The 144,179-nt window shown below is 45.0% G+C and overlaps 1 protein-coding gene across 1 annotated transcript; it reads left to right on the forward strand.

The window, feature by feature from the left end:
- The first annotated feature begins 48,156 nt into the window (after nt 1-48,156).
- Nucleotides 48,157-101,414, forward strand: LOC130605880 (zinc finger protein 423-like). The gene is made up of 2 exons (XM_057421693.1): nt 48,157-48,249; nt 101,191-101,414. Exons 1-2 carry the CDS (start codon nt 48,210-48,212, stop codon nt 101,412-101,414), a joined length of 264 nt encoding a protein of 87 aa, XP_057277676.1. The 5' UTR covers nt 48,157-48,209.
- Nucleotides 101,415-144,179: the final 42,765 nt, after the last annotated feature.

The following is a 144,179-nucleotide window of genomic DNA, read 5'->3' on the forward strand; positions in this document are numbered from 1 at the left end:
CTCTTCCCTTGTTATTTCCTTTATCATTATTATCATTGGTGGTAGCAGTAGTGATCTGTGTTATACCTTAGTTACTAAACTGTTTTTATCTCAACCCGTGGGAGTTGCATTCTTTTCGATTCTCCTCTCCGTCCCTCCGGGAGTAGGGGGAGGGAAAGAAGAGGGGGGGTGAGTGAACGAGTTACCTGACTGGTTTTAAACCACGACAATGGGGTGCATGGCTCTACTGGAACAGAGAGCAGGGGGATGAAACCTGCAGGCAGACCTCCATGGCCATCCCAGTGCTGGTGCCACGGACCTGTAGCAGACAGACTCAGTGAAGGGCCTGTGGCCGATAGAGAAGTGCACGACATGCTGCAGCTGGTGGGGCACAAGCCATGGGAATAGCAAACAGAAGACAGTCAGGGGCATGGAAGGGAAGGTAGTGGAATGCGCTGGCATATATCCAAAGAGAAACATGAGATTGCGAGGTGGTGGGAATATGATTGCAAGGTGGTGGGAATATGATTTGTGGGAATGGTGTAAAATACATGCATGGCTGTTGGAAAGTTACCGAATGCTTGTAATGCAAAACAGTGCCCTGTACTAAAGGCATGCTTTAGTACAATAAAGGTCTTCTCTCTTCCCTACAAGAGGAGTCTGTGTCATCTGTCTTCACAAATGGTGCCCAGTGTGAGGATCTAAATGACCACGATTCTGCACCGGTGATGGCAACACCCACCTAGCAAAAAACAGGACACTGCAAGCGTATAGCTGGCAATCAAATCACCGTTGCTGAGTGAGCAAGGTGAGCAACAGGGGTGATGGGGAATAAGTTAAGTTCAGACGAAAAAGACGTTCTACGGCTCACGGAATGCTTGATGAAAAAGCACAATGTTTCATAAATAACATGCACTTTTGCGTTGGGTTTCCACTGCAGTTCCAGATGTAAGTACAGCCAATATTTTTGATACAAGTACTTGGAATGATGCGGGGGTTGAGCTCTGGCATCATGCGACGACGGGAGATGAGCAGGCAGCTCGATTGCTTACCCCCTGGCGTACTGTTTTAGAGATGTTGAAAAAACATAAAGCCTCCACCGAGGTTGCTGCAGAAAGTCCTACAAAAAGGGACCTGGGAACCCCTTTTATCCAGGCACGGTAAACTCTGAAAGAGAGCCTAATTTGTTTCCCCTGGATCCCAGAGTCACTTGGAGTCGCATTCACACCAAAGCCCAAAAAGAGGGGGATGTTGACCTGGTATCCAAACTTGCCTTTCCGGCCATTTATCAGCCAGGGCAGCTGGTGGCATACCGGCCACTAGAATATAAGGCCATCAAGGATCCACGTCAGGCTATTGACAGTTTCAGTTTACAAGCCCCCTATACTCAACAGATGCTGAAAGCATTCCATCACAGCCAGATTCTTACTCCGCATGACTGTAAGATGCTAGCCGATGCACTACTAACCCCTTCGCAATATTTGCTTTGGCATGGAACTTGGAAAAAATATCTTGAGGAATTACACCTTCACTATATGCAGTTACCCGATGGTCATCTCTTTCATCAGGTGATGATAGAAATGCTTTTAGGAGAGGGTGCTTGGGCAAATCCCCACAGCCAAGTTATGCTCCCACAAGAGGTTTTGCAAGGACTAAGTTCCACCTCTTTGCAGGCTTTTACGATTTTACTAGCTGCGGGTAAACCTACCAAGGCTTTTACAGATATTAAACAAGAAGCTGCAGACCCATACATGCAATTTATAGATAGACTACAGGATAGTCTGTGCAAGCAAGTTCAGGACAAGGACACCCGTGAACTACTTTTGAAACAATTAGCGATCAACAATGCTAATGATGATTGCAAACAAGTGTTGATCCCACTAAAAAATCCCACGATAACAGATATGATAGAAACCTGCAATAAGGTAGGCTCTCTTAAACATAAATATGTGGAGATGGCAGCTGCCTTTGCAGCTATGAACCTTAACGCCCAGCAGTGTTTCCGCTGCAGAAAAAACAGTCATCTTCACAAGCAGTGCTCAATCAAGCCGAATAAGTCATTTGTTCTAGGAATTTGCCCCCGGTGCAAGAAGGGACGAAATTATGCAAATCAGTGCTGATCACGATGTGACAAGGATGGCAAGCCCTTGCAGGCAAATGGCCCGAAGAGTGTGTTTCAGAACCACGCCATGACACAAGGAGTTCTGAACCCCTGAGACCAGGCGTTTCCAGCCTATATCGCCAAACACAAGGAAGTGCCGGAGTGGATGTGGCTGCCTCCACCACCGTCTCAATAATGGATACTCAAGTCCACCTAATTCCAACAGGGCTCTGAGGTCCTCTAGGGTGTGAACGAAGTGCCTTGTTGCTTGGCCGGTCATCAACCACTCTGCAAGGTCTTTTTGTTTTGCCTGGAGTTACTGACTCGGACTATAAAGGGGAAATCCAAATAATGGCTTGGACTCCCGCTCCCCCTTGTCAAGTTACCCAGGGGTTGCGCATTGCTCAATTTGTGTTTTTTCAAGCTTATCCTTCTAGGTCTGTGATGAAAATTCAAGGGCAAGACAGTTTTGGTTCCACAGGTGACATCCTAGTATATTGGACGCAGACTTTATCGCCCGATCGTCTGATGATAAGGTGCACCTTACAAATTCTGGATCACCAACTATTCCCATTGGCTTCCTCGATACAGGTGCCAATGTTATGGTCATTTCTACAAGCCATTGGCCACAGGGTTAGCCCTTACAAAACATCGCAGCATGACTGATGGTCATCGGGGGGCACTCCGCTCCCTTACAGAGCGCCCAGGTTGTGACTATTACTGGGCCTGAGAATCGCATTGTGAGCATGTGACCGTTTGTGTTACAAACTCCCATCACTTTATGGGGTAGGGATTGCTTAAATCAGTGGGGCCTATAGATTGGGTCAAATTTGTCGTAGGGGCCGCTGAGGCACAGCCTGGTTTACCCTCCCCAACCATGATTCCTGTGGTGTGGCATCTTAATATCATAGATCTTAAGGATTGTTTTTTCACCATTCCTTTACACCCTGATGACGCTCCTCAGTTTGCTTTTTCTGTACCTGCCTTGAACCAACAACAGCCCATGCAAAGATATCATTGGGTGGTGTTGCCTCAAGGTATGAAAAACAGCCCTAGCATTTGTCAATGGTTTGTTGCCTGAGCCTTGTCTCCAGCTCAGCGTAAGGTGCCTGATTCTATCATCTATCATTATATGGATGATATTCTCATCACCTGTGACACCCAGCAGAAACTTCAGAAAGCCATGTCAGTAGTTCAATAATCGGTACAGGCCGCTGGCCTCCAAATAGCCCCAGACAAGATACAAACAAAGCCACCTTGGAATTATTTGGGTTGGCGCATTACTGCGCAGTCGATCACTTCCCAGCCTCTCAAATTGGTAACAAAGGTTTCCACGCTGCATGACCTGCAACAATTGCTGTGAAGTATAAACTGGGTGCGCACTCTTTTGGGTATTGATAATTCGGTCTTAAGACCGTAGTTCCAGTTATTAAAAGGCGACCCTAAATTAACGTTGCTGTGACACTAGCAAGCTCTAGCCACCGCAGAGACTGCATTACAAGCCTGGCAAGTGGCTTGTTATGAGCCCGCTTTTCCATTTCATCTCATAATTCTAAATCCTGGATTTCAAATGTATGCTCTAATTTTCCAATGGGAGCCAAACAAAATTGATCATTTAATGATTATTGAATGGGTCTTTTGTGCTTTTGCCACTCCTTCCCAGTCAGGCTGATTTCAGCCTCCAGCACAGTCAACTCTTGGGATCCTCCTGTTACTCCAGAAATATAGATGGGTTCCACCCCTTGACAGCTTGATGGCATCAGGGTACACTGTGCACCGGTATCTACTAGAGCCTTATACTTCTGTGGGACTGATGTGCCAGGCCATCTGATCCACACAGTCCAGTAAATCCGATTGTCCCCTACCTCCACCTGGCTGGAGGCAGGGGCCCTCTAATGGTCGTCACAGCATTGGACACTTAAGTCGTGTTGAAAGGGATTATTCTTCCTTATCACAGGAGCTGGAGTAAAATCAGCTCTTCCACTCCATCTGGGAAACTGCTCACCAGAGACTGAAGCCGTAGCTCTCATGGGACGATCAGTCTTGGCCCTTGCTCCCCTCTTCAGTTCACTCACCCGTTCCTCCAAAGCTGAAGTAGGTTTTCCATCCCGCTTTGTCATGTCTTCTCCGTGATCCAGCAGGTAAAACCATAGGGTACCCCGTGGCGTATACCTTCTGTATCTCCTCTCTTGAACAATAGGACGGCTTTTGTTAATAGCTGAGACGAGTGTTGGTACACGTGGGGAGCTGGATAAATCAGATACATCGTCCCTCAATTTTTCGAGGTCCTGGGACAGTTTTTTCACAGCTGAGATGATGGAAGGAGTGAGATTGTCTTCGAACTCTCGGAGTTTATGAACCATTTCATCCACTGTTAGTGGTACTATGTCATTCCAGGTCACTGTTGCCAATGAATGGGCATATGATGACGGTGCATTCCGTGTAAGTTTTCGCCACATGGGTCGTGTACATTCAACTTCATCTGGATCTATAGGTGTATCCCCGTTATTCGGCTTGATGTGATAGATCATCTCTACGATGGCCGATTCCCTCAGAGACTGGATGCCTTTGTCTATAGTAGTCCACTTGGCCGAACGACTCGTAACATCGTCCTTGTACGGAAACCTTTCTTTCACAGCTGCCAAGAGCCTCCTCCAAAGGCTGAGGGACTTTTTCTCTCTTGCAATTGCTTTGTCAATTCCCCCTTCTCTAGCAAGTGATCCCAGCTGCTTGGCTTCTGTACCTTCTAGTTCGTGACCATCGGCCCCATTGTCCCAGCATCGGAGTAACCAGGTGATGATGTGCTCCCCTGGTTGACGGGTAAAATCTTTTCGCATATTCCGCAGCTCGGTTGAGGTCCGAGGTCGAGAAGTTACCTCTTCTTCTTCTTCTTCGTCATGTGATGATGACTCCTGATCAGATTCTGGACCGGGTGGTGAATTCATTGGTTCTTCATCTCGCTTCACCCTTTTTGCCTCCTTTTTGCTTGTCCTCTTGCGTACAGGGGCAACTGATATTGGTACGAATTGGTCACTGTGGTTTGAGTAGCGACTGTACTTGTTGCTGGGGGTGGTGTAGCTACTGTGCTTGGAGCTAGGGTAACCGCGCTGTCTGTTGCAGTTGAAGTTTGAGCAGCTGATGTACTTGCCACTGGGGTAGCTGCGCAATTCATTGCAGCCAAAGTTTGAGTAGCGACTGTCACTTTGCCCTCAAATCCGCCGACATTCTTTTCCTTTTGAAGGTGCTGGATAGTGTTGAACAAGGCCCTGTAAGCATAGGCCAAGCCCCAGCATGTTGCCGTGATTTGTCCATCTCTGGTATGGCCAGAATGACCACACACCTCATTTAAGTGTTTTACTAATTCTTCTGGATTTTGCAGTTGTTCGGTAGTGAAATTCCAAAGTACTGGAGGGGCCCACTGACCTAGATACTTGCCCATACTATCCCACACACCCTGCCACTCATGGCTGTCCAGCCTCAGGGAAAATCTCTCGGTCCTCCTACATCGTCGTTTGACCCCAGACAAGACCCAAACCTGAATCTGCTTAACTCTTGAAATCAGTAGTGGGCAAAACACACTCTGTATGCGTGTTAGCATGGTGATTCCCATCACCATCAGCAAACAAGTCTCAACAGCATTAAAAGGCCATTCAAAAAATTCAAAACTCTCAAATGTAAATGGTCTGGGGGGACGACTAGGAGGGTAAAGGATGTCTCCTTCACAGGTTGAGCATCTGAGAAGGAGAAAAAAGATGTGTAATTGCTAAGCACCTCCATCATATACCTCCCAAAGTATAAAGGTGGTGACCACACTGGGAACATAAGCCAGATCAGTTTCATGATCAATGATTCTATTGTATTACAAGTCATTACCATAAAGTACAATGGGATAAAAACCTTAGCCCAAGCCCCACACTTGAAAAACACTAATACAGCAAATACCGGATGGACGTAAGATATGATATACTGAAACTGTGAGATCCAGAGGAAAAACCTTGAGAGCCAATAAATCAGCATTGTGACAAGCGACTATCAATCCAGTCAGATCTGTTCTTATCTCAACCCCTCGTGCCCCACGTTGGGCGCCAAAAAGAACTGTCGTGGTTTAAACCCAGTCAGGTAACTTGTTCACTCACTCCCAGTGAGTGGTGCTGAGCTGACAACAATCGAGGTCCGTGTCCGTCTCCCCCCCTCCCCGCACCGGGGCTCTCCCCTTCCCCGCTCCCGGAGGAACGGGGAGGAGGATCGAGTGAGTGCAACTCCTACGGGTTGAGACAAGAACAGTCCAGCAGCAAATCACCACCGCTACTATCAGCTAAAACAATGATAAGGGAAAATAACAAGGGAAGAGAATACGATACCACCAGCCAAGAAAGCGAGTTCCACCCGGAAGCCCCTGTCCTTCCGGGTAACTCCCAGTTACCCCCCCACCCCGGGCATGACGTGCTGTGGTATGGAATACCTCCCTGGCTAGCCCGGGTCAGGCGCCCTGTCTCTGCTTCCTCACAGCTTCCCCTCCTCCCTGGCAGAGCATGAGCCTCACAGAGTCCTTGGTCAGGGTAAACATCACTTAGCAACAACCGACAACATCGGCTTCACCAACACTGTTCTCAAGCTAGAAGTCAAAACACAGCACTGCACCAGTTAACACAAAGGAAAAACATGACTGTTGCTGCTGAACCCAGGACACTTCCTCTCCCAATTGTCCCAATTTGATTTCTATTTTCAGTTTTAGGATTAGTCTTAAGACATAACTGACATTGTTTTCTCACTAATTGAACTGTGGTGTATAGATTCCTTCCTACAATTTGTTTTTCTAAATATTTATACAAAGAGTTGCTACCCCAATGAGTTTTATTATGTTCTTCCTGAACTAACTTCCAGAGTTGGTTATAGGGGATTACAATTCGCCCATCAGGTATTTGAGCCCGATCCTCTTTATTTTCCTGTCCCTTTAGATCCACAATCAATTTTCTATCCTCTTTTGAATACCTAGGTTTAGATTTTTCAATTGTTAGTTTGCCGTCAGGGATTAAGGACATGATTTGAGATTGTTCAGGTGCTCGTTTGGCTTCAAAATCAGCCAAATTATTTCCAATTTCCTGATCAGAGTCACCTTGTTGATGTCCTTTACAGTACATAATAGTTACTTCTTCAAGTAGCTGAACAGCTTCCAGTAATCGTAGAATTTCTGTAGCATGTTTAAACTGTTTCCCTTGTGTGTTCAAAAGTCCTCATTCTTTCCAGATAGCACCATGTGCATGTACCACACCAAATGAGTATTTAGAATCAGTCCAAATATTTATCCTTTTATCTTTAGCCAATTCCAGGGTTCTCATTAACGCTATTATTTCTGCCTTCTGGGCAGAGGTGTTTGCGGGTAAATGTTTAGCTTCTATTACCTGTGAAGTGGTGGTAACGGCATATCCTGCCTTTCGTTCACCATTTTTCATGAAGCTACTACCATCAGTAAACCAAGAATCAGCATCTTCCAGAGGGTTTTCTTTCAAGTCTGGTCGGCTTGAATATACAGTCTCTATGGTGGTCAAGCAGTTGTGTGTTAGTGGTTCTGTCGATTGTTCCTGCAAAAAGGATGCTGGATTCACAACATTAGTGACCACAGTTTCTATATCATCCTGTTCTACAATGGTGGCCTGGTATTTTAAAACACGCAAAAGACATAACCAGGGAGCTGCTTTTTGTTCCAGGACTGCTGATACCACATGGGACACTAGCACAGTAATCTTTTGTCCCAAGGTGAATTTGCGAGCCTCTTCAATATTCATGACAACTGCTGCCACAGCCCTTAGGCATCCAGGCCATCCTTTGCTCGCTTCATCCAGCTATTTTGAAAAATATGCCACTGCCCTCCTGTATGGTCCTAGTTTCTGAGCAAGAACCCCCAAGGCTATTCCATTGTTTTTCATAGCAATATAGCCAAAATGGTTTAGTCACATCCGGAAGTCCCAGAGCTGGAGTTCTCATTAACTCTATCTTTAAATTTCTAAAAGCCTCCTCTGCTTTATCAGTCCAGCCCAAAGAGGGAGGGTTTCACTTCAACAGTTCATATAGTGGTCTTACCAGAACACCATAATCATGGATCCAAAGTCTGCATCATCCTGTCATTCCCAGGAATGTCTGGAGCTCCTTGATGGTCGACGGTCATGGAGTCTGGCAAATGGCTTCTTTTCTGGCAGTTCCAAGTTCTCTCTGTCCTCCTGTTATTTCGTACCCTAGGTAGAAAACTCGGGTTTGGTTTAGTTGGGCCTTTTGTCTAGATACCTGAAAACCATTCAGTCCCAGAAATTCAATAATCCCACCATTCACTGGACACATTCTTCCTTTGTTTCTGCAGTATCTAACAGATCATCCACACACTGTAACAGAGTCCCTGTCTGAGCGGGTGGCTTTCATAATTCTAATTCTCGTGCTAACTGATTTCCAAAAATCACTGGACTGTTTTTTAAACCCCTGTGGTAATACTGTCCAAGTTAATTGAGTTTTTCTTCCGGCGTCAGGATTTTCTCATTCGAAAGCAAATAATTTTGGCTTTCTTTTGGCCAATGGTAAGGAAAAGAAAGTGTCCTTTAAATCCAGGACGGCAAACCATTTCTGATTATTATTCAATTTAGTCGATAAATCATATGAATTAGCTACTACTGGACAAATATCCTTTGCAATTTTGTTGATTACCCTGAGATCGTAAATCAGTCTGCAACTTTTCCCATAATATTTCTTTACTGTCCAGATAGGAGTATTATATTCCAATTCACATTCACTTAATAATCTATATTTTAAAATGTATCATTTTTTTTTCATTCCCTTTGATCTTCTAATTTTAAGGGATATTGTTTTATTCTAATTGGGCAGGCCCCCCTTTTTTATTTACACTTTAACAGGCAAAGCATTTTTTTGCCTTACCTGGAACTTCAGATGCCCGTACTCCCACATATACCTAATTAAGTATTTCTTCTATTTCAGGGAGGTCCTTCTTTTTGCTTTTCTGTTGAATTAAAGATAAATTCAAAACTGCAATTAATTGACTTTTTTTAACTCTAAATTCCATTTAGCCTTCTTCAAATATTGCTTCTCACCCTAATAAAGATTTTAGAGAATTTGGCATGCATAAAAATTTATGCATTCCTATTTGTTTTCCCAATTTGTACTTTAAAGGTTTCAGATAGAATGCCTTTTTTTTTTATTTTCCCCCCCCACTTTTTCTTGGTGGCCAGTAGCACCCACATCTGTAAGGAATTCTTTCCTCTCTGATTTAACACCATATAAGTTGCTCCTGTATCCACTAAAATTAGAATCATAGAATCATAGAATAGTTAGGGTTGGAAAGGACCTTAAGATCATCTAGTTCCAACCACCCTGCCGTGGGCAGGGACATCTTATGCTAAATGATATCACCCAAGGCCTCGTCCAACCTGGTCTTGAACACTGCCAGGGATGGAGCATTCACAACCTCCCTGGGCAACCTATTCCAGTGCCTCACCACCCTAACAGGAAAGAATTTCCTTCTTATATCCAATCTAAACTTCCCCTGTTTATATTTTAACCTGTTACCCCTTGTCTTATCACTACAGTCTGTAATGAAGAGTCCCTCTCCAGCATCCCTATAGGCCCCCTCAGATACTGGAAGGCTGCTATGAGGTCTCCACGCAGCCTTCTCTTCTTCAGGCTGAACAGCCCCAACTTTCTCAGCCTATCTTCATATGGGAGGTGCTCCAGTCCCCTGATCATCCTCGTGGCCCTCCTCTGGACTTGTTCCAACAGTTCCATGTCCTTTTCTGTTGAGGACACCAGAACTGCACACAATACTCCAGGTGAGGTCTCACAAGAGCAGAGTAGAGGGGCAGGATCACCTCCTTTGACCTCCTGGTCACGCTCCTTTTGATGCAGCCCAGGATATGGTTGGCGTTCTGGGCTGCAAGCACACACTGCCGGCCCATGTTCATTTTCTCATCAACCAACACCCCCAAGTCCTTCTCTGCAGGGCTGCTCTGAATGTCTTCTCTGCCCAACCTGTAGCTCTGTTTGGGATTGCTCTGACCCAGGTGTAGGACCTTGCACTTGGCATGGTTAAACTTCATGAGGTTGGCATCAGCCCACCTCACAAGCGTGTCGAGGTCCCTCTGGATGGCATTCCTTCCCTCCAGGGTATCAACTGAACCACACAGCTTGGTGTCATCAGCAAACTTGCTGAGGGCGCACTCAATCCCACGGTCCACTGTTCCTCTTTATTTCCTCCAGTCCGTAGTTTTAATTTAATCAGTGTATCTGCTAGGGTAGATTCCCCAGGTCCCTGTCCGTCTAGTTCCAATTCAGTCACCAGAGCCACCCCATGGTACTGCTTCCCCCCCCCCCAGGGCAGTCTCACTTCCAATATCCAAACTCCCCATAGCACGCACACCGATCTGTTTCCACAGAAGAGCCCACTCCCCCACCTCTGCCCGTCATCCCTCCTCCCATGCTCAAGCACAGGAGCTGCCTGAGCTCCCCCCCTTTCCCCCTTGGTTTTCCCCCCCTTTTTTTTTTTCTCACAGCTGCTCACCCTGCTCTGCAGGGGCTGCAGATGCCTGCCTCTGCAACAGCACTTCTGGTTTAACCCCTTCTTAACTCTGAATGTGAATATGACGCTTGTTGCCAGTGACAGCAATCTCTTCCTCTTTATCAATATCAGATAGGACAGATGCAGACGGTGATCCTCTTGGAGGTACCTGTGATACATGATTTTCCAACCTATCTTCCTGATTACTGTTTTTTTAACTTTCACACACAGTATCACACAGTATGCTAGACATTGGAAGGGACCTCGAAAGATCATCTAGTCCAATCCCCCTGCCGGAGCAGGAACACCTAGATAATGTCACACAGGAATGTGTCCAGGCGGGTTTTGAATGTCTCCAGGGAAGGAGACTCCACAACCTCCCTGGGCAGCCTGTTCAGTGTTCCGTCACCCTCACAGAGAAGAAGTTTCTTCTCAAGTTTAAGTGGAACCTCTTGTGTTCCAGTTTGTACCCATTACCCCTTGTCCTATCATTCTTTGCCACTGAGTAGAGCCTGGCTCCATCCTCGTGACACTCCCCCTTTATATATTTATAGACACTTATAAGGTCACCCCTCAGTCTCTTCTTCTGCAAACTATAGAGACCCAGCTCCCTCAGTCTTTCCTCATAAGGGAGATGCTCCACTCCCTTAATCATCTTTGTTGCCCTGCGCTGGACTCTCTCCAGCAGGTCCCTGTCCTTCTTGAACTGAGGGGCCCAGAACTGGACACAATATTCCAGATGGGGTCTCACCAGGGCAGAGTAGAGGGGAAGGAGGACCTCTCTCGACCTACTAACCACCCCCCTTCTAATACACCCCAGGATGCCATTGGCCTTCTTAGCCACAAGGGTTCAGTGTTGGCTCATGGTCATCCTGTCGTCCACTAGGACCCCCAGGTCCCTCTCCCCTACACTGCTCTCTAACAGGTCGTTTCCCAACCTAGACTGGAACCTGGGGTTGTTCCTGCCCAGATGCAGGACTCTACACTTTCCCTTGTTATATTTCATCAAGTTAGTCCCTGCCCAACTCTCCAGCCTGTCCAGGACTCGCTGGATGGCAGCACAGCCTTCTGGCGTGTCAGCCACTCCTCCCAGCTTAGTGTCATCAGCAAACTTGCTGATAGTACACTCAATTCCCTCATCTAAATCATTGATGAATATATTAAATAATACTGGTCCCAGTACTGACCCTTGAGGCACTCCACTAGTTACAGGCCTCCAACTAGACTCAGCCCCATAGACTACAACTCTCTGGCTTCTCTCCTTCAGCCAGTTCGCAGTCCACCTCACTACCTGATCATCCAGTCCACACTTCCTCAATTTAGCTGTGAGGATGCTGTGGGAGACTGTGTCAAATGCTTTGCTGAAGTCAAGGGAGACCACATCCACCGCTCTGCCATCATCCATCCACCGTGTTATTTCCTCATAAAAGGCTAAGAGATTGGTCAAACATGATTTCCCCCGGTGAAGCCATGTTGACTGCCCCTCATAACCCTCTTATCCTTGATATGCCTTAAGATGGCACCAAGGATAAGGTGTTCCATCACTTTCCCAGGGATGGAGGTGAGGCTGACCGGTCTATAGTTACCCGGGTCCTCCTTCTTGCCCTTTTTGAAGACTGGAGTGACATTTGCTTTCCTCCAGTCCTCAGGCACCTCTCCCGTTTCCCAAGACTTGGTAAAGATGATGGAGAGTGGTCTAGCAATGACTTCCACCAGTTCCCTCAGCACCCGCGGGTGCATCCCATCTGGACCCATGGATTTATGGATGTCCAGATTGCTCAACCGGTCTCTAACCCATTCCTCATCGACTAAGGCAAACCGCTCTGTCGACCTGACTTCATCTAAGGTCTCAGGGGTACAGGGCTCTTCAGGACTGCCTGCAGCAGAGTAGACAGAGACAAAGAAGGCATTCAGTAACTCTGCCATCTCTTTATCTTCTGTCACCAGGGCACCCATCCCGTTCATCAGTGGGCCTACATTGCCTCTGGCGTTAGTTTTGTCTGCCATGTATTTGAAAAAGCTCTTTTTGCTGTCCTTGACCCTTCTTGCCAGGTTTAATTCTAAGGATGCCTTAGTCCTCCTAGCTGCCTTCCTACATCCTCTAGCAGCAGCCTTATATTCCTCCCAAGTGGCCAGCCCCTCCTTCCATGACCTGTAAACTCTCCTCTTCCACTTGAGCATACCCAGCAATTCCCTATTTAGCCACGCAGGTCTCTTGGCCCTCTTCCTTGACTTCCTACGTGTCGGGATGCTCCGATCTTGAGCACGGAAAAAGCAATCCTTGAATGTCAACCAACTATCTTGGGCCCCTTTACCTTCAAGCAGCCTTGCCCATGGGATTTCCCCTAGCAATTGCTTGAAAAGGCCAAAGTTTGCCCTGCTAAAGTCCAGGGTTGCAATTCTACTTGCTATTCTACTAGTCCTACCACACAAGATCCTGAACTCCACCATCTCGTGGTCGCTACAACCAAGGCAGCCCTCAACCCTTACTGCTTCAACCAGATCCTCCTTGTTAGTGAGGATGAGATCCAGCAGCACTCCTCTCCTGGTCGGCTCATCCACCATTTGCAGGAGGAAGTTATCATCCATACACTGGAGGAACCTCCTGGACTGCGGCTGGGTTGCCGAGTGGTCCTTCCAGCAAACATCAGGGAAGTTAAAATCCCCCACTATGACCACGGCCTGTGACTGTGAGGCCGCTCTCAGCTGCCTGTAGAAGGCCTCGTCAACTTCCTCACCCTGATCTGGTGGTCTGTAACAGACAGCTACAACAGTATCCCCCCTGCCAGCCTGCCCCTTAATTCTCACCCACAGACTCTCAACTCACTTGTCATATCACAGGCTGAATATCTCCAGCTTAACTTTCAGTTTTTCCCTGTCCTTTTCCAGAGCCAAAATTAAGGAATCTGGTGGAGCTATATTAATTTTGCATTCAGTCTGTCACTCTGTGTGATTTCTTAAAGTGAAAAACATATCTGCATACATTACTTCATCCCATTTTCTTTGCCCCCTCAAAACATTAATTGTAACAATGTATTATAGTTCAGAGTTTCATCTTTAGGCCATTTTTCCCAATCTTCCAAAGTATACAAATGCCACCATTGGTTACAATATTTTACCAATGTTTTCTTATTTATTGAGCCCCCAGGAGACCCTCCAAGTTCTTTCCAGTGTGCCAAAATGCACCTAAAGGACTCTTTTTCAAGATCTCTTCACTCTGCTGATTTTCCAATATCAATCTCACATTCACACACACACACACACAAACGGGATCCCACAGACACACTCCACACAGTTACAACACTTGAGACAAAGACAGAGACTAAAATTCAACCAAACAACAGTTAACAACACCGTTATAATATCCTGTCACCAGTACCAAAATCACAAGACCAAAATCATTACTGTAACAAGCCACAAAATAAGATGAATACCAGTAGAATCAAAAGCAATACTTCCTAACCCCTATGGCTCAGACCATATTGCAACATTAATAGGGGGGTTTCCTTGAACCCTTTATAGTTGACCCAGTGTCAGTGTCCCAAGAAGGACGAAACCCTTGTGCCCGACCAGCCTGTCTGCGTTCCACTGTGGGACGTACTGGACAGCCCACTGTATCGGAGGGTGATTCGACTAACCTATTCAGGGACCCACGCTGACAGCATCACTGAATCAAATCCCTTATGGGCTGTTGATAGCACACTGGATCCAAAACCATTTCCACAAGACACCCCCTGTGTCTTGTAGGACCCAAACCACAAGATGCCCCCTGCTTAGTTATAACAGTCTTTCACTGAAACCAAAATCACAAGACCAAAACCCTTATGTAACAAGCCACAAAATAAATGCCAACAAGATCCAAAACCATTTCCACAAGACACCCCCTGCGTCTTTGAGGACCCAAACCACAAGAAGCCCCCTGCTTCTTGTGGGTGTATACTAAACGGATGCTAGCAGCCAGGTATACGCCTTTACCTAAGAGATTTCCTATCTCGATTTACGGAAGGCTTCCAAACCATGCGTATGCTTACCAATTTACCAAACCAATTTACCAAACGGAGATGCCCCCTGCACCTTACAAACTATATAAAAGAAAAGAATACCTTTTATAAGATGGTCCTTGTCTGCTCCCGGAGTGATCCAAATGAGTCAAGGGGTCCCTCCAGGAAAAATTCCCGAGGTCCCTAGGGAGCCCTGTCCTCAGCGGGTCCTGCAGCCGAGCAGAGAGGATCCCATCTGGGGTGCCAAATTGATACGGAGAAAACTCCAGGAACAAACTTGCCAACAAAGTTTTCAAGCTGACAAGCAGGCATTCTATATTGCAGCTCCAGGAGACACGGGGGATAGCTCCTCCTAACGTGTGTCTCCCCATTGCCACACAAGCCGTCCTTTTATAGCCACTGGGCATACATACATATTCATGAGGCTACGTATGGATTACATCATTTTCCAGAAAGTTCCCCGCATGAGTACAGTATTGTGGTGGTGGTCTCTGAAGGTCGTTTACTTCTTCCAACAATCTTCATCACTTCTGGTAGCCTTTGAAGCATGTGCAGTAGATGCTCATACCAGTTTAATTGGTTCATTAGCACCAGAGACATAATAATCCTCCTATCCTCCTACTTATCAGTTAGTTTAACTGTAGCCCATCCTGGACACCTGCGGTTCCCAGATACTCCTTATCCCTGTGTCCTGTTCTTCTAGACTGTTTTTCTTAAACTATGTCAACTATAATGATGTATCTTGTGAGAATTCTCAGTATGTTCTCTAAGCTGTAGTCTATTTTTTTTCTCTCTGTGTCATGCACCTCAGTAATTTTCCATTGCTACTGTTACAAAGCCATCAAACTTAACATTACTTAAAACTAATTATAAAGGTTTCTATATTCCATTTTGTGATTTTGTGCCCCCTTCTTTCAGTTGCCCGCCTTGAGGGCTCCTTTTTAAAAGATGTGGACAACCCTTTGCTGTTTTCACTTTTACGCCAGTTACTGGTACTTCTCAACAATAAGAGAGCCTCTTACTTTATCATGCATATTCGCTCTCACACATCTATGACAGGGTCGAAGGTAATCAACGGGCAGACGCCCTAGCATATCCGGTTCACGTGGTACCTAATACCTTTCAACTGGCACGTGTTTCCCATGCCTTTTTCCATCAAAATGCAAAAGCTCTCATTCTCTCTTTTTCCATTTCTCGCAATCAGGCCCATGGCATCATAGCCGCCTGTCCTCATTGCCAGGCAGTAGGTTTTTCCCTGCCTGCTGGGGTTAATCCTCGAGGCCTACAGGCTCTCCAGTGCTGGCAAACAGATGTTGCCCATGTCCCTGAGTTTGGTCATTTGAAATATGTCCACGTCTCAGTAGATACTTATTCTACTGCGCTATTCACCTTCTGTCATACTGGGGAAAAGGCCCATGATGTTTTACGGTACTTTGTCTGTGGAATACCAAGGTTTGCAAAAGCCGAAGCAATCAAGACAGATAATGGCCCTGCTTACATTTCCTGTATGGTCCAGTCCTTTTTACAGAATTAGGGCATTTGCCATATTACAGGGATTCCTCAGTCCCCTACTGGTCAAGCCATTGTGGAACGCTCACATAGGTCCTTGAAGGCCCAAGTTCAAAAACAAAAGGGGGGAATAGGAGGTCTTTCACCTGGGGAGCGTTTAGCAAAAGCACTCTATGTCGTCAAATTTTTAAACTGAACAGATTCACTGACACCTCAAATTATTAAGCATTTCCTTTCTGTAGCACCAAGCACAGATGTGGTTAAAGGTACCACCCAGGTACAATTTCGGAATTTAGAATCAGGGCATTGGGAAGGCCCATTCCGCATGATTACCTGGGGTTGGGGATATGCTTGTGTCTCTGCAGATCAAGGACCTTGCTGGATTCCTGCTCATGGTATTCGACCCTTCCTGGAATGACAAGAGTCATGAACAAGACAAGAATCAGACAGACTTTGGTGCCTGTATTCACTGTCTTTTACAAGCGCAAGTAATCGCTACCTATGGGAAAATTAATTTATATATTGTTCTGGGTCGACCTCCTAAGCAGGGGTAGTGGATTTTGGGAGCTGCCCCAACTGAAGACAAACATATGGATGACTTTAGCCAACCAGATGGGACAAGAAGCTAAATGCTTATCCTTAGCCACACCTGGAAATCCTTTTTCCACCTGTCTCATAGGGGTTCTGTTGGAAGACGATCTTTGGTTCACCACGGCTAGCAGCAAGATTAATCAAGTGTTCACGCGGTATGCTAAGGGCACAAATTCAGCCGACTATCGGAATACGTGGGTTTCGCATTTACCACAATTGCCAATAGAGCCACAGGAAATTGACTTGCTAGGCTCTGTAAAAATGGATTATTGTAAATATTTCAATTATAGTGGTAAGAATCAGTCACACAACCAAATTGTTAATGCAAGCTTGCCAGTCTTTCGCAATGCACCTCTTTGGTGCAATTATACAAGTGTCGTGATTTAAACCCAGTCAGACAGCTTGTTCACTCACTACCCCCCCTTCTTGCCCTCCCCCTGCTCCCAGAGGGACAGAGAGGAGAATCGAAAAGAATGCAACTCCCACAGGTTGAGATAAGAACAGTTTAGTAACTAAGGTATAACACAAATCACTACTGCTACCACCAATGATAATAACGATAAAGGAAATAACAAGGGAAGAGAATACAACATCTCACCACCAGCCGACTGATAACTCACCCCCCAGCCCAACCAAGCTCTGACCGATACCTCCTCCAACCCCACAGTCTCAGCCCTTCCGGCTAACTCCCAGTTACAACCTGGGCATGACGTGCTGTGGTATGGAATACCTCTTTGGTCAGTTTGGGTCAGGTGTCCTGTCTCTGCTTCCTCCCGGCTTCCCCTCCTCCCTGGCAGAGCATGAGGCTCACAAAGTCCTTGGCCAAACCAAAACATCCTTGTTATCAGCTCTGTTCCCAGGCTGAAAGTCAAAACACTGCACTACACCAGCTACCAAGAAGGAGAAAAATGACTGCTACTGCTGAACCCAGGACATTATCCACCCCTTATTCCATACCATTCACGTCATGCTCAGATCCCACATTTTCAATATACCATCACTCTTATCTTAGTGCATGGACCAGGCCCTATAAAACCTGCTAAATCCATCTGGTCCATGATGTCAGGCTCCATCTCTTGTAACAGTCTTCCAGAGCAGGAGAGAATGTGTGCAGTGTTCACACTCTTGAATAATCTGGGCAATAGTGTCCATTGCTAAGTCCACCCCTCGATCTTGAGTCCATCTCTGTGTTGCATCTCTGCTCTGATGGCCTGAAGTGCCATGGGCCCACCAGGCTTAAAATAATTCACTGTCCCCTTCAGCAGTTTCTGCAGCTTGTTGCTGGGGACTCCATAAAGCTGCCTTCCATCTCTGATGCTTCCAAAGCACTGGAGGGGCCCAGTGGACTACATACTTGCCCATACTGTCCCACACGCCCTGCCACTCATGACTGTCCAGCCTTGGGGAAAATCTCCTGGTCCTCCTATATCGTTGTCTAACCTCAGACAAGACCCAAACCTGACTCTGCTTAACTTTTGAGATCAGACAAAATGGTGGTGGGTAAAACACAGTCTGTGTGTGTGCCAACATGCTGATCCCCATCACAATCAGCAGGCAGGTCCCAAGGATACCCAAAGGCCATTCAAAACCTTCAGATCTCTCAAACGATGCTGCTGTACTTGTCACTGGGGCTGGTGTAGCTGCTGTGCTTGCTGCCTCTCCCACCACCATCTTCTCTTTTTCTGAGTCCAGCTCTTCCTCCTCTGCCTCGCTGGGAAATGCTTCGTGGTTTCCTGCATCGTCCTGGGGCTCGGCAGGCGGCTTCCGGGGGATGCTCTCAGCCGTCACGGGGCTCGGCTCATCCGCGGGGCTCGGCTCCTCCGGGGGGGCTCGGCTCCTCCACCGCCTTCTCCCGCTGCTCGGCGGCCGCCTCCTTCCGCTCCTCGACCGCTCCGACCTCCTCCACCGTCAGCCGTCCCCTCGCGGCTTCCCGGCCCCGCTCCCGCCGCCGCTTGGTCCCCGGGGCCGCTCTCCTGGGCCGCTCTCCTGGGCCGCTTCATCAGCCGCCGGCTCCCGGGGCCGCTCCCCCTCGGCTCCCCGCGGCCTCACGAAGATGGAGGCGAGGACGAGGGCCAGGCCGGTGAAGAGCAGCCGGACGGCCAGGTACAAGTCCACGGCCACGTCCGTCCTGCCCTGCTGCTGGAGCCCGCCCGTATTACAAGTCATTGCCATAAAGCACAGTGAGACAAGAACCTTAGCCCAAGCCCCACACTTGATAAACACTAACACAGCAAATACCGGCTCTAAGTAAGTTACAACATTCTGAAACTAAGATCAAGAGGAGCAACTCTGAGAGCCAATAAATCAGCATTGTGACGAGTGACTATTAATCCGGTCAGATCTGTTGTTATCTCAACCCTTCTTGCCCCACGCTGGGCGCCAAAAAGTACTGTCCTGTTTTAAACCCTGTCAGACCGCTCGTTCACTCACTACCCCCCCTTCTTGCCCTCCCCCTGCTCCTGGAGGGACGGAGAGGAGAATTGAAAAGAATGCAACTCCCACAGGTTGAGATAAGAACAGTTTAGTAACTAAGGTACAACAGAAATCACTACTGCTACCACCAATGATAATAATGATAAAGGAAATAACAAGGGAAGAGAATACAACATCTCACCACCAGCCGACTGATAACTCACCCCCCCAGCCCGACCAAGCTCTGACCGATACCTCCTCCAACCCCGCAGTCTCAGCCCTTCCGGCTAACTCCCAGTTACATCCTGGGCATGACGTGCTGTGGTATGGAATACCTTTTTGGTCAGTTTGGGTCAGGTGTCCTGTCTCTGCTTCCTCCTGGCTTCCCCTCCTCCCTGGCAGAGCATGAGGCTCACAAAGTCCTTGGCCAAACCAAAACATCCTTGTTATCAGCTCTTTTCCCGAGCTGAAAGTCAAAACACTGCACTGCACCAGCTACCAAGAAGGAGAAAAATAACTGCTACTGCTGAACCCAGGACAACGAGTATAAAAGCTTCTGTCTCTACTAATGCCCCCTTAAAATTACCAACTGGTGTTTTCTTTATTTGTGGTGATCGAGCATGGGCAGGAATTCCCTCACATATAAAGGGAGAACCATGCTCACTGGGTCGACTTGCACTGTTGACACCCAATACTTCCATGATCTTAAATATCTCTAAATACCATAGAAGACCTAGAAGAGTCTCTCATGCTTTTAACGCAAACTGCAAATCTAACATAGATTTTTTGAACATAGAAAAAAGAGTGTTTGCTTCACTGGTTGCTCCTGGTGTTGCAGCTGCCAAAGCATTAGGAAGTTTGAATAGATTGGGGTGTTGGCTTGTGAAACAAACTAATGCTACCTCTCAAGCAATATCTAGCTTACTAATGGATGTAGATTCTGTGAGACATGCAACGTTGCAAAACGTGCAGCCATAGTTTTTTTTATTATTAGCCCAAGGCCATGGCTGTGAGGAATTCGAAGGAATGTGTTGTATGAAACTGTCAGATGATTCAAAATCGATCCGTAATAATGTTCAGTAACTAAACAACCTTGTGAAAGACCTTCAATCAGATAACAGCTGGCTGCCTGACTGGCCGTGTTTTTTGGGATTGGGGCTGTGGTTAAAGAGACTTATAGTCCTTGGGGTTTTCGCATTGATGATTGTCATAGGCATACTTGTTTGTATTCCTTGTTTTATTCAGTGTGTTCAAAGAATGAGCACACCATAAAAGCGGTGATGCTTGTTAATACAGAAGGGGGAATTGCAGCAGACAGACTCAGTGAAGGGCCTGTGGCTGATAGAGAAGCGCACGACATGCTGCAGCTGGTGGGGTGCAAGCCGTGGGAATAGCGAACAGAAGACAGTCAGGGGGACGCAGGAGAAGATAGTGGAATGTGCTGGAATTTATCCAAAGAGAAACATGAGATTGCGAGGTGGTGGGAATATGATCTTTTGTGGGAACAGTGTAAAATACGTGCGTGGCTGTTGGAAAGTTACTGAATGCTTGTAATGCAAAACAGTGTCCTGTGTGAAGGTATATAAAGGCATGCTTTAGTACAATAAAGGCCTTCTCTCTTCCCCAAAGTTGTCAGTGATGTCTTTCATAGTAGAGACAATCTCAAGGGTGGGAAGGTTCTGGTGCAAAGGGTACCATCTCTACTTGGTGCTTGCTCTCTTAAGAAGCAGCAGCATTAGTAGTTGGCAGGTTAATGCTGGCAGGACTGGAAATGTGGTCAAGGATTACTGGTTTTGTTTGGTTTATGAGGAAACGGAGGTGGGGAGAGGCTGCTTCTCCATGTTATTTTATTAGGAATATACCAGTGGAGTGGAAGCCTTTGGAAATCTAGGAATTTTCATAGAAGCTTTGTTTGCCCACGTAAAATGCTTATAAGAGCCTAGACCCTGGTGACAGGTTGATCTTTGGCTGCTTTGGGAGATGTGTCCAGATGGCTGCTGCCCTTGTTGTGTTTGACAGCCTTTGATGGGGTATTTTGAGACAGTTTCCATGTTGTGGGTGCTGAAAGGTCCAGTTCCAGGGGTGAGTTTGCTCTGAGGCCTCCCAGCACTTCCTCACACCCTGCTGCAAAGAGGCTTAATGGCTTTGGAAATCCACCTTACACTTCTAGATATGACCCCAGTCAGAATGGGACTTCTTGACTGCAAGGTGTAAGGAAAGGTGATGGGCCCACTGGATAAAGAGAAATCTTCTGTCTCTGGTGCATAATTCTGAACACCTCATAAACATTACACAGATACATGGCACAGGTAAAAAGAAACAAGGATGACTGAATATATGGGGGACATAAATCACTCCTAATGCTGGAGGTAGATACCTTAAATAAGTATTCTGAGTCCAAGTGCTAATTATCTGCTAATGGGGTACTTTTTCTCCTTCAGTTATGTAAAAGTACACATCATTCAGCTTAAAGAGTGCACTTAAAGGGCTTTGTACAGGTGCAGAATGAGCACTGGAGCTCTTGGAGCACCTTGCTGAGCTCCTGGTACTGCCCTGGCACAGTGCCTCTCCCCTCCACACTTGTCCCACTGCCCTGGCCATTTTAGCTGACTTTCTGTCTCAGGTATCTCAAAGTTACCCTAGTCAGCAATGCTGGGAGAGATGTATTTAAAATTATAAATCCGATACCATGTGTTTTTTTTTTTACCACAGCTGCTGGTTGTAAGCGGCGAGGAGAAGCAGACAGGCCAACCCAATATGGGTGATAAGCAAACTTCTACTTTATTTGTGACGCAGTTCACATATATATAGGAGTGGTATTCAGCCACTCCTCCTAGGCACAACAGTATTGGTTAGCCCCACACAGCTTCCTCCACATTCTCCTCCCATGTCCGGTTTCTGGTTACCTGTGGGGGCCACCCCCTGCCTTGCTTGCACAGTCCTCCAGGGCTCTATGGTCCTGCTCTTGGAGTAATTCTGCAACAATTCCCCCCCTTTTCTTTGTGCGAGCAAGGCATTGTGGGTTACTCTGTTCACCTGTTTTATCACACAACTATAAGCAAGTCTAATAGCTACGATGATTAACCTAACAATGATACATAAGTGCAATACTTTAAACAGCAGTGTTTGAGTCAACCTGTAATGCCCCATGAAGACAACCATCTAGTTATTCTTAGGATATTGCTCATTTACTATTGCTGGGTAAGCTGAGCCAGGGTTCTCAGCTGTGCGTGCCTCGAATTATCATAATCAGAGAGACTCATACAAGACATTCCATCAAACTCTTCACATCCATGTCCCTGCGCCAACAACAAAAGGTTCTGCAGTGTTGCATGTCTTACAGAGTCAACATTAAAACAAATCAGAAATTGCCTTCGATGTAGAATTGTCTGCTTAGCAACTCAGCAACCCAGTCTGCTTAGTTGAGCCAAGGGCCTGGCTGAAGCACTTACAGTGATTTGGCATATTATGATTGGATACATGTCTTGAAGACCCTTAGTGACTAACATATAATTGGTTAAACACAGGTGTGAGAACTCAACCTTGAAAGCTTGCCAACAGTCCACAGTTCTCATTAACTTGGTGAATTCCAGCCTCTTATCTTGCTTGCTTAAGCTTCTTCAGGCCTCCCATGGCCTTGCTGTATCTTTCAGGACTATTCAAAGTTTATGTACCAATTATGCTTTCTCCCGTGAAAACGCTGTCTCCACATTTTCCCCCTTTATGTTTTATATATGGTTTGGGTGACCCTACTTGAGCAGGGGATCTGGGCTAGATTATATCTCCAACATATGCCAACTAGAGGCTGCCTGGGCCTGCCCCTTTTTTTCTGCTGTATGGCTCTCTGATAACAGGCTGTATAGCTCTCTGATCCTTCACATCAAGGTCTGGCATGGCATGTGTCCCCACAGCTCCACACCTGCTGGGTTGCAGCCAACAGCAGAGCTAAAGGTTCTTCTTGGTGGCAAACACAGAAGCCAACCCAGTCTTGCCCTTGATTGTGGTAGCAGGCATTTGGTCAGCCTCAGTCCTTGCACCTTGTTGTCAATGCACAGTTTCACCTGCTTCATCCAGTAACAAGTTGCTACTACAGAAAGGCACACATAAATTTACATTAGCAGAGTAACTATTACAGGGTGCAGCAGCATGTTGAAGATACTGATGGCAGCGAGGGACTAGCCAAAGAAATTTCTTACCAGTGGAATTCTCCCACACTCTTAATTTGTTCCATCACCTGCTTTATAATACTACCATTGTATTAAAATCTTTCTATCTTTTTCCTTACCATTTTCTAGCAGCTACTGCAAATTCCCATATGCTAACATCTCTTTTACAAGTGACAAATCTATACAATACAAGGCATAGTTTCTTATTAGCAACTAGCTAGTAAATACAGGTGGTTTTATACACAAAAACAAAACCTCTAATAATAGCTACTTTACAAGCACATGTATTTAGGATGTTACTTTTCAGTTGCCCCCAAGTGATGTTTTGCAGTCATTAGTTTTTCTCTTCCTCTATCTCATTCTGCTTGGGGTATTCACGATCAGTTCTTGTAGCTGAGGCATCAGGTTTTTCCATTCATCTGTCCAGCTCATGGCAAGGCTTGACAAACTTTGCAGGCAGTCGCCATGGACCTTTAGGCAGGAAGACACAAATATACCCCCTCCCCCAGGTTATCAGTTCTTGAGAAGCAGACAGGTTAAACTAACTGCACATTGTTAACTGTCGAGAAGTTTGCTGCATCATTGCTCTTTTCTCCTCTTTTTTTTTTTTTTTTTTAAATCTCTGCAAAAGCCGTCCTGCTTGGCAGCAGCTACAGCCGCCTGCCTCCTTCAGCAGCAACTATGAATACCTGCCTGTAGCCACACTTTTACATTAACTCTTTCATGCCCGAAATGTTAAAAGCTACCCGTTAAAAACTTTTACATGAACCCAACAATACATAAAACACCGATTGCCCTCAATACACACACACACGTGTGGGATCCCACAAGCACACTCCACACAACTACAGTATTTGAAGCACAAAATCCAGACAATCATTACTCCCACTACAGTTCCACGTACAGAATGTGGCATAAGGACCCTGTGGAGACTAATAACAAACCAGCTCCGAGAAGCATCATTGCAGTGCGAGGTGGCAGGCTCAACCTTAGTAGGCATCCCCACAGAGGCTCTGCTTCCCCCACATCGTATGAGGCATGGGCTTTTATACTGACCAAAATGCACACTCAGGTGGCCAGCCTGTGCTGGAAGAAATGGCCAGCAGTATCTACAGAGGTCTCCAAGGGTTGATAGAAACCTGGACATACTTATATTTACCAACTTCTAGTACATGAGTATCACAGAGAAACTATGGGCTCCCCCTGTCAATTGCAAGAAAAAAATAATAACATATACTGCTTAAGTGTAAGAGGATTTTAACGCATACGTGGTCACTGTTTGTCAGGCCTCCTTAACTATTTTGAGATCAAGAGCTTCCCACTCTTTAGCCCCCTGCTGTGTAGTAAACACAGGATATGCAAAGATGCCCGTAGCAGAAAATTCCCCAGTAATGATCGCATCCGTGGTTACCCATTGTTACAACTGAGCGTCTCCAGGGCCAGGGAGTCTGAGCAGACCGACCTGGGAGACGAAGAGTAAGAGTCTGGAAGCAGAGGATATAAATCTGGCTCGGATTCAGGGGATTCGGGGGCTGATCCTGCGCCAAACTCAGGGTCTCCGTTGCTCGCAGCTGTGTCTTTCTTATCAGATGTCTCTCGTTCGGTATGTAGCCATCTGCAGACCTGGCTCCTCCGTAACTGAGTTAAAAATTTCCACTCTAGGGCACAGTGGGCTGGAGAGGCTCGCGGTTCCTTTAAATCTCCCTCTAGCGCATGATCCCTATTTTCTACTGCGTGCTTCAAAATGGCGCCGCAATCAATCCGGCGCCGAGGCACCGCCCTCTTTCTTTCGGATTCCTCGACATTTATTTTTTGTTTTTTTACCACAGCTGCTGGTTGTAAGGGGCGAGGAGAAGCAGACAGGCCAACCCAATATGGGTGATAAGCAAACTTCTACTTTATTTGTGACGCAGTTCACATATATATAGGAGTGGTATTCAGCCACTCCTCCTTGGCACAACAGTATTGGTTAGCCCCACACAGCTTCCTCCACATTCTCCTCCCATGTCCAGTTTCCGGTTACCTGTGGGGGCCACCCCCGTCTTGCTCACACAGTCCTCCAGGGCTCTATGGTCCTGCTTTTAGAGTCATTCTGCAACAGCTGGTCAGACAGTAGTTAATCTGCCTGTTGAGTATAGAGTCCCATAAAGTGAATGAGCTCTTTGATCACAACCCTGGTAAGAAGGGGTCTCAGTGGACACAGTGAACTGCTCTCATGGGAGAAAGAGATACAGTGACCCATCCTCATTGCAGAAAGGCCTTGTCAGAGCTTGCTGGAGCTGAGTTGACATCAAGGAGAGGGCAAGGGCCAAAGGCTTGTGCTGGATCTGGCAGCTGGAGGGAGACCCTGATGTATCTTCACTGACCAGCTCACCCCAGAGCCATTGAGCACCTCGTACACCAGGGCTTCACCCTCTTTTAACTAATTCCAATTGAGAATGTAGGGGTTTTATTCCTTATGTCCTTTGAGAAGCAGTACAGACTCATGTCCAACGGGGACAAAAGGAACCCAGAATAAGTCGATCACAGAGAGATACTTTCTCTGAACAGTCATAGAAATATGGAAATATGTTACTTTCTTATACTAAATATTATAAGTTATTAAGTAACGTTTTAATGCTATAAACCATCTTTATGGGAATCAAAAGGCAGATGCAGAGCCTGGAAAACTCTTTGTGCTAAAAGTGGTTTTGTCACAAAGCGCAGCCCCTCTGCCAGACTCCCACACTTTTTCCTGCAGCATCTAATTGGAACAGAGGACAAAATGAATACTTTGCTCCATGAACTATGGAAAGAGAAAAACATATGCTTGTATTTGTAGGGTATTGCATGGCCTGTATCTTTAGCCCTGTTATCATTAACGATTGTTTTCCTGTAACTGTGCAGGGGTGTGTGTGTGTGTGATTCTTCTGCAGATGGATATTTTCTGATATTTAAGCTAAATTCAGCTCCAGCATATGATAGTATTTTGCAGAAAGTGTCACTAACTGCACCACTTTGATGCACGGATAGACTCCACATTTTCCTCCTCCAATTCTGAGCTCACCTTCTGGTGTGTCTTGATGTGTATAATTGCTACCTTCTCAGGTAGTTGGACCGCTTTCAACAGTCTCATTATTTCTTGTGCATGTTTGATGATTTTTCCTTGTGAGTTTAACAGTCCTCTTTCTTTTCAAATGGTTCCATGTGCATGTACAATCCCGAATACGTATCTTGAGTCTGTATAGATGTTTATATTTTTTTCCTCTTGCTGTTTCTAAGGCTCTAGTTAGAGCAATTAGTTCTGCTTTTTGTGCAGAGGTGTTTATTGGTAAAGGTTCAGATTCTATTACCTCTCTGCTAGTGGTAACTGCATATCCAGCATGTCGTTTTCCACTGATGACATAGCTGCTCCCATCAGTGAACCAGGTTTCTGTGTCATCCAAAGGGGTGTCCTTCAGGTCTGGACGGCTGGAGTATGTGGCCTCAGTGGTTTTTAGGTAATCGTGGTGTACCGTTTCTTCTTTGTTTCCACTGAGGAAAGAAGCTGGGTTGACAGTGTTAGTTATCACAATCTCTACATCATCTCGTTCCATTATGATGGCTTGATATTTCAAGAACCTCTGAGGGGAAAGTCAGTGTCCGCCTTTCATTTCCAGCACTGCGGACACTGTATGGGATACTAGCACAGTTATTTTCTGGACTAAAGTGAATTTGCGTGCTTCTTGGATATTTAGCACGACTGCTGCGATGGCTCTAAGGCATCCGGGCCACACTTTGGCTGCTGGGTCTAAGTAACTGCTCGTCGGTATGGATTCAAGTTCTGTGCCAGTATTCCCAAAGCAATCCCTTGTTTCTCATGGGAGAATAGAAAGAATGGTTTATTCATGTCTGGAAGTCCTAGAGTTGGAGCTGACATGAGAGCATTTTTCAGCTGGTTGAAGGCCCGTGTGGCCTCCTTTGTCCACTGGAGGTTTCTGTTTTCATTGGCAGTGAGTGCATGTAGAGGCTTAACAATTAGTTTATAATTGTAGATTCACAATCTACACTATCCATAATTCTTTCACCGTCTGGGGTTTTGGCGTTTAATATATTGTCTTTTATCGTTCTTGTTCCGGTGTTCGCTGTTCAGCACTAATTTTATATTCTAGGTAAATTATTTTTGTTTTACTGTTTGGGCTTTTTCTTGGATACCCTATATCTCTGGAGTTCCAGAAAACTTAAGAGGCTTACCATCCAGGCAACATAGGCCTCTTCTGTTTGGATGGCTATTAAGATGTCACCTATGTACTGCAATAGCTTCCCTTCTTCTGGCAGAGCCTCCTAAGACTCTAAGTCTTTTGAAAGTTGTTCTCCAAACAGGGTGGAACTGTTCTTGAGTCCTTGAGGCAGCACCGTCCACATGAGCTGGGTTTTGTGCCCACTCTTAGGGCTTTCTCATTTAAATTCAAAGATTTTCTGGCTGGTTTCGTGGAGAGGGAGGCAAAAGAAGGTATCTTTCAGATCTAAAACAGTAAACCAAGTTAGCTCTGGTGTCAAGCATGTTAATAGGGCATATGGATTTGCTACCACAGGGTAAATATTTTCAGTTATTTTCTTAACATCTCATAAGTCCCGTACCACTCGGCATGGCCCGTCAGGTTTACGAACAGGTAAAATAGGGGTGTTAAAATCGGACTGGCACTCCTTTAGCAGTCTTAATTGTAGGCAATTACTGTGTTAATTTCTTCCCTATTTTCCTTGTTCAGGGGGTATTGTTTAATTCTGACTGGCTGTTTTTCCTCCTTGAGCTTAATCTATATGGGGGGTGCATTTTTGCCCCTTCCAGGTATGTTCGTATCCCATACCCCTGGGAATACCAGATCCAGTATATCTTCCCTGTCTTCTTCCTCGACATGGTTAGTAACCAAAACTAAGCTTAACATTTTTATATATTGTTGGTCATTTACTTTTAAAGTGATCTCGCCTCCTTTGAAAGTAATGGTCGCTTCCAAGTGTTCCAGTAAATCTCTCCCTAGGAGAGCTTTTGGGGAGTTAGGCATATAAAAGAATTTATGAATGTTCCATTGCTTTTCCAATTGATATTTTAATGGTTTATAAAATTAAGCCTTTTCACTTTGGCCAGTCGTCCCTTTTATCATAATATAATCATCTCCCAAAGGTATTAAAGCTTTGTTTAAAACTGAATATGTTGTGCCCATATCAGCTAAAAATTCTACTTTTCTTTTTTGTTCTCTAGTTTTATTATAATCAGTGGATCTGTTAGGGAAGATTCCCTAGGTCCTTGTCAGTCTAGTTCCAATTTAGTCACCAGAGCCACCCCATGGCACTCCCCCCCAAGGCAGTCTCACTTCCAGCGTCCAAACTCCCCACAGCACACACACCAATCCAGTTTTACAGAAGAAGAGCCCACTCCCCCACCTCTGCCCGATATTCCTTCTCCTCCAGTTTCAAAGCAACCACTGCAGCTGTGGCTATAGTATGATCCAGTCTTTTTTTTTATCTGTTTCCCTGCTCTGCAGGGGCTACAGATGCCTGCCTTTGCAACAGCACTTCTGATTTAACTCTTTCTTAACTCTGAATGTGAATCTGCTGCTTGTTGCCAGTGACAGCAATTTCCTCCTCCTTATCAATATCTGATAGGACAGATACAGAGTGTGTTCCTCGCAGAGGTACTTGTGATATAGAAATTTTCTATCTATCTTCCTGATTACTGTTTTTTTAACTTTAAACATCTTTCCCCAATATCACAGGCTGAACAACATTTCTCCATTTTAATTTTCAGTTTTTCACTGTCCTTTTCCAAAGCAAAAATTAAGGGATCTGGTGGAGTTACATTAATTTTGCATTCAGTCTGCCACTCTGGGTGGATTCTTAAAGTGAAAAACATATCTGCATACATTATTTCATGCCATTTTCCTTGCTCCCTTAAAATAACATTGTCAGAGTTCCATTTTTAGGCCATTTTTTTTGATCATCCAAAGTATATAAAGGTCATCATTGTTTATAATATCTTACCAATGTTTTTCTGTTTACCAAGCCCCAAGGAGACCCTCCCAGTTCTTTCCAATGTGCCAAAATGCAACCCAAAGGGCTTTTCTTCAGAATTTTCTTGTTTTGACCGGTTCCCATTTCTTTTTCTTGATTTTTCTTTGATATTTCTTATAGACTATTTTCCAATTTTCTATTCTTATTTCTTGATAGATTTTAGGAACTCTACAGATCAACCCACTTATTTTTGGTCCCAACAGATGGTCAGCCAGATACTTCTGATTATTTTAACACATCCAGCCCCTCTGGATGTTTAAAAGCCTGCTCTGCATGCTGCACCAGGAATTCGGGGTGTGCTGTCTGGCTAACCACTGTGGGAGGGGCAGTCCCACACTCCCTCAGTTCCTAGATTGCTTAATGATTACAGACAAACAAACGCTTCATCCATCTCTGGCTGCTCACTTCCTGGAGAACACAGAACCGCAGATCAGGACTCCACATTCGCTTCGCAGCTATGCCACGTCTCAGTCGCACAAAACACTCGCACACAGGATCCCACAGACACACAGTGGTTCCACTTACCCTCCTCCTGCTTCTGAAGCAGTCAGTGTCAGGTCCGTCCTGGCTCCCAAAATCTGGGATATAGTGGGAACCTGGGTTCGCCTACCTTTCACCTGCTTCCTGCCCAGTCATTAGCAGGTCCATCCTGGCTCCCAAAATCTGGGATGTGGTGAAAACCCGGACTCACCTGATCCACTCTCAGGATCGCTAGCAGCTGCTCTATCAGTCAGCGAGTCCCCTGCTTGCAAGCCCTACCTGCCAAGGGGAACTACGCTGTGCTCCAGACATCTCTGCACACCTTACCAGCAGCCCCGGGCCACACGTACGCCTTACAGGCCCCCTAAATTACCTAAATTCCAAGCATACTGTTTCTCCACAGCTGGCACAGGTTGTTGTCTGCCCCCGCAGTGAGTGGACGAGAAGTGGAGCTCCTCCAGGCAAGCGGCCTGGGGCTCCTAGGATGTCCACCCCTCAGCTGATCCTGCAGCTGAAGAGAGGCTGCCTGGCTGGCTCACCAAATTGATACGCGGATAGACTCCACAACTCGTTAAAGTTGTAAAGTAGGTATGCTTTTTATTCAGTGCTGAGGCGCACAGGGGATAACTCCTCCAAAAGCATGCGCACATCAGCATTGTTTCCCTTTTACATTTATCCTCCTCTAAAGTTATATATATGCATGAGGTTGCACAACACGCCTATACATATTTATGTCCTATTCCCACTTCGTATTATAATGAGCTAAGAAGTCCTTTGCGCATGCGCAGTGCCTCCTAGTGGTCGTGAGTGAGGGTCTTGAGATTAAGTAAATGAGTCTTCCTCGAGCCTGAACTTTTCACCTCTGGTTGTTACACATGCTCCCTGGAGGCTTGGTCTTTGTCCAAAGCGCAGTGCCAATTTCAGACAGCCTAGGCGTCCAAAGGACTGGAATCAAGTCACGGTCCCTACTTCTTAACAATAACTATGTCCTTATATCTTGTCCTAGCATAATCATGAGTGAGTAATGATATTGTTAAGCAAGCGTCCTGATCTGTCCCCTTGTACATTGCAAGTATGATAAGCATGAGCAAGCAGTAACTTTGTTAAGTAAGCGGTTTGACCTATCCCCTTGTACATTGCAAATACCATGTACGATAAGCATGAGTAAGCAGTAACATTGTTAAGCAAGTGGCTCAACTCTCCCTTGATTCCAGACAATCATATGTCTTCCTTAATGGAAGGGGAAATGACTGATAGAAGTACCATACACAAGTGAAAAAGACTTTAAGATCACCATGCCTATTAGAGAATGTGTGAATGCTAATGCTGGTGCCCATGGCATGCCTGCACATGGAACAGGCTCATAGTCCTATGTGTGGTAAAATGTGTTTCACAGTGAAACTTTCCCTTTGTTTTTCAGTATTCTTGGATAACATCTCAGCCCCTTTCTACTGTAACTTCCCAAAGTGTAAACTTGGGAGCTCTGGCTCGATCCTGCCCACAGACACACCGACAACTCTTCCTGTGAAAACTTTTTTCTTTCTGTGCACATCCTCCCTCTGAGCACCTCTGGTTTCTGCTGCTCTGTAGCCCGAATTTCAGGCTATGCCAGTCCTCTCTATGACTGAAATGTGGGATGTCAGTTATTTATTTATGTAAAGCATTTGGAGGCATTAAGTCAAGAACACCATAGAAACTGGGATGATATTGTAGTTGGGGCTTTTATTCAGGTTGTTTGATACATTGTGGATGCCGCCTGCCTTTGTGTGCTCCAATCCCATTTTTATCCTGATGATGCCTTTGTGTTCCCTATTTGACATAATTTACTGTAAATAGAGACACTGTTTTGCAGCTGTATCCACTGTGACATTTGACTCTTCACTGAATGAGTGCATTATGCCATGTGCTTTGGAAACATTATCTCTGTTTAAGAAATAATCCAGACCTTCAATAGTTTCCTGTATGTGCCCCTGCTTCTTTGCACATCCAGAGAGCTCAGGTGTTTGCCCACCTCTGTCAAATCTCAGCCACACCAGTTCCTGATATGCCAAGGGCTGGTGAGGGTGGAGGTGATGTGGGCATCAGGTCTTGGTAAGGATCAAATCCCATTTTGTGTGGACAGATGTGGGTGATGGGACAGAAATAGTTAACAAAATGGATCCAGGCATTATTGCCCTGGTCGGGCTTAAGCCCTGGGAACTCTAAAGAGAACAATGAAGTGTCGATGTAATGAGTAAATTCCTGTTTGTTAATCAAATCTTGCTTGCTTAAGAGTTACTGGAAAATTACAACACTTCGACATTTTGCTTATAGACCACAGGCGTCCGGTAAAGTAAACGATGTATGGGTTAAGGAGATAAGGAGCCTTCCTCCCCACACCCACCGGGAGGCAGAATGAGACTCCTTATCAACAGGTCACACAAACGCAGAGTACGCCAGAAAGTGACACGTAAATCGGATGAAGAAGAGTATAAAACCAGTGACTTAGGGAAGTGGGTTGCCCGCTGTTGGCGGAGCAGAGACTCCCCGGCCGCCCAGCGCTGTTTTGCTTGCTGTCGCTTGCTCAATAAACCGATTTGATTCATTGGTCTGTCTCTCGTCAATTTATTTGAGCCATATTCTATAACAATTTGGTGCCGTGACTCGGATAGAGGCAATCTGGTGTGAAGCCCCACACAAGGGAGGCGCCCCACTGTATAGTGGCCCTTGCTTGGGTGCTATCTCACCATACCCTCTACCGACGAATCCTAAATTCGACAGCAAGCAAAAGAAAGCCGGCAACCCCATAATCTTTGTGCACGAAGCTCCGAACGAAGACGCAGGAGTGCGTATGTATAGGCCGGTTACCCGTTTGGTTGGGGTTGGGTATCCCGGAGTGTGCCTGTGTGAGACGTCCAATTAAAGACGAAGCGAGTGCGGACCCCTTAGTAGTGCGGTTCCCATCTCCCGCGAGGGACTGGGCCACAGACAGGGGTAAAAAAAAAAAAAAAGACTCTGTGTGTGTGAGAAGGCACTCCGGAAGATGGGACAGAAGAAAAGCAAGCCTTCTGATTCCATGGGGGGGTCGGAGCTTAAGGCTAAGCTACCCCAGATACCACTGGATAGTCCGTTGGGATTGATGATTAAATATTGGGATGACTACCCTTCTAGGCGGGGTAAGGACAAAGTAAAAATGGTACATTATTGTATGGAAGCTCGGGGAGGTAAGCAGATTAGAGGTGATCATTTATATTGGCCCATATTTGGGTCCTTTAAGGAGTGGATCTGCCAGTCTTTAAATATTTACGTTAACACAAAGGAACCATTTAGTTTGGAGGAAAGCGAGTATGCAAGTTTATGGATAGGGTCCGAGACTAGGACAAATTTATATCCTTTAAAAGAAAGAAAAGGGGGGGCAAAGAAGAAGACGCGGAGTGAGGATGAAATCCCCATTTTGCCTCCCCCTTATATACCACCAACACCGCCACCGCAGCCCTCTCCTCCTCCAACAGCTCCAAACTACCCCAGTGATTCAGATTCTACCCCTAGTTCCCCCAAGGAGAACAGGCGGGTGACCTGGAGCCAAAGTAGGGCAAGGGAATGCAGGGGTAATCTATATCCCCTCCGAGAGGTTGCAATGGGAGGAGCGCAACCTGGTATGGGATATGTCTCTGTCCCTTTAAACTCAGGAGACGTTAGAGACTTTAAGAAGGACATGGGTAACTTATTAGAGGATCCCCTGGGAGTTGCAGAACGAGTAGACCAGTTTTTGGGGCCCAACGTTTACACCTGGGATGAACTGCAGGCCATATTGGGTATTTTGTTCACGGCAGAAGAAAGGGATATGGTCTGGAGGGCCGGAATGAGAATTTGGGACCAGCAACATCAGCAAGGTCCCGCGGTGGATGTTAAGTGGCCCCTCCAGAGACCTAATTGGAATAATCAAAATGAAATGGATAGAGGCCATATGCAGGACTTAAGGACTATCATAGTTCAGGGGATAAAGGAATCGGTCCCTAGGGGACAAAATATTAATAAAGCCTTCAGTGAACACCAGAAGAAGGATGAAACCCCTATGGAATGGTTAGAGAGACTTAGAAAAAAAATCTCCAACTTTATTCAGGGCTAGATCCTAGCACTCTGGTAGGGCAAGCCTTACTGAAAACACAATTTGTAGCTAAATCATGGATGGATATTAGGAAGAAGCTGGAAAAAATAGAAGATTGGCAGGACCGCAGTTTAGATGAACTACTGAGAGAAGCTCAGAAGGTATATGTTCGTAGGGAAGAGGAGGCGCACAAGAAGCAGGCTAGAATGCTGGTAGCGGCGGTCAGAGAAGGACAGAGGGTACCCACTCCTAGGAAGGGGCCTGAATCGCGACAATCAGGATCGGGACCCCGGAGGCCTCCAAGGGAAAAAGAACGAGGAACGGTGGTTTGTTTCTATTGTGGAGGAAAAGGACATGTTAAGAAAGACTGTAGAAAGAGGATGATAGATGAGAAGATGTTCAAGGAAGATTAGGGGTGTCAGGGGCTCTATCTGCTGAGGACTTGAGAAAGAACAGAGCCCTTGATAAAATTAAAAGCGGGTCCCTGGCAACAAGAAGTTGAGTTCCTAGTGGACTCAGGAGTGGAAAGATCAACTGTTCAAAAATTGCCCTGAGGATGTAAGATATCCCCGGAGACAGTACAGGTTATTGGAGCAAAAGGAGAACCTTTTGGAGTACCTGTAATAAAGGATGTACTTTTTGAAACACATTCTAAAGCGGGGGTGGGGTCCCTGCTGTTAGTGCCTGAAGCAAACTATAATTTATTGGGCAGAGATCTAATGATTGAATTAGGGATTAGTTTAGAGGTACAGGATGAAGCATTGAAGATTAAATTGTGCCCACTGCGAGTAACAGATGAAGAAAAGATAAACCCTGAAGTATGGTATACCCCAGAAACGGTAGGCAAATTGGATATTGAACTGTTTTCAGTCACGATAAGGAACTCAGAAATACCAGTAAGGATAAAACAATACCCTTTGTCTAAAGAAGGGAGACAGGGTTTGAAGCCCGAAATCCAGAGGTTACTTGAGAAAGGGTTACTGGAACCTTGTATGTCTCCCTTTAACACTCCCATCCTGCCCGTAAGGAAAGCAGATGGAAAATACAGGTTAGTGCATGATCTACGAGAAATCAATAAAAGAACAGTAGCTAGATTCCCTGTAGTGGCAAATCCTCACACTCTTTTAAGTCAATTAGGTCCTGATGAGCAGTGGTACAGTGTAATAGATCTTAAGGATGCCTTTTGGGCATGTCCTCTGAGAGAAGATTGCAGAGACTATTTTGCCTTTGAATGGGGGGATACCCATAGAAAACAACAATTACAGTGGACAGTGCTGCCTCAGGGGTTCACAGAATCTCCGAACTTATTCGGACAAGCCTTGGAACAAATTTTAAAAGGCTATGAGTTAAGTGAGGGTGTCACACTAGTTCAATATGTAGATGATTTACTTTTATCTGGGAAAAGTGAGGAGAAAGTCCGACAGGAGAGCATTAAATTATTAAATTTCTTGAGCCTACAGGGTTTGAAGGTATCAAAGTCAAAAGTGCAATTTGTTGAGGAAGAAGTAAAATACCTGGGACATAGACTAAGCAAAGGAACAAAGAAGTTAGACCCCGAGACAGTAAACGGCATACTATCACTATCAGCCCCTAAAACTAAGAGGCAAGTTAGACAGCTGTTACGGCTCTTTGGTTATTGTAGGCGGTGGATTGAAGACTACAGCAAAAAGGTGAAATTCCTCTATACTAAGTTGACTAAGGACGGGTTATTAAAGTGGACAGCAGATGATGAGGGGCAATTAGAAGCATTAAAGGTGAACTTAGTTAACGCCCCAGTTTTAAGCCTTCCAGATGTAAAGAGACCATTTTATTTATTCATCAATATTGATGAAGAAACTGCATTCGGGGTTTTGGCTCAGGAATGGGCAGGAGGAAAGAAGCCAGTGGGATACCTCTCTAAGCTTTTAGACCCTGTGAGTAGAGGATAGCCTACCTGTTTACAGGCGATAGTGGCTGCAGCTCTCCTAGTAGAAGAAGCACATAAAATCACCTTTGGAGGGGAACTAAAGGTACTGTCGCCACATAATATCAGGGGTATATTACAGCAGAAAGCTGATAAATGGTTGACATTCAAGGACTGCTTTTTCCGTGCTCAAGATCGGAGCGTCCCGACACATAGGAAGTCAAGGAAGAGGGCCAAGAGACCTGCGTGGCTAAATAGGGAATTGCTGGGTATGCTCAAGTGGAAGAGGAGAGTTTACAGGTCATGGAAGGAGGGGCTGGCCACTTGGGAGGAATATAAGGCTGCTGCTAGAGGATGTAGGAAGGCAGCTAGGAGGACTAAGGCATCCTTAGAATTAAACCTGGCAAGAAGGGTCAAGGACAGCAAAAAGAGCTTTTTCAAATACATGGCAGACAAAACTAACACCAGAGGCAATGTAGGCCCACTGATGAACGGGATGGGTGCCCTGGTGACAGAAGATAAAGAGATGGCAGAGTTACTGAATGCCTTCTTTGTCTCTGTCTACTCTGCTGCGGGCAGTCCTGAAGAGCCCTGTACCCCTGAGACCTTAGATGAAGTCAGGTCGACGGAGCGGTTTGCCTTAGTCGATGAGGAATGGGTTAGAGACCGGTTGAGCAATCTGGACATCCATAAATCCATGGGTCCAGATGGGATGCACCCGCGGGTGCTGAGGGAACTGGCGGAAGTCATTGCTAGACCACTCTCCATCATCTTTACCAAGTCTTGGGAAACGGGAGAGGTGCCTGAGGACTGGAGGAAAGCAAATGTCACTCCAGTCTTCAAAAAGGGCAAGAAGGAGGACCCGGGTAACTATAGACCGGTCAGCCTCACCTCCATCCCTGGGAAAGTGATGGAACACCTTATCCTTGGTACCATCTTAAGGCATATCAAGGATAAGAAGGTTATGAGGGGCAGTCAACATGGCTTCACCAGGGGGAAATCATGTTTGACCAATCTCTTAGCCTTTTATGAGGAAATAACACGGTGGATGGATGATGGCAGAGCGGTGGATGTGGTCTACCTTGACCTCATCAAAGCATTTAACACAGTCTCCCACAGCATCCTCACGGCTAAATTGAGGAAGTGTGGACTGGATGATCAGGTAGTGAGGTGGACTGCGAACTGGCTGAAGGAGAGAAGCCAGAGAGTTGTAGTCTATGGGGCTGAGTCTAGTTGGAGGCCTGTAACTAGTGGAGTGCCTCAAGGGTCAGTACTGGGACCGGTATTATTTAATATATTCATCAATGATTTAGATGTTGGAATTGAGTGTACTATCAGCAAGTTTGCTGATGACACTAAGCTGGGAGGAGTGGCTGACACGCCAGAAGGCTGTGCTGCCATCCAGCGAGACCTGGACAGGCTGGAGAGTTGGGCAGGGAGTAACTTGATGAAATATAACAAGGGAAAGTGTAGAGTCCTGCATCTGGGCAGGAACAACCCCAGGTTCCAGTATAGGTTGGGGAACGACCTGTTAGAGAGCAGTGTAGGGGAGAGGGACCTGGGGGTCCTAGTGGACGACAGGATGACCATGAGCCAACACTGTGCCCTTGTGGCTAAGAAGGCCAATGGCATCCTGGGGTGTATTAGAAGGGGGGTGGTTAGTAGGTCGAGAGAGGTCCTCCTTCCCCTCTACTCTGCCCTGGTGAGACCGCATCTGGAGTATTGTGTCCAGTTCTGGGCCCCTCAGTTCAAGAAGGACAGGGAGCTGCTGGAGAGAGTCCAGCGCAGGGCAACGAAGATGATTAGGGGAGTGGAGCATCTCCCTTATGAGGAAAGACTGAGGGAGCTGGGTCTCTATAGTTTGGAGAAGAGGAGACTGAGGGGTGACCTTATAAGTGTCTATAAATATATAAAGGGGGAGTGTCACGAGGATGGAGCCAGGCTCTACTCAGTGGCAAAGAATGATAGGACAAGGGGTAATGGGTACAAACTGGAACACAAGAGGTTCCACTTAAACTTGAGAAGAAACTTCTTCTCTGTGAGGGTGACGGAACACTGGAACAGGCTGCCCAGGGAGGTTGTGGAGTCTCCTTCCCTGGAGACATTCAAAACCCGCCTGGACACATTCCTGTGTAACATTATCTAGGTGTTCCTGCTCCGGCAGGGGGATTGGACTAGATGATCTTTCGAGGTCCCTTCCAATCTCTAACATACTGTGATACTGTGATACTGTGTAAATGGATAACAGACACACGACTTATGAAGTATGAAGGCATTTTAATCTCCTCTCCTAAATTAGAACTTGAAGTAACAAACTTACAAAATCCAGCACAATTCTTATATGGAGAGCCAAGTGAAAGTTTGACTCATGATTGCCTGCGCAACATTGAGGAACAGACAAAGATTAGACCAGACTTAGAAGAAGAGGAGCTAGGGGAGGGAGAGAAGCTGTTTGTAGATGGATCTTCCCAGGTAGTCGAAGGGAAACGAAAATCAGGGTATGCAATAGTTGATGGGAAGAAATTCAAGGTAATAGAGTCGGGACCCCTAAGCCCCAGTTGGTCTGCTCAGGCATGTGAATTATATGCAGTATTAAGGGCTTTACAGTTATTAAGAGGAAAAGTTGGAACCTTATGTACGGATTCAAAATATGCTTTTGGAGTAGTGCATACTTTTGGGAAAATATGGGAAGAAAGAGGGTTAATAAATTCACAAGGAAAAGGGCTTATACATGAAGCACTCATTACTCAAACTCTCCAGGCTTTAAGGGAACCAAGGAAAATAGCTGTAGTATATGTAAGAGGACATCAGAAGGGATTATCTCCCACAGTAAGAGGAAACAATTTAGCAGACATGGAAGCAAAGCGGGCAGCGCTCTTAACAGTATCTATAAGTCATCAGAGAAAAGGTCTACAAGATCAGCAGCCCAAGAATAGGGAACCTCAAGCAGTAGTGTTCACCACACAAGAATGAGAAAAACTTAAACAGATGGGAGTAAAAGAAAGTCAGGGAGAATGGAAATTACCGGATGGCCGAATAATACTACCGAATACTTTGGCTTGGAAAGTTATGAAAGAATTCCACAGGGCCACACACTGGGGAGCCCAAGCCCGAATAGATGAGTTTGCCCTAAAATATATGTGTATTGGAGTTCATAACGTTGCAAAACAGGTGATAGGAGGTTGCTTGAATTGCCAACGTGTGAATAAACAACACCTCCAAAGGCAAATACCTGGAGGGTAGGAATTGGCGACCTGTCCTTTCGCTAGAATACAGGTAGATTTTACTGAACTGCCTAGGGTAGGGAGATATAGGTATTTATTAGTAATAGTAGACCATTTGACACACTATGTAGAAGCATTCCCTACTGCTAGAGCCACAGCCAAAAGTGTAGTGAAAATGTTACCACAGAATATAGTCCCAAGGTATGGGATTATAGAAGTCATTGACTCCGATAGGGGTCCTCATTTCATTTCCAAAACAGTTAGGGAAGCGTTAGCTCCTATGGGGACAAAGTGGGAGTACCATACCCCATGGCATCCGCAAAGCTCTGGACGAGTGGAAAGAATGAATGGGGAAATTAAGAAACAGTTAAGAAAAATTATGTTAGAAACTAAAACTTCCTGGGTAAAGAGTTTACCTCTAGCATTATTGAATGTGAGAACTCAGCCAAGAACTGATGTAGGGATATCACCCTTTGAAATGTTGTATGGAATGCCATATGATATGGAACTCCCAGCTGAATACCCGAAGGTAGAGGATGAACATCTTAAACCTTACATCGTACATTTAATGCAGAGAAGGGAAGAATTGCGCAAACCGGGTATGATAGCCCAGAGACCACCTCTAAATATGTTTACACATTCCATTAAACCAGGGGATAAAGTATTAATTAAAACATGGAAAGAGGCATCTTTATCTCCTCGATGGGAGGGACCATTTCCTGTTTTACTCACCACAGAAACAGTGATTCGTACAGCCAAATGTGGATGGACCCATGCGACACGCGTCAAGGGACCGATTCAAGATATACAGTGGGAAGTGACCAGCCAACCTGGGGACCTTAAGATCACCTTAAAGAAAGGGACATAAAATATAATTAAAACGCGGCTGCGGAAAGGTCCAGAGACGTTGTGAGGAACCCCATAAGACATTATATACCTAAATTTGACAAACGTGTCCTGTTAGAAGTAATATATAGAACTTCTGCAGGAAGGATAGTAAATTTGGATTGGGAGCAACCACCTGTGGAAAGATTGCTTATTGAAAAGACCTTCCATAATACCCTGTGTCTGTGGAAAGGTTCAAATCTTCCGATCTAATCAGGGAATACACACCAGAGGTGGTTGGGATCAAACAATTGAAATTTGCAAAATTCGATTAGAAATTGATTATTGAGAATCAGAAAATTGGTGGGCTCATAAGTGCCTTTAAGAGCGGCTACCTATATCCAAAAGGGGAGGCAATTGGAACAAGGGGAACATATACCCGAGAGCCCTAACACTCTGCCCTCAAGGATATTAGGATTCAACTATGGCCGAGCCCCTGAAGATTGCGACTGCTGCCGAGAAGAAAAATGACCTCGCTGCTCCAGGCAACGGAGTAGGCGATGGAGGCAGAGACGTACTAAGGTGGGGATATAGAGGAGCCATAGTCACCAAAAGTTTAGGGTGGAAAGAGGCGATGGGCCAGATGGGTAGTAAGACCCCTACCAAATTTCAAGGGAAGAATTGGAAATCTGGATTTATGAGAGGAGGTAACCCACCAGTTTTCTGGATCATCTATTGAATAGGGGGATGGACATTAATCCCAGTAGAAGGAAATGTCCATCAACCTTTCAAGTGGACCTTGTATAGATGGGAAGATCAACGAGCAGTGTGTAATCACATCAGGAGGGCCCATTTTTACTGCTAGCCTCTGCCAACTAGTACCTAGAAGCCCGTGTTTAGATCGTGTGGGATTTTACTTCTGCCCAAGTTCGAATCCAGGAAGAGGATATTGTAATCACCCCGGGGAATATTATTGTGCCTACTGGGGATGCGAAACAATTGCTTCAGATTGGGTCCCTGGAAATCCGGACAAGTTTTTAAGGGTACAAAGGGGGCCTTATGGATGCACCCCTCCGGAAAAAAATTGGAATGGAGGAGTAGTATTGGCTCCCCGTGAGAGAATCAAACTGGGGAATTGTCAGCATCTTATGATTAATGTAACAAACCCTTTTGACCAAGGGTGGATAACAGGGAAAACTTGGGGGGTATGATATAAGGAACCAGGAGCCGATAGCGGGGGCCTCATTTTAATAAAGAAGGAACCAATCCCACAAGATCCTAAACATGTAGGACCTAACAACGTACTAGCAGAAAAACCATCAGAGGAAATTCCTAAAACAGACAAAGTGGGGGTTAAAAATGACACAATAATTTCCAACAACTCAATGATTCTCATATTGAATGACACTCAAAATCCTAAGAACAGTAATGGAGACAACTTTCTTTGGAAATTAATGAAAGCTAGTTACCAGTTGTTAAATGCCACCAATCCCAACCTAACCAAACATTGCTGGCTGTGTTATGGGATAAAGCCTCCTTTTTATGAAGCTATGGGAGTTACTACAAAGGCTAGGCGTGTAAATGGTTCTAACCCAGCAGAATGTGCATGGAGAAAGGAAAATCAAGGGATAACATTGGCTCAGGTCACTGGAAAGGGCAGATGTGTAGGAAAAATTCCAAAACATCAGGAACATCTATGTGAAGTTAATACAATTGCTGCTAAACAGAAAAAAACATCTAAGTGGTTATTACCAGCCAAAAACGCCAAGTGGGTTTGCTCAAACATAGGTGTAACACCTTGCCTGTTGCTAGAATTGTTTAATGATTCCTCAGATTTTTGTATCCAAGTAATGATAATACCAAGAATTCTTTACCATCCTGAAAATTTTATGTATGACCACCAGACTGCCCAAGACCATCACCTGTTTAAACGAGAACTGCATTAATGATAGCCGCTTTGATGATCTTGGGAGGTACAGGAGTAGGTACAGGAATAGCCTCATTAGTAAAACAAAGTAAAGAATTTCACACCTTAAGAATGGCTGTAGATGAGGACTTAGTCAGAATCGAACAATCCATAAGTGCCCTAGAAAAATCTGTACGGTCCTTATCTGAAGTAGTGTTACAAAATCGAAGAGGATTAGACCTAATGTTCCTACAACAAGGAGGGCTTTACACCGCACTTAAGGAAGAATGTTGTGTGTATGCTGATCATACTGGAATTGTAAGAGATACCATGACCAAGTTAGGAGAAGGACTAGAAAAAAGGAAAAGGGAGCGAGAAGCCCAACAAAGTTGGTATGAGTCATGGTTTAATTACTCCCCATGGTTTAATTACTCCCCATGGTTGACTACATTACTGTCTACCATTGCAGGGCCCTTAATATTGGTAATTCTGGGACTAATTTTTGGCCCCTGTGTGTTTAACAAAGTGATTGCAATTGTGAAAAGCAGGCTAGAGGCTGCCCACTTGATGCTCATTAGGGCTCAATACGAGCCACTAGATAAGGAATCTGCAGTAGAAGATGCCTTAATTTTAAGCCACGGGGCACTCAAAGGTTTGATGAACAAAATGGTAAACAGAAAAAGGGGGGATTGTAATGAGTAAATTCCTGTTTGTTAATCAAATCTTGTTTGCTTAGGAGTTACTTGCTTAGAGTTATTTGCTTGCTTAAGAGTTACTGGAAAATTACGATGCTTTAACACTTTGCTTATAGACCGCGGGCATCCGTTAAAGTAAACGATGTATGGGGAAGGTGATAAGGAACCTTCCTCCCCACACCCACCGGGAGACAGAATGAAACCCCGAAGGAGATAAGGAGCCTTTCTCCCCACACCCACCGGGAGGCAGAATGAGACCCCTTATCTACAGGTCACACAGACGCAGAGGACACCAGGAGGTGACACGTATATCGGATGAAGAAGAGTATAAAACCAGTGACTTTGGGGAAGTGGGGTGCGTGCCGTTGGCGGAGCAGAGACTCCCCAGCCACCCAGCACTGTTTTGTTTGCAGGCGCTTGCTCAATAAACCAATTTGATTCATTGGTCTGGCTCTCGTCAATTTATTTGAGCCACATTCTAAAACAGAGGGGCAGGGCCCACCATGTCCCCCCAGATCAGGTACTGGTGCCTCTGTGTCAGGCTCATGGGGCTTGGATGGGGATGCTGTTGTGGAGTATACAGGGATGATTCGTGTCAGCAACTTAGAAATCCTTTTAACCATTGCACTTTGTGTGGAATTGGAACCCCTTGTGACCATTGTACCATGTGTGGAGAATATAGGAATGATCATTATTATGACAGATGTTCCTGTCACAGAATCACAGAATCCCAAGGGTTGGAAGGGACCTCAAAAGATCACCTAGTCCCACCCCCCTGCAAGAGCAGGGTAACCTAGAGTACATCACACAGGAACTTGTCCAGGCGGGCCTTGAATATCTCCAATGTAGGAGACTCCACAACCCCCCTGGGGAACCTGTTCCAGTGCTCTGTCACTCTCACAGTAAAGAAAGAAATACAGTGATGAAAGGGAAGAGGAGACAAAGGAATAATCCCTCTTACTCAACTGCTTTACTGCTCAAAGAGAGCTTTGTTTAACTGCTTGAATGCCTTTAGGGGGTTAGATAACCAAGAGATACATCCTGCTACAGGATGTTGTGAAACTTGGGTACTAGGCAAATAGCCATATGAGGTATAGAACAAAATGCTAAGTCTGCAGCTAAGCTTGTAAGCGTTTTCCTGTTAATACATTACCAAGAAGTTCAGCAATGTCTTCAACAAGAAAAGAACAATGGAAAGGGGCCACGTCGACATCCTGATAAAGAAGACGACGGATTGGCTAAAACCCAAGACCGAGAAGTATAAGAGACTATACTCCAAAGATCCCGGTGTGCATCTTTGGTGGAGCGGAGACTCCCCTGTGCACCCAGCACTGCTTGCTTATTGCCTCTCGCTATTAATCAATTGTAATAAAATAATTGAATTAGACCATGGCTGAGACAAAGTTTTTATAGCACTGTGAAGCTGTCAGTTGCCTCTGCCAGCAAATCCCATCTTCAGACAATCCATGCTGAGTGCGGGAGTCTTCACTGCATCTCACTGCTGGTTCCCTCTCACCAGCAGCTGCACTGTGTATAGGCTAGGAGCTGTCATGCATAATATAGGACAGTGACACTCCCAAAAGGGGTTCCAAGCAGAGAATCCAGCATACAAATCACCCCATCGACCTGACGAGACGTGGATGTTGTCCAGAGCTGCAGGAGGGCTCTTGATTCTCTCCCGGAGGGACCTGCTCTGCACTCTGGCACTCTCAGCTTTATGCTTTTCTTAAAATTCCCCATAATGAAAAGAAAAGGCATCTGTGAGGAAACAAGACTGATAATAGATTCAAAATGCATTTTTATTGCATTCTTAAATTACCATAGTTAAATTAAATTATGAAATGTATTTTTATTAAATTAGCACACAGGCTGGTGTCATTTGCCTTAAATATTTTAATAAAGCCTGTGAAGTCTTCCCTTGCTATTAGAGCTCTCAGCATGTGTCTATTTTAATGACAATGTGAGTTTAAGTTTGATGTTGGGAAGAGCACCTGGATGAATGAACTCTGCCTTTCTCAGGGGGGCTCAGTGGAGTTGCAGGGCTTTCTTTGATAAAGAGTGGCTGTGGGACCAGGGGCTGGGGGAAACCACATAAACTCCCTGTACATCTATCTGGAGGAGAGACACAAACTATGTGTTGTGACAACAGAGTAGCAGAGCATTTATGCACACATTGAAAAACTGTGGAACAGAGACATACTTACATAGCGGGGCCTGGAGGAAATCTGTGTATTGCTGGGTTTGAAGATAATAGAGAGGGATGAATTAATAATTATATATGTGTGTGTGTTACATTTAAAGACAGATTTATGTATACTTCATTATTTTTATTGTCAAGCCCACCTTCCTGCTTTCTTTCTAGCTATAACCTGAGTATTTTTCAGCAGATACCAGCATGGAAAGCAGTGGTTTCAAGGGTGCTGCTTCTTTGATGACAGCTCTAAGAGTGAACTTCAACCATTTTCATGAGAGGGGTTTGGGATGTTCAGACTAGGGCTCCTCAGCAGCTGCTCTGAACCATGTAGGGGCCTAGGAACAAACCTTCTCACTGGCCCTCTGGGAATAAAAGATAGTAAAAAAAAAATTAATTTATAGATTTACTAATGAATTAAAAAAAAAAAGGAAAAGTTGTAGAAATGGATCATTTTAATTGTGGCCTTTAAAATTGTATTTAAAATAGTATAGAAGAAGTGTGGGCAGAGGGTCGGATGGGAAAGGGGCTGGGGGTGACAACAGGGTTTGTGAATTACTTGCCAAGTGGAATGCGTAAAGCTAAGGTTGAAATCCCCTCTTTGCCCGACTGCACAGGGATTTGAATTTGGGTCTCTGAACTCCTCTGAGAGGGCCCAACCGCCAGCACATTCTGGGATGAGAATCTGTCCTGCTGAAACTATTCTGCTTTGTAAGAATAATTAAATATTCATTGGGCCAGTAAGAGAACAGAAACAATTTGATAGCCTGGGGATTAAGCCTCTCCAATAATATGAGGATACACAAGTAATTCAGTTCCAGATCCAGCTTTGATGCTGAACAGATATGAATCTAGGGTCACACTGGCCAAATCTACCATGATTCTGGTTGTGTTTCCCAGTGTATCAGTACTACAACTTTTTTTATTTTTTCCAACTCTGCTTATTTCTTTATAGAAACTGGTATCACACTGGCTTTTGCAGCAGCAAATCTCTGTTATTGGGATCAGAATTAGGGCCACGTGCTCTTTAATGATCCATCCTTGTCCTGGGTTAGCCTTTCTGAACCCCTGATTTGATACTTAGTGCAGTGATGTAGAGGAAGTATATCTTGATTGTAGTGCTGTTATAAGAAACATTTTTTATTGTATGTCCAGTCTGTGGTGGCAATCTGGAGTCATACAGTAGGAGAGAACAGTAAGCCTTTATTATGACATTAATAAACCCAATAGTTTCTGTCAAACCTTAAGAAACCAGAAAATCATGATTAAACATCCTTTCTAATGTGATGTCACGTTAAGAAAAATCTTTATAGTATAGTTCTATGCTGAATTTGCTTGATCAAATGACAAACTACAAACTACTGAGTTGGTTGGTTTTCTTGGGGGGGGGGGGGGTAAGAAGAAGATGCTTTCAAGTGAAGACTGTTAGCAGGAAAGCAGAGACCTCACACAGCCTGACACATTCTGAATCCCACATCCCTGTGCCTGATGGTAGCATGGGTGGCTGGGCAGGGTGCTGCACCCTTCCCACTGCCCAGGGCCTGGACCAGGCACGTAGCTCTGGGTGCTTCTGCCAGGGCTGTTTCACAGGATCTTGGAAATCCCCACCCTGTATTTCTTCCACCGAAGACACCTTCTCTTCTGATGTCTGGATGTACAATCCTCCGTGCTCTCCTGGTGGCATAGGCCCACTTGTGCAGGGCAGAGAGTGCCTAGAAATGCAGTTCCCCATGCACTGGCCAGGGTGCACGGAACGCAAAGTACCACAGGTGCCTGTTCCTACATAGCACTGAAGAGTGTGGGAAGCGAACAAGCCTTGCCTAAGTGGGAGAAGGAACTCATTGAGCATTTGTCTTGAGTAGTTTCATTCATAACTTGCACCAAGTGCTCCGTTACAGTTAGGATTTTTTTCTAGAAGAAACCTTCCCAGCAGAGAGGTGCAGGTGACTCCAGCTCCTGCTAAATTTAACACGTTGGGAAAGGCAAAGGAAATAAATCTTCCCTCTAGCTCTCTAGAAGCAGCCGAGCGGCGGGTGTGTGTGTAAAAAAAACCCACAACTTCTCCCGCGACCGCTGAGCCACCCGCGGTCCGCACCGGGCTGTGAGCTGTCCCCAGTGCAGGCGGCTCCACCTGCCTGCGCGGTGTCTGCGCACTGCGGACCGGCCAATGAGTCAGCGTCGGCCGGGGGGAGTATGGGCAGCTACGCGCGATTTCGCGCCACTCCGCGCAGCGGCAGCGAATCCGGTCCGCAGCTCTGCGGTCCGCGTTTTGCGGGCGGCCGCTGTATTTCCCGGACTGTCCATGGCTCGGTGCTGTTTGCTCTCCGTTTGATTGGCGCAGGCTGCGCCGGGCTCCCTAAGGGATCAGAGCGCTCCCCCGTCGGGACATCACTCCTCACATCCTCCTGCTGGGACTCAGCTACATTTCCAGCCAAGCCTGGCTTTATTATGTGTGTCTGCACTGCAGCCCCAGCAGCAAGATCAGGAGGAGGAAAAGGAGCCAGGACAAAGAAAAGAGAGGGAGGCTGGCGAGAGGTAAAGAAAATAAAAAAAACAGGGCAGCAGTAGCAGCAATTAAGGCAAGAGCGGTGCCACCTTCCAGTGAATAACCCATGGATGCAGCTAGCGGCCCCGGCATCGATGCAAAGAAGCACTTGCCTTGTTCCGCGATGTGCATGCGGCGAGCGCGGCCGGCCGCTGGAGCCCACCCACCCGCCAGCCCAGCTCCACGTCCGCACCGCGCCCGGCCCGGCCACCTCCCGCGGCCAGCCTAAAGAGGGACTCACCGCCCTCCCCGAGTAGTGGTGGGGCGAGGAAGGGACAGGGCGGGGAGGGAGGGGGCGGGCGGGCGGGCGAGCGAGCGAGGGAGGTGCCGAGTGCGACCGGGGGAGGATTTAGGAAAATCGCACCAACAAAGTCGCACCCCCGGAGCGCCGGGGCTCGTCGTGGGCACCGAGCGCCGGGGCTCGTCGAGACACCGAGTTCTCCCTGGGCGCCCTCCCTCACCCCAGCAGCAGGGAGCCCATGCAAGGCTCCGCGGTTTGGTGTTTGTTTTTTATGTGTTTTGTTTTTTTTTTTTTTTTTTTTTTTTTTTTTTTTTTTTTTTGGGTTTTTTTTTTTTTTTTTTTTTTTTTTTTTTTTTTTTATTATTCCGAAAGTGCGAGCCAGATTGAGAGCCTCAGGGCGCCTGCAAACTTTAAAGAGAACAAAGAGGCGGGTGGGGGCGAGGGCTGAACTCGCTTTGCGTCTGTAAAGTTTGCACATCTGAGGGGGGAGAAGGAAGGGAAAAAACCCAAAGCAACAAAGGGAAAAAAAAAATTGCAAATATGATTTTTATTCCCCCCCCCCGCCCCCGTGGAAGGTGCTCGAGGGGGTGAAAAGAGGAGTTGAACTTGCCGCATTGCAAAAGGCAAAAGAAGTGAGAAAATTAAAAATCAAATAATCGATCCCACTGCTGCCGCTTCGCCTCGCAAAGTTTGGAGGGGGAGGAAGAGAGAGAGGAAGGGAAGGCAGGGACGAGAGGAAGACAAAGAGAAGGACGAGCCCCGGCACCCGGACATGCCCAGGAGGAAGCAAGCCAAACCCCGCTCGGTGAAAGGTAAGGCATCTTCCGCCGGGCAGCCGCCGCCGCATCCGCCGTCTCGACGTGGCCAATCAGGGCCGAGTCCCGACTTGGCGGGGATTGCAAATTCCCCCCAGTACGGCCCACTGGTAGCGGAGTTCCTCCCTGGAATAGGCGGATGTCCTGTGTGGGGAGCGTATTTGTCGCCCGGTCCGGGGAGGGGTATGAGTACCGCGGCACTTGCCGGTACTCGCTGGTGACACGTGTCGAGATAATTGTTGAAGGAAGCTGGTAGCATCGTTGAAGCGGGGAGGGAGAAAAGTTTGGCAGTGATGTTCAGGGGCGGCGGCGCATCAGTGGGCTGGGGAAGGGGGAATGGAGCCCACTCGTGTTTTAGCTGGTTAGCTCGGAATTAATGTATCTTTATGATTGGGAATAAGAGCGCCGTCTGTTTCTTCCTGCTGTCTAATGTGCGTAAAGGTGGTGAAAGAAGGGGAGAATTAAAACCGATTTGATAAATCGGGTTTGAAAACTTGCTTGGGCTTGAAGAAACAACAGACAAATTTAGGAAGAGCTGCATGAATAAAGGTTAGACATGAAACTTCACATTTTCTTCACCATCCACAGCTAAAGGATATTTAAAACCTCCTGCTTACCTCAATAAGAAAACAGCTGCTGCTGAAACTTAAAGGGAGGGCTGGTACCAGCCCCTTGCCGTACCACCCTCCTTGCCAGCTTTTTGACTTCTAAGTGAAAGGGTGCGAGAGGGAAGGCGTGATTTCGGAAGCTTTTTGCTCTCAGCCACGTCAGCTATAACGATTTATCTTGTACAAGCATTCTCAGTATGTTCTCTAGCTGCACTCTTATTTTTTTTTCCTATGTAACATGCACCTCAGTAGTTTTCCATTGTTACTGTTACAAAGCCATCAAACTTAACATTACTTAAAAATGATTCTAAAGGTTTATATATTTCATTTTATAATTTTGTGCTTCCCCTTGTCTCAGTACCAAACCCTTAAACATTTTTTCCCCCAGACTGATGGTACAATTCAACATTGTGCTGTGGGGTGGGTTTGCCGCGTAGCGGTGTGACCCTCCCCAGTCCCGGACAATCTCTGCTAAAGGTGCTACTTCAGTAATTGGTAGATGAATGTTACAGTCTGTGGGCAGAAGAAAGGGTAGAGCTAGAGCTATTTCTAGGGGATGCTCTGAAATACATTGTTTGAAACAAAAAGGATTGCAGTTTGAGAGCAGCAGTGCAGGCCTTGAGTCATGACTTCCCTTGAGTGAGGGGATCATGTTTAGTGGCCAGGCCTCTGGAGTTTAAAATATTTTTCTGTGCTAAAGAAACATTCAGGAAATAGTTCTATGCTAGTGAAAACTGTGTTTGCTCTAGAAACCCAGTTAGTAAACACTGACATCTCCTGCCATAATAACATTAAATATTTACTGTTTATCAGTCAGTTGTTTTCTACCTTTTCAGGCAGTAATATCTCTTGCAAATGATTGATACTTTATAATGAATTTTTTATCCTAATTCTAATACAGAACTGATCACTATTTACAGGAGCATTTTTAAGAATCAAAGCAGGTAACTTACTGGCAAGTCATACCTAAGAAACATTATCTCTGTAATGAAGAAATATCTAGGTCTTTGTAACAATGAGCTGGGGGAAGCCCAGTTGTTAAAGATTCTAAATATTTCTGTAGACTTTAGGCACAAAAAAATGCGTTTTCAGCTTCAGCATAAACTGTCTGTAAATTACAGGTCTTAGCACAAGCTGACCAAACAGGGAGTCTAAGGAATGAGCTGAATCTGTGTGAAATTTTGGATAATAGGAGGCAAGTCATTATGTATGCAGGATAAATAATTTCTGCCTTTTTTTTTATATTCATCCATATCACCTACCTTTAGAAAGTCTGTCATATTCATTTTGTGGTCTAGGGAGCTGGCAACCCAGTAGATTGCCACAGTATGTTTCCATGGAAATAATTGATATGTAATAAATAAAGGCACTCTGAGGTCACAGGTTTCCCAATTCAACTAAGAAAACAAGCATAAATTATATGGATATATGTGTAGCATTTGGGACTTAAAATAATTTACTCTTTTTCTCTCTTCTGTGTATTTCACTTTGCACAGCAACTTTGCTATTTATTAACCACTACAGAGATTTGAGCATCCTTTTTCATTCATAGAATCAATGTGTGCCTGTGATGGAAGGGGCTATTCTGCATGCAAAAGGCATGTTGCCTGCATTAACTGGGAGCAATGCTGACTTTAGAGAAGTGACTGACTTTGGCGGAAGTACCAGATGTTGACAACTCTTAGATACTGTTACTTAAAATGAACCAGAACTGGATGCCAGCAAGGCTGCAGGACATGTGGCCCCTGTGCTGTATTATCAGGTCTCAGGTTCAGCCTGGCAGAAACTTGCAGTAATTCCTGCAGCTGTAACTCCAGCAGTAGCCGTGGACTTTCCCCTAATATGGCATTTATGACTTTCAATACAATATGCTGATTTATTTTGACCATTAGTTTGTGCACACTTGAAGATATTTAACCTCATGGCTGGTGGTTGGGGACAAATTTCTACTTGGCTTAGAGGAAGGTTGTTTCAGATCAATGAGGATGGAGTGAAAGTAGGAGGGGTTGAGTCTTTGTTGGCTTACAAAATACATGCTTCAGTGACAGTGTGGTGGTAGTGGTGATGGAGTAAAACGCTGGCCTGTTCTGAAGCTTTACTCCATATCACAGACAAAGCCTGTGGATGTAATTTTCCTCAGCACAGACTTTGCTTTTGCCCTGCTGCCAGTAACCTCATCTGCAGAGGGCTTTTCCAGTTGCCTGTAAGGAAGAGTTGTACTTTGTGCATTAAAAAAACATGGTCCTGAACCCCAGAACACAGTTGTGGACATTAAAACATGCTGTCTGTCCCCCAGTACAAGTGATGGGAAGTGATGTCAACACCAACGTCCTTAAAAGTTTGCTGTGTGCTGCCAGCTCCCAGGAGCACCCAGCCAGTCATAGGGGCTGGGGAAGGTGGGTGTTCATCATTCCTGTTGATTAAACTGGAGATTCTCATGCTACAACTTGGGGCCTTTGGAAGCTGTTTTGGAAAATGAAGTGCTGAGATGCTGGTAACAGTAACTCAGGTTTCCAGCTCCATGTAATTGCAATCGAGGAATTACTCCACTGCAGTTTGTGGGGACTGGGCTGGTGTTGGCACAAGGTTTTAAGCATCAGATGTGCTTTGGCTGCTGAATTTGGCAGTTCTACCAGTTGCTGTCAGCTTGCAACTGTATTTTGTGCTTAAATGTGCTAGTTGGTAATCAAACTGTTTTGCAAAAGAATGAGTAATTAAGCCTAGATTTGTTATCCTACTTGAAGTTGCAGAATTGCTGTTATTTTTCTGCTTTTCATTGGCAAAAAATGCTGATAGAAACTTTTGATTCACACCCTACCTGCCTCATTTGTGTTAGTCAAGAAGAGAAAAGGGGGGTTGGTCACTACTTTGTTATCTGCAAAGTAAATAAAAATACTTCAACCATTTGCTGAGTTCCAATTAGTTGATTGCTATGAATTATTTTCTTTAAGGGAATGCTGTTTTACCTATCTGCTCATACAAAAGTTTGATTTTTGAATGTCTTGTGAAAAGCATTCTCTTTGTCTTTATTGATGTCAAGAATAAAATCGTGATGGCAATATCCCTTTGAAAGCTATTGTATTGTCAGCTCTGGCTGACAGCAGGAGGCCCTCCTAGTGCTATAGATTAGCACTGTGAAAACACTGACATTTTCTTTTTTATATAGCTGTTGTTCTGCTTCCGAAGTCAGTTATACAATGTCAGAGCTCAGTTAGAGAGTTGACTGTGGAAGTAATAATGTTTTTCATACTTGTCTTAAAGATATAGTTTTCCTTTTTTCCCAGTTGATAGAGAAGAACCTGCAGGTACTGGAACAGTGCATTCTACAAATTAAATTTTGACAAGTATAATCATAATTGCCAAATACAAGAGACTTGTGCAATTATCTGTTAATTTTACAGTTCATTCAAGTTTCAGTGGAATCTTATTGATACAGTGAAAGCAACAGCTAAAATTGATAAAACTCATATCAAATAAGATTACGGTCTTGATTATTCTTTATCAAGTGTAGGTTTTGGGGGATTAGGAATAATTGGAGATGTTGGTGTTTCATTGTGGGGCTGGTGTCCTGAGAATGTTTGAATCTGTGCAGTATTCCGAGTGCTGCCTTCAGGGATTAGCCTGCGGTATTTAATTTTTGCCTGTGTATTTTGCTACAAGCCTAGCAACGTTCTCCCCTGAACTCCATAAATCCCATTTTTCCTGCCTTTCCCTCCCTCTGGTATGCCTTCCTGGATGGGATCTGGGTGGTATTTAAGTGGTTTTACTGATTGAAACCCTGGCCCGTGTGCAAACACCTTTTAATTGTGGCCTGTTCCCATTGGTCTTGGCAAATATAATGAAGAAATGTGGCCCAAAATTGAAAAGAGTGGGAAAGGTAATGCAAAAGTCTTAAATATGAACAGGGAGAAAATAGAAATCTCATGTTTTTAGCAATGCTACGTCTAAAGCCATCAATGAAAAACAACTGCCATGTAACAGTAGTGGCTCTCGACGAACACCAACTGTTTTTATTCATCAAAAATTTGTGTGCAGTCAGTGCAAGTTAAAGCCCATCATTCACTGCTAAATTGCTTCAGGTGACACATGCCAAAAAAGAATCAGAGAACTCTTGTTAGGACGTTAATTGTAAGATTTCTAAATTACTATTATAAACTAATAAAGGAATTTGTCAGGATTTATTTTGGTTTTCTTCAATAATTGAAAATTAATGTCTTGAAGTGAAAGCAGATGTTCATGCCATCCTCTGAATTTGATATAAAAATGATGTTTTGTAGATGCATTAAGCTTGTTTAAATACATAATGGTCTTATAGATGGTGCTTTGGTTTGGTTTTATTTACTGTTTGGTGCCAAATTAACTTTTAGGTTAAATCTGGGTAAGTTTAATCAGCAGTTAAATAAACTAAGCCAAGTGCTTGGGGTGGCACCCAATAATCAGTTCTTATAGGAAATGTTTTAATAAATCTTCCTCACCTCCTGGCTCTGTGAGTGATGATACTTTCACCTACTGTAGAATTAACATTTACTTCTATTTTGATAAATGCACTCTGAATTGTTTACTTGGTTATTTTTACTGAACTAGTTAATTTATATCTTCACTCCCAATTGCAATTTGTGAAATCAGTTTTAGTTCATTACAACATTTGAAAAATGCAAATCACGTTTGTTTCTTTAAAAAAGAAACAATCTCTTGGTCTTATGCGTTAGCCTGCAATCTCTAAAAGATAATAAATTTCTTCATGTATTGTAATATTCTCTTAAACAAAAGATTATTAATTACCCACAATAATTGAACTGTCTTAGAAAAACGCCTACATCAGCCCTTCATCACTTCATCAGTATTCTCCTTAAATGCCTCTGAAAAAGGATGGCTATTATGTTCCCATGTATCCTAGTAAATGCATTGGAGTAATGAAATACTAATAATATAAAACCTATTACGGACTTCTGCTAAATCTTGACCCACAAATGGTGGTGGAGGGGTGGGTCTGGTTCTGGTTGGTGGACCTGGGCTTGGAGGGTGTGGGTGGGAGCTGGAGCAAAGTGAGGACCAGCTCTGAGCTCTCAAGTAGCACATGCATTCAATGTACTTTTAGAGCCCAGAAGTAGATTCTTGTGCATTTTTTTTTTCTGATGTCCATTAGTAAATGCAGAGAAGCTGATTCCTTGTTCTCTTAGACAAAGAAGGTGATGTGAGTTTTAAGTACTACATCTTCTTGATAACACCTAGGTGCATATGTATGTGCAGCAGTGAATTATGGTGATTTATCAGAGTTGCTTTATTCTAGGGAGTAGAAAGATGTGCAGAGACTAAATGATCTCTTGTGATATTTCCAGCTACAGAAGGCTCGAGATTTGACCTCTTGCAATGGTTTGTTTTCTAAAATGCAAACAGAGGTACCTGATGGGGTTGGAAACTGGGTGACGTTCGGAAGGGGCTCATAAATCTCACTGAGGTACAATTGGCATATGGCATTAGCTTTCCACCCTATGACTTATTTCTGATAGCACTGCAATACCCATCCAAATCTACTGATAAGTAACTTCATTATATCGTTTGCATTTGCTTAGAAAGAAAATATTTTCCTTTCTGGCCACAGATTAGGCAACAGAAGGACCAATTTGCAGAGCTTGTAAATGCCACTTGTTAATCATATGCAGTGCAATTATTAATTTTTTTTCTTTTCCCCCTTGGATACATTAAGTAAACTTTTTAGCTTTTTAAGTAACTGAAATTTGCCCTTTTGTTACCGAGGCATGAATTATTTTTGAAATGTCATTACCCGCCCTGCTGTGAGGTTTCTTTCTTCTGTTCATTCTAATTAAATAAAACGTACTGTTGTTTCAGCCTTGTGTTGAAGTGAATTACCTGCCTGAAGGCTTGTGCTAGTGTCAGGCAGGCTCCTTGCAGCAGCAGAGCCACTGACTAACACGTTTGCTTTTAGATTTTAATTTCAAAAGGCTCAGTTTGTGCATTGTGACAGGTGAATGGTGAATGCTTTACAGGACTTTCAAGAGCTGAATGAACAGTAAAGGATTTATTGCTCTCACAGGAGTGGCAAGTACAAATGTAAGACAGCCTTTGTGGCAGAGGAGTGTTTCCTTTGCTGGATAAGATACCGCAGCACGTCATGCCCAGGAGGTAACTGGGAGTTAGCCAGAAGGGCTGGGAGACTGCAGGGTTGGAGGAGGTATCGGTCGGTGCTTGGTCGGGCTGAGGGGGGCAAGTTATCGGTCGGCTGGTGCTGAGGTGTTGTATTCTGTTCCCTTGTTATTTCCTTTATCATTATTATCATTGGTGGTAGCAGTAGTGATTTGTGTTATACCTTAGTTACTAAACTGTTCTTATCTCAACCCGTGGGAGTTGCATTCTTTTGATTCTCCTCTCCGTCCCTCCGAGAGCAGGGGGAGGGCAAGAAAGGGGGGGAAGTGAGCGAACAAATTACCTGACTGGGTTTAAACCACGACAGTTCTTTTTGGCGCCCAACGTGGGGCACGAAGGGTTGAGATAACAACAGATTTGACTGGATTAATAGTCACTCGTCCACAATGCTGATTTATTGGCTCTCACAGTTGTTCTTGTTGATCTCACAGCTTCAGAATGTTGTAACTTACTTAGAGCCGGTATTTGCTGTGTTAGTGTTTATCAAGTGTGGGGCCTGGGCTAAGGTTCTTGTCTCACTGTGCTTTATGGCAATGGCTTGTAATACGGGCGGGCTCCAGCAGCAGGGCGGGACGGACGTGGCCGTGGACTTGTACCTGGCCGTCCGGCTGCTCTTCACCGTCCTGGCCCTCACCCTACTCTCCATCTTCGTGAGGCTGCGGGGAGCCGAGGGGGAGCGGCCCCGGGAGCCGGCGGCTGCTGAAGCGGCTCAGGAGAGCGGCCCCGGGGACCAAGCGGCGGCGGGAGCGGGGCCGGAGGCCGCGAGGGGACGGCTGCCGGTGGAGGAGGTCGGGGCGGTCGAGGAGAGGAAGGAGGCGGCTGCAGAGCAGCGGGAGAAGGCGGCGGAGGAGCCGAGCCCCGCGGCCGAGCCGAGCCCCGCGACGGCCGAGCCGAGCCCCGCGACGGCCGAGAGCATCCCCCGGAAGCCGTCTGCCGAGCCCCAGGAGGATGCAGGAGACCACGCAGCACTTCCCAGCAAGGCAGAGGAGGAAGAGCTGGACTCAGAGAAGCTGGTGGTGGGAGAGCCGGCAAGCACAGCAGCTACACCAGCCCCAGTGACAAGTACAGCAGCATCGTTTGAGAGTTCTGAAGGTTTTGAGTGGCCTTTGGGTATCCTTGGGACCTGCCTGCTGATTGTGATGGGGATCAGCATGTTGGCACACATACAGACTGTGTTTTACCCACAACCATTTTGTCTGATCTCAAAAGTTAAGCAGAGTCAGGTTTGGGTCTTGTCTGGGATTAGACGACAATATAGGGGGACCAAGAGGTTTTCCCCAAGGCTGGATAGTCATGAGTGGCAGGGTGTGTGGGACAGTATCGGCAAGTATCTAGTCCACTGGGCCCCTCCAGTGCTTTGGAAGCATTGGAGATGGAAGGCAGCTGTATGGAGTCCCCAGCAACAAGCTGCAGAAACTGCTGAAGGGGACAGTGAATTATTTTAAGCCTGGTGGGCCCATGGCACTTCAGGCCATCAGAGCAGAGATGCAACATAGAGATGGACTCATGATCGAGGGGTGGACTTAGCAATGGACACTATTGCCCAGGTTATCCACAAGTGTGAACACTGCACACAGTCTCTCCTGCTCTGGAAGACTGTTACAAGAGGTGGAGCCTGACATCATGGACCAGATGGACTCAGCAGCTTTATAGGGACTGGTCCATGCACTAAGATAAGAGTGCACTGAGATAAGAGTGATGGTATATTGAAAATGTGGGATCTGAGCATGACGTGAATGGTATGGAATAAGGGGTGGATAATGTCCTGGGTTCAGCAGTAGCAGTCATTTTTCTCCTTCTTGGTAGCTGGTGTAGTGCAGTGTTTTGACTTTCAGCTCGGGAGCAGAGCTGATAGCGATGTTTTGGTTTGGCCAAGGACTTTGTGAGCCTCATGCTCTGCCAGGGGGGAGGGGAAGCCAGGAGGAAGCAGAGACAGGACACCTGACCCAAACTGACCAAAGAGGTATTCCATACCACAGCACGTCATGCCCAGGAGGTAACTGGGAGTTAGCCGGAAGGGCTGGGAGACTGCAGGGTTGGAGGAGGTATCTAGTCGGTGCTTGGTCGGGCTGAGGGGGGCAAGTTATCGGTCGGCTGGTGCTGAGGTGTTGTATTCTGTTCCCTTGTTATTTCCTTTATCATTATTATCATTGGTGGTAGCAGTAGCGATTTGAACAAGACTGGTACTTAAATTAGCAGCTCTGCTCATTTCTTGATGGTCCTCACCTGGCTGAGAAGAGGTTTTTCTGAGTTACCTTTGAGGCAGGTTAGCCAAGCTTCTACAAGGTGATGATTGCTGGAACTGGCTTCACATGGTGGTGGGCTGAGTGGTGATGAAGGTAATGTTAATAGTGACAGACTTGCCTTGCTCTTTGAAAAGAGAGTGTTGTAGAGATGAAGTGGTTTTTTTTGGGGTGAGCATTTAGGACTTGGTTTTGCAGTTTCTGGGGTGGGTGCAGTTTTTATCTCTTGGTATTAATTTGACTTTGATTGGATGTTTAAGTGTAAGTTCAGGCTCCCTGAATCTGCTGGAGAATTAATAGTGTTGAGATTCCTGTTAATATTAGAGAACTGTAAGTAGCCCTAGGCTTATGGGGTGAAATCTATGTCTTGGTGGTAGTGCTTCTTACTAACTTTAGTGGTGATGGAGCTTTATTCTCATTTCTTGCATTGCAATTGAAAGAACAAGAGAAGCAAAGAGATTTGATGGAAATAGTCACTTGGCATCCAAAGCTGCAGAGGGTATCTTCTGCTGGCTCTGTGAGATTGCACTGGGAAGGTTCAAAGTGCACAGGATGCAGTGGTATTTTGGGAGTTCCCTGATGGCACTGCAGGAAACCCAGGAGGCCTGGATTGTGTTTAACATCTGTTAACTTAAGCAGGTACAGATTCACGTGAGCAAAATTGACAGCGATTCTGCATCCTTTCAATCTCCTGTCCCCAAAATTAGAAAACTAAAAGGAGGTAGAGAAAACACATGGTAGGAGGATGAATTTATTGCTTGGAGAAGCAGAAATGCTAAACAAAAAGATGGAAATAAAATAGGAAAATTAGGAAGTCTGTTGCTGGCATTTGAGTATGAATGGTATGTGATGATTAGATGCAAAGTTTTGGTACAGAGGTTTACTTACCTGGAGTTGCATCTGTATTATTTTTAACTTTAAGACTGAGAGAGCAGATCTGAAAAACGACTCCATGGAAAAAGGTATGATTAAGCATAAGCAGAAAAGAGCATACTAGAAATGTAAAACACCTAAATAAGGTAGCTTTTCTGCTCTTACAGAATCATAGAATTGTTTAGGCTGGAAAAGACATTTAAGATCATTGAGTCCAACCATTAACCTAGCACTGCCAAGTCCACCACTAAGTCATGTCAAGTGCCACATCTACACGTGTTTTAAATACCTCCAGGAATGATGACTCAGCAACTTCCCTGGGCAGCCTGTTCTGGTGTTTGACAGCAGTGACAGTGCTTTCCTGTCTGGAGGAGTTTATTTGTTGTGGTTTATAGTTTTGTTTGTTTGTTTTCCTGTTCAATATAGTGAAAGTTGAGGACAATTGTGATTGCAGTCATTATTCTGGAAGTTTCCACTATTTTCTGATCATGGCAGCATCTGAACTTGGCCTGTGAGGGCTCTTAATTGATCAGGGTTTTGGAGGGATGAGGAGGTCAGGGTGGTAACTGGCAAAAGTAGGCTTTCAAAACTTCTTATGTGAATGCGTGCAAATACATATCATATAATGTGAGTTCACATGTACATGAAAGAGGAAGACGCAGGACAGGTAGTATCTTTTGTTAGACCAACTAACATGGTTGCAAAATGTAGAGAAGCTTTTCTGATGCACAAGCCTGCATCTCATTCTGAAAAAAAGCAGCAGCCTTCTAGCTGTTTTGCTTGATATGTAAATGCAGCTTTCATAGAATCATAGAATCGTAGAATCGTTAGGGTTGGAAAGGACCTTAAGATCATCTAGTTCCAACCTCCCTGCCATGGGCAGGGACACCTTACGCTAAATCATATCACCTTGTTGATTTTCATGTGCCTTAGCATGCCTTCCAGGAGAATCTGCTCCAAGATTTTGCCAGGAACAGAGGTGAGACTGACTGGTCTGTAATTCCCTGGGTCATCCATTTTCCCCTTCTTGAAAATAGGGGTTATATTTCCCTTTTTCCAGTCATCGGGAACTTCACCTGACTGCCATGATTTCTCAAATATGATGGCCAGTGGCTTAGCAACTTCATTTGCCAGCTCCTTCAGGACCTGCAGATGGATCTCATCAGGATCCATGGACTTGTGCATGTTCAGATTTTTAAGATGGTCTTGAACCAGTTCCTCTCCTACAGTGGGCGCAAGGTCTTCATTCTCACAGTCCCTGCATCTGCCTCCCAAGACTTGGGTGGTTTGGTCAGAGCCTTTGCCAGTGAAGACTGAGGCAAAGAAGTCATTCAGAACCTCAGCCTTCTCCAAATCCTGTGTAGCCAGTTCTCCCGAGAGCTTCCTGAGTGGGCCTACATTCTCCCTAGTCTGTTTTTCATTTGCTATGTACCTGTAGAATCCCTTCCTGTTACCTTTAATACCTCTAGCTAAGTTTAATTCTAACTGAGCCTTAGCTTTCCTAACCTGGTCCCTAGCTTCTCAGACAACATCCCTGTACTCTTCCCATGCCACCTGTCCTTGCTTCCACTTATTATAAGCCTCCTTTTTCAATTGAATTTTCCTCAGGAGCTCCTTATCCATCCAAGGAGGTCTCCTGGCCCTCCTGCTGCACTTCCTTCTGGTTGGGATGCTTTGCTTTAATTCACTTATTCAAGCTCTTACTCAAATGCCTCTTGCTTCATTACTCACATGAGTAAAGATAGATTGGATTTTATAGTAATGATAAGCTTCTATATTATTTATTGCTGAATTCTGTGGATGTGTTTCAGTCGGGTAATTTGCTTGCGGCCTCCTTTATTTCTAGGAAAATGGCATGCCTTGCCCTTCATAATTTCTTTGCTTTTACTGACCAGACTGTTCCCCCAGAGAGCATGTGGGACACGGCAGAGTATTAAAAATACTGGGATGGAGAATTAGAGAAGGAGGGCTGTGTGTGAATTGCACCTTATTTATGTTTATGATAGATTTGTATGGTGTAAATTATGTTTTTCTGACAGTGTTACCTTGTAGGGAATGTAGTAGGCCACTCTGGGTAAGAGAGTTGTTAGCTTGAGATGATTTTTTTTATAGATAAGGTAGTACTTTGATTCTGAGCATCCTTTAGGAGTATGGTACAATATATTATTAGCCTTTTTAAAATGAAACCATGTTTGCCTTCAGATTTTGTAGAGTCTCGCCTAATGCTCATGTATGAGTCTGCTGATTTGATTCCTTCATTTCAAGGCTGTTTTCTGTCCTAATTTCTTTCCTGCTTGATGAGGTGACATTTTTTTTAAAAGCTCCCATTTGGTTTATTTTGTTTACTATTTTTGGTGCATAAACACTCAACAGAGAGCTTCTGTTTATATTCTTCTTGATATAAGTAAATTCAGTAATGAATCCAGTAATGAATCCGAACTTAAAGGTGAGGGTCTGGAGTAAAAAAAAAACCAAACCAAACCAAAAACATAAACCCAAAGCCACTCCTGGGACATGCTTGGCAGAGCTGTGGTGTAACTGGCTTCCAGCACACCAAGGGATGCTGTGGTTGGGAGCTGCCTGGCCCTGCATACAGAGCCCTGCCTGCAGAGCTGCCAGGCTGCACAGCTGGGTGTCCTTGGCTGCAGTGGGAGCTGCTGCTCCAGGGATGTGGGGGGACAAATCTCCTGTCCCTGTCAGAAAGATGCCACTTCAATGGTGGGGGGCTGCTTGTAGTGTGCAGGCAGGTCTCCCATGAGTGGGATTTGCTGGATGCTCTGACATACACCAGGAATTTTCCTAAAGACCAAATGCATATTTTCATCAAGAACTATCTCAGCTATGATTTTTCTTCCTTGCCAGTGGGTCTGTATTCAAAATGTGTCTCCAAAGAAAATGCATAGAAAAATGAGCTTTTAATTTGTCACCTGCTGCCAAACCATCCTGTTTTCCTTGAGATGCCAAGTTATAAATGAGGTTTTTGTATCCTCACACATGGCCATCCAAGGAATATTCTATGTATTGTAGCTGTCAGTGGCACAGCTGAAGACATTGGACCAGTGGCTTAAAACCTGCTGCTGTCTGATTGGCTTTGCTCATGCCAATGCAGCGCAAAACCTGAGAAAACAAAAAGGCAGGTAGAAGAACTGTTGTCTCCAGAGGCTTGGGAGGTCCTGGCTGCCTCCAGAGCAGGGGCTGCTGGAAGCTTTCTGTCCAGCAGTGTTGAGGAAAAAGGAAGCAAAATTGTTTTCTTTGTGAAGTCATTCAGAGTGCAGTTGGAAAACCTTCCTTTAACCTTTTTAAAAAATGTAGTATTGGTTCTACAGATCACTATTTTTGAGAATAATGATTTGTCTGGCCACGTGTCCTAAGGTGTCTTCCACTGTGTGTATTTGTTCTGAGCACAGGGGACAGCAGGTATCCCAGCTGACAAATATAGCTTGTCTCCTAGCAAACCTCAAACCACATAATGGAAGCTTATCTTGAGGTACAAATCAAGAACTTTGATTTTTACTCTATGGACAGATGATGGTGGTTTGAAGGAAAACTAGTCCAACTGTGGTACCATAAGGGAAAATGGCTGTTCCCAGTGTCTCTCTGCCTAGGAGAGCAGCTGCTGCTGTTATTGCTGCCCTGGCCATGTAGAGAAATGACTGTCATTGACGCAAATCCTCAAATCTGTTGTGAAGGATGCAGAACCACCGAAGTACAGCCTGAAGAAGTTCACTGAAAGTGATGAATAGACTCAAGTTGCACAACTGGTTGGTGTGCTCTTATGTTCTTGTGAGAATCATATGCTCCAGTGGAGGCGTGATCTGTGGAGAGTTCTGTGGTGTCCTGCTGTGGTGCTGGGTGCTGCTCCTCATCCCCCTCTGGATGGGGATCCCAGCTGAGCCAGCAGCCGTACTTCAAAAGCAATGCAAAGCAGAGAGAGTTCATTTCTTCATATCGCAGGAAGAGGGAAAGAAACCAGAGAATTGGAGTTTGGCCATCATCTTTCACTGTTCCTGTGCTGGTAGAAGTTGCTGGCAGCAGCCTTGTATGAGGCAGTATTGCTGGGAGAAAAATTTTCTTCTCTAACTTGGTGGAAATATTGCTACTAAGAAATTTAAATAACAAATCCCCCATTTTCTTGAGGTACATATTCTGCTTCTAGCTTGCACCGTAGGCTGTGTCACCATGGGGTATGTGTTACCAAGCAGGTGCTCCTACTAACCCTGGCACATAAACATCACCTGATCCTTTGGCAGGTGCTGGTCTGTCTCCCATACTTGGATGACAGGAGAGATGATGGCAAATCCCAGCTCTTTTTGCTACTGTATACGGGCTTTTTTCTTATGGGTTAAGTTTGACTATGGTTGACTTAAGTACTGTATCCTGCAACCTCATGCATAGGCTGGCTCTGTTGCCAAGATCACCTGGCATCCTTGGGCCCTCCAGGCTAGTGGCCGACCTGGCCTTTAGTGTTGTGGCAGTGGTTTGTGCTTGTGTGCATTTTTATTTAGTTTATTTCTGGTGTGGCAAATTTTGATGGCTTTCCCTGCTGGGAAGGACTATCAATTCTACCCCCATCTCCTTATTCATAGGAGTCATAGGAAGTAAAAGAAGTGACTGTTTGCCAAGAAAAAAATAAAACAACAAATAAACCCCCTGAAGCAACCACAACATTGTACCTTTCCTTGCTCTTAAAAAACAAAAAAAATAAACAAACAAAAAAATCCTTGTGTTAACTGCTGATGTAGGGATGTGTGTTTGTTTTGGTGCTTCATAGAATCATTAGGGTTGGAAAGGACCTTAAGATCATCTAGTTTCAACCCCCCTGCTGTGGGCAGGGACACCTAACACTAAATCATATCACCCAAGGCCTCGTCCAACCTGGCCTTGGACACTGCCAGGGATGGAGCATTTGCAACCTGTTTTTTTTGTGTTTTTTTTTTTTTTCTTTTTAGTAGAAACTTGTGATTCAGTGTTAAACAGACAGCACATCCAAGAATAAAATGGGCGGGGGGTGTTTCCATCTGTGCTTTTCTAGTTATTAATCTTGTTAATCTTGGGGAAAACATTGTGGTGTGAAAATATAAAGAAATGTCTCGGAATAAATGACATCTTTAAATAGCTTATGTAGTAGCATTGGTTGGGCTGCAGTCTGGGCTCTTAAACAACCTTACTTTAAGATAATATAATAGTTAAAGCATTTTTTTTTTTATTAAGTGTTTTGTGTCTCTTTTGCAGTACCTAACATATATTGTCTGTTCTGCTGTTAACTCCCAGATACAGAATTCCTAAGTTTGGGATAATAGAAAATTTGGAGGATTCTTCATTATCTGAACAGGGATTCACACTGGCAGTTTGCTGGAAAGTGTTTTCCTGTAGTTATGAAAACCATACAACTATTAAAATCTCCAAAACTGAAACCTTTGGGATTACTCATATACTTACAATTAAGCACATGCGTAAAGGTAGATCTATTCCACATGCCATTTTTGAATTGTGTTTGAGTCCTACCTTGAGAATCATAAAATCCTAGAATAATTAGGGTTGAAAAGGACCATAAGATCATTAAGTTCCAGCCCTCCTGCCATGGGCAAGGACACCTCACGCTAAACCCTGCCACCCAAGGCTCTGTCCAACCTGGCCTTGAACACCACCAGGGATGGAGCATTCACAGCTTCCTTGGGCAACCCATTCCAGTGCCTCACCACCCTTACAGTAAAGAATTTCTTCCTTATATCCAATCTAAACTTCCCCTATTTAAATTTTAACCCATTACCCCTTGTCCTATCACTACAGTCCCTAGTGAAGAGTCCCTCTCCAGCAACCTTATAGGCCCCCTTCAGATGCTGTAAGGTTGCTATGTCTCCACACAGCCTTCTCTTCTCCAGACTGAACAGCCCCAACTTTCTCGGCCTGTCTTCATACAGGAGGTGCTCCTGCCCCCTGATCATCCTTGTAGCCCTCCTCTGGACTTGCTCTAACTGCTCCATGTCCTTCTTGTGTTGAGGACACCAGAACTGTAAACAGTACTCCAAGTGAGGTCTTACAAGAGCAGAGTAGAGGAGCAGAATCAGCTCCTTTGTCCTGCTGGTCATGCTCCTTTTGATGCAGCCCAGGTTACGGTTGGTTTTCTGGGCTGCGAGCGCACGCTGAAGCTGGCTCACGTGAAGTTTCTCATTGACCAACACACCCAATTCCCTCTCTGTAGGGATGCTGTGAATCTCTTCTTTGCCCAACCTGTAGCTGTGTTTGGACTTGACCTGACCCAGGTGTAGGACCCTGTACTTTGCATTGTTGGTCTTCATGAGGTTAGCAATGGCCTTCCTCTCAATCATGTCAATGTCCATCTGGATGGCATTCCTTCCCTCCAGCATATCAACTGAACCACACAGTTTGGTGTCATCACCAAACTTGCTGAGGGACATCACTCATTACTGGCCTCCAACTGGACATTGAGCCTTTATCTGCAACTCTTCACATGCCACCATCCAGCCAGTTCTTTATCCATGGAGTGGTCCATCCATCAGACTGATGTCTCTCCAATTTACAGACAAGGTTGTCCTGCCGGACAGTGTTGAATGCTTTGCACAAGTCCAGGTAGATGATGTCAACTGCTCTGCCACTATCCATCAGTTCTGTAGCCCCATCATAGAAGTCCACCAAATTGGTCAGACAGGATTTGCCCTTAGTGAAGCCATGTTGCTGTCACCAACCACCTTGTTGTTTTCTATGTGCCTTAGCATGCTTTTCAGGAGAATCTGCTCCAAGATTTTGCCAGGCACAGTGGTGAGACTGAGTGGTGTGTAGTTCCCTGGGTCATCCATGTTCCCGTTCTTGAAAACGGGGGTTATATTTCTCTTTTTCCAGTTGTTGGGAACTTCACCTGACTGCCATGAATTTTCAAATATCAGGAAAAAAACCCGACTTAATCAATTCACTTTTCTGCAGCCTTGTCCTGGGTTCAGCAGTAGCAGTCATTTTTCTCCTTGGTGGCTGGTGCAGTGCAGTGTTTTGACTTTCGGCTCAGGAACAGAGCTGATAACAAGGATGTTTTGGTTTGGTCAAGGACTTTGTGAGCCTCATGCTCTGCCAGGGAGGAGGGGAAGCCAGGGGGAAGCAGAGACAGGACACCTGACCCAAACTGACCAAAGAGGTATTCCATACCACAGCACGTCATGCCCAGGATGTAACTGGGAGTTAGCTGGAAGGGCTGGGGGACTGCAGGGTTGGAGGAGGTATCGGTCGGAGCTTGGTCGGGCTGGGGGGGCGAGTTATCAGTTGGCTGGTGGTGAGATATTGTATTCTCTTCCCTTGTTATTTCCTTTATCATTATTATTATTGGTGGTAGCAGTAGTGATTTGTGTTATACCTTAGTTACTAAACTGTTCGTATCTCAACCTGTGCGAGTTGTATTCTTTTCGATTCTCCTCTCCGTCCCTCCGGGAGTAGGGGGAGGGCAAGAAGGGGGGTAGTGAGTGAACAAGCTGTCTGACTGGGTTTAAACCATGACAAGCCTTTTAATTCTCTGCTTACAATTCTGTAGTATAATGGGCTGTAGCTTGTGGAGACAGTGTTCTCACAGGAGAATGGATAATTGCCGCCTCACACTGCAATGATGTTTCTCGGAGCTGGTTTCCTGATCATCATTACATAGTCTTTGGGGTTGGTAAGATAATCAAACATCAGAAATATCCTTTCCTATATCTTTTGCTGTAGATACAACAAGAACAACTCTGAGAGCCAATAAATCAGCATTGTGACGAGTGACTATTAATCCAGTCAAATCTGTAGTTATCTCAACCATTCGTGCCCCACGTTGGGCGCCAAAAAGAACTGTCGTGGTTTAAACCCAGTCAGGTAAGTCGTTCGCTCACTTCCCCCCTTCTTTCCCTCCCCCTGCTCCCGGAGGGACGGAGAGGAGAATCAAAAAGAATTCAACTCCCACGGGTTGAGATAAAAACAGTTCAGTAACTAAGGTATAACACAAATCACTACTGCTACTACCAATAATAACAATGATAATGGAAATAACAAGGGAAGAGAATACAACACCTCACCACCAACCAACTGATAACTCGGCCCCCCAGCCCCCGACCAAGCACCGACCCATACCTCCTCCAACCCTGCAGTCTCCCAGCCCTTCTGGCTAACTCCCAGTTACATCCTGGGCATGACGTGCTGTGGTATCACAGTATCACAGTATCACAGTATGTTAGAGATTGGAAGGGACCTCGAAAGATCATCTAGTCCAATCCCCCTGCCGGAGCAGGAACACCTAGATAATGTTACACAGGAATGCGTCCAGGCGGGTTTTGAATGTCTCCAGGGAAGGAGACTCCACAACCTCCCTGGGCAGCCTGTTCCAGTGTTCCGTCACCCTCACTGAGAAGAAGTTTCTTCTCAAGTTTAAGTGGAACCTCTTGTGTTCCAGTTTGTACCCATTACCCCTTGTCCTATCATTCTTTGCCACTGAGTAGAGCCTGGCTCCGTCCTCGTGACACTCCCCCTTTATATATTTATAGACACTTATAAGGTCACCCCTCAGTCTCCTCTTCTCCAAACTATAGAGACCCAGCTCCCTCAGTCTTTCCTCATAAGGGAGATGCTCCACTCCCTTAATCATCTTCGTTGCCCTGCGCTGGACTCTCTCCAGCAGCTCCCTGTCCTTCTTGAACTGAGGGGCCCAGAACTGGACACAATACTCCAGATGCGGTCTCACCAGGGCAGAGTAGAGGGGAAGGAGGACCTCTCTCGACCTACTAACCACCGCCCTTCTAATACACCCCAGGATGCCATTGGCCTTCTTAGCCACAAGGGCACAGTGTTGGCTCATGGTCATCCTGTCATCCACTAGGACCCCCAGGTCCCTCTCCCCTACACTGCTCTCTAACAGGTCGTTCCCCAACCTATACTGGAACCTGGGGTTGTTCCTGCCCAGATGCAGGACTCTACACTTTCCCTTGTTATATTTCATCAAGTTACTCCCTGCCCAACTCTCCAGCCTATCCAGGTCTCGCTGGATGGCAGCACAGCCTTCTGGCATATCAGCCACTCCTCCCAGCTTAGTGTCATCAGCAAACTTGCTGATAGTACACTCAATTCCCTCATCTAAATCATTGATGAATATATTAAATAATACCGGTCCCAGTACTGACCCTTGAGGCACTCCACTAGTTACAGGCCTCCAACTAGACTCAGCCCCATAGACTACAACTCTCTGGCTTCTCTCCTTCAGCCAGTTCGCAGTCCACCTCACTACCTGATCATCCAGTCCACACTTCCTCAATTTAGCTGTGAGGATGCTGTGGGAGACTGTGTTAAATGCTTTGCTGAGGTCAAGGTAGACCACATCCACTGCTCTGCCATCATCCATCCACCGTGTTATTTCCTCATAAAAGGCTAAGAGATTGGTCAAACATGATTTCCCCCTGGTGAAGTCATGTTGACTGCCCCTCATAACCTTCTTATCCTTGATATGCCTTAAGATGGTACCAAGGATAAGGTGTTCCATCACTTTCCCAGGGATGGAGGTGAGGCTGACCGGTCTATAGTTACCCGGGTCCTCCTTCTTGCCCTTTTTGAAGACTGGAGTGACATTTGCTTTCCTCCAGTCCTCAGGCACCTCTCCCGTTTCCCAAGACTTGGTAAAGATGATGGAGAGTGGTCTAGCAATGACTTCCGCCAGTTCCCTCAGCACCCGCGGGTGCATCCCATCTCATTTCGGTCCATAAAAGTGCAAAAGACTGCTTTGAAACCATACCCTTTCTGGCAGGTGTGAAATAAGTGATATCCAGTCCATCTTAGGTTAAAAATGAAATAATCTGATGTACATATGTGAATTGGACTTCAAGGCTTAGGAAAATGTACAGTGGCAGGAGTCAATGGCATAAATTATTGGAGACTAATTCCATGCTATGTATTTAAAGTTCAGTATTTTGTGTGTGGATCCTATAGCTTGATTGAAGCTGTACATTATACTCTGTGAATGAAGAGTTAGTGTTAATAGCTGGTGTGAACCAAGATGTTTCTAGCTCCTCTTTTTTCACAGTCAAGTGAAATTCTCTTAATGTTTTATTACTGCCAGAGTTGTATGATATTTTTTGTTGTTAAATTATTGTGAGGTTCCTACCCTCTCCTCCAGTGGTGGTGTTGAATACTGTTTTATAAGAGAAGGATCATATAATCAACTAGGCTGGAAAAGACCTTTAAGATCAAGTCCAACCATTACCCCAGGATTGGCAAGACCACCACTCAACCCTATCACTGAGGGTCTCATCCACACGGTTTTTGAACATTTCCAGGGATGGTGATACCACCACTGCCCTGGGCAGCCTGTTCTAATGCCTGATCACCCTCTCTGTGAAGAAATTTTTCCCAATATCCAATATAAACCTCCCCTGGTACAGCTTGAGGCCATTACTTGTCCTATTGCTTGTTACTTGGGAGCAGAGACCAGCCCCCACCTCACTACAACCTCCTGTCAGGCAGTTGTAGAGTGATAAGGTCCCCCCTGAGCCTTCTCTTCTCCAGACTAAACACCCCCAGTTCCCTCAGCCGTTCCTTGTAAGACTTATTCTCCGGACAATTCACCCACTTTGTTACCCTATTCTGGACCCACTCCAGCACCTCAGTGTCTCTTGTAGTGAGAGCCCAGCACTGAACACAGGATTTGAGGTGAGGCCTCACCAGGGCCGAGTACAGGGGAATGATCACTTCCCTACTCCTGCTGGCTACACTTTTTCTAATACAGGCTAGGATGCCATTGGCCTTCTTGGCTGCCTGGGCACAAGCTGGCTCCTGTTCAGCTCTGTCAATCAGCACCCCCAGGTCTTTTTCTGCAAAGCAGCTTTCCAGCCACTCTTCCCCAAGCCTGTAGCCTTGCATGGGGTTGTTGTGGCCCAAATGTGGGACCTGGCACTTTGCCTTGTTGAACCTCATATCGCTGGCCACAGCCCGTCGATCCAGCCTGTCCAGATCCCTCTGCAGAGCCTTCCTATCCTTCAGCAGATCAACACTCCTAACCAACTTGGTGTCGTCTGCAAATTTACTGAGGGTGCACTTAATCCCTTCATCCAGATCATCACTGAAGATATTAAACAACTCTGGCCCTAACACCAAACCCTGAGTGACACCACTGATGACCGGTTGCCACCTAGATGTGAAACTATTTGCCACTACTCTTTGGGCTTGGCCATCCAGCCAGTTTCCAACTCAGCTAAGAATCCTCCTATCCAGGCCATGAGCAGCCTATTTCTCCAGGAGAATGCTGTGGGAGACAGTGTCAAATGCTTTACTTAAGTCCAATTATACAATGTCTGCAGCCTTTCCCTCATCAACAAGGTGGGTCACCTTACTGTAGGAGATCAGGTTGGTCAAGCAGGACCTGCCCTTTATGAACCCATGCTGACTGGGCTTGATCTCTTTGTTTTCCTGCACATGCTTTATGATCTCACTTAGGATCAACTGGTCCATGGCCTTCCCTGGCACTGAGGTCAGGCTGACAGGCCTGAGTTCAAGGCAGTCAATGCACTTCCTGACATACAGCGCAACCCCACCACCTGATTTCCTTGCCTATCCCTTCTGAAGAGCCCATAGCTATCCATTGCAACACTCCGATCATGCAAATCATTCCACCATGTTTCTGTGATGGCAATTATCATGATTTCCCTGCTGCACAATGGCTTCCAGCTCCTCCTGTTTGTTGGCCAGCTGCGGGCATTGGCATAGATACATTTAAGTTGCCCTGTGGATCTGGACTTCAAGAGTGACATGCTGCCCAGAAGCTCATGTCTAGTGAGCCTGGTGTTATCCCCTTGTCGTGGTTTAAACCCAGTCAGGCAACTTGTTCACTCACTCCCAGTGAGTGGTGCCAGGCTGACAACAATCGAGGGCCCCCCCCCCCCACCGGGGCTCTCCCCTTCCCCGCTCCCAGAGGAACGGGGAGGAGGATCGAAAGGGTGCAACTCCTACAGGTTGAGACAAGAACAGTCCAGCAACCAATGTACAACACAAATCACCACTGCTACTACCAACTACAACAATGATAAGGGAAAATAACAAGGGAAGAGAATACGATACCACCGGCCAAGAAACGAGTCCCACCACGAAGCCCGTGTCCTTCCAGGTAACTCCCAGTTACCACCCACCCCAAGCATGACGTGCTGTGGTATGGAATACCTCCCTGGCTAGCCCGGGTCAGGCGCCCCATCTCTGCTTCCTCACAGCTTCCCCTCCTCCCTGGCAGAGCATGAGCATCACAAAGTCCTTGGTCAGAGTAAACATCACTTAGCAACAACCGAAAACATCGGTTTCACCAACATTGTTCCCAGGCTGGAAGTCAAAACACAGCACTGCACCATCTACCACAAAGGAGAAACATGACTGCTACTGCTGAACCCAGGACACCCCTTCCCCCTTCAAACCTAGTTTAAAGCTCTCTCTATAACCCTGCTAGCTCCTGGGCTAGAATCCTTTTCCCCCTTTGGGACAGGTGTTCCCCATCTGCCACCAGCAGTTCTGGTGTTATATAAATGGACCGAGTGAGTTTTCTGTTGATGTCCCTTACCCTGGCCCCAGGGAGGCAGCAGACTTCTCTGTGAGTCTGGTCAAGCCAGCATATGGGGCCCTCCGTTCCCTTTGGAATCACCAATCACCACCACTCTTTTTTTCTAGTACAGCTGTTCATAAAACAAGGTGCTGTCTGACTTATCTGTGGGAACTCTTCTAACCTGGATGATCCCTTATCATCATCTTCCTCACTTTACTGATCCTGAAGTACAAGGGCCTCATATCTATTGTAAAGGAGTACTATGGAAGGTGACACAAGCTGGAGGGGTAATACGCCGTCTATTTCAAAGAGTAACCCATTTCCAACCTCCCTTGTCTCCTAGGTTCCTTCCATCTGACTGACAGCAAAAAGGTAGGGGATCCTGAAGTTCTTTTGTTTCAGGTGGCTGGCTTGCTTCTCTCAGGGATAGTAGAGTGTGGGTCCACCAGTCAATCTCTTCCTCAGATTCCCTTATGCTTCTTAGCCTTTCTACCTCTTCCTGTAGCTCTGCTACCATGCAGAGAAAATCATCAACCTTCTGACATCTTACACAACCACCATCTAACATTGCCAACAGGCTCTGGCACTCACTACAGCCAGACACCTGGGCAGTTTATAAGGGACTTCTGTCTGGGTCAACATGTCCTTCATGGCCAGCAGAGAGGACTTAGTTTTCTTCGCTTTCTGTCAAGAGGATGCTATCTATCTTAGAGCTCTTTCTTGATGACCACTGGCTGAGCTTACCTCTGAAGCCTGCTGGGCTACTGGACCCTTTCCACTCACCTGCTTGCTCACCCTGCCTGCGCCAACTGTCGTGCCATGCTCTTGCCTGCCTGCTCTGTTTGCCATCTTCCCAAAGGCAATGTTTTATCTTCTCAGGGCTGGTGCTGTCCCTCCTGGCGCCACACCCTATGAGTCAGCTGCTCGCGTCAACTGAGCTGCCAGCTCCTGGGCAAGTCCTGTCCAGGACTTGAGGCTCCCTTGGTGTCTCTGGCTGACCAGGGTCAAGACTCCTGGACCCTGTGTTTTCCTCATACTCTGCTGCTAAAGGCATCCTTTCTGGAGCTACTCACCTTGGCAAATCATTACATATAATCAAGCAATTTAAATAAATGATCTCTTAGCTCAAGGAGACACATACTATAATATAAACTTTCTGAAATAAAAAGCTGTTGCTCAAAACTCATTGTGCTGTATTTTTGCATTCTTAAAAGCTCTCTTGTTTTGCATCAGAAAATGGCCCTGTGTCGTGGTTTAAACCCAGTCAGGCAACTCATTCACCCACTTCCCCTCCTTCTTGCCCTCCCCCTGCTCCCGGAGGGATGGAGAGGAGAATCGCAAAGAATGCAACTCCCACGGGTTGAGATAAGAACAGTTTAGTAACTAAGGTATAACACAAATCACTGCTGCTACCACCAATAATAATAATGATACAGGAAATAACAAGGGAAGAGAATACATCACCTCACCACCAGCCAACCGATAACTTGCCCCGCCCAGCCCGACCAAGCACCGACCGACGCCTCCTCCAACCCTGCAGTCCTAGCCCTCCGGGTAACTCTCCGTTACAACCTGGGCATGACGTGCTGTGGTATGGAATAACTTTTTGGCTAGCTTGGGTCAGGTGTCCTGTCTCTGCTTCCTCCCAACTTCCCCTCCTCCCTGGCAGAGCATGAGGCTCACAAAGTCCTTGGCCAAACCAAAACATCATTGTTATCAGCTCTGTTCCCAAGTCAAAAGTCAAAACACAGCACTGCACCAGCTACCAAGAAGGAGAAAAAATGACTGCTACTGCTGAACCCAGGACACCCTGGCTGGCAGAAATTTGGGGCTTTTCACTGATCACTAACCTGTCAGCTGGTGCTTTGATGACAGCACAACAGTGACCGAGGTTTGGGAGTATTTATCTGTCTTGTTTCCAGTTAAAGTTTAAATGGTTTTAACTAGCTGCCTTTGAATAATGTGATACTACAAGCCCAAACCAGCTATGTCAGTACACTTGAGGGAAAAATCTGCAGCTAATGACACTTCAGAAGGTGTTACTGCCTACAAAGCCAGTTGTGGGTGGTTATATTCAGGTAGTGCAGACACACAAGGCATGTAGAAGATGATCCTTTGCTGCTGCTGAAGTAAAGGGCTTTTTTACAAGGTATCACTTCAGCTATAGATTTGGAAACTTTGTAGGTTTTTTTCTTCACATGTACCTGTTGTTTGAGGGGGAAAACCCCAAAGTGTTTGGCAAAAGTGTTCTCCATGGATAGTCTGTTGACAACTTCAAGCGTTCATTCCTGAACTTGTCAGCAGGGCTGGCTGTGGTAGGACATCCAAGGTGTGGGGAGGTGTTGTGGTTTAAGCCCAGCCAGTAACTCAGAACCACGCAGCCGCTCTCTCACTCCACCCGCTTCCTCCCCCCCTGCTCCCAGAGGGATGGGGAGGAGAATCGAAAGAATGTAACTCCCACAGGTTGAGATAAGAACAGTCCAGTAACTAAGGTATAACACAAAACCACTACTGCTACCACCAGTAATAATAATGATAAGGGAAATAACAAGGGAAGAGAATACAACCGCTCACCACCCACTGACCAGTACCCCACCCAACTGAGCAGTGATCTAACCCTTCCAGGTAACTGCCCCCAGTTTATATAGTGGGCATGACGTGCTGTGGTATGGAATACCTCTTTGGTTAGCTTGGGTCAGGTGTCCTGTCTCTGCTTCCTCACAGCTTCCCCTCCTCCCTGGCAGAGCATGAGATTCAGAAAGTCCTTGGGCAGAGTAAACATTACTTATCAACAACTAAAAACATTGGTGTTATCAGTGCTGTTCCTAGGCTGAAAGTCAAAAACACAGCACTGCACCAGCTACTAAGAAGGAGAAAAGTGACTGCTACTGCTGAACCCAGGACCCCCAAGGTGTGGGGGGTAAGGGAGTAGCTGGAAAGGGGGAGTTGGACACCTCCTGCCAGCCCTGGAGTTGCTTTCCAAATTCTCCCTTCCCCTCAGTCCTTTTCAGAGTGCATGTTAAGTTTCTGTGGGTACACAGTAAACTTTTGGGTTGTCCATTATTACCCTGGTGCCTCTTTTGTGATTTCGTTTCTTCCACATAAATAAGTGATGAGTCTGGTTAGAAGAGAAGGCAAATTTCACTGATTCCAGTAGCCCAGAAATAGACTTTTTAAAGCAATTTCCAGGTTCAGCCAAGTGGGTAGAAGTGTGGTATTTTAGGAGACTGATTAGTGATTTTGAACAGAATCTATCATATAAGCATAGATGCGTGGGGGGGACTGGACAGGACACGACGATCAACAGTGCATTCACTTATTTAAAATGCAAGTACTTTTTTTTTTGTTTTTTTTTGTTTTTTAAATGAATGTCTGTAGATCATTAGTTTAGCAGAGCAGGAGATTTCTTTTATTTTTTTTTTTTCCCTCAAGGTTTAAAGAATCAGAGCAAGCCTCAGCTCTTTCATGTATTCTACACTTTGGAAAAATGAACAGAAATGTCCAGGTTTGAGCACAGTATCTGCTGCAGTTCCTACTTCAACAGGAGTCACTTATATGTGTTCTGTTTGAAAGTTGGTTAGTAACTTTCTTTGTCAAAAAAACAACAAACAACCAACAAAACCTGACTTTTAAGTAGGACTTAAGATGCTCTATAACATTAAATACCTTAAGTTCTCAAGCTTTCTAGTCTTTCATATGTTGGAGCTGTTGGTAGGCAGACATGAAGCTGTGTTATCAGTGTGAGCAGTCAGAAATTCTGCCACTTCCTGCCTTGGTGTCAGGTTGTCTGTTGAAGTGAGGAGTGGGTAAGTGCAATGTTGCTCATATAATAAGTAATATATAATATTCCCAGTATAATATAATATTCCCAATTATATAATTGGGAACCACTAATATTAACTTTAATTTACTATGATTAATTATTAATATCAATAAACTTATGAGACAAATTATTAATATTAATTTATCAATTATTAATTAATTATTAATGTTAATATATTGGGAATTAGTAATATAATATTCCCAATTTATGGGAAAAGATATGAAAGAACAATGTCTCATTTCTTTGAATTTGAATCAAAGAGATGTTTTAGTAATCTGCAAGGTGGAGAACTTCAGACTGTGAGGGATGCTCAGGCTTGTCCACCCAGAGCCAGTGCAGTGAGTAAAGCTATGGCAAAGAGCTCACCCAGAAGGTACCAACACTAACCAGTGATTGTGGAAGACTCTGGCATGGCCATTGGTGGCTGATGCCAAACGGCTGGCACAAGAAGAGCTGGGAGGTCGGCAGCAAGTTCAAGTCTCCCCAAGTGTAGTAGAATTATGATGATTATTGCATGTATTTAGAAGAAGCTTTGTGTCTGCAGCTTAACAGACAGAGACTATTACAAAACCTTGTCTTAACAAAAAAGAATGATTTTTTTAGACAAATTGCATGATGGGGAGAAAGGATGTCTGTGCCTTTATCTGTCACAGACTTGGCTTTTTGACCAATAAAAAATTTTACGTACACTTGAGTGACATTCGCCTTAACAGCCCATGCTTGAAACCAGTCAGTGCTAATACAAACCGATGGTTTCCCAGAACACTGCAGTGTCTGTAACTTATGCATAAGGGAAGTTGACAGTCGATCCCCTCTACCATAGAATCATAGAATCATAGAATAATTAGGGTTGGAAAGGACCTTAAGATCATCTAGTTCCAACCCCTCTGCCATGGGCAGGGGCACCTTACGCTAAATCATATCACCCAAGGCCTCGTCCAACCTGGTCTTGAACACTGCCAGGGATGGAGCATTCACAACCTCCCTGGGCAACCTATTCCAGTGCCTCACCACCCTAACAGGAAAGAATTTCCTTCTTATATCCAATCTAAACTTCTCCTGTTTAAGTTTTAACCCGTTGCCCCTTGTCCTATCACTACAGTCCTTAATGAAGAGTCCCTCTCCAGCATCCCTATAAGCCCCCTTCAGATACTGGAAGGCTTCTATGAGGTCTCCATGCAGCCTTCTCTTCTCCAGGCTGAACAGCCCCAACTTCCTCAGCCTGTCTTCATATGGGAGGTGCTCCAGTCCCCTGATCATCCTTGTAGCCCTCCTCTGGACTTGTTCCAACAGTTCCATGTCCTTTTTCTGTTGAGGACACCAGAACTGCACACAATACTCCAGGGTGAGGTCTCACAAGAGCAGAGTAGAGGGGCAGGATCACCTCCTTTGACCTGCTGGTCACGCTCCTTTTGGTGCAGCCCAGGATACGGTTGGCTTTCTGGGCTGCGAGCGCACACTGAAGCTGGCTCATGTTCATTTTCTCATCAACCAACACCCCCAAGTCCTTCTCCACAGGGCTGCTCTGAATCTCTTCTTTGCCCAACCTGTAGCTGTGTTTGGGATTGCTCTGACCCAGGTGTAGGACCTTGCACTTGGCATGGTTAAACTTCATGAGGTTGGCATCAGCCCACCTCACAAGCGTGTTGAGGTCCCTCTGAATGGCATTCCTTCCCTCCAGGGTATCAACAACCACACAGCTTGGTGTCATTGGCAAACTCGCTGTTTAGACAGTTCTTTTGTCAGTGTGACTCAGAATTGTTTCTGTACTGATGTGTGCATGGCCGAAGCATGCCTGCATCATGAAACATGAGTAAGTGTGGACCAGGCATGCACACAGTTTTTTATTTACTGCAGGAATTCCATATGATTATGTAACTCTATCAGGAAATCAAGAGAACAAGAGCTAAATCTCATTAACCAGGAAAAATATAAGTGTGGATAGGAAATGCATTCAGATGTCATAAAAATATGTAGAGGAACTCTGCTTCGCTGACTCATTGTCTATGGATGAAATTTGCCTGGGAAAAAACATTAGTTCAGCTAAGTAACCCTGTTTCCTCAAATGTAAATTAATTATCTGAGCATATTTGATAGTGGTTAGTTTGGAAGGAAGCTCTTTGTTTTCAAAGGTAGGCACTTTTGTGCATTTTTTCTGCCTGTTTGGCTTTGAGGAAGAGATTTGCAGATTATAAGAAGTCATAACAGAAACCATTCAAACTCTGGGGACTTGTTTTACACACAGCAAAACTACCAGCGCAGTTACAGTTTGTCCATGTAGGAATAACCTTGCATTTGAAGGCCTTTTCCAACCTAGTTGATTATATGATTTGCACATGGTTCTGGTGTGGGAAGTTTATTCTGAATGTCATTTTATAATTCCTATTATGGTACCTTGTATTTAGGGAAGTGGGGCTATTTTCATTCTTCTTTCAAGTCCTGTTCATTTAGTCCACTGAAATTTAAATACAAAATGTTATGCAAGTTCTATTTCTTTAAGTAAACATGGCTTGAGCCATGTGTGGAAATCCCCACACCTAATTTACCAGGCTTAGCGGTACTTGTAGGAGACAGGACTTATGGTTTTGGCAGTCTTTCTCCCAACAGAAGACCAGAAATCAAAAAAAGCAAATAAATATGACAAGGAAACATTGCAGAACACAAAGCCCTGACAGGAGCACTTGTCAGAGAGGAGCAGACACAATTTAATTTGCCTCCAAGTAAAGATGGTTTGAGCTACGGTTATTCCCCATGGTCTCTGCCCATAGGATAGGGATCTTAATGGCTCTGGAGGCAGAGACAGATGGGGCTGGAAGCATTACGAAGGGGGATGAGAGTGTTTGCTTGTGCCCTCTTTGTTTCTACAGATACTTTCCAAGTTGCTGGCTTGAGCATTGCATTTACTTACAGCTGTACACTTGGTTGGTTCATTCCCTCCTGGCTCCCAAATACTTGTAAAAAATCAGCTTTAATGAGACTGTCCTGATGCACTCACCTGACATCACTCCTGCATTTCTGCACAGCGGCTGAAGAAGTGCATGTCCCCCATAGCTGCTGCTGATCTGTGCATTTACACAGGCATGTGCACATTTACACAAGCATGCAGTCACCTGGCATTTGCAGAAGGAACACGACCATTCAGTAAAGCCAGCCAAAAGCCTCCATGGCTGTCTGGAAAACTCTGCAGGCTCCTAGAGGAGAGGCTTTCTCAGGCTCCGGTTTAGTTTTGCTTTGATTTCAACATGCCTGAATATTCAGTCTTAGCAGAGAGCAAGATAAGAATGTGTCCCTTCAGCATTTTATGAAACAAAGCAATGCAGATATCTGTGAGACATGAAATGAAGTGTACAGCTAGTAAGTTTGGAATAGTTCTGGGAGTTAAGAATTTACATGTCTTTATTAATTATTAGATGTTATTAGTGAGTGACTAAGGAACTGGGAAGCCCTAAGCATTCTTTTGAAGTAGTGTACCCAAATTAGGCTAAATAAATAAATAAATCTAAAAAAATGTTGGGGAATGTCTGCTGTAATGAATTTTCTAAATACACAAATCACACTTATTAAATCATTGTGTCTTTTACCTGTAAAAATGTTATTACTGTTACACTAGGGAAATCCATCCAGAATTATAAGATATTTGGAAACTATGTTTCATGTCAGTGGAAATGTTTTAAGTTTGGGGATAAAGTTTTAAAAGCCATCTTTCCTCCTTTCTTTGTGTGTGTGCCAATTTTCAATAATAAATGTGTTCCCCTTTTAGTCTTGTTTAAAATAAACTACATGTATAAAAAGATATTGAAACTTATTTGTGGTATGTTAGCACTAAGGACAGGCTTTTAAGGGGTCATAAAAAATATTCGTTTCCACTTTATGATGGCCGAGTTGCTTTTTCTGAAAATTAAATTTGATGGTACAAAGGGATAGATATGATATATGTAACTCTCTCTCCCTCACTGTAATTTCTTTCACCTTAATGCAGCCAACAAATCCTGTCTCTCTAAGTAGAAGGGGAGAATTTCCCTTGACCTGTGCCATAAAATTCAGCAGTAGGAAAGTGTGGGACATCTGCTCATGCGGGTCATTCCATGTGACTGAATAAGATCTTATTGCGAAGGAGGCAGGATGAGGTGCTGAATTCTTCATGAATTAATTTTATGCCTGCTTGTATTTACCCTTTTATCTCTATTATTTCACTTTACAGTATTTATTTTATACCACTTGTGTTTTCCTTCATCAAAATATTTAGGCTTGTGTACAAATAAGACAGACTTTCCTGTTAGTATTTAAGAGGTAGAACAGAAGAGTATATTGTTTTATTATTAAAATACAATTTATGAACCAGAAATTCATAGATGCAAATTTATACTTTGCACATTTTTTTTCCTTAATAGGAATATGTATATTTTCATCTGGGGATAAAGCAGCATTAAAATGAGCGAGCCTGGGGAATATTGCCACACAGATAGACACACACACGCATAAACTTGCATGCACAAAAGAGCCACAGTGAGCTGTATGCTTGAGAAGCAAACTCCTACGAATGGCCCTCGAAAACCTGTGCTGGCTCAAGAAAGCTGAAGCCTTCCTTGCTCAGCCATTGAGGGTCTTATCCCCTGTAATGGGGACCCCTTGAGGGTGGCAAAGCGGGTGCACTGACAGCCCAGCGTATTTCTGCTATTGGAACTCCGCGTCTTTCTGATTAGGACCAGCAACTCTGCTCACCAGATGGGTTTTTCCAAGCCCTCATAGCTCTAATTAAAATGGCTGGTCAGGCCAGGTCATGGTTTAAGCTGAGCAGGTAACTTAGAACCATGTAGCTGCTCGATCACTCCCCACCTTCTTCCCTCCCCCTGCCCCCTGCTCCTGGAGGGATGGGGAGGAGTCCAAGGACTCCAAGGGCTGGTCCAAGGGCTACTGCATGAAACATCTCATTTAATTTGTTCAAAGGCGTGTTGTTGCTCAGGGCCCCATTTGAAATCATTCTTCTTCCAGGTCATGTGATAGAGAGGGCTTCCAATCAGACTGTAATTTGGGATGTGCAACTCCAGAACCCCACAACACCCAAGAGAGCTTGTGTTTCTTTCTTATTAGTTGGTGGAGACATTGCTGTTATCTTGTTGATCACATCTGTGGGGATCTGGTGACATCCACCTTGCCATTTTATTCCCAAAAATTGAATCTCCTGTGCAGGTCCTTGACCTTACTCCGTTTTATGGCAAAACCGGATTATTTTTCTCCCTTTCTCAAAAACTTCTTCTGCTGTATCACCCCACACAATAATGTCATCAATGTATTGCAGGTGTTCTGGAGCTTGCCCCTGTTCCAGTGCAGTCTGGATCAGTCCATGGCAGACTGTAGGACTGTGTTTCCACCCCTGGGGAAGTCAGTTCCAAGTGTATCGGACGCCCTTCCAAGTAAAAGCAAACTGTGGCCTGCACTCTTCTGCCAAAGGAATTGAGAAAAATGCATTGGCAATATCAGTTGTGGCATCCCACTTGGCTGCCTTTGACTTCAGTTCATAGTGAAGTTCTGGCATGTCTGGTACGGCAGCACTTAATGGTGGTGTGACTTCATTCAGGCCACGATAGTCTACTGTTAGTCTCCATTCTCCATTAGACTTTCTCACCGGCCATGTGGGGCTATTAAAGGGTGAGCTCCTTCTGGTCACTCCTTGGCTCTCCAGTCTATGGATCAGCTGATGGACTGGGATCAGATAGTCTCGGTTGATGTGATATTGCCGCTGGTGCACTGTTGTGGTTGCGATTGGCACTTGTTCTTCGACCTTCAGCAACCCCACAACAAAAGGACCCTCTGAAAGACCAGGCAAGGTGGACAGCTGCTCAATTTCCTCTGTCTCCAAAGTAGCTATACCAAAGTCCCATCAGTACCTGTCGTGGTTTAAACCAAACCAGATAGCTCGTTCACTCACTTCCCCCCCCCCCCCTTCCTTCTTGCCCTCCCCCTGCTCCCAGAGGGACGGAGAGGAGAATCGAAAAGAATGCAACTCCCACTGGTTGAGATAAGAACAGTTTAGTAACTAAGGTATAACACAAATCAATACTGCTGCCACTAATAATAATAATGATACAGGAAATAACAAGGGAAGAGAATACATCACCTCACCACCAGTCAACTGATAACTCGCCCCCCCCAGCCCAACCAAGCACCGACTGATACCTCCTCCAACCCTGCAGTCCCAGCCCTTCCAGGTAACTCCCAGTTACATCCTGGGCATGATGTGCTGTGGTATGGAATAACTCTTTGGCTAGCTTGGGTCAGGTGTCCTGTCTCTGCTTCCTCCTGGCTTCCTCTCCTCCCTGGCAGAGCATGAGGCTCACAAAGTCCTTGGCCAAACCAAAACATCCTTGTTATCAGCTCTGTTCCCAAGCCAAAAGTCAAAACACAGCACTGCACCAGCTACCAAGAAGGAGAAAAATGACTGCTACTGCTGAACCCAGGATAGTACCCTTTTGGGTCTTTGAGATACCCTCTCCTGAGGTGGTCTATGCCAATAGACATAGGCCAATAGACCACCTATACATGGAGCCTCTGGGCAAGTCACAATGGGGTGCTTTTGCCACTCCTTCCCAGTCAGTCTGATTTCAGCCTCCTGTACAGTCAACTCTTGGTATCCTCCTATCACTCCAGAAATACAAATGGGTTCCACCCCTTGATAGATTGATGGCATCAGGGTATACTGTACACCAGTGTGTACTAGAGCCTTATACTTCTGTAAGGCTGATATGCCATGCTCTCTGATCCACACAGTCCAGTAAACCCAATTGTCCCTCTCCTCCACCTCCACCTGGCTGGAGGCAATGCCCCTCTAATAGTGATCATAACATTGTACACCTACTTCTTGTAGAAAGGGATTAGAATTCATTATCATAGGAGTTGGAGTAAAATCAGCTCTTCCACTCCATCTGGTGAAGCAGCTTACTGAATAATGGAGCAGCAACTTTCCTGGGAGGATCATCATTGACCTTTGTTTTCCTTTTCAGTTGACACACCTCTTCCTCCAGGACTGAGGTAGGTTTTCCATCCCACTTTCTCATGTCTTCTCAGTGATCCTGCAGGTAAAACCATAGGGTGCCCTGTGGTGTATACCTCTTATATCTTCTCTCTCAGGCAATAGGAGGCCTTCTGTGAATAGCTGAGAATGGGTTTGCACATGTGGGGAGCTGGATAGATTGTCTCTCAATTGTTTGACCTCCTGGGTCAGGAGTTTTTCCACAGCTGAAATAATGGAAGGGGTTAAATTGTCTTTGAACTCTCGAGTTGATGACTAGCTTCATCCACTGTTGGTGTTGCTGCCTCACTCCAGGTCATTGATGCCAATGAGTGGGCATATGATGATGGCACGCTCTATGTTTCTGCCACATGGGTCATGTACATTTGACTTCATATGGATCTACGGATGCATTCCCGTCATCCGGCCTACAATAGAATGGCTGATTCCCTCAGGTACTGGATGTCTCTATCATGGTCCAGTTGGCTGAGCGACACATAAGATTGTCCTTGTAGGGATACATTTCCTTCACAGCTGCCAAGAGCTTCTTCCAAAGGCTGCGAACTCGTCTTTTGCAATCGCTTTGTCAGTTCTCCCTTCCCTTGCAAGTGCTTGTCTTCCCTACCTTCTAGTTCATGACTGTTGGCCCCATTGTCCCAGCATCAGAGCAACCAGGTGACGATGTGCTCACCTGGAAAACAGCTGACATCTTTTTGCATATTCCGCAGCTCAAAGTCAGGGATCAAGAAGTTACCTCTTCCTCTTCCTCTGATTCCTGTACTAATTCCTCTCCTTCAGATGCCCTCCCCTCTAGTACATGCATTGGGTGTTCATCTTCCTTCACTACACAAGTTGCTCTTTGTGGCTCTCATTTACTTTTCCCCTTGCTTATAGGGGAAACTAATATTGGCACAGATTGGTCCTTTGGTTTAGCTGCTGGTTGGAGTAGCTGCAGTGTCCTTCACTGGGGTTGGAGTGGCCATGGTGTCTGTTGTCAGGGTTGGTGTAGCTGCTGTGCTTGGAGTTTGTGTAGTTGCATTGTCTGCTGCTTTGCCATCAGATCCAGAGACATCTTTTTCCTGCTCCTTACAGAGCAGGGCTCTGTAAGTGTAAGTGAAGCCCCAGCACGTTGCCATGAATTGTCCCTCTCTGGTAGCGCCAGTAAGACAGCACACCTCATCTAAGTGTTTTACTAGTTTTTCCAGATTTTGGATGTGTTCAGGGGTGAAGTTCCAAAGCACTGGAGGGGCACACTGGCCTAAATACTTGCCCATACTATGCCAGGTACCCTGCCACTTGTGACTGTCCAGCCTCGGGGAAAATCTCTTGGTGGTCCACTTAGATCATCGTTAAACCTTAGACAAGACCCGAGCCTGACCCTGCTTAGCTTCTGAGATCAGAAGAGATAAGGCTTTCTCAGGGAGGTATGGCCATGGGTAAAACACATGCAGTATTTGTGGCACCAAGCTGATTCCCAGCAAAAACAGCAGACAGGTTTCAAGGGTGTCCAAATAATATTCAAAACCTTTCTCAAATGCTACTGTAAATAGCCTGGTGGGGGAGCGGAGAGTGTGAGGGAATGTCTCCTTCATAGGTTGACCCCCTGAGGAGGAAAACAATATGTGTAATTCCGAAAAATTCCCATTATATTCCTCCCAAAGTATAGAGGAGATGACCACACTGAGAATGCAAGCCAGACCAGTTCTATGATCAATGAGTCTATTGTATTGCAAGTCATTACCATAAAGTACAGTGAAACAAGAACCTTAGCCCAAGCCTCCCAGTTGATAAGCACTAAAACAGCAAATATTGGCTGTAAGTAAGGTGTGACATGCTGAAACTCTGAGACCAAGTTCAACAACTCTGAGAGCAAATAAATCAACTTTGTGACGAGCGACTATCAATCTGAAACAATTAATGCTTATCACAAATATGATTAGACACACTCTGGTCAGATCTGTCATTATCTCAACCCTTTGTGGCCCACCTAGGGCGCCATAAAGAACTGTCATGGTTTGAGTCTAGCTGGTAACTCAGCCATGCAGCCGATCGCTCTCTCAGTCCCCTCCTTCTTCCCTCCCCCCACTCCCAGCTGGATGGGCAGGCAAATCGAAAGAATGTAAATCCTGCTGAAGCTTGCTACAGCAGTGATAAGGGTTTTAGGTGTAACATCTTAAAACCTACTTTGAAGAATTATGAATTCATAGAATCATAGAATAGTTAGGGTTTGATAGGACCTTAAAATAATCAAGTTCCAACCCCCTGACATGGGCAGGGACACCTCACACTAAACCATGTCACCCAAGGCTTCGTCCAACCTGGTCTTGAACACTGCCAGGGATGGAGCATTCACAACTTCCCTGGGCAACCCATTCCAGTGCCTCACCACCCTAACAGTAAAGAACTTCCTCCTCATATCCAATCTAAACTTTCCCTGTTTAAGTTTTAACCCATTACCCCTTGTCCTATCACTACAGTCCTTAACGAAGAGTCCCTCCCCAGCATCCTTATACTGTTGGCTTTCTGGGCTGCAAGCGTACTCTGCCAGCTCATGTTCAGTTTCTCATTGATCAACATCCCCAAGTCCTTCTCTGCAGGGCTGCTCTGAATCTCTTCTCTGCCCAACCTGTAGCTGTGCTTGGGTTTGCTCCAATCCAGGTGTTTGGTCTTGCACTTGGAATGGTTAAATTTCATACGGTTGTCATCAGCCCACCTCAGAAGCGTGTCAAGGTCCCTCTGGATGGCATCCCTTCCCTCCAGCATATCAACCGAACCACACAGCTTGGTGTCATCAGCAAACTTGCTGAGGGCACACTCAATCCCACTGTCCATGTCACCGACAAAGATGTTGAACAAGACCAGTCCCAACACCGATCCCTGAGGGACATCACTCATTACTGGTCTTCAACCGGACACTGAGCCATTTACAACTCTTTGTGTGTGGCCATCCAGCCAGTTCTTTATCCACCTAGTGGTCCATTCATCAAATTGATGTCTCTCCAATTTAGAGACAAGGATGTTGTGTGGGACAGTGTCGAACGCTTTGCACAAGTCCAGGTAGATGACATCAACTGCTCTACCCCTGTCCATCAGTTCTGTAGCCTCATCATAGAAGGCCACTAAATTGGTCAGGCAGGATTTCCCCTTAGTGAAGCCATGCTGGCTGTCACCAACCACCTCAATGTTTTTCATGTGCCTGGCCTCCTAAATCAAATCCCATGTTCTAAATACCCAAACCCCTGACTATGGCACCCCCATTCTAGCCATTTATTAACCTACCAATTCTGCCTAGCCTTTTTAGGGTCCTCGCCTTTATCCTGGAGAATTGATGAAAAGACTATTTGAGCTACAGAGCCCCTAACCACCTCTTCCAGGGCTCTGTAGTCCTTCTTAATGTTCTCTGGGCTACTGCTATCTATATCACTAGTACCCACACGAACCATTAGAAGTGGGTAATAGTCAGTGGGACTTACCAGGCCAGGCAGTCTCTCTTCAACATCCCTCATCCAAGCCCCTGGTAGGAAACACACCTCCCTTGAGACTGGGTCAGGCTGACAGATGGGTGCCTCAGTGCCTTTCAAAGTACAGTCCCCTACTACTATGACCTGATGCTTTTTCCTGGCAGCACCAGTCATGATCCTCTTTACTGGTGCGTCAGCCGGTTGTTCATGTGTCGAGGTTTGTGTTTTCTCATTAGCCCCCTGCAGAGCTGCGAAGCAGTTCTGGGTGGGGACATTAGATTTAGGAGGAAGCCCCTTGCTTTTATTTGTCCTCTTCCTCCTTTTTTATGTTGGTTTTTTGGTTTGTTTGTTGTTTTTTTTTTGCTATTTCCCAGCTTCCTGGGTTAGCGGCCTCCTTCTTTCCTGCATGAGCTACGATGGAGGCTTGAGGCCCCTGCATAGTTTGGGCCTGGAGCAAGCCGAGCTTACTCTCGGCTTCCCTGACATCTTGCAGCCTATTGACAGTATCCCGCAGCTCAGCCACCTGCTGCAGGAGGATCTCCACTGAGTGCAGCCCTGCCCATTGTGCACCATTGCCTCAAGAGATAAGTCGAGGCACTCTCTACACTCCAAGCTCTGCTCTGCAGCCTCCCCTCTCATCTGCTCTGTCTGGGTGCCTACACTGGCCACCGCCAGGGCAACCAGAGCAGAGCTCCCAGACTGGTTGCCCTGACTGCACAAACTCCTGTGCCACACCCTTTTTGCCCGCCCTGTTCGCCTCGCTCCCTGAGGTGGCTTTTTACCCAGTCAGGGCTGGTACCCTCCCTTCTGGCACCACCCTGTGAGTCAGCTGTTCGCCTCAGCTGAGCTGCCGGCTCCTGGGCAAGTCCTGTGGAGGACTTGAGGCTCCCTCAGTGATTCTTGCTGCTCTGAGTTGAGGTTCCTAGACTCTGAGCTTCCCCCTGCTCAGGTGTTGAAGGTATCCTCTCTTGAGCTACTAACCTCAGCACTTCATGCATTAACTTTTTCCTCTTTTCTGTTTATTCATATAAGCTACAGAAAATGTGTTTTAGCTCTTCACCTTTCCCCTTTTGGAAAGGGAAAGCTGTCCCTGCTCTCTGTCCATGTCCCTTGACGGCTACCAAAGAGCCCCTGCTGGGCATGGGCTGTGTCAGGAGCAAGTCAGGAAGGTCCATGTGAGAGAGACTGCCCTCCTATAGGCACCAAGCTATTTTTCTCTACTTTTATTTTATTTTATATGGCAGAATGCTGAAAAACCCACCCAAACACCCTCAACACGAAGTTCTAGGATCTCTGATGCAGAGCATTTGAAAAGGTCTGTTGCAATTCAGTGTGCATTAGAAAACTGTTATCTTGCAAGTACTCTAATATTACCCATACCCATCCTGAGTGCCTTCACAAGCTTAGTCGCCTTCGAAAAGTTGATTTCATTGGTAAATGATAATAATGAAATAAAAAATGAAATAAGAAGATTCTTATTTCAGTGCATAAGGATTTCTGAAGAAATAAACTTTTAAACATAAGAGACTGATAACTTTTAGTTGAATATTTTTTCAATATACTATGAAATGTTTGAACTTAACTGGTTTGCTTTCTTATGTTGGTTTTAAAACCAGCATCCTTGTCTCTGCATGGACCTGCATGGTGCAGCACAGTCAGTATAGTCTGAGGTTCTCAAAATTTTAAATATCTGCCTTCAAAGAAGCTAAGTCCAAATAAAGGCAAACTATAAATAAAGCTAAGGATGTTTCTAGCTCTGGATGCTGCATTCCTCATGTATTCTAAGTTGAACTTTTCTGTGGTAATGTGTGGGTTTTTACAATGTAACATAGTTATGTGTCCTTTCAGAGGAGGAAAAGAATAATTTTCCATTCCTAATTATAAAATTTAATTTTTTACTTCAAACTTTTACTTATAAATACAATTTTTTAAAATGAAAGTACTTCTGATAGTACTTCTTTTTTCAAACAGAAGGTGAAGTGGTAGGATGTACATTATAGATAATGTGGTGGTGGGTGAACATCCAAGACATATGTAAAGCCAGGATAATATAAAATGAACCAATAGGAGTAATTGTAACCCCTTCCCAGATTACTCTGTAGGAGCTCACAGCAAAACTGCATCTGCAGGCATGAGGGCTTCCTGGAAGCAAGTCTCTGCTCCCAGTGCTCTGGGCAGGCTGGAAGAGGGACATGGTGCTTTGGGAGGAAGCTGTTGGATGGGTGTCCCTCCGGGTCCCCAAGGTCTGACCGACATCCTGCGGCTGTAGCACCTTCAGGGAAAGGAGAAGCATAAAAACCTGCGGTTCCTCACCGTGTGTGGCACAGTGCAGTACCGGTACATGCATCTGTCACGGAAACAGCTGCCCTGAATCCGCTGAGGCCTCACTGGTAAAGCAGTGCCATTGGTGTTCCCCTTGTGTTTGGGGAGGAAATCTCTGTCAAGAAGGAGTGATCTTCAGATGTGAACACAGCATGGGTGTCAGTGTTTAAATTAGAAGAACACACCTGTGTATTATAGCACTTCCTAGAAAATACTTACTATTGAAAATGTTAATTGGGAAAATTATAGCTATAGCACAGAAGAGGAGAATTAATTTCCATGGTAAAAGAGGTAAGGAAAGAGAAGCTCATTTCAAAGTGAGCTATTGAGTGCTCCCCCTAACCTATCACCTACCCTCATTCCATGGCTTTTAAAGAAAGTGTCTGCTGGAAAGTCAGTCTGCTTAAGGGAAGCTGAGCAAGTGTGGTGTATCAGTGAGCTTCGCAGTCCCTAAAGCCAGTCCCCCCTAAATTGCTACAATCAGTATCTGTAAAGAGTAGGATTTCTGTAGGCTGCAGGTTTGCAGCCCTGGCCTGGCCATGCTGGTGAGGGGCCATGGACTTGCGTGTACTGGGATGCTGGCAGTGTGTCAGTGCTGGTGATGGGCAGAAAGGTCTCAGTTAAAATTGGGAACATCTCTGTGGTCATGAGGTTAACCTCATCTGAAGTCTTGCGAGCTTGGTGTATCTGCTGGCATGGGGATGCTATGGGTTGGGAGATGTTCCCATAGGTGTTCTGGCAGGGATATATTGTCAGAAATACAAACACACCATTGGCATGAATGGTTGAACATGTGAGTGTACCCTTCTGGGGCTGGCAGGGGACATCCTCCACAGGGTCATGTTGCCACCTTGCCAACAAAGTTTTTCTCCTGTGACAAATTTGCTTTTTATTTGAAGGTGTGCCTGTTGGTGCTTCATCTTCTGGGAGGCTGTTAAGATTGTGTTTCCTTTCCTTGAACTGACTGAAGGAGGTCATTCAGCTTCATGGGTAGAACCTCAGGCTTCCTGGCTCTTCATCCCTTGCTTGTGGTCAGGTCTCCTGTGGGTATGAACATCCCAGTGAAGGATGCTGCCATTGAGCTGGAGGGAGCGCTGGAGAGGCATGAAGCGTAGCATGGCACCTTCCCTTCTTCACACTCCTGCTCTCCCTTCCTATGTATTTCCATTGGTCCTACCTTGTCCTCTCTTGCTGCCTGTCCTGGGTTCAGCAGTAGCAGTCATGTTTTTTCCTTTGTGGTAGCTGGTGCAGTGCTGTGTTTTGACTTCCAGCCTGGGAACAGTGTTGGTGAAGCCGATGTTTTCGGTTGTTGCTAAGTGATGTTTACTCTGACCAAGGACTTTGTGAGGCTCATGCTCTGCCAGGGAGGAGGGGAAGCAGTGAGGAAGCAGAGATGGGGCGCCTGACCCGGGCTAGCCAGGGAGGTATTTCATACCACAGCACGTCATGCCCGGGGTGGGGGGTAACTGGGAGTTACCCGGAAGGACAGGGGCTTCCGGGTGGGACTCGTTTCTTGGCTGGTGGTATCATATTCTCTTCCCTTGTTATTTTCCCTTATCATTGTTGTAGTTGATATTAGCGGTGGTGATTTGTATTGTACATTGGTTGCTGGACTGTACTTGTCTCAGCCCGTAGGAGTTGCACTCTTTCGATCCTCCTCCCCATTCCTCTGGGAGCGGGGAAGGGGAGAGCCCTGGTGGGGGGGGGCCTCGATTGTTGTCAGCCCGGCACCACTCACTGGGAGTGAGTGAACAAGTTACCTGACTGGGTTTAAAACAGGACACTGCCCAAGTGAAGGGCTATGATTAGATGAACATTTTCTGGTTTTAGATTAAGATGATATCTGTTGTTTACAACAGCCTTCAGAGGCATAACTAGCAGTAATGGGCTAAAGTAAAGCAAAGGAGATGACAGGAAACATTTCCCAGCAGTGGGATCTGATAGACTGGTATTGTCTCCCATCACTTCAGGTATTTTCAAACTGGACTGGGCAAAATGCTTGAAAATACACTGTAGGAATGGTCTTACATTAGCAGAGGGAAGGATAAGATCACCTGATAAATCCTTCTCAGCTCTAATTTATCTAGTTCTGCCATGCTCTGGATTTACTAAATCCTGCAGATTTAAGGACAGAAGCAGAGTGAATGGTCAGGCAAATTGGGCTTTCTAGAGCTTGTTTGAGTAAATATTTTTATGTAGGAACTCAAGGCACTTTACAAATGCTAATTAAGCTTCCCAACCTAGTATAAAGTCTTCCTTGTGCCCCATGTCCACACTACTTTGTCTCTGCATCATGCAGCATGCACTGTGCTGCAGGTCGACCTTCCAGAGGGCTGTGGCTTTAGGACTGATGTGCACTTGCCAGCCCATCTTGCTTTGAGTTGTTTCTTCAGGTCAGTGGCTTTGCTTTTCCAAGTCAGCATTGGCTGGCTGGATGGCAGGAGTAGAGGAAACTGAAACCATATTGCTATAAGAAGCGATTTCAATGGGTTTTAACTTTGTGAAATCAGACAGCTGGAGAGTTGAAGGAAAATCTCCTGGTGAACAATTTCTTTGTTTTTCACAGAAACTTAAGTTCTCCTTCGACTTGTTTACACATTGCAGTTGTAACTGATAGCTCAAAGCTCCTAGCCTGAATAAATGTAAATCAGGAATAACAAAATATATTACATTGGCCTGTTGCTTAAATGAGGAAAATCAATAAATAATAATGTCACAGTGGTGGATCCCCACTAATCATTCTTCTTGAGAAAAAAAAAATTGTGCCAGCCATGAAAATGGGGTTTTATAAACAAGGTTGTAAAAGAATTTAAAAAAATGGAATGAACAAGATCCGCTGCTTTGCTTTCTGGGCTAAGGATCTGAAACTCTGCAGTGAGAAACTGCATGAGATTTATGATGCTTTGCCCAAATAATCCTTGTTGTTCAGTTTTTAGTTGTTGCTAAGTAACATTTACTCTGATCAAGGACTTTGTGAGTCTCATGCTCTGCCAGTGAGGAGGGGAAGCCGGAAAGAAGCAGAGACAGGGCACCTGACCCAAACTAGCCAAAGGGGTATTCCATACCACAGCATGTCATGCCCAGTATATGAACTTGGGGAGTTACCCGGAAGGCCCAGATCGCTGCTTGGGTCAGGCTGGGTATCAGTCTTTGGGTGGTGAGCAAATTATTCTCTCCCCTTGTTATTTCCCTTATCATTATTATTATTGGTGGTGGTAGTAGTGGTTTTGTATTATACCTTAGTTACTGAACTGTTCTTATCTCAACCCATGGGATTTACATTCTTTTGATTCTCCTCCCCATCCCTCTGGGAGTGGGTGGAAGAAGAGAAGGGAGGGGGGTGTGTGTGAGCGAGGGGCTGTATGGTTCTGAGTTACCGGCTGGGCTTAAACCACGACATTAGGGGAAGTTATGGGAGAGCTACAGAACACTGAAGAGAAAGGGAAAAACCCACACTCTTTGATTGGAAACACTGTGTTGCATAAAGCTCTGACAAGATCAAGCCTCTAAGTAAATTATCTGGCATGTGGACAATTCTGTTCTGAGATCTGCTGAGCTAATGTGCAGCTATTAGCTCATACAGCCACCAAATCTGAAGTACCAAAGAGACAATTTACATAGGGCCACAGTGTGTTTTAAAAAATTCTGGTGAGTTGTGAAGCCTGTAATGTTAATTGCCAGTTAGTACATTGTAATTGCTGTAATTATTTGCAAGTAAAATTATGTAAGAGACTTAACCTTGTACTTTTCTTAACACTTCATATGTTGGTGATCCACTACATCTCACACTTTTATTTCTTTTTCTGGTTATTTTAACTTGACAGACACTTGCTGAAGTCTGGTTTCATCTGCAAGCTTGCCCTTCTGCCTGTAGTGCCCTCTAAAGTCTTTATTAAAAAAAAAGAAAACCAAAACAAAAAAAAACAATAAAATAATAAATGCAAATACCTGCTTCTGACCAGCAAGAACAGCCATTGTGCAGGAGCCCAGCTGGGAGAGAGCCCTCAGCACAAATTGCCCAGCCTATTGCCTCCCACTGCCACACCGCAGAAGTGGGCCAAAATCTCCTCTGTATGGGATTAAAGGAATGTGTAACAGATTAAAGATCAAAAGTGTTAATTAAGAAATGGTCTTTTCTAATAAGATACCTTCCTGTATCTGAAGGGGGACTACAAGGATGCTTGTAGAGGGACTCTTCACAAGGGATTGTAGTGATAGGACAAGGGGTAATGGGTTCAAACTTAAACAGGGAGAGTTTAGGTTAGATATAAGGAAGAAGTTATTTACTGTAAGGGTGGTGAGGCCCTGGAATGGGTTGCCCAAGGAAGTTGTGAATGCTCCATTCCTGGCATCGTTCAAGGCCGGGTTGGACAGAGCCTTGGGTGACATGCTTTAATGTGAGGTGTCCCTTCCATGGCAGGGGGGTTGGAACCAGATGATCTTAAGGTCCTTTCCAACCCTAACTATTCTATGATTCTATAGAATCTGTCACTACAGTCCCTAATGAAGAGTCCCTCTCAGTCATCCTTGTAGGTGTATATTTCTATGATTCTGTGATTCAAGGACACAGTACCAAAAATGAGGCAATATCTCATTCTGGCAATGGTGCTGGGGTTGTAATGAAGCTGGAGCATGTGGGTAAGGGAGAAGGAAGGGACACCTTCTATTCAAGGCATCTTCTTCAGAAGAGGTAAATCAATTAGCAATGAAAACATAAATGTGCAAGTCAGAATGACATTGCTCTGAATGCTGCTGAACAACGTGTGGGTTTAGATGTATCTGTTGTAGCTTGGTGTTTCCTTGGTGATTTGGCTGAAAATAAACACTCTTGTTGGAAGCTTCGATTCATTTGAAGTAAATCTGTGCAATATATTTTCTTCAGATAACTTTCTAGATATGGGAAGTTCAGCACATTTGTTGCTGGATTGAAACTTGTAGGCACTATGTTTGGGGAAATGCTTGTCTCTCTTCAGAAAGGGGAAGTGCTACAACTTGGAGCTCTGGTATTCCAGTCTTCTGCAGCAGGGAGGAGTTTATGTTTTACAACTAAACTGATATGCAAGTGTTACTTTTGTTTTTCAAATGCCAAAGGTGCTTTTGAGAGCTGTGAAATTTTATTGCACCATTATAACTAAAGAAAACATGCTTTTTCTTAAGCATGAGCACTGTAGTTAGTGACTCTCCTGTTACATTTTCTTAGTAATCTCATCAAAACTCCAAAAGAAAAATTCAGTGTGCTGTTTAACAGCACTTTTCCTTGTGGTAGGATGATGGGATTTCACATCCCACTTCATCCCACACTTTCCCGTCTAAGCACCTTAATGCTGAAGTATTTCTCAAACGAGTTATTTACTAGCATAAAATGGAGGGACCCTGTAGACAAATTTCTTCCCTATTGGTTGGAAGCTTTTGATTGGATGAAGAAAACCAGTGGCATGGTGAGGCTCCCTGTGTAAGTGTGTGTGTGTGTGTTTTAAAGCTCTGGCTGTTGCTTGAACCAAAACTAGAGAGAATTTTGATTTTGAGAGAAATATGGTGGGAAAGCACTTGCTGGTCACGTGCCTCTGTGTGTGCATGGTGAGGTGGGGCTGGCTGCAGCAGCCTGGCAGAAAAAAGTCCTCCAACAATGGTCTGAAATTTAGACCCATTGCTCTAGCTGTGTATATTTAATCTCCATCTGTTGTGTGAACCTTTAGCAGAAAAGAGCATTTGGAGGAGATAAGTGAGTGAAAGACAATGGCTCTGCACTACCTGCTTATCTGCAGCCCCCAAATGAAGTGGGGAAGCAGAGTGTGGTGTCCACCTCCTTGAGAGAAAGAGGGAGGGTTTTCCTTTGTGTCTTGTTTAATTGAGAGGGGCTTGGGAGCCCTTGGATCTGGGCTCAGTATAGACTTGTGCTTATTGGTGTTATTTAGCTTGGATGGGGGCTATAGGTGACAAATTAAATCACACTAAATTCCTGTGCCCTGATTTTTTTCAGTTAATTGAACACAAATGGAGATAGTGTTTGTTTCCATCCACAGAAAGAAAATTTGAGCACTCTTTCTTATCCAAAGACTTAAATCAGATGTTTTTGCACTTCACAGATGTATCATTTTGACGTACTGATAAGTTCCATCTTTACTTGATTTCACTTATTGTTTTTGCTAAAAGAAATGTGTGTCTCGGACTTGAATTAGCTTTCTCTCAAGAAGGACTAGGTCAAGCTGTTCTTGCTGACATATTAAGGAGATACAACTTTAGCAACAGAAAGATCATTGCCTTTTTCCTTATTGCAAAGTTCATTTAAAAGTCTCAAAGTCATTTTGTACTGGGCAATTTTGAGTACAGTGTTCTGAATTGAAGTTTTCCTCTACATAATTTTGACAATATTAAGAAAAGATGTACTTAGTATGTTCTGCTTTCAGCGACAATAGGGAAGGCTTCAATTTTGCATTGTTGATTTAATCAAGTAGGTTATATTTGCAGAAAAATGGTCAGTATGTAATGCTGTCATTAATCTGTATAGAATGTGTGTCCCATATAGAATCATAGAATCATAGTTAGGGTTGGAAAGGACCTTAAGATCATCCTTTCCTGTTACATCTCGCGCCTGTGTGCCTACACTGTGGGCTGTTACACACAGAGGACAAGAATCTTCTGGGGACCAGAACTTACCTGCAGAAAGGACAATTCAAAGCTTTACACAGGAACAATAAAGGAATCTAAATTTTGAATTAGGCAAAGGGCATTAAAACATTTAAATACATAGTCACAATTTGGTAAATTACATCATTGCAGGTTTATTTTAATAAAGAATTCCAGCAGCTGCTATTCTGAGCAGAACCAGTCAATACCTTATTTTTGCATTTGATATGCAGCTGTAATAAGCCACATGTGAATTTATTAAGCCTTCTGAATTTTCTGTCTGTTCAGGGAGCTATAGGTTTTTAGATTTTAGATTTTTACGGATATCTGGCTTTAATTTAAAGTAATAAAAAAAAAGGAAAAATTGTTTGCACCATTTCCTTAAAAAAAAAAAAAAGGTTTTGTCATGTCTATGTCTATGAATCAAAATGTAATTAAGATTGATGGCAATCCCAGGTGCAGCTACAGGTTGGGCACGGAAGACATTCAGGGCAGGCCTGCAGAGAGGGACTTGGGGGTGTTGGCTGATGAGAAAATTAACATGAGGCGGCAGTGTGCACTTGCAGCTCAGAAAGCCAACCGTATCCTGGGCTGCATCAAAAGAAACATGACCAGCAGGTCAAAGGAGGTGATCGTGCCCCTTTACTCTGCCCTCATGAGACCTCACTTGGAGTATTGTGCACAGTTCTGGTGTCCTCAACATAAAAAGGACATGGAACTGTTGGAACAAGTGCAGAGGAGGGCCACAAGGATTATCAGGGGCTGGAGCATCTCCTGTATGAAGACAGGCTGAGAAAGTTGGGGCTGTTCAGCCTGGAGAAGAGAAGGCTGTGTGGAGACCTCATAGCAGCCTTCCAGTATCTGAAGGGGGCCTATAGGGATGCTGGGGAGGGACTCTTCATTAGGGACTGTAGTGATAGGACAAGTGGTAATGGGTTCAAACTTAAACAGGGGATGTTTGGGTTGAAGATAAGGAAGAAGTTCTTTACTGTGAGGGTGGTGAGGCACTGGAATGGGTTGCCCAGGGAAGTTGTGAATGCTCCATCCTTGGTGGTGTTCAAGGCCAGGTTGGACAGAGCCTTGGGTGACATGGTTTAGTGTGAGGTGTCCCTGCCCATGGCAGGGGGTTGGAACTTGATAATCTTAAGGTCCTTTCCAACCCTAACTATTCTATGATTCTGTGATTCTATGTTAGGTGTGAGTGGGATTTCATGAAGTGCTGGAAACAGGACACTTTTCTTCAACAGTCTTGAAAAATAAGTTAAACATTATTAAAATATTCATGTACCTAAATAAAACTAAAGTGGCATCTTTGTGCTGAAGGTTTACATGACTTTTATTAGTATTATTTCAACAGTTGCATGTCACAGAGCGAAGGTATGTTTTTATGAAGTGCAATTCACTTTGAATTTAATACTTGTATACTAATTTCCTTCTGCATATAAATGAATTTTAGATTTTTTTTTTTATTTGAAGATTGTTGTTGGAACTAAAGGTGGCAGTTACTCCCATTCAGATGCACTGTAAGAATCTGAAAGTGAACAGTAATGTCTTGTTTCCAGAGGCAGATAATCTGTTGCACAACTATTATATGTCTTGAGTAAGTGGATATTTCTGCAGATGATAGCAGAGAGTTTGGATAGCTGTGTGCAAACACACTATTTGATTTGTATGCCGCAGGGATCTACAAAGCAAATTGCTGTTTGATACTGGAAGATGTGTGAGGTGTTCATATTGTGAAAAAGCTGTGGCAACTGTTGTCTGTGCTTGAATGTGGAACATCCCTGGTAGAAAATGGAGCAGAAGGGAGCCATGGTAGAAAGTAAGATGTCCTTTCTAGGACTGTGACTTTCTGCCCTGATGCAGGCCGTGCTTTGTGGGTCAGATGCACCCAGGAGAGGTGCCTTCCTCCTTTGCTCCATCATCTGCTAATGAACCACTGGGCTCCTCTGTCTCCACATCCCGCTGTAGTTCACCAAAACCTTCCCCCTGTGTGTAAGCCTGTCCTTTCCAAGGAGACCCCAGTGTAAAGGAGGGGTGCTGCTCTCCTAATCGCCATGCTGGGGGAATGTGGTGTCTGCTCCCAAGCAAGTGCCCTGGGTGGAGCGAGTTCAATAACCTGGCAGGGTCCTGCAGTTGGGAACTGATTTGGTAACTGAATACTTGGCACACTCCAGTCTGCTCCATGCTCTGCCTTTACTACATTTTCTAAAATTCACTTACAGTGTTTTCTGTGGTGGAGAAGTGTTTACATCCCATATTTATACTATTAAACTGGTTGCCAAACACTGAAGAGCTGTGTGGTGTTACGCTATAAAGTACAATCCCGCTGCTGCTTGCATGCAAATTAATAATAACAACTTAGCTCTCTGTCTGCTTTTTTGTGTATAAATGCATTTGTAACATAGTAACATATAAATCATTTTAGTAAAAGCACTAGAAAGGCTAAAACATTTCCTGCAGGTATGATTAAGAGGAAATTTTACTGTTTGGTGGTTCTTTTGTGATTTCCTTTTCTGATTCTGTTAAAGGAACGCTTTTAAAATGATGCGATGCTTAATCACTCTTTCTGGATTTCAGTTTGGGGTTTTTTTTGTTATTTTTAATTTCACTGAGTTATTTTGTCTTCCTAAAGAGTGAGGGATTAACCTACAGGCTAAAAGTTACTATGAAACATTAATTAAATATATTCTTGTCACTTACAGGCACAGATATTTTTTTAATGTGCCTGGTCAGTTTTGAAGCCACTATTTTTTGTTACTAGACATAAATCATTAGCAAGTATTTTTAGTGTCATCAGTGAAAGGTTCATAAAAGTCCATAATTTTCAGGTATCTTTTTGATTAGCTGCTCAGAAATTTCCTTAAAAAGGGGGTGTAAATTATTCCACACCGAAAACTAGAGACTGAGTACAGTTTGTGCATAAATTGAAATTGTCTTTCTAATAGCCCCTTTGAAGGTGTGGGGTTGCCTTCAAGATAATGATTTAAACATAAACTGACCCTTGATGAGGGAGCTGGAGTTTCAGTTTAATGCATTTCTGCAGTTTTCCTTTGTCTTCAGTCCCTTCAAATTCCACACAAATAATTTCATCATAACAGGTGATTTTTCAGAAGATGGATGCTGCTGACAGTTAATATAAAATTATTACCCCAAATGCATTTTTGTAATTACTTCCTAGAGAACTGTCTTTGTGTTAGAAGACATTTCATACTTTAGTAACATAAGTGTTTGGGGAGAACATGAGTAATAATTACAAGCAGTCTTTCAGTGAAAATAAACCTAAAAATTATTAAAAAAGCTAATGTTAAAGTTGGTTAGAGACAGTGAGGAATTTATTTAGCACGTTATGTCTGTGTGTATGTTTTCTAAGTTTAATAGCCCTTCTGTAACTAAACTTAAAAAAGCAATAAAGAACAGGGAAACTGCTTTCTAATTTCTTAAGCAGTAATGAAACTAACAACTGATTAAAAGTGACATGGTACTAGAGACCGAATAAACAAACTTAATCTGAATGTTCCTGTAGGAGATTTCTGCTAGAATGGATAATGAAATGGCATCATTTAATAAAAGGTTTCTCTACCATGTTGTCTAAAGGATACTACAGAAGTCTTGAAATCCAAGAAAACCAGGGTTGTAGGGCGAGTTTGTGTGTGTGAATGTGATGTAAAAATCATAGACAGAGCAAAGCCGGTGGGTTTCAAGTCAGATGTGAGATGTAAATGGTTACACTTAGAGGACACGGAGCCAGGACTGCCCATATAAATATACATATGTTCTGGTAGTTACTATGCACATGCTAGCAGTGTGGTTGAGTTTGCATGGAGGCAGAACAACACAGGGCCAAGTCTCGGTTTCATTGGAGAAAACGGGGCAATTACACCATGCATACATGCAGCTAAATATAAGTATGGTATATCTCCGTGCCATGTGGAGATAACCATATAGAGATATAGGTGGACTCAGGTGAAAGCAAGGCACCTCGAAGCAACAAGTTGCATGCATTATCTGTTCTGCATGTGATGCCTGTGACTGTGTGTCGTGGTTTAAGCCCAGCCGGCAACCCAGAGAGAATTGAGTCAGACAATGGGACTCATTTCCAGAACAACCTTATAGACATTTGGGCCAAAGAGCATGGAATTGAGTGGGTATATCACATCCCTTACCATGCACCAGCCTCTGGGAAAATCGAATGGTAAAATGAGTTGTTAAAAACTACACTGAGAGCAATGGGTGGTGGGACTTTCAAGCACTGGGATACACACTTACCAAAAGCCACCTGGTTGGTCAACACCAGAGGATCTGCCAACAGGGCTGGCCCAGCCCAGTCAGAACTTTTACATGCTGTAGAAGGAATGAATGCCATCCAGAGGGACCTTGACACGCTTGTGAGGTGGGCCAATGCCAACCATATGGAATTCAACCAAGACAAATGCAAGGTCCTACACCTGGGTCGGAGCAATCCCAGGCACAGCTACAGGTTCGGCAGAGAAGAGATTCAGAACAGCCCTGTGGAGAAGGACTTGGGGGTGTTGGTTGATGAGAAAATTAACATGAGCCAGCAGTGTGTGCTTGCAGCCCAGAAAGCCAACCGTATCCTGGGCTGCATCAAAAGGAGCACGACCAGCAGGTCAAAGGAAGTGATCCTGCCCCTTTGCTCTGCCCTCATGAGACCTCACTTGGAGTACTGTATATGGTTCTGGTGTCCTCAACATAAGAAGGACATGGAGCTGTTGGAACAAGTCCAGAGGAGGGCTACAAGGATGATAAGTAGGCTGGAGCACCTCCTATATGAAGATAGGCTGAGAAAGTTGGGGCTGTTCAGCTTGGAGAAGAGAAGGCTGTGTGGAGACCTCCTAGCAGCCTTCCAGTGCCTGAAGGGGGCCTATAAGGGTGCTGGGGAGGGACTCTTGATACTGTAATGATAGGACAAGTGGTAATGGGTTCAAACTTAAACAGGGGATGTTTGGGTTGAAGATAAGGAAGAAGTTCTTTACTGTGAGGGTGGTGAGGTACTGGAATGGGTTGCCCAGGGAAGTTGTGAATGCTCCATCCCTGGCAGTATTCAAGGCCAGTTTGAATGGAGACTTGTGTGACATGGTTTAGTGTGAGGTGTCCCTGCCCTTGGTAGGGGGATTGGAACTAGATGATCCTAAGGTTCTTTCCAACCCTAACTATTCTATGATTCTATGACTTTATGTTTGGTCAAGGAGTAGTAGAAAGAGAACCAGAATCATGTGGGGTTTTTATTTACAATACATTTTTATTTAAGGAAAAATCTATAAAGCATGAGCTTTGCCGGACAGCTGTTTATTGAATAAACATAGTTCAGGTGATGACTTACATTATGTAGTGCTTAATGAATGACACTTTTTATAACCAAATCCTTAGATTTGTTGCTGCTGTGTAAGTGGCATATCTTATTTGTTTGAAATGAATGTTATATCTAGCCCTTAATTGAAATTTTGTAGTAGTAATATATGCATAATTTAAAAGAACCTGAAAATGTGCAGTTCGGGTAATTGCTAAGAAGCATGCTGTGATACACCACAAACAGGCATTTTTTTTCAGTGGTTCCATTGCAATTCAAAGGGTACATCTTGTTACAAATGCTCCAATGGAAAGCTACACAGTGTTTTACACCAGTTGATTATGTTATCATGCACAGTACAGAAGATGGTATAAATTGTGCTCTGGCTGGATAGTGGTTGCAGAGTGCTAATGTGTTTGTCTGAACTGCAGTGCTTGTGGTAGCCGATTTTCATCTTCAATAAATTTTGTTTTTCAGCTTTGTTTCATGTTCTCAGAATTGGTTGTCCTTAATCTTTTTGGCTCTGATCTAATTTTAGAAACAGTTAATCTCTGTTTGTTGGTGTTTCCTTAATGGCTAAAAACCCAAATGCATCCTCAACCAACAAGGTTTCATCTCCCTCCTGCCTGGCTGTGGTCAGCTCCCAGGCTTTCAGGATCATCCAGTGCATGGTGCCAGGAGGATCTCTTCCATAGAAGAGCATGTGGTTCTATCTCACTTAGCTGGATGACTTCTCAAATGTTCCTGTCTTACCAGCAGGGTCTATTCAGTATGTGAATGCTCGTGGGGCAGGTGAAATGGGGCAGGTGTAGTGATTGCAGCTGTGTTGCTCAGGTCAGTGGGACATGTATGTGTAAGAGGTGCAGGCACCTCCATTTGAGCTGGTCACCAAAGCCCAGTCAGCATGGCCAGCATTTCTAGTGGATGACTTCACTGCTGAAAGGGCAGAAGGGATTTAGAAGGGCTTTCTCACCTCTGCTGCCTCTCTGGAGAGCTGCAGTGCTGCATGGAGCCATTGGGCATGACTGGCTTCAGGCGTGTTTAGGCATCTGCTATGGCCAAGGGGGTGTCCTGGAGTTGCAAGGATGTGGCTGCAAGCCCATCCCTCATGAGAGACCACTGAGTGCATGCAGAGGGCACTGGCTGTGGCCAGCTGCCCCTGCCTCCCACCCCACTGCCAGCAGACAGGCAGCTGCCCCATGTGTGGACCTGCCACCTCATGACCCCAGCATGTCCGGTCCCTGCACCAGGGTAGTTCTGGAGCTGCCAGACAGCTCATTCTGCCTGAACACTAATGTGCATGAAAATTTGTAGGGTTTTTTGGCAAAGATGTTTGTGCTAGCCCACACTCTAGTCACAGATGAAGATAAAGAGTATCTGAGAGAGCTGAAGGTCAGATGTCATGCTGTTGGCTCCTGGCTAGGCTGGCACAATGCAAGGTTCATCTGCCCAGCAAAGTGCCTCTCGTTAGTTTAGGGATCTCTCACATCCTGGATATACATGTGCTTTGGAGGTCTTAAGCTAGAGCTTTTTTTTTTTCTTGCTACTAATATTGGTGCTTGGAGGTAGCGAGGAAAGGAGAGCATTGAGAATTAAAATTCAGCACATACCTTTTCTGGGCTGTAATTAATCTTGCCAATTTTAAAAGCTTTGAGAATCTGGTTAAGTGATAAAACACTAACAACTTTATATGACAGAAAGTTAGAGGCTCCTGCTATACACCCACCAGAGAAGATGAGGAGAGAGTGTTTGCAGGATTTGCACTAAGCAGCAAAGAATACATTTGAGAATTGTTGCACCGCATGATATAAAAAGCACCGCATAATATAATGAAAGGTGTCGGGAATAATGTGAAATTTGCTGTAATTAAATGTATCTTAATAAGTGCAACATCCTTCTTAAAGCTCTTATTTTTCAGACCTTTCAAACTTAGAAGATGTTCTTGCTGTTGGCAGGTGGACTGGGAGGAGAGCTGGAGAGCAAAGCAAAGGACAGCCAGGCCCTGGAAGAGAGGAACAGTGTGATGAGCCAGGAAGAGAGAAGTGAGGAAGATGAAGACATGGAGGATGAGTCAGTTTACACCTGCGATAACTGTCAGCAGGATTTCAATTTACTGGCAGACCTGACTGAACACAGGGCACACAACTGTCCTGGAGGTAAAATGTTGTGGGTTTTATAATGCTAAAAGTTTCAGTCAGGGTATTTTTCCCTCTCTCCAAATGTAAGAAGATTAAAAAAGCTAAATGACTGAAGTGTGTACAACTCCCAGGAAGAAAGGCCTCTGAACCCCATAAAAGAACATGACGATTTCTGAGATAAAAATTCACAGTGCGAGTTTTATAATTCCACCCTAAAAATGCACCATTCTCTCTAGGTTATTATTACATTGCCTTTTGAATTTTATGGAAGTGAGGATGATATCAGCCTATGCTGATCTTGATTTTACTTTCCGTAAAATAAGACCAAGCTCAGAGCATTGGTGTGAAGAATTGCAACATATCTTGCTTTTACAAGGCTGCCTTTCCATGGCCGGCGGTAGCAGCACGTATTCTGCAGAGCATGCTAAGCCAATTTACAGGGGTAGTAAAAAGCTTTCCAGATATTACTGAAGATTAAATAAAATCTTAGGAGGGGGAGCACAGGATATGTTCATATGTGTTTAAATCAGAGATTGTTACTCTTCACCTTCCTGGAATTGAATACTCTGCCATCAATTTTTCTTTTGCACTCATTTACAGTATTTTTAGGCAGTTACTGTTCCAGCTGACGGGCAGGTGGAGGGCAGGAGGGTTAGTTTCTCCTCTGGTGCAGCAGTATCCCATCATCTTTCTCCTGAGTGCATATTCTTTCCTGGCCACTTAATTTGTTTGGTAATTAGTCCATGTTTTCCGCTCTTCTTTTTGAGCATAAGGAAAATGATGCTCAACCAAGAAAAAATACAGGGAACAGAGTACAGGAAGGGAGGAAGGGTCAAGCAGGGGCTTTGGCTCAGTCTGACTCCCACCCTGAGATCATCCTTCCCTGTCTCACTCTGGTCTGCAGAGGAGAGGACCCTTTACTCTCACTCCTGTCTGCTTGCTGGTTGGAAGGACAGAGGGAGGCTGGGGCTTTTCCCCAGCCTGCAGGTGGATAGGGATTGCAGTCCTACGCCTGCCCTCAGGGCTCCTTGCTCTACACTCTTGTTTAAACCCTACATAGGTTTGCAAACTTGAAAATGTGTAGAATTGAAAGGAAATTTCTTGCAGGGAAATTCATTGGTCTGCTGACAACCATGGCACTGGCATTCATACTCTATGGGGCAGTAAGCAAGAAAATGCCATTGAGTAGAAAAATCCTTGTTTTGCAAACTGAAAAGTGACCTGTGTCGACATTGGTCCTTTCCAAAGGAGCAGTTGCAGGGACAAATCCTTCCTGATGCCATCCTACATGGGGAGCAGGACAGGCAGGATCCAACCAGGGCAGGGGGTGGCAATGCAGATGCAGGGTGTGTCTCCAGCAGCTGTCCCTGGGCGGCTGCTGCTCCATCACTGCCCTGTCTCCTAAGTTGTGCTGGTACAGCTGCTCATGGTGCTAGCTGCTCATGGTGCTGGGGGCAAGCCCCAGCAAAAGAAAAGCTGGTTTTCCCCCACGTGTCTGCTTATGGCTGGTTCAATGTGTGATGCCACAAGCAGCTGTAATGGCACAACTGCAGGAGGGGAGCAGCCACTGTTGGCGGGGACTCCAGTGGAGGAATGTAAGGCTGCAACTAGTGACCAACAGCACTATGAAAAGAAGCAAGTTTTTTAGTAGAGATTCTATTTTCATCAATACAGTCAGTGTTTTCACACCTCAGCTTTTAGTTACCCTCAATGTAATGTTCTGTTAGTGTGACTAAGAAAAATATAGAATCATAGAATGGTTTGGGTTGGAAAGGACCTTAAGATCATTAAGCTCCAACCCTCTTGCCATGGGCAGAGACACCTTGCACTAGACCTTGCTGTCCAAGGCTCTGTGCAGCCTGGCCTTGAACACTGCCAAGGATGGAGCATTCACAACTTCTTTGGGCAACCTGTTCCAGTGCCTCACCACCCTCACAGTAAAGAACTTCTTCCTTATATCTAATCTAAACATCCTATTTAAATTTGAACACATTACCTCTTGTCCTATCACAACAGTTCCTAATGAAGAGTCCCTCCCCAGCATCCTTGTAGACCCCACATAGACAGTGTCCACTCCTTATTCCATACCATTCACATCATGTTCAGATCCCACATTTTTCAATATACCATTACTTTTGCCTCATATATATGTACATACATATATGTACACATATATATACACACGCACACACACACACACACAAAGAGAGAGATATCATTCCTTAGTCCATGGACCAGTGACAATAGGATGCTTTTGCCACTAATTCCCAGTTAGGCTGATTTCAGCCTCCAGTACAGTCAACTCTTGGGATCCTCCTGTCACTCCAGGAATTCAAATGGGTTCCGACCCTTGATAGATTGATGACATCAGGGTACACTGTGCACAGGTGTGTACTAGAGCCTTATACTCCTGTGGGACTGATGTGCCAGGCCATTTGATCCACACAGTCCAATAAACCTGATTGTCCCTCTCCTCCACCTCCACCTGGCTGGAGACAGAGCCCATCTAATAGTGGTTATAAGACTGTACACTTAGGTCTTGTGTAAAGGGATTAGTATTCCTCATCACATGAGCTGGAGTAAAATCAGCTCTTCTACTCCATCTGGGAAACTGCTCACCAGAGACTGTAGCAGCAACTTTCTTGGGAGGATTATCCTTGACTGTTGTTCTCCAATTAACGCACCTGTTCCTCCAGAACTGAGGTAGGTTTTCCATCCCACTTTCTCATGTCTCCTCCGTGATCCTGCAGGTAAAATCACAGGGTGGCCCGCAGCCTGTATCTCCTCTATCTTCTCTCTTGGATAGTAAGGCGTCTTCTGTTAATACCTGAAAAATGGGTTGGTACACGTGGGGAGCTGGATAGATCAGATAGATTGTCTCTCAATTGTTTGAACTCCTGGGACAGTTTTTCCACAGCTGAAATGATGGAAGGGGTGAGATTGTCTTCGAACTCTCAGAGTTGACGAGTCACTTCCTCCGCTGTTGGTGTTGCTGCTCATTCCAGGTCATTGATGCCAATGAGTGGACATATGATGATAGCAAACTCTGTTTAAGTTTTTGCCACATGGGTTGTGTACATTTGACTTCATCTGGATATACGGGTGCATTCCCAGCATCCAGCCTACTATGGATCATCTCTAGAATGGCTAATTCCCTCAGGGACTGTATGCTTCTCTCTATCATCTGTTTAACTTTCGAGATTAGACGAAATAGGGCATTCTCAGGGTGGGATGGCCGTGGGTAAAACGCACCATATGTGTAGCAACATGCACAAGCAGCAGCAGGCAGATCTCAAGTCTAACCAAAACCTATACAATTTGCAAATGCTGCTGTAAATAGCCTGGTGGGGGACCAGAGGGTGTGAAAAAATGTCTCCTTCATAGGTTGACCACCTGAGGAGGAAAAAAAGATGCGTAATTGCTAAAAAGTTCCATTACATGCCTTCCAAACTATAGAGGTGAGGACCATGCTGGGAATGCAAGCCAGACCAGTTTCATGATCAACAAGTCTATTGTATTACAAGTCATTACCAAGAAGTACAGTGAAACAAGAACCTCAGCCCAGGCCCCCCAGCCAACGAACACTAAACCAGCAAATACTGGCTGTAAGTCAGGTGTGACATGCTGAAACTCTGAGATCAAGCGCAACAACTCTGAGAGCAAATAAATCAACTTTGTGACGAGTATTAATCCAAAACAGTGAATGGTTACCACAAGTACTATTAGACACACTCTGATCAGATCTTTCATTAATCTCAACCCTTTGTGGCCCACATTGGGAGATCTTGGGTCCTGGTGGGCATCAGTTGGCGACTGGTGAGCAATTGTTTTCTCTCCCCTTGTTATCCCCTTATCATTATTTTTATTGGTGGTTGCAGTAGTAGTTTTATATTATACCTTAGTTACTGGGTTGTTCTTATCTCAACCCTGGGAGGTACATTCTTTCGATTCTCCCCATCCCTCTGGGAGCAGGGGGGAGGATGGTGTGGGTGGGGGAGGAAGGTGTGGGTGGAGGAGGAAGTGGGGGGAGTGTTTAAACCACATCAAACCAACACCCTGTCATGGTTTAAGCCCAGCCAGTAACTCAGAACCACCCAGATGCTCCCCCACTCCCACCACCCCCCTTCCCCCCCCACCCCTGCTCCTGGAGGGATGGGGAGGAGAATCAAAAGAATGTAACTCCCACAGGTTGAGATAAGAACAGTCCAGTAACTAAGGCATAGCACAAAACCAGTACTGCTACCACCAATAATAATAATGATAAGGGAAATAACAAGGGAAGAGAATACAACTGCTCACCACTCACTGACCAATACCCCACCCTACTGAGCAGTGATCTAACCCTTCCGGGTAACTGCCCCCAGTTTATATAGTGGGCATGACGTGCTGTGGTATGGAATACCTCTTTGGTTAGTTTGGGTCAGGTGTCCTTTCACTGTTTCTTCTTGACTCCCCCTCCTCCCTGGCAGAGCAGGAGACTCAGAAAGTCCTTGGTTAGAGTAAACATTACTGAGCAGCAACTAAAAACATTGGTGTTATCAGTGCTGTTCCCAGGCTGAAAGTGAAAACCACAGCACTTCACCAGCTACTAAGAAAGAGAAAAATGACTGCTACTGCTGAACCCAGAATACACCCCCAAGTACTTCTCAGCAGGGCTGTTCTGAATCTATTTTCCGCCCAACCTGTACCTGTGCCTGGGATTGCCCCGACCCAGGTGTAGGACCTTGCACTTGGCTTGGTTGAACTTCATGAGGTTGGCATTGGCCCACCTCACAAGTGTATCAAGGTCCCTCTAGATGGGACATCTGTCCCCATGAGGGGCACCACTCATTGCCTGTCTCTAGTTGGATACTGAGCCCTTGACCACAACACTCTGTGTGCGGCCATCTAGCCAATTCTTTATCCACTGATTGGTGCATCCATCAAATTTATGTCCCTCCAATTTAGATTCAAGGATATTGTGTGAGACAGTGTCAAACGCTTTGCACATGTCCAGGTAGATGACATCAAGCGCTTTTCCCCTGTCCTGGGTTCAGCTCTAGCAGTTATTTTTCTCCTTAGTAGCTGGTTCAGTGTTGTGTTTTGACTTCAGTCTGAGAACAACGCTGATAACACATTGTTGTGGTTTAAACCCCGTCAGGCAACTTGTTCACTCACTCCCAGTGAGTGGTGCTGGGCTGACAACAATCGAGGCCCACCCCCCCCCCGGGGCTCTCCCCTTCCCCGCTCCCAGAGGAATGGGGAGGAGGACTGAAATAGTGCAACTCCCACGGGTTGAGACAAGAACAGTCCAGCAAACAATGTACAACACAAATCACCACCGCTACCACCAACGACAACAATGATAAGGGAAAATAACAAGGGAAGAGAATATGATACCATCTGCCAAAAAACGAGTCCCACCCGGAAGCCTGTGTCCTTCTGGGTAACTCCCAGTTACCCCCCACCCCGGGCATGACGTGCTGTGGTATGGAATACCTCCTTGGCTAGCCTGGGTCAGTCGCCCCGTCTCTGCTTCTTCATGGCTTCCCCTCCTCCCTGGCAGAGCATGAGCCTCACAAAGTCCTTGGTCAGGGTAAACATCACTTAGCAACAACTGAAAACATCGGTTTCACCAACACTGTTCCCAGGCTGGAAGTCAAAACACAGCACTGCACCAGCTACCACGAAGGAGACACATGACTGCTACTGCTGAACCCAGGACATTATCCACCCCTTATTCCATACCATTCACGTCGTGCTCAGATCCCACATTTTCAATATACCATTGCTCTCCCACATATATACATCCATATACATGCAGACCAAGAGAAAAAGATCATTTTCTTAGTGCATGGACCAATCCCTATAACGCTGCCGAGTCCATTCGGTCCATAATGTCAGGTTCCATCTCCTGTAACAGTCTTTCAGGGCAGGAAAGGCTGTGTGCAGTATTGGATCATTGCCTGCTGATGCTGGTCGTTACTTTACTGTGGAACTCATCCGGTTCTATCAAAGTTCATTCTCTGTTGGGATGATGGTTGGAGGGAAGTCCGGGCTAGTCGCTGGTGACCTGAAGACGCCTAGTTGATGGGCTATAAAAGTATTACACAACAGGCAACAGCATACAATTGAGTTCACTGGCTGTTTTTCCCCTAAAATCAAATCCCCTTGAGGTATACATGGGACTTTCCCATCTTCCCGCATTACCCACCAAGTATATCCAGGTCCCTGAGCAAAAGCAATCCCATGAGTGGGTTTGCCTTTACCTGAAGCAGGAATAACCCAGACTGTCTTCCCCAGCAAATTCTTCATATGCACCACGGGAACTTTGTCCCCCTCTACAATATATAAAAGTTCTGACTGGGCTGGGCCAGCCCTGTTGGCAGAACCTCTGGTGTTGACCAACAAGGTGGCCTTTGGTAAGTGTGTATCCCAACACTTGAAAGTTCCCCCATCCATTGCTGTCAGTGTAGTTTTTAACAGCCCATTGTACCATTTGATTTTCCCAGAGGCTGGTGCGTGGTAGGGGATGTGATATACCCACTCAATGCCATGCTCTTTGGCCCAAATATCTATAAGGTTATACCAGAAATGAGTCCCATTGTCTGACTCAATTCTCTCTGGGGTGCCGTGTCGCCACAAAATCTGTTTCTCAAGGCCCAGGATAGTGTTCCGGGCAGTGGCATGGGGAACAGCGTATGTTTCCAGCCACCCGGTGGTTGCTTCCACCATGGTAAGCACATGGCGCTTGCCTTGGTGGGATGTCGGCGGGTGATATAGTCAATCTGCCAGGGCTTCCCCATATTTATACTTCAACCATCATCCTCCATACCAAAGATTCTTTAACCGCTTGGCTTGTTTAATTGCAGCACATGTTTCACACTCATGAATAACCTGGGCAATAGTGTCCATTGTTAAGTCCACCCCTCGATCACGAGCCCATCTGTATGTTGCATCTCTGCCCTGGTGGCCTGAAGTGTCATGGTACCACCGGGCCAAAAATAATTCACCTTTATGTTGACAATCTAAGTCCATCTGAGCCACTTCAATCTTGGAACCTTTATCCACTTGTTGGTTGTTCTGGTGTTCCTCAGTGGCCCGACTCTTGGGTACATGGGCATCTACATGACGTACCTTCACCACCAGGTTCTGCACCCTGGCAGCAATATCTTTCCACAGTGCAGCAGCCCAGATGGGTTTACCTCTGCGTTGCCAGTTGCTCTGCTTCCATTGCTTCAACCACCCCCACAGGGCATTTGCCACCATCCATGAGTCAGGAGAGAGATAAAGTGCCGGCCACTTTTCTCGTTCAGCAATGTCCAAGGCCAGCTGGATGGCTTTCACCTCAGAAAAGTGACTTGATTCACCCTCTCCTTCAGCAGTTTCTGCAACTTGTCGTCCAGGACTCCATACAGCTGCCTTCCATCTCCGATGCTTTCCCACAATACGGCAAGAGCCATCAGTAAACAAGGCATACTGCTTTTCACTTTCTGACAGTTTATTATATGGTGGGGCCTCTTCAGCACGCACCACCTCCTCCTCTGGTGACATTCCAAAATCTTTGCCCTCTGGCCAGTCCATGATGACTTCTAGAATGCCTGGACGACTGAGATTTCCTATTCGAGTTCGTTGTGTAATTAGTGCAGCCCATTTACTCCATGTAGCATCAGTTGCATGATGTGTAGAGGAGACCCTGCCTTTGAACATCCAGCCCAGCACGGGCAGCCGGGGTGCCAGGAGGAGCTGTGCTTCAGTGCCAATCACTTCCGAAGCAGCTCGAACCCCTTCATAGGCTGCCAGTATCTCTTTCTCAGTTGGGGTATAGCTGGCCTCAGATCCTTTGTATCCCCGACTCCAAAAGCCGAGGGGTCGACCTCTCGAGTCTCCCCTGGAGCTTTCTGCCAGAGGCTCCAGGTAGGACCGTTCTCCCCAGCTGCAGTGTACAGTACATTTTTTACATCTGGCCCGGTCCGGACTGGTCCAAGGGCTACTGCATGAACTATCTCGCGTTTAATTTGCTCAAAGGCTTGTTGCTGCTCAGGGCCCCATTTAAAATCATTCTTCTTCCGGGTCACATGATAGAGAGGGCTTACAATCGAACTGTAATTTGGGATGTGCATTCTCCAGAACCCCACTGCACCCAAGAAAGCTTGCGTTTCTTTCTTATTAGTTGGTGGAGACATTGCTGTTATCTTGTTGATCACATCTGTGGGGATCTGTCTACGTCCATCTTGCCATTTTATTCCCAAAAATTGAATCTCCTGTGCAGGTCCCTTGACCTTACTCCGTTTTATGGCAAAACCGGCTTTCAGCAGGATTTGGATTATTTTCCTCCCTTTCTCAAAGACTTCTTCCGCTGTATCGCCCCACACAATAATGTCATCAATGTATTGCAGGTGTTCTGGAGCTTGCCCCTGTTCCAGTGCAGTCTGGATCAGTCCATGGCAAATGGTAGGGCTGTGTTTCCACCCCTGGGGCAGTCGGTTCCAAGTGAACTGGACACCCCTCCAAGTAAAAGCAAACTGTGGCCTGCACTCTGCTGCCAAAGGAATGGAGAAAAATGCATTGGCAATATCAATCGTGGCATACCACTTGGCTGCCTTTGACTCTAGTTCATACTGAAGTTCTAGCATGTCCGGTACGGCAGCACTCAATGGTGGTGTGACTTCATTCAGGCCACGATAGTCTACTGTTAGTCTCCATTCTCCATTAGACTTTTGCACTGGCCATATGGGGCTATTGAAGGGTGAGCGGGTCCTGCTGATCACCCCCTGACTCTCCAGTCTACGGATCAGCTGATGGATGGGAATCAGGGAGTCTCGGTTGGTGCGATATTGCCGCCGGTGCACTGTTGTGGTCGCAATTGGCACTTGTTGTTCTTCAACTTTCAGCAACCCCACAGCAGAGGGATCTTCTGAGAGACCAGGCAAGGTGGACAGCTGCTCAATTTCCTCAGTCTCCAAAGCAGCAATACCAAAAGCCCACCGGTACCCTTTTGGGTCTTTGAAGTACCCTCTCTTGAGGTAGTCTATGCCGAGGATGCATGGAGCCTCTGGACCAGTCACAATAGGGTGCTTTTGCCATTCCCTCCCAGTCAGGCTGATTTCAGCCTCCAGCACAGTCAACTCTTGGGATCCTCCTGTTACTCCAGAAATATAGATGGGTTCCACCCCTTGACAGCTTGATGGCATCAGGGTACACTGTGCACCGGTATCTACTAGAGCCTTATACTTCTGTGGGACTGATGTGCCAGGCCATCTGATCCACACAGTCCAGTAAATCCGATTGTCCCCTACCTCCACCTGGCTGGAGGCAGGGCCCCTCTAATGGTCGTCACAGCATTGGACACTTAAGTCGTGTTGAAAGGGATTATTCTTCATTATCACAGGAGCTGGAGTAAAATCAGCTCTTCCACTCCATCTGGGAAACTGCTCACCAGAGACTGAAGCCGTAGCTCTCATGGGACGATCAGTCTTGGCCCTTGCTCCCCTCTTCAGTTCACTCACCCGTTCCTCCAAAGCTGAAGTAGGTTTTCCATCCCACTTTGTCATGTCTTCTCCGTGATCCAGCAGGTAAAACCATAGGGTACCCCGTGGCGTATACCTTCTGTATCTCCTCTCTTGAACAATAGGACGTCTTTTGTTAATAGCTGAGACATGTGTTGGTACACGTGAGGAGCTGGATAAATCAGATACATCGTCCCTCAATTTGTCGAGGTCCTGGGACAGTTTTTTCACAGCTGAGATGATGGAAGGAGTGAGATTGTCTTCGAACTCTCGGAGTTTATGAACCATTTCATCCACTGTTAGTGGTACTATGTCATTCCAGGTCACTGTTGCCAATGAATGGGCATATGATGACAGTGCATTCCGTGTAAGTTTTCGCCACATGGGTCGTGTACATTCAACTTCATCTGGATCTATGTGTGTATCCCCGTTATTCGGCTTGATGTGATAGATCATCTCTACGATGGCTGATTCCCTCAGAGACTGGATGCCTTTGTCTATAGTAGTCCACTTGGCCGAACGACTCGTAACATCGTCCTTGTACGGAAACCTTTCTTTCACAGCTGCCAAGAGCCTCCTCCAAAGGCTGAGGGACTTTTTCTCTCTTGCAATTGCTTTGTCAATTCCCCCTTCTCTAGCAAGTGATCCCAGCTGCTTGGCTTCTGTACCTTCTAGTTCGTGACCATCGGCCCCATTGTCCCAGCATCGGAGTAACCAGGTGATGATGTGCTCCCCTGGTTGACGGGTAAAATCTTTTCGCATATTCCGCAGCTCGGTTGAGGTCCGAGGTTGAGAAGTTACCTCTTCTTCTTCTTCTTCTTCTTCTTCGTCATGTGATGATGACTCCTGATCAGATGCTAGACCAGGTGATGAATTCATTGTTTCTTCATCTCGCTTCACCCTTCTTGCCTCTTTTTTGCTTGTTCTCTTGCGTACAGGGGCAACCGATATTGGTACGAATTGGTCCTCTGGTTTGGCTGCAGTGATTATCACTGTGGTTTGAGTAGCAACTGTACTTGTTGCTGGGGGTGGTGCAGCTGCTGTGCTTGGAGCTGGGGTAACCACGCTGTCTGTTGCAGTTGAAGTTTGAGCAGCTGCTGTACTTGCCACTGGGGTAGCTGCGCTGTTCATTGCAGCCAAAGTTTCAGTAGCGACTGTACTTGTCGCTGGGGATGGTGAAGCTGCTGTGCCTGGAGGTGGAGTAGCTGCACTGACTGTTGCTTTGCCCTCAGATCCGCCGACATTCTTTTGCTTTTGAAGGTGCTGGATAGTGTTGAACAAGGCCCTGTAAGCATAGGCCAAGCCCCAGCACATTGCTATGATTTGTCCATCTCTGGTATGGCCAGAATGACCACACACCTCATTTAAGTGTTTTACTAATTCTTCTGGATTTTGCAGTTGTTCGGTAGTGAAATTCCAAAGTACTGGAGGGGCCCACTGACCTAGATACTTGCCCATACTATCCCACACACCCTGCCACTCATGGCTGTCCAGCCTCAGGGAAAATGTCTTGGTCCTCCTACATCGTCGTTTGACCCCAGACAAGACCCAAACCTGACTCTGCTTAACTCTTGAAATCAGTAGTGGGCAAAACACACTCTGTATGCGTGTTAGCATGGTGATTCCCATCACCATCAGCAAACAAGTCTCAACAGCATTAAAAGGCCATTCAAAAACTTCAAAACTCTGAAATGTAAATGGTCTGGGGGGAGGACTGGGAGGGTAAAAGGATGTCTCCTTCACAGGTTGAGCACCTGAGAAGGAGAAAAAAGATGTGTAATTGCTAAGCACTTCTATTATATACCACCCAAAGTATAAAGGTGGTGACCACTCTGGGAACATAAGCCAGATCAGTTTCATGATCAATGATTCTATTGTATTACAAGTCGTTACCATAAAGTACAATGGGACAAAAACCTTAGCCCAAGCCCCACACTTGAAAAACACTAATACAGCAAATACCCGATGGAAGTAAGATATGATATACTGAAACTGTGTGATCAAGAGGAACCACCTTGAGAGCCAATAAAGCAGCATTGTGATGAGTGACTATCAATCCAGTCAGATCTGTCATTATCTCAACCCCTCATGCCCCACGTTGGGCACCAAAAAGAACTGTCGTGGTTTAAACCCAGTCAGGCAACTTGTTCACTCACTCCCAGCCCCGCACCTTCCCCTTCCCTTTCCCCGTCCCCGCTCCCAGAGGAACGGGGAGGAGGATCAAAAGAGTGCAGCTCCTACTGCTTGAGACCAGAACAGTCCAGCAACCAATGTACAACACAAATCACCACCGCTACCACCAATGACAACAACGATAAGAGAAAATAACAAGGGAAGAGAATACGATACCACCAGCCAAGTCCCACCCAGAAGCCCGTATCCTTCCGGGTAACTCCCAGTTACCCCCCACCCCGGGCATGACGTGCTGTGGTGTGGAATACATCCTTGGCTAGCCTGGGTCAGGCGCCCCGTCTCTGCTTCCTCACTGCTTCCCCTCCTCCCTGGCAGAGCATGAGCCTCACAAAGTCCTTGGTCAGGGTAAACATCACTTAGCAACAACTGAAAACATCGGTTTCACCAACACTGTTCCCAGGCTGGAAGTCAAAACACAGCACTGCACCAGCTACCACCAAGGGGAAACATGACTGCTATTGCTGAACCCAGGACACGCATCAGTGTTTTTATTTGTTGCTAAGTAATGCTTACTTTGATCAAGGTCATTTCAGTCTTATGCTCTGCCAGTGATGAGGGGCGCAGGAAACTGGGAGGTAGCAGAGACGGGACACCTGACCAAAACTAGCCAAAGGGATATTCCATACCACAGCATGTCATGACCAGTATAGAAACTGGGGGAGTCAGCCTGTAGGCTCAAATTGCTGCTTGGGTCAGGCTGGGTATCAGTCAGCAGGTGGTGAACAATTGTATTGTGCATCACTTGTTTTTATTGTTTTCCTTTTCCTTTTTTAGTTTTATATTCTCTTCTGTTGTTATTTCCCTTATCATTACTATTATTGGTGGTAGTAGTAGTAGTTTTGTATTATACCTGAATTACTGGACTGTTCTTATCTCAATCCGTGGGATTTTCATTCTTTTGATTCTCCTCCCCATCCCTCCGGGAGAAGGGCGGGAAGAAGGTGGGGAGTGAGTGAGCGGCTGCATGGTTCTGAATTACTGGCTCAGCTTAAACCACAACAGCCACTATCCATCAGTTCTGTAAACATTTGAAATATATTTTTATTATTTATTATTGTATTATTTATGCAAATATAATTGATTTTTTGAGTCTTATAAAAATAATTTATGTTTCTCATTGCTATTTTTTGATTGCAGGTAGCAAATTTGATCATTTAGTATCTTCACATGCTGATGATTTACAAAGACATTTTGTCTTAAAAAGGCACCACATAATTATCTGCTATACATGAAATAGGTACTAATTATCTCCATGTGAGGATATCCTTGTTCCAGGAAAAGAATATCTGTTTTCCGTTTTGTTTACTCTAGTGTCCTGAATTGATTTGAATTAAATAGGAAGACTGCACTCATATATTCTGGAATAAGAATGTTTCCATGAAGATAATCCGGATTATTTCTTGATATTTACATATCACACCTTGAGGAAAAGAAATCCCACACCACAACTCTTTCAGATCCACTCATTTGTTCCATAGCCATGAGAATTGTTGTGGAAAGAATGCAAAATGCATGTCTTTGTTCAGTTCATCTGAAAAGACTTACATCACCCAGGTGAAAAGACTGCATTAGGAAGTGTGGCACATTTAAAGATTTTACCTCACAAAATATGCTGTTTGACTGTGTCCTTAGTTACCCTGCACTCCTTTTGCCTATTATACCTGCCTGATGTGTCTGAGGTGGTAACTAATGACTTCCTTTGGGATGCTGAAGTTAGGAAGGTATTGTAGCTCAGGAGTGTTGCAGGATTACAAGAGATCACTCCAAAGAATAGGATAAACCATCTATTTCACTGGAATCCCTTAGAAATTCATTACAGCGTGCTGAAGTTATAGTACAGTTTGAACGCAGCTGCTTTGACATGTAAGGAGGTGACAAACAGCCATTTCCCCCTTTGCTTTTTCATGTATTTCAGACTTGTTTCTTTGAGGACAAATCACTGCTGAAATCTAGACATCTCTGGTAGCATAAGTGCATGGCATTACTTTTGGTGTCAGTGTAGTAGAGGTGTTCTTCTGACAGAATTAGTTGCCTTTTATACCTTTTGCTTGTGACTGATGTCTGTGATTGCAGGCTGTAGGTTTCCAGTGTCTATGGGGATATGAAAAGGGTCTAAATGGGGGCAGCTTGTACTGAAAGAACATCACATTTCCTTACTGGCTCATGTCTTCCCTTTTCTCCTAGCTTGCCCCCACAAATCAGCTCTCCTGCAGCAGTCCTGGAAATAGTGCCTGAAACAACTAGTGAACACCCTGAAAAATACTCTGAGAATAAATAAGAACACCTAGTGTATGCACTGGATGTGTTAAGCTTTTTAAATTAATTAATACCTCACTGGTATCCCATGTCCCCTTAACTAAAGAAGACCAAGTAATTGCCATTAGCATCACGTGCTGTCTTTTTTATACATTTTTTTGCACACTGTTCCAGTGTAGGTGTTGTATCATGAAGCTATCTTATAGCATCAGTGACAAGAGTAAAGAATCGCACGTGGACTTACAAATTACTGTGTCCTCCAGCCATCACCAGTGGCTGCACACATCAAGCAGCTATTCTGTGATACCTCACTGTCTGGTGGCTGATGCAGAGTAGTTTGTTGTCTGATGAAAAGTGGCTAAAAAGCCACGAGAATTGCCATTTTGCTTGTGTGGTTTAATCTACCTGTATTAGTCTGGGTTTAGAATCATAGAATAGTTAGGGTTGGATAGGACCTTAAGATCATCAAGTTCCAACCCCCCTGCCATGAGCAGGGACACCTCACACTAAACCATGTCATCCAAGGCTCTGTCCAACCTAGCCTTGAACACCACCAGGGATGGAGCATTCACAACTTCCTTGGGCAGCACATTCCAGTGCCTCACCACCCTCACAGTAAAGATCTTTTTCCTTATATCTAATCTAAACTTCCCCTGTTTAAGTTTGAACCCGTTACCCCTTGTCCTACCACTACAGTCCTTAATGAAGAGTTCCTCCCCAGCATCCTTATAGGCCCCCTTGAGATGCTGGAAGGCTGCTATGAGGTCTCCACTCAGCCTTCTCTTCTCCAGGCTGAACAGCCCCAACTTTCTCAGCCTGTCTTCTTACGGGAGGTGCTCCAGCTCCCGTATCATCCTAGTGGCCTGCTGTTAACTTTGCAGGTTGTCTGTTTTAAACAGCAGCAGAGATATATGGATATTGCCATCTTGGAAGCGGCTGATTTCTCTAAACTACTGTACGGTAGTAACTATTTTATATTTAAAGTCTTGCAGTGGCTTCTTTTAAATGCCTTGTAACTTGTGCACTAGGCTTATGTTTGAAATGAGGTGTTGTAACATGTTTCATGCTAGTGTATAATTTTGCATTTTCTTGTATTTCACCTGCTACAAGAATTACAATTGCCATGCAACTGTATATGCAGGATGATTATCCAGAAAACCATACACAGCAGCTTGTGTACAACTGACAAGGTCTCATGAATGTTTTTGACAGGTGGCTCTTTGTACTTCCCTCTCCCAAATTGTAATCTTTGTTTGCACCTGATTGGCAAGTCACAGAGTTTACGTCTTTTTGCTGTTGCTCTTGTTGCATCTTTAAATTAATGAATTACTGATTGTTCTCCACAAAAGAAACTGAAATACAGTTGTGAAAAAGCAGTGTGGAAAGTTCCCAGTTAAGTTCCCAGCCAGCCTGTGAGGAGCCTCTTTCCAGGACTTCTGCCTACATATAGCAGAAAATCAATGTGATGATAGAATGCTACGCTGCCTGGCTTTCTGTGCAGGTGCTCAGTGAAATATGTATTTTCATGTAGGACATAAAGCATATTCCTCTATCTGAATTTGCATCAGCAGTTGCAAATTGAATAACAAACCAGCCATACAGTAACCTTGCCAGTGCGGTGCTTCCACAGCGCATTCCCCGCAGCGTGTCTTCTGAGCTGCCAGCACTGGCTCTGCACCCACACAGGGCATTTGGCATGAGTGGGGGTTGCCTGCGAAGGTGCTTTTAGTGGAGTGTTTAATGTATTGCTTTTGTTTGTGAAAGCTGTGCAAAGTATTATGCTCCCTAACAGCATTACTTATTCTGAAGATCAGAGGGTCATCTGGCAGGCGAAGGTAGGTGAGACCCCTGGGCTGCTCGGGACACACGGCCCCATGCTTGGCCCTTCTGCATGGGCAGGCATTATCAGGACTGAGCTGCAGCAGCCCCTTCTTGGTCTGTCTCTTGGATTTTGAAGGTGTGCTAGTGCCTGTAAGGATTTGCAGTGAAGGGGATGTGAATCCAAACAGATGCTTGCTAGACATAAACACCCGGCTCAGGATTTGCCTTACGGCCTCCTAGAGGGTCTCCCACAGAAGGGGTACAGCGCTGGGCACCCAGCAGATCCCCAGCAGCACAGGGACCTGGTCAGTGTGTGTGTGCCAATAAGAGCGTGCCAGCACATCAGGCGCTACCCCCCTGTTGTGGTTTAAAACCAGTTAGGCAGCTCTTTCACTCACTCCCCCTACTTCTTTCCCTCTCCCTACTCCCGGAGGGACAGAGAGGAGAACCGAAAAGAATGCAACTCCCATGGGTTGAGATAAAAACAGTTTAGTAACTAAGGTATAACACAAATCACTACTGCTACCACCAATAATAATAATGATAAAGGAAATAACAAGGGAAGAGTATACAACATCTCACCACACACCAACCGATAACTCGTCCCCCCAGTCCAACCAAGCACTGACTGATACCTAGTCCAACCCTGCAATCCCTAGTCCTTCCAGGTAACTCTCCGTTACATCCTGGGCATGACGTGCTGTGGTATGGAATACCTCTTTGGTCACTTTGGGTCAGGTGTCCTGTCTCTGCTTCCTCTTGGCTTCCCTCCTCCCTGGCAGAGCATGAGGCTCACAAAGTCCTTGGTCAGACTAAAGCATCAGCGTTATCAACTCTGTTCCCAGGCCAAAAGTCAAAACACAGCGCTGCAGCAGCTACTAAGAAGGAGAAAAATGACTGCTACTGCTGAACCCAGGACACCCCCACAATCACCACAGCCACCTTTGGGCCAGGTCCCTCTGGGGACAGTGGCAGAGGAGCAGCACCAGTCAATGTGTGTGCAGATAGGATCACTGCCAGCATGGCTGCAGGCCATTAGGTTGCATGTAACCAAAACCCCTAGCAGCAAGGGAGGTAATGAGCTATTGAGATATCTCTACCCCTTCTTCCGCTTCCAGGTAGCCATCGCAGATGGCCTGGCTATGCATCCTGAGGCTGCACAAAAATTTCTTAGCAATGATGATGTCTTTCCTCAAGCAGCATATGTTTTTCACACAGGAAGAACATTTTCCCTGTCATTTTTAAATATATGGCCCAGTCAGGAGCTGAGGATGACAAGTTAGTGTGCTTGCATTGGCAAGGGACTGTTTCATTCTTGCTACTTTAATTGAGTTCTTTTATCTACTTTTATCTAGTTCGAAAAAGTATTCTGCAAAGTAAGCACAGGTATACATGAAAATGGATAGAAGAGAAAGTGGGTGCATGTTTTAAACGAGGCCTCTTAAACTACATGCCCTTTTGAAGGTGGGCTGATGCCAACCTCATGAAGCTTAACCATGCCAAGTGCAAGGTCCTACACCTGTGTCAGAGCAATCCCAGGTACAGCTACAGGTTGGGCAGAGAAGAGATTCAGAGCAGCCATGCGGTGAAGGACTTGGGGGTGTTGGTTGATGAGAAAATGAACATGAGCCGGCAGTGTGTGCTTGCAGCCCAGAAAGCCAACCGTATCCTGGGCTGCATCAAAAGGAGAGTGACCAGCAGGTCGAAGGTGGTGATCCTGCCCCTTTACTCTGCTCTTGTGAGACCTCACCTGGAGTATTGTGTACAGTTCTGGTGTCCTCAACATAAAAAGGGCATGGAACTGTTGGAACAAGCCCAGAGAAGGGCCACGAGGATGATCAGGGGACTGGAGCACCTCCCGTATGAAGACAGGATGAGGAAGTTGGGGTTGTTCAGCCTGGAGAAAAGAAGGCTGCATGGAGACCTCATAGCAGCCTTCCAGTATCTGAAGGGGGCCTATAGGGATGCTGGGGAGGACTCTTCATTAGGGATTGTAGTGACAGGACAAGGGGTAACAGGTTCAAACTTAAACAGGGGAAGTTTGGGTTGAAGATAAGGAAGAAGTTCTTTACTGTGAGGGTTGTGAGGCACTGGAATGGGTTGCCCGAGGAGGTTGTGAATGCTCCATCCCTGGCAGTGTTCAAGACCAGGTTGGACGAGGCCTTGGGTGTTATGGTTTAGTGGGAGGTGTCCCTGCCCATGGCAAGGGGGTTGGAACTTGATAATCTTAAGGTCCTTTCCAGCCCTAACTATTCTATGATTCTATGATTCTATATGTTGCATCTCTGCCCTGATGGCCTGAAGTGTCATGAGCCCACCGGGCCAAAAATCATTCACCCTTATGTTGCCAATCTATTTCCATCTGAACCACTGCAGTCTTAGCAGCTTTATTCACTTGGTTGTTCTGATGTTCCTCGGGGGCCCCACTCTTGGGTACACAGGCATCTACATGGCATACATTCATGAGCAGTTTCTGTACCCAGGCAGCGATATCTTGCCACAGTCCAGCAGCCAAGATGGGTTTCCCTCTGCCTTGCCAGTTGCTCTGCTTCCATTGCTGCAACCACCCCCACAGGGCATTTGCCACCATCCATGAGTCAGTATATTAATAAAGTACTGGCCACTTTTCTTGTTCAGCGATGTCCAGGGCCACCTGGATGGCTTTCACCTCAGCAAACTGACTCGATTCACCCTCTCCTTCAATAGTTTCTGTAACTTGTCATCCAGGACTCCATAAGGCTGTCATCCATCTCCAATGCTTTTCCACAATGCTGCAGGACCCATCAGTAAACAAGGCATACTGCTTTTCACTTTCTGACAGTTTATTATATGGTGGGGCCTCTTCAGCATGCATCACCTCCTCCTCTGCTGACAATCCAAGTTCTTTGCCCTCTGGCCATTACATGATGTCTTCCAGAATTCCTGGATGACTGTGATCTACTCTTCATGCATGTTGTGTACTTAGTGCAGCTTATTTACTCCACGTAGCATCGGTTGCATAATGTGTAAAGGAGACCCTGCCTTTGAGCATCTAACCCAGCATGGGAAACAGGGGACCATGTGAAGCTGTGCTTCAGCGCCATTCACTTCTGAAGCAGCTCGAACCCCTTCATAGGCTGCCAGTATCACTTTCTCAGTTGGGGTATAGCTGGCCTCAGATCCTCTGTATCCCTGACTCCAAAAGCTGAGGGGTTGACCTCGCATCTCCCCTGGAGCTTTCTGCCAGAAGCTCCAGGTAGGACCATTCTCCCCAGCTACAGTGTAGAGTACAGCTGGCCCTCTCCGGACTGGTCCAAGGGCTACTGCATGAACCATCTGTCATTTAATTTGTTCAAAGGCTTGTTGTTGCTCAGGGCCCCTTTTAATATCATGCTTCTTCCAGGTCACATGATAAAGGGGGCTTACAATCAAACTGTAATTTGGGATGTGCATTCTCCAGAACCCCACAGCACCCATTTTCCAGAATGCAGACCTTCCTAATCAGGTTCCTGAAGAGGCCAAAGTCTGCTCTCTTGAAGTCTAGAACAGTGAGCTTGCTGCACACTCTTCTCACTGTCCTGAGGATCTTGAAATTGACCATCTCATGATCACTACAACCAAGGCTGCCCTGGAGCATCACATTTCCAACGAGCCCTTCCCTGTTGGCGAGCACGAGGTTAAGCACGGCACCTCTCCTTGTCGGCTCCTCTATTACTTGCAGAAGGAAGTTGTCTTCCACACAACTGAGGAACCTCCTGGATTGCTTGTGCCAGGCCGTACCGTCCTTCCAAGAGATGTCAGGGAGGTTGAAGTCACCCATGAGAACAAGGGCCTGTGAGCGTGAGGCTTTTCCTATCTGTCTATGGAGTGTTTCATCCGCAGGTTCTCCTTGATCAGGTGGTCTGTAACAGATCCCCACAGTAATGTCTCCCATAGCTATATTCCCTTTAACCCTGACCCACAAACTCTCTGTGGACTGCTCACCTGTCCCCAGACAGAGTTCCATACTCTCCAGCCTGTCCCTAACATAAAGGGCAACTCCCCCTCCCCCCTGCCAGGCCTGTCTTTTCTAAAGAGCCTGTAACCTTCCATTCCAACACTCCAGTCATAGGAGCCATCCCACCATGTTTCTGTGATGCCTATTATATCATACCCCCGTAGACGTGCACACATCTCTAATTCCTCTTTTATTCCCCATGCTACAGGCATTTGTATAGAGGCATCTGAGCCGAGCTCCAACTGAAGTCGACTCATTGGCTGGAGTGGCTGGGATATCTCTACATTGCTCTGAGCATTTATTATAGGTGCTGGCAACTGACTGGGTGTTTTGGAATGGAATGATGCCCCCTCCCCCCAACACATCTAGTTTAAAGCCTCCTTGACCAGTCTGGCAAGCCTCCTACCAAAACTGCTCTTTCCCTTCTTTATCAGACCAGCTCCACCAGCCCCCACTAGACCTGGCCTACAAACTTGGGTCCCATGTTCAAGACACCCAAACCCCTGACTATGACACCACCCTTTTAACCATTTATTAACCTGGCTGATCATCCTATCTTTTTTTAGGTCCTCCCCTGTATCCTGGAGAATTGACGAAAAGACTATCTGAGCTTCAGAGCCCCTAACCACCTCCCCCAGGGCTCTTTATTCCTTCTTTATGTTCCCCAGGCTACTACTATCTAGATCCCTAGCACCCACATGTATCACCAGAAGTGGGTAATAGTCTGTGGGACTTACTAGAGCAGGCAGCCTCTCTGCCCCATCCCTCATCTGTTCCCCTGGTAGGCAACACACCTCCACTCAGACGGGGTCAGGCCGACAGACGAGTGCTTCTGTCCCTTTCAGTGTAGAGTCCCCTACTACTACGACCCGCCGCTTTTTCCTTGCAGAAAAAGCCAGGTCATGCCTGGGGGGGGGAAAGGTAACTGGGAGTTACCTGGATGGACACAGGGTCTTCTGAGTTGGACTCATTTTTTGGCGGGTGGTATCATATTCTCTTCCCTTGTTATTTTCTCTTATCATTGTTGTCGTTGGTGGAAGCGGTGGTGATTTGTGTTGTACATTGGTTGCTGGACTGTTCTTGTCTCAACCCGTGGGAGTTGCATTCTTTCGATTCTCTTCTCCATCCCTCCGGGAGCGGGGAAGGGGGGGGGGGGTGGTGGGAAAGAAAGCGGGAGGAATGGGGGGGGAGTGAGTGAACGAGCTGTCTGGCTGGGTTTAAACCAAACATAGCTGTCAGAAGTGGGATGGAAAACCTACTTCAGGTTTGGAGGAACGGGTGAGTGAATTGAAAGGGGGGGAAGTGAGTGAATGAGCTGGCTGGCTGGGTGTAAACCACAACGTCATCACACAACTGAATTTTGCCGTTGGAAGTAGTAGGATTTAAAAAGTCTTTTTAATGTTGATTTCTTTGAATTTCTAGAATATATTTTTTAAAAATCAATTAAAAATAAAGGAAACGTGTATACAAATGTTGTCAAGTATTCCTATCTTTCACTTTTTTTTTCTAAACAAGTTCTAGTTCTGTAGTGCATACTTAAATCCTTTTGTTGTAGCCTCATTAAACTTCGCTTGTCTGCAGATACAGCTGGCATGTTATTAACTGTGCTTCAGGCTTGGGGAAACCAGAAAGCAGCCTCCACCCCTTGGTGCCAGCTGGCTTTAGGGAAATGCACCAGCATGGGTTTGTCCTCTTCAGCTGACTGGCTGGCTGGCTGGCTTTGAGAACACTTTTTGGAGCATCTTCACATGGCCTCTGGGTCCAGGAGTACAGAGCTCATCCTGCCTCGAGTGCCTGCTTGAGGGAGGGCTGCATGATGTGCTCAATGCTGGACCCAGGCAGCACAGCAGTCCTTGTGTGCAGGATGGATCCACCAAGGTATGTGGCTTCCTGTGGACAACCTCATGCGGGAGTCTGTGTTCTCCACAGGGGTCTTGCCTTTCTTTACAGTGGGCTGGCAAGAAGCAAATTAGTGATTTTCTGCCAAACAGTTTCTGTTCTGAGAAAACATGATATTGGAATGAACCAGTCAAATAAAATGAATAAGGGAAATATTTTCCCTGCACCTTCTGGAGAGGCTGTTGCTCTCCAGTCTGGGTTTGCACATCAGAAACCTCCACCAGAGGTCTAAGAAGCTTCTGACTTTCTTCAAAGCTTTGGCAACAAGTATGTACCTTTTGAATGCTGTTTCATATAGGTGATTTTAAGAGGTGCTTTTAATAGTAAGGTGACTTTTAAAAAAGATTTCATAATTTCATATTCAGTTCAAAATTGTTGAAAATATATTCAGTAGAAATTTGAGTTAAATAATGTTTATTAATTGTAGGTAATGTTATTCAAACTTCTCAGGTTGGGCAGAAAACAGAGTAGCCCTGCAGAGAGGGACTTGGGGGTTTTGATCAGTGAGAAACTGAACATGAGCCAGCAGTGTGTGCTCACAGCCCAGAAAGCCAACCGTATCCTGGGCTGCATCAAAAGGAGAGGGACCAGCAGGTCGAAGGAGGTGATCCTGCCCCTCTACTCTGCTCTTGTGAGACCTCACTTGGGGTATTGTGTACAGTTCTGGTGTCCTCAACATAAAAAGGACATGGAACTGTTGGAACAAGCCCAGAGAAGGGCCACGAGGATTATCAGGGGACTGGAGCACCTCCTGTATGAAGACAGGCTGAGGAAGTTGGGGCTGTTCAGCCTGGAGAAAAGAAGGCTGCATGGAGACCTCATAGCAGCCTTCCAGTATCTGCAGGGGGCCTATAGGGATGCTGGGGAGGACTCTTCATTAGGGATTGTAGTGACAAGACAAGGGGTAACGGGTTCAAACTTAAACAGGGGAAGTTTAGATTGAATATAAGGAGGAAATTCTTTACTGTGAGGGTTGTGAGGCACTGGAATGGGTTGCCTGAGGAAGTTGTGAATGCTCCATCCCTGGTGGTGTTCAAGGCCAGATTGGACAGAGCCTTGGGTGACATGGTTCAGTGGGAGGTGTCCCTGCCCATGGCAGGGGGTTGGAACTAGATGATCTTAAGGTCCTTTCCAACCCTAACTATTCTATGATTCTATGATTTCCTCTACAGTGAACTCAGTTCAATCATGCAGACTTTCTACTTAATGATATCTCTTAAAATAGATGAGGGTTGATATAATTTGTATTAAATGGTAATTTTAGAAATCTGCATCTATTAATTATTCATTAGAACATTTGGAAAAACAGAAGGAGAATAAATTCTGTTTATGCCCTCGTGGTCTGCAGATATATAAATATATACACCCGCTTTTTTCTCTGAGCAAAACTGAATGCAGCTGATTTACTGGACTCCAAGGGTAGTCTAAACAGATTTTAATTGCATTGTTTGATCTTCATCAATAAACCATAACAACTAACCAAGCCAAAACCAGCCAAAACTCAACATGCCTCTGGGACAGTTGTTTAACATTTATGATGTGACAGTACAAGGGGGAATGGCTTTAAACTGACAGAAGGGAGATTTAGATTAGACATTAGGAAAAAGCTCTTCACTATGAGGGTGGTGGAAAAGTGGCACAGGTTGCCCAGAGAACATGTCACTGCCCCATCCCTGGAGGTGTTCAGGGCCAGGTTGGACGGGGCTTACAGCAACCTGCTCTAGTGGAAGGTGTCCCTGACTGTGGCAGGGGGTTGGAAGTGGATGAGCTTTAAGGTCCCTTCCAAACCAAACTATGATTCTATGATACTCATCTTGTGGTCTGTCTCTGCATTGTATGGGATTTTGCTTTTGTAAGTTCTTCTGGTTATCTCCTTGGGGTGACCACTCTCTTCCCTGCCCTCTCCCTGTTGCCTGCAGTGGTGTTCGTGAGCAGTCCCTCCTTGAAGGCTGTTTCCTTGCTCTTTTCAGGACTGCCACCATATTGCATCTCACTCACGGCAGTCTTCTCCCTGACACTGTGCTGACATTTGCCCTTTCCTAGCCCCACGTGCAACCAAGTCACATCCTAGTTTATACATTTAAGTTACACCTTATTGTGTTACTGTTTTCTCTTTTACTCTCAGCTGCAGTTGCTCTTTTGTCTGTTGTCCCAGATCTGGCTCTTCCTTGGGGCTCCATACACATGCAGAGCCTTCCTTGAAGCATCTTGTGGGGACCAGCATTTGCAGATCTCCTCAAGGGGCTGTGAGAAATCAGACTGCTCTATATGCTGTTTCGGAGGCAGCCTCAGCTAGGTTCAGATGAGCTAAAGATGTGTGCTAGTCTTTGTTCACATACCTTAGCAAATAGTTTAATTTGCATTCAGACCACATCCAGATCCAGCCTGGATAGCTGCTTGATCTCACCTTACAGCTTTTCTCTACTTCTTCCTCTCTTACAGACACTCGCCGTGGTTTGTTTTACAAGAGCTGTTTGATGTAGGAATTGTATTCCATTAGGTGTTTTAATGGTGTCCAGTGTAACTGGGTGTGATTTTGACCAGAGCCTCTGGTAGATATAAATAAAGCAGATAGTATTCCTTGCTTTTTATGGAGGATAAACTGTCATCTTCAGGAGGCAGTCACAATGCTGTTGCACAAATTAGACAAATTTAACTCCAAATGTAAAGAAAAGAAAATTAAAGGGAGTAGGATTTTCTTGTAGCTTAAATGAGAGAATACTGAGTTTTCTGGCAGCCAGTTTAAACTCTGGAAATGGAAACATCAGGAGGGAAGATGCTCTTTCTCTCAATAACTGGGTATGCACATACATATCTATGGTGTACAGAATGATTCATTTTATGTTAATCAGCTCAGTTTTGAAGACCTGACTAGCTAAAATTGCCTGTATTGAAAAGAACATCACTACTTTGGGAGGACCATCAGTCTTTAATTAAAAGAGAAATGAGGAGAGTCAGTCCTTACAGCAAGTTGGGGGAGTGATTTTGTGAGTGGTGCTGGAGTTGGGAAAAGTGCAATCTGAGTTAGCAAAACTGCTTTTCCAGTGCCTGCCACAGTAACTGGCCATGCATGTCCAGATCACTGGGTGACAGGCGGGAGGTTCAGCTCTCGGAGAGCTTGGCCACTCCAAGCAGGGGAGGGAGAGAGGGAGGGAAGGAAGGGCGATGGGGAGAAAAAGCAATTTGTGAATTTGCCCCTTTTGAGATATAGCAAATGATCCTCTCCCTATGCCCAGGATCATTGCTGAACAGCCAGCAGCTGCATCCTTCTCTTCTTTTGCTGTCAGCGAATGTCACTGCAGAAGCCTCAGTAGTTTCAAGGAACCACTATTTGTACACAGGGAATAGGGGAAACTCATGGATAGAAAGGTTGTGTGGGCTGCTCTGGATTTTACTCTGAGGAATATGATCTCCACAAATGTTTTAAATTAGGCTGTCCTTGATAATTCTAGTGGTATGGAGCCCAACCAAAATTTCAGGAAAAACTAAGTTGCTCTGTTAAAGCAGACATGAAAAAAAATGAAGGGCTTAACTTTTGTCCTGAGTGTGATAAAACAGCACCACACCGCTGAAAATCAACCTGACATTCACCCACATGATGCCGTTGTCTCAGCCTCTCTTTAATTTCCTTTGGTTGACTGAAGGCCATGGTATTCAATAGGGGGAAAGGCCAGAGGGAGGTGGGGAGAATCCTGTTTTCTCTGGAAAGGCTTCAGTGCTTGCAAAAGTTGACTCCATAGAGTTGCTGTAAAACTTTGAATTATTTCATGACATTAAAAAAAGTAAAAAAAAACCCCTTCTCTTAATAGTCAGCAAAGAAGATACGTGCTGTAAGAAAAGAGAACTATTTCTCATATAAAACATTCTGTTTTAATTAAACCTAGAATTAGTTGGTATTTTGAAATGAAGGCTTCATGCAGCAAAAGAAAACCTGCGCATCATTTAAAACTAGAAATCTGTACCCAAAGGGGATAAAAAGGCCAATTATTTTTTCCAGAGATATTTTAACATTCTCTGTTGCAGGGTTTGCACAAAGAGAAGGTACTCAGGTACACATATATTTACATATATGTCAACAGAACATTGAGAAGGCTGAGGTTCTGAATGACTTCTTTGCCTCGGTCTTCACTGGCAAAGGCTCTGACCAAACCACCCAAGTCTTGGAAGGCAGATGCAGGGACTGTGAGAATGAAGACCTTGCACCCACTGTAGGAGAGGAACTGGTTTGAGACCATCTTAAAAATCTGAACGTGCACAAGTCCGTGGGTCCTGATGAGATCCATCCGCGGGTACTGAAGGAGCTGGCAAATGAAGTTGCGAAGCCGCTGGCCATCATATTTGAGAAATCATGGCAGTCAGGTCAAGTTCCCGATGACTGGAAAAAGGGAAATGTAACCCCCATTTTCAAGAAGGGGAAAATGGATGACCCAGGGAATTACACACCAGTCAGTCTCACCTCTGTGCCTGGCAAAATCTTGGAGCAGATTCTCCTGGAAGGCATGCTAAGGCACATGAAAATCAACAAGGTGCTTGGTGACAGCCAGCATGGCTTCACTAAGGGGAAATCCTGCCTGACCAATTTGGTGGCCTTCTATGATGGGGCTACAGAACTGATGGACAGGGGTAGAGAACAGTTGATGTCATCTACCTGGACTTGTGTAAAGCGTTCAACACTGTCCCACATGACATCCTTGTCTCTAAATTGGAGAGACATCAATTTGATGGATGGAGCACTCGGTGGATAAAGAACTGGCTAGATGGCTGCACACAAAGAGTTGTGGTCAATGGCTCAATGTCCGGCTGGAGACCAGTAATGAGTGGAGTCCCTCAGGGATTGGTGTTGGGACAGGTCTTGTTTAACATCTTTGTCGCTGACATAGACAGTGGGATTGAGTGCGCCCTCAGCAAGTTTGCCGATGACACCAAGCTGTGTGGTTCGGTTGATACCCTGGAGGGAAGGAATGCCAACCAGAGGGACCATGACAGGGTTGTGAGGTGGGCTGATGCCAACCACATGACGTTTAACCATGCCAAGTGCAAGGTCCTACACCTGGGTCGGAACAATCCCAGGCACAGCTACAGGTTGGGCAAAGAAGAGATTCAGAGCAGCCCTGTGGAGAAGGACTTGGGGGTGTTGGTTGATGAGAAAATGAACATGAGCCGGCAGTGTGCGCTTGCAACCCAGAAAGCCAACCGTATCCTAGGCTGCATCAAAAGCAGCGTGACCACCAGGTCGAAGGAGGTGATCTTGCCCCTCTACTCTGCTCTTGTGAGACCTCACTTGGAGTATTGTGTACACTTCTGGTGTCCTCAACAGAAAAAGGACATGGAACTGTTAGCAGCCTTCCAGTATCTGAAGGGGGCCTATAGGGATGCTGGGGAGGGACTCTTCATTAGGGACTGTCGTGACAGGACAAGGGGTAACGGGTTAAAACTTAAACAGGGGAAGTTTAGATTGGATATAATGAGGAAATTCTTTCCTGTTAGGGTGGTGAGGCACTGGAGTGGGTTGCCCAGGGAGGTTGTGAATGCTCCATCCCTGGCAGTGTTCAAGACCAGGTTGGACGAGGCCTTGGGTGATATGATTTAGAGTAAGGTGTCCCTGCCCACAGCAGGGGGGTTGGAACTAGATGATCTTAGGTCCTTTTCAACCCTAACTATTCTATGATTCTATGATTCTAAATCAGCAGTTAGGGCTCGTGAGTAAGCAATATTATTGATTTTCAAAATGGAGGTACAATTTCAATTGGCAAACTACTTATTTTGCACAGCATCCTGCAGCAAGTACTTCCCACCTATTTTTCCCAAAGACAGAATTAACTAAATGAATGTGTAGAATTCTTCACAAAATTTAATTCTATTAAACAGAAGCAACAACAAAGGGGAAAACTATGTGCACGAGCACATCTTGAAATTCTTTTTAACACCTTGAAAGCAATTAAAAGTGCAATTCATAGTTGTTCATCCAATCCCCTGCTTCTTCCATCCTTGTTGAATTTAAATGCTCCCCAGAACCAAAAAGTTGCCATATATATATTTTTGGGGAAACCAGGAAGCTTTCTACATGGGCTTTTCAAAGCTAAGATTGCTGTAAGCTCTGCCTACCCTAAAATGCAGTTTTCCTGCTTCATCTCATCACACACAGATAATGTCCTTTCATGTTATAGTCATAAACTACTCTGTTGCTTTATATTTTTTGCTGTAGATACCCTAGCTAGTGTGGCACAGAGAGAGTTAGGGGTATCTTCTGTTTTCTTTGTTCAGTAAATGTTGCCTGTTTTAGGAAGGTCTATAAGAAATGTCATCTTCTTGTTAAAAAGACAGAAATTGGATTTATCTGTAGAGATTAATCTCTGCTTTGTAAAGGTTAAGAATTAAACAATTTGTTCATTAATTTATTTGGGATTATGTAGATTAATTTGTGACTGTAGTGTTTTATTTAAGCGTTGTTTGTGTGATGTGCCAACCATCGCGGGTGCTATTTTACATGGTATTAAAAAAAACAAAGCAGAAAACTTGCAAGATGTTGGGACCTTCTGGCGAGCTCTGCTACTCAGGTCTCCATGCGATATGCCAAAATGCTGTTTGCATAAATGTAGAATTTAATAAGTTACCATTCTTATTAGCACCATCAACTGCTTAACTATTGTAAAAACTGGCTTTTGAAGTTGCTTGATGGTAGCTGCTGCTCTCCACCTCATTCCATTTGATGTCTCGCTGGAGATAATGGTATGTAAGGGAAAGCAAAAAGGTCAAAGATCTTTTTGTTTAGTCTCTTTGCTCTTTAAAAGTTCTATTACGTGTTTGTATTGCATGTGGTTTCTAGTCTGTTGGGTACAAACCTTTCAAAATCCATTGATGATGAGTTTGTGGAGCTAAATATAACTTGTGGGTTATGACAACCAAGCTATCACATTGTGTAGCAGGCAGGGCCAATATTTAACAAGTGTTTTCCAGAAAGGGGAATTTTGAAACTGAGTCAGATGATTTTACAAAAGGGTTAACAGAAATGCTAGTTGTCATGGCTTAAGTTCATTCAGTAATTCAGAGCCATGTAGTCGCTTGCTCACTCCCCCCCTCCCCCTCCCCCCCGCTCCTGGAGGGATGGGAAGAATTGAAAGAATGAAACTACCACAGCTTGAGATAAGAACAGTTCAGTAACTAAGGTATAACACAAAACCACTGCTGCTACCACCAATAATAATAATGATAAGGGAAATAACAAGGGAAGAGAATACAATACCACCTGTCAATACGCAGCCCGACCGAGCAGTGAACAAGCCCTTCCGGGTAACTCTCAGTTACATCCTGGACATGACATGCTATGGTAGGGAATAACTCTTTGGTTAGTTTGGGTCAGGTGTCCTGTGTCTGCTTCCTCCCGGCTTCCCCTCCTCCCTGGCAGAGCATGAGACTGAAAAGTCCTTGGTCAGACTAAACATTACTAAGCAGCAACTAAAACCATCAGTGTTATCAGCGCTGTTCCCAGGCTGAAAGTCAAAAAACACAGCACTGCACCAGCTACTAAGAAGGAGAAAAATGACTGTTACTGCTGAACCCAGGACACTAGTACAGAAGATGACAGCAAGTGCTTGGTCTGTGCTGGCAGTGGGGTTGTTTGGAGCTATGCTCTGCTGTTTGCGGGGTAGTGGTTCTCAGGTTGGTGTTTTTATGGATTTTTCTGGGGGAGGGGGAGGGCTGTGCTATTGTTGTGAATGACACAGCTGCCACAAACCTGAATGGGGTTCAAAAAATGATGTCCTCTCCAGGGATCCCTTTCTCTTGCCCTGGCAAGCAGAAGGTGCAGCAAGCTGTGGTGGGCAGTGTGGGGCCCACTGCTTCTCCCCATGGCTTTGCCCCATGTCTCCCCACTGTGTGACCCCAGGAGCAGAGCCACCTGCCCATCCCCCCGTCATGGGCAGGGTAACAGGCTCTGCCAAGGCTGCTGCTGCTTCATGCCTGACATTTAAAGGAATGCAAAGCCAGACTGCAGGATGCAGCCCCATCCTAAGGGCCGGCACAGCTGCCTTGATTGTTTTCACTCTCCAGATGATTGACCTTTTAAAAAAGAAGTTTAGCTGCTGTGAAACACTGACAATAGCTTTAATAGATGTCATTTTGGTATTAAAAAAAGTCACAGCTACATTTTGGTAATGTAAAATAGCAGCCATCAGCACGTTCTAGCTTCTTGTTTCAGGCCAGGTACAAACTCAATCAGATGTCACTGCCTCCTTGCCATGCGTTAGCGCAAGATACTAATTTTCTTTAAAAATGAAAGCAGAGATTTTATTATTTTAAGGCAATTTGTGTTCTGACTGCATGAGTACCTTCATACCTGTTAAGTGAATCCAGTGTGCTTGTTCCCGAGGGCAATCTGACATCTGGGATATTCTGCCTCAGCCCAGACTAATCCCCTTTACAGCATCTTTGGTATTTTGAACTGAAATGGAATTACACCATCACACATCATCCTTTGCATTATTCTGTTCTGCTCCAGCATATCCCTGCTTTTATAACTTTGGGTTTAAATCCCACTCTTGGGCTGTTTCAGGAGTGTTGCAGTAATCTGTAAGCTGTCTTGCTTTTCACTGTGGGGCTGGTAAGCTCAAAAACATCTGTAGTCAGGGTCAGTCCAGCTTGCTAGTCTTTAGAGGATATTTACAGAGTTTCATAAGGCTTGGACCCATACCCACACCCATCATAGGTGCAGTGTCTACAGATTTATCCCTGAGAGTCTCTTACAAGCTTTGTTTGTATTACTAACTAGAGCTATCTCACTGCAGAAATCCTCAGGAGAGAGAAGTGGCCAAGAGTACTTAGAAACATCTGTTAAAAATTTAGACAAACACTGCACTGTCACTAGAAGCAGTTAGGATGAGGTGAACAAAATTTAGCATGTAGTGCTACAGGAAAAAGGGACTTTTTTTTTTTTTTTAGTTCCTTCACTTTTCCTTAAAAACCAGTGGTTTGGTCAGTAGATACAGGAAAACGCTTGGGGCAGAGAGCTGCTTTTACTAACCTCACAAGCTCACTTGAGAGCCAATATTCGTGGTTTTACAGGAGCAGAGCTTCCAGAGCGCTCGCTTTTGATTTATCACAGGCTTTCTCCCTTTCCCATCCTCTCCCTACAGCAGGACAAGAAGCAGCACAAGCTGTGCTGGTCGGCCAATGCACATGTGCTGATTGCCTAAGACAGGCCCAAGAGCTGGGATAAGAGCCAACTGCTCCTAGCCTTTCTCTCAGCAGAAACATGAACTGGGGACTCTCTCCTACCCAATCAAAGGTAGGTTCACCAAACTTACAAAAATTCAGTTTCCATAAGAGAAACCCAATTTCTCTTGGAGCCCTCTATTACCGGTCTGGTATGATTCAAAAGTTAATAGGAAGGGACAAACAGTTAAGACATATGACAGGCAATATGATCACATAAACCTTGCTTACTTAGGATGCCAGAATGAAAAAAAATTGAATGCAAGGCTCCTGAGAATAAATAAGTCACTTCAGATTTAGACTCAATGGACAACATCGGCTTTGTTATCACTTCAGGTAGTGAGGGGATAGGGCTAAGGGGTTATTTCAAGAAATAGAATCATAGAATAGTTAGGGCTGGAAAGGACATTAAGATCACCAAGTTCCAACCCCCCTGCCATGCGCAGGGACACCTCACACTAAACCATGTCACCCGAGGCTCTGTCCAACCTAGCCTTGAACACCGCCATGGATGGAGCATTCACAACTTCCCTGGGCAACGCATTCCAGTGCCTCACCACCCTCACAGTAAAGAAGTTCCTCCTGAGCACACACTGCCAGCTCATGTAAATTTTCTCATTGACCCACACCCCCAAGTCCTTCTCCTCAGGGCTGCTCTGAATCTCTTCTCTGCCCAAACTGTAGCTGTGCCTGGGATGGCTCCGACCCAGTTATAGGGCCTTGCACTTGGCATGGTTAAACTTCATAAGGTTGGCATCTGCCCACCTCACAGGCGTGTCAAGGTCCCTGCTGCACTCCTTCTAGTTGGGATGCAGCACTCCTGAGCTTGTAGCAGGTGATCCTTGAATATCAACCAACAGTCTTGGGCCCTCCTGCCCTTTGGGGCTATGTCCTATGGAACCTTCCTAAGCAGGTTCCTGAAGAGGCCAAAGCCTGCCCTCTTGAAGTCCAGGGCAGTGAGCTTGCTGTACACTCTTCTCACTGTCCCTGAGGATCTCAGACTCGACCATCTCATGATCGCCTATGTGGGAGAGTCGTTATTAGAAGGGTAAAGATTCCTCTTCCAAGCATCTCCCATAGTGGACCCCACATTAACCTGGTCCCTCCTCCTTTTAGTAGCCTTTTAAGAAAAATCCTCCTGTGACAGGAACATCTCTCAAGTCTTTCATCTGTGAGCTGCCAGGTGAAAGAATTGAGCTAGAGAGCAAAAGATGTTCAGATACAGCAGACAAGCTTTTGTAGGATCTGTCGCATCAGCTGTCTCTTATAAGGTCTGCTGTATTTTCTGTTGATGGTGCTCTTCTCCTGAGCATTTCACACCTGGGAACACCTGCCATAGCCTGCACTGATATTTTCCTCAATGCCTTTCATTTCTGCATAAAGATGGAGCTGGGGTATCACACATTATCCTTGCCCTTATTCTCTTCTGCTCCTTGGCAGTCCTAGCTTTTCTGGCTGGAAGCTTGTATCCCATCTCCCTCTCAACCTTTTACAGGAGGGACTTTGCAATTATTTATAAGTTGCCTTGTCTGGTTTTCCGACATTTTCAGTGTAGTCTGCAGAAGGGCGAAGCTAAGTGTATGCTCTCTGGTTTTACAGGGAACGGAAAACTTGAAGTAAATGTTGTTGGTCTGTGTTAGCAAGATATTTTTTTAGAGGCAGGGAACCCTCCCTCCCTTGACATCATCTTCTGGGTGGAAAAAGTCCTGGTGGCCTGTAACCATCTCTTGCCTTTGATGTGTTTGGAGATGCTGCAGGAGCAGGCAGCCAACTCAGTTGCATGCTCATCAAGGGGAGGCTGGCTGTCCTGCTAATACTGTACTCCTGCTTACCATCCTCATGTGGGTTTTCTCTTTCTTCCTCCTACCACATGTCAGAATAAGAAGCACCCTGTGATTTCCCTCCTCATTCCACTTGTGTTCTGATGCTTGAGATTTTCTAAAATACATCATGGTAAGAAGCAAAGCTATAATGATTTTGGCCTTGTAGCTCCTCTGGAGGAATCTTTAGATTCTCTGCATGAAATAAATGCCCATTCAAGCAAGCTGAAGAGCAGCATTTTCTCATTTTGCTGCTGCAAATAGGCAGGAGGAGCACTGTTCTCTGGATGTAGTGAAGTGGACAGGCTCATCTGCTGCCGAGTGCTACAAGTTGGATGATGCACTTACCTACCACTCCATCCTCCACTACATCAACGTTTTGGTTGTCTACATGCATTGCGTGAGTGCAGTGTGAGAGAATTTCATAGTTCTCCTGGCTACCTTCTCTTCCAAAGCTAACTGAAAATACATAGTCTCTTCTAAGGAGACATGTATTCCCCCTCAATGTTATGCACTCAGAAATCAAATTTCTCCTGCTTTTGACTAAACTTAGATAAAAACCTGATGGTTGCAGCTGAACCTCACTTTGATTTTTTCATTAAAACTGTTCAAAGCAGACAACAGGGTAGAGGATCTCATGTAAGCCAAAACTAGCCTCCCTGTTCCTGCCAGTGAAGCTGTATTGACAAATTTCATGTAGCTGTGTACTCTAGCACCTCTTTTGAACATGAGTGTGGTTCTGGAAGCCATTTTGAAGCTCCTACTTGAAACACTCCTAGTGAGCTAGTGGAGCATTTTCTGGAACTTAAGCTTCTGTATCTGTGGCTCCTCCTGTGTTCAGCTGTAGCAGTAATTTTTCTCCTTAGTAGCTGGTGCAGTGCTGTGTTTTCGACTTTCAGCCTGGGAACAATGCTGATAACACCAATTTTTTAGTTGTTGCTAAGTAATGCTTACTCTAATCAAGGACTTTTCAGTCTCTCATGCTCTGTCAGGGAGGAGGGGAAGCTGGGAGGAAGCAGAGACAGGACACCTGACCCAAACTAGCCAAAGAGGTATTCCATACCACAGCATGTCATGCTCAGTATATAAACTGGGGGCAGTTACCTGGAAGGCCCAGATCACTGCTCGGGTCAGGCTGGGTATTGGTCTGTGGGTGGTGAGCGATTGCATTCCACGTCACTTGTGTTTATTGTTTTCTTTTCCTTTCCCCTTTTAGTTTCATATTCTCTCCCCTTGTTATTTCCTTTATAATTATTATTATTGGTGGTAGAAGTAGTAGTTTTGTGTTATACCTTAGTTACTGGACTGTTCTTACATCAGCCTGTGGGATTTACATTCTTTTGATTCTCCTCCCCATCCCTCTGGGATTTGGGAGGGGGGGAAGAAGGGGGGAGTGAGCGAGCGGCTGCATGGTTGTGAGTTACCAGCTGGGCTTAAACCACAACATGGTTGTTTGTGCTATATAGAGCAATGAGTCATGGATTGCTAGAAGAGGAAAAAGTATTTCTTAGAAAACCTTTCAGAAAAGCTAAGGTTGTTTTTCAGCTGGAGGTGCTAATGTTTTCTGTGGTGAAATTGGTGTGGTAAGTCACCTCTGCAGTGTTTCTGAGAATTACCAGATAGTGTAGCGGCTCATCTGAATCCAACTTTTGTATGATTTTTGCAGCCAGTGACTTCCTCCTAGTGTAGGATATTCCTTTTATATTTTTCACTATCTGGATGGCTGGATATGGGGTCTTGTTCCTTGCTATACTTCTATTCTTAATTGTATGCTTGAATTGCAGAAGTGAAAAACCCCTAACCTCCTGCTGAAATCTTGGAGAACTATGGGTGTTCATCATCTCAAACAGTGAAGCAGCTGTACTGCAGACTTCACTCTGAGTTGGTTTCCCTCTGTAGTTTACCAGTTTAACATTAATTGTTTCAGTTGGCTGGCTTCATGACAGCAGTATATGTTAACAGAACTGGATGTGCTACCACAGTCTCCCAGCCAGCCTGTCTGTGACATTACTGTTTGAGATACACCAGCAGCACAGAGATGGCCCTGTGGAGTGAGTATGTTTATCTGAGTGAGCAGGTAATGGGCACTTTAAGGATGCTGCCAAGTACTCCTCAGCTCAGGCAGGTCCCCAGTTCACCACCTGGGATTCCCTGCAGCAGGGCTGATCAGTCTGCATTGGTGCCTTGGCTGCTGGGACTTCACTGCTGTCACAAAATGAATTGCCCCTAGCTTGGACGTGGGCAAAGCTCATTGCAGACACCCTTCCTGATGCAGTGGGGTTGTCCCTTTGTGGGAAAGGGGCATGGGACAGGATCCTTCTTCTGTGCCCCACGCTGGATCAGTAGTAACATTTAGCATGGCTGCTGCTGCACTGCTGACACTTTGGTCATTACCAGTTCTTTTGCCATTTTGGCATAAAATAAAATGATCATTTAATGACAGCAAGGAAAAAAGCGTTCTGAAATGCTGTGGTTTAATTCTTCAGTTTCCTACTTTGCTTTAAGCCTATACCTGAGAAAGAAATGGCCATTGAGTGAGGAAGCAGTGAGGATAGGTGCAATGCACCTTTTGAGCTGGTGTGACAGTTGTGTATGCACAGACCTTGAGCTAATGAAGCAGACCTCAGTGTGCAGGGTGATGCCTCACAACAATGTGTAATACCAAGCTATTTCTAGGACAAAATACATGGATGACAAGGTGGTGGACTGGCAATGTTGCCCAACCTGAAGATTCCAGGAAGCTATTCCTGGAAGCAGTGGGTGAGCCTGTGCACGAGCCTGGGAAAGTCTCACATTTAACAGGCCGCAGTTTACCTATCTATGAAAAAGTATGTAGAGATCAGGACCTGCATGTGTGGGGGACCTTTACTCTTTGTAATGATTTTGACATCTTTGAAAAGAAAACTCTGTTTTATGATCAGTTATTCTTTATTTCACTGGTATGACTGTGCATAGTTGACCTCTTAATTCTCAGCAGTAGATTTCCAAAGCCTGTTTTACTTCTCTCTCTCTTTTTATTTGTTTGTTTACTTAATCTCCAGATAATTTTCCTCTTTGGAAGTTCGAGTTTTTCCAACATGATTTGGTAGAAGGACAATACAGCCCATCTGGAATATGCTCCACACCCATCAGAAAATGCCCCTCACTCTCAGTTAAAAACAACAGCCTCTGAGATTTTGTTACTTTCCAAAGAGCATCACACTGTTTGGGGGGCAGGGGATGTGATCAAAAAGATTTAACATGAATGTATCAACTACGTTTTTTAAAAGTATGGTGAGAACTTATCTCCTGTGCTACATTCCAATCTGATTTACATTTTAGCAAGAGTTAAAGCTCTTAGAAAATGGAGGGCTGTAATGGAAATGCTGGCAGATGTAACTTTGACCCTAATGGAATTTCTAGATTCTGCTATAATAAATCTTGCCTAAAAAATTACATTGGGTGCAATGATTTGATTTAATTTTGTTGTAGTTTAAATGGCAAACACACAAACTCTTGTTACAAGGCAGAAGTAATGGTGTTGCATTGTGGTTATTTCATAGTAAGTCAGATTTCCCTTTTTTAATAAAAAAAAGAAAAAGATAAAAGCAGGTGTAGTTTGATAAACGAAAATATTTTGTAAACATGTATGTGTGTTTCATATATGTCTTCACATAAATGCACGGACATACAAATGTATCAGATTACATCTTCTTTTACCTTTAAATTTTTATGAACACAGGCATATGGCACATTTTCCTGCCTTGGATTTTTGTCTGCACAGACAGGCTGTCTTGGCACTCCATGAGCATACACAGCTTTAAGTATTTAGCTGAGAAACTCTGAAATTAGAGCATCCATGCCTGCAGAGCTCTGGGTGATTTGACCTCCCAGGAGGTCCCCTGTCTGGCCCCTGGCTCACCATGCCATGAATACATTTCCATCCATCTCCATCTCTCATCACCTAGTCAGCTAATCCCTTTGAGCCCACTCTGCCTTATTAAAGTCACAGGTCACTTTACCAAGTTTAATACTGCCGGCAGAGCAAGAGTTCAGACAGGCTCACTGCAATACCATCTTTCATTAGGGTGTTGTGTGGTTTTTTCCTCCTTCTTTTCATGTTTTGATCTTTACAACTCCTAGCAATAAGCTGTAGGGTTGCCTCCAGATTCCTTCAGTAAACCCTTGGCATGGATACAAGTGCCATCACAGCTGCTGCAAAACATGCTTCCAAAGGCAGCACTGCTGCATGTAATAGGAAAGGACTTGCAGCACACTGAAAGTATTTTTCATCAGAGGGGTGTGAGGCTAATTTTTTATTTGGAGAGCGCTTTTCCCTTCTACAGTCTGTTTTGCCTCCCCTGTTATGAAATATGGATGGTACCAGTTCCAGTGTTTGGAGACTAACTGGCAGATGTGAGCGTCTCCAAAGATCCGCCTTGTACATGCACCTAAACACTTCACTGAGCAATCTGTCAACATGTCAGCAACACATGTTTTGTAAAAAGCTTCCAGTGGGAGTAATGGCTCCCACCAGGACTCTGAAAATGATTTGAATTCAGCAGATTTCTATTGCGGGCATTCCCTGGGGTGCCTTTTACAATGCCTACATTTCAGGAATTTGAGCCAGAGACCCCTGGGGGTTTCCTTTCATAATGCCTGAAAATGTGGGGTTATATTGTTGGAGGTCCCCATGGGGTCTTTATTAATACCTGAATTCTGAGGAACTAGAAATTACACAGGGCACTGCGGGGGGCTAGATCCATACCAGGAAGAGGAGAAAAACTCTGTGGGGAGATTTTTTTTCTTCATGCAAGAGTGAAAGAGAAGAATTTGCTAAAGGACAAAACTGAGTGTTTGAGCTTCCTTCATTTAATCTGCCTTCTAGAACACGATGCAAAAATCTACAACGGGGAGGGGAGAAATGACTTTTGTATTTTAAAATCTTATTTTGATATTTTAAGGGATACAGAATACTGATTTTAAAAAAGAAATCCCAAGTAGTATTGTTTAAAATTATTTTCTTATTTGTAATTGAAAACACCTCTTTGTACATTAAAGCTGTTAAACTCCTGTAGTTTTCTCATGTCATTAATATTAACTGTTTGAGGTCTGTTCTAGGTATTTGCCTGGACTGTGTGCCTTCCTCCTTGCTCTAAAGATAAGAGAAAATAAACCTTGGAGACAATCCAATCCCTCAGTGTAGATTGCTGTTAGAGCTGTAGCTAGCCAGTGGAGAAAACCTGCCTAAGATTAGATTGCATTAAAAAAAAGTTTGCAGCAGTAGCCTGGTGGCACAGGGAAAGGGGAGGCTTTGTTTAGATTTGTATGTAGTACTTCCTTATAAGCTAGAATACTGATTTATAAAAGCTATATACTAAAGCTCGAGTCAGAGACACACAAATGAAAAATAGCATCTATTATGTCATGGTTTTATCTAGGGAATAAGAAATGCCCCTGTACGTTGGGTATTGTTAACCTGTGGGACTCAGTGCCACAAGCTGTTGCTCAGATCAATACCCCTCTGCTTCTGTACAGGTGTTGTGGTTTAAGCCCAGACAGTAGCTCAGAACCACACAGCCACTCACTGAAAGTCAAAAACACAGGATGTATGGTTATATTTTCTTAAAAATTAAGGTAGAATTTTGAAAAACATCTCATTGCAATATTTGCACAATAAACCTTTAAGGATGCGAACTTCTGGAGAAAAACTAATAGCTAACTGCTTCTGTTGGGGCTTTCAGGGACATGATGTTACAGTGTTAGTCCAGTGGCTTTAATTCCCATTTCTCTGTCAGACTTTAAGCACTGAGAAAAGCAAGGAGCGAGAATTCCTGATGCTTCTATCTCACACTTAGGGGCCTGAGTGATGCTTGTAGATCTGCCGTTAAAAAACACTGCAGGTAGTGGAGACACTCTTCCCCCACCCTGCTCCCCAGTTTGCCCCGGTGCCCCATGCTCAGTACCACTGCGGATGGGGCCTTTCCAGAGCTTCTTCCATACAAATGGCATCATCTGCAAAACAGCCTCACCAGGAAGAGATGAAGAAATTTCATCTTTATATCCCAGGGTCTGGGGCATTATTTGGGTTTGCATGTGATTTTTGTTTAGAGTTTTTTGCAATTGTATTTCTCAGTGAGCTTTTTTGTGTTAATGCTCCCTTCTTTCCCTGAGAGTAATAATAATTTGTTCTCAGCAATGCAGTTTTATGACCAAACACTTCTGATCTTTTCAAACTTAGCTCTATTTTCTATATGTATTTTTAAAGCCTTTACACCATAGGTGCTGTGGTGCTTAAGGAGCCCTTTGTGCTCCATGTGTGTGACCGTCTCTTTCTAAATTGTGATTCTGCCTCTTCTGCTTTTTGGTTGGGTGGAGGGCAGCTTATAGGTGAAACTGTTAATGCTTGAAAGGCTTATACAGACCCTTGTAAATGCAAGATGATGATGGTTATGATGAATACATGAGTATGTGTAATAGAAGGTTAGAACCTATTAAGATCCAGATTATCTTGTTATTCTTGAAGCTGCTTGATAAGGAGAAAACTCCAGGAACAAACTTGCCAACAAAGTTTTCAAGCTGACAAGCAGGTATTCTTTATTGCAGCGCTGGGAGACACGGTCTCCCCATTGCCACACAAGCCGTCCTTTTATAGCCACTGGGCATACATACATATTCATGAGGCTACGTATGGATTACAGGCTGGTTAAAATTGGGTATTACAGCATCTAAGGTGCATGCCCCCTTCCAGTTGGGGGGGGTAGAGTCTTATAAGCATTTTTTCCACATAACCAATACCATCCTTTCCCTTTAGGAATGGGCCACCACTGAACTATGATACCATCTGTGTTAATAGTATGATTGCAATTTGAATGGTGACCTACATCTGTGGCATTTAAGCAAGATTTCCTACCCTGGTTCCTGATGTAATACACCTTTGTGCACAGGTGTAATATTTATTACCTGGATTAGAATTAACTATTCCAAATTTTAACCTTTCCCTCGGACATAGATTGCTAGTGTTCACCCACAAATTTGTCCATGAGACAGTGTTAGGAATTGGAACTCCAATTAATGGGAGATCCAGGCTTTCTCCTGATTTAGGCAACTGTGCACACACCCAACAACCACTACAATTAAAAACATTGGTAACATTCTGCACTAATTTCAGGTATAAGTTCTGGTCCCAAGTTTGTGCGCCAGTTATCATATGAGTCCAAATTATGACTGATGCAATTTCATACGTAAGGGTCCTGAAGGTTCGATCCGCCATGTATTCTCTGGCTCTGGTGCTTTCTTAATTCTTGAGTAATGTATCCAAGCAGGTTGTTCCTTTATCTTCACTGCTGTAAAGGTGGTCAGTAATATCTGGTATGGTCTGCTCCACTTCTCCTGTAGAGGAACTGAAAAATTCTTAACATAAACCCAGTCTCCAGATCTGAAAGGGTGAATCGGATAATCCAAGCCTCTTGCTTTTGTCCCTACTATTCTCTTATTTATCTCCTCCAATTGTTTTCTCAGATTGATCAGAAACTGTTGGAGATAGCCTTCTTCCTCTTCCTGAAGACTTTCTCCTTTAAACTGGGACTGATATGTCTTCCATACAAAATCTCAAATGGACTGACCTCTTCTTTCGACCGAGGTTTAGTTCGAATTCTTAATAGTCAGTGGTAACGCCTGGTACCAATAGAAATTTGTTTCCTGACATATTTTACTAATCTGTTGTTTAATCAGATGGTTCACCTTTCGTACTTGCCCCCTGGCCTGAGGCCTATATGGAACATGTAGTTGCCAATCAAATTCTAATTTTTTGCTAATTTCTTGTAACAATTTTGCACTAAAATGTGAACCCTGGTCGGAAGAAATTGCGGCTGGTACTCCAAAACGAGGTATTCTTTCATTTAATAATGTTTTAATCACCTGTCTTGCATTATTTATCCTACAAGGGAATGCTTCTGGCCAGCCTGAAAAGGTATCCGTTAACACCAACAAATATTGATAACCTGCTTTTCTTGGTAATTCAGAAAAATCTGTTTGCCACTGCTGTCCCGGAAAACTTCCTCTCCCAATTGTCCCAATTTGATTTCCATTTTCAGTTTTAGGATTAGTCTTAAGACATAACTGACATTATTTTGTCACTAATTGAACTGTGGTGTATAGATTCCTTCCTACAATTTGTTTGTCTAAATATTTATACAAAGAGTTGCTACCCCAATGAGTTTTATTATGTTCTTCCTGAACTAACTTCCAGAGTTGGTTATATTCGCCCATCAGGTATTTGAGCCCAATCCTCTTTATTTTCCTGTCCCTTTAGATCCTCAATCAATTTTCTATCCTCTTTTGAATACCTAGGTTTAGATTTTTCAATTGTTAGTTTGCCGTCAGGGATTAAGGACGTGATTTGAGATTGTTCAGGTGCTCGTTTGGCTTCAAAATCAGCCAAATTATTTCCAATTTCCTGATCAGAGTCACCTTGTTGATGTCCTTTACATTACATAATAGCTACTTCTTCAGGTAGCTGAACAGCTCCACGTTCGTGGAGTCTGGCAAATGGCTTCTTTTCTGGCAGTTCCAAGTTCTCTCTGTCCTCCTGTTATTTCATATCCTAGGTAGAAAACTCAGGTTTGGATTAGTTGGGCCTTTTGTCTGGATACCTGATAACCATTCAGTCCAAGAAATTCAATAATCCCACTATTCACTGGACACATTCTTCCTTTGTTTCTGTAGCATTTAACAGGTCATCCACATATTGTAACAGAGTCCTCGTCTGAGCAGGTGGCTTTCATAATTCTAATTCTCGTGCTAACTGATTTCCAAAAATCACTGGACTGTTTTTGAAACCCTGTGGTAATACTGTACAAGTTAGTTGAATTTTTCTTCCTGTGTCAGGATTTTCTCACTTGAAAGCAAATAATTTTGGCTTTCTTTGGCCAATGGTAAGGAAAAGAAAGTGTCCTTTAAATCCAGGACGGCAAACCATTTCTGATTATTATTCAATTTAGTCAATAAATCATACGAATTAGCTACTACTGGACAAATATCCTCTGCAATTTTGTTGATTGCCCTGAGATCGTAAAGGGTCCTGAAGGTTCGATCTCCCATGCTTTCTCTGGCTCTGGTGCTTTCTTAATTCTTGAGTAATGTATCCAAGCAGGTTGTTCCTTTATCTTCACTGCTGTAAAGGTGGTCAGTAATATCTGGTATGGTCTGCTCCACTTCTCCTGTAGAGGAACTGAAAAATTCTTAACATAAACCCAGTCTCCAGATCTGAAAGGGTGAACCGGATAATCCAAGCGTCTTGCTTTTGTCCCTACTATTCTTTTATCTCCTCCAATTGTTTTCCCAGACTGATCAGAAACTGTCGGAGATAGCCTTCTCCCTCTTCCTGAAGACTTTCGCCTTTAAACTGGGACTGATATGGTCTTCCATACAAAATCTCAAATGGGCTAATTTGTCACTAATTGAACTATGGTGTATAGATTCCTTCCTACAATTTGTTTGTCTAAATATTTATACAAAGAGTTGCTACCCCAATTAGTTTTATTATGTTCTTCCTGAACTAACTTGCAGAGCTGGTTATAGGGGATTACAATTCACCTATCAGGTATCTGAACCCAACCCTCTTTATTTTCTTGTCCTTTTAGATCCTCAGTCAATTTTTTATCCTCTTTTGAATACCTAGGTTTTGATTTTTCAATTCTTAGTTTGCCATCAGGGATTAAGGACATGATTTGGGATATTTCCGCTTCTCGTCTGGCTTCAAAATCAGCCAAATTATTTCCAATTTCCTGATCAGAGTCACCTTGTTGATGTCCTTTACAGTACATAATAGTTACTTCTTCAAGTAGCTGAACAGCTTCCAGTAATTGTAAAATTTCTGTAGCATGTTTAATCTGTTTCCCTTGTGTGTTCAAAAGTCCATGTTCTTTCCAGATAGCACCATGTGCATGCACCACACCAAATGAGTATTTAAAATCAGTCCAAATATTTATCCTTTTATCTTTAGTCAATTCCAGGGTTCTCATTAACGCTATTATTTCTGCCTTCTGGGCAGAGGTGTTTGCGGGTAAATGTTTAGCTTCTATTACCTGTGAAGTGGTGGTAATGGCATATCCTGCCTTTCGTTCACCATTTTTCATGAAGCTACTACCATCAGTAAACCAA

This window comes from Pezoporus wallicus, unplaced genomic scaffold (assembly GCF_028554395.1).
Source record: "Pezoporus wallicus isolate ANWC-B61680 ecotype Strahan unplaced genomic scaffold, APGP_CSIRO_Pwel_v1 contig_6700, whole genome shotgun sequence".
Lineage (NCBI taxonomy): Eukaryota > Metazoa > Chordata > Aves > Psittaciformes > Psittacidae > Pezoporus > Pezoporus wallicus.

Coding starts and splice junctions, on each gene's coding strand:
- LOC130605880 (XM_057421693.1), top strand. CDS start 48,210: ATGCCCAGGAGGAAGCAAGCCAAACCCCGCTCGGTGAAAG. Junction 48,250..101,190: donor CAAACCCCGCTCGGTGAAAG/GTAAGGCATCTT, acceptor TGCTGTTGGCAG/GTGGACTGGGAGGAGAGCTG.